This window comes from Sminthopsis crassicaudata, chromosome 2 (genome assembly GCF_048593235.1).
Source record: "Sminthopsis crassicaudata isolate SCR6 chromosome 2, ASM4859323v1, whole genome shotgun sequence".
Taxonomy (NCBI): Eukaryota; Metazoa; Chordata; class Mammalia; order Dasyuromorphia; family Dasyuridae; genus Sminthopsis; species Sminthopsis crassicaudata.
The window spans coordinates 36,512,977-36,657,155 of NC_133618.1; the positions used below are offsets into that span (position 1 = coordinate 36,512,977).

At 38.2% G+C, this 144,179-nt stretch overlaps 3 protein-coding genes and 1 pseudogene across 3 annotated transcripts; 1 reads left to right on the top strand and 3 right to left on the bottom strand.

Annotated features, from left to right (window-relative positions):
- Positions 1-15,140: 15,140 nt before the first annotated feature.
- LOC141553176 (general transcription factor IIE subunit 2 pseudogene) lies at positions 15,141-16,251 on the bottom strand (annotated as a pseudogene).
- Positions 16,252-32,319: 16,068 nt separating this feature from the next.
- Positions 32,320-50,256, bottom strand: LOC141552616 (vomeronasal type-2 receptor 26-like). The gene is made up of 7 exons (XM_074284696.1): positions 50,143-50,256; positions 47,315-47,481; positions 44,992-45,283; positions 42,281-43,084; positions 39,883-40,110; positions 35,597-35,708; positions 32,320-33,260 (listed from the first exon to the last, which is right to left on the bottom strand). The coding sequence occupies exons 1-7, from the start codon at positions 50,254-50,256 to the stop codon at positions 32,332-32,334; spliced, it is 2,646 nt and encodes an 881-aa protein (XP_074140797.1). The 3' UTR covers positions 32,320-32,331.
- Positions 50,257-51,838: 1,582 nt separating this feature from the next.
- On the top strand, positions 51,839-94,304 carry LOC141552617 (vomeronasal type-2 receptor 26-like). Its single transcript, XM_074284697.1, has 9 exons — positions 51,839-51,970; positions 53,218-53,379; positions 56,590-56,702; positions 71,675-71,738; positions 74,292-74,458; positions 76,967-77,258; positions 82,801-83,604; positions 90,203-90,326; positions 93,361-94,304. Exons 1-9 carry the CDS (start codon positions 51,839-51,841, stop codon positions 94,293-94,295), a joined length of 2,793 nt encoding a protein of 930 aa, XP_074140798.1. The 3' UTR covers positions 94,296-94,304.
- A 29,911-nt stretch (positions 94,305-124,215) lies between these two features.
- Positions 124,216-131,924, bottom strand: LOC141554154 (uncharacterized). The gene has a single exon (XM_074285752.1). The coding sequence runs from the start codon at positions 131,189-131,191 to the stop codon at positions 130,064-130,066; it is 1,128 nt and encodes a 375-aa protein (XP_074141853.1). The 5' UTR covers positions 131,192-131,924; the 3' UTR covers positions 124,216-130,063.
- Between the last annotated feature and the right edge of the window lie 12,255 nt (positions 131,925-144,179).

The window sequence follows — 144,179 nt, forward strand, 5'->3', positions numbered from 1 at the left end:
CAATATTCACAATGACTATAAGAATGTAATATATAAATACAACAAATTCAAAATTGAGTATTGCAAAATTACAAAGGACAATCTTGTCTTCAAAAAAGAATATGAAAAGATTATTTGATCCCTATGCTTGTATGGAAATGGGAAGTCTAAAAATGTATTGCACATTTTTTCATACTTTTTCAGTGTATTAGTTTATGCTTAGACTTTTTTTTTGTTTTTTAAAATATGTATTATAAGATGGTTCTCTGAAAAGGGAGAAATATTAAGGGAACTTTTGATAATATTAAAAAACAAAAGAAAACAATAAAATTACTTTTTAATTTCTTAAAAAGAATCAATAATTAAGTCTGGGCTACCTCCCTGGAGGCCTCAGGATCAGCCAGAATCAGGATAAGTAAAAATCCTTGGTCTTTAGGGGGAGAAGCAGGCAAACTTCCAGCAATTTGGCCAAAGATGTCTTCTCGATTCTAGAGTCCTGCCGCCAAGTGAGTATCTGGCCTTTGTCACCCCAACCTCTAATCCTTGCCTACAATTTTTATCTTAATCCCAAACATTTAGCCAGCACCAAACAGTGAGAAGGGCCATTTTCTCAAACATATGCTAATAGTCATTGTCAAATAAGTAAATAGCCTTAAGTGCTCAGTTGTCTGATTCAAGTGCACCTTTTCATAGTTTCAGCCCTTCACAAATAGTATATTGTGGCCACTAAAATAACATAAATACATTATGCACTACATAATTATATTTTATATAAATATAACATGAAAAAATAATTTTAGGTTATTATAAAAAAGTAAAATGTTGAGATCAAGAAAATGATAGTCTAATTGAACTCTGCTCTAGCCAGACCACAATTAAAATTTTCTATTTGGTTCTGGACATAACTAAATAGAGATATTGGGGTGGTTAAATATCACTCAAAGATAAATTAATTATCTGGAGTCATTTCTTGAAAATGGGCAGGAAGACTGTATAGCTACAGATTCCTTCAGGCAATCCTATCAAGAATTGGTAAAGAGAAAAACAGCCTAAGTAGTTAGAAATTGGCCACAAAATTATCAAAAATGAAAGAAAAGTAAGGGCTGATTCACTCCAGCCAGAGTGGAAAGTAACATTGTTATAGAGAGTCATCCTTGCCTTTCTGTCACAACCAATCAACAAACGTTTATTAGTCACTCATTATGTGTTGCACCATGCTAGGCTCTGATGTTTATGCTCAAAACAAAGGTTAACAGAAAAAGAAAGTAAAGGGACTCAAGAAACTTTATTTTTTTTTTTTTTTTTTTTTTTTTTGGTTACTCAGATTACTCAGGGAAAATGACGTGACCTTTTGAGGAAATCTTTAATATAAAAACAAAGAAAAATAAGCTAGAGAGAGAGCCAGCAAAACAGCGTCACAAGGTTGTAGGATTGAAGAATGTGAGGAAATAAGAAAAAGGACTACACTTGGGGAAACATCTAAGAAAAAGCCAATCACTATTACCCAATTCTGGTGAGCCATGTGGGGACAAATGATATTTACAACAGGAAACTAGAAAACATTATTAGAGATTACTAAGTGTAGAGCAAAGAACCAAAGATTGTATATGTACAGCTGGTGTTTTTATTAGTGACGCCAATAAAAGGCAAGGATCCCAGGGCAAACAATTTGGGAAACTGACTGTATTGTATATAGTTTGTATCTCTGTTTCTGGCCAAGATGTTATTATTACAATTTTTTATTCTGGTTCAATGTGCACTCAAGAAAGCCAGCTCAGCATATATTCTCCTAAAAACTTAGAAATCTAACTGAAATGGCTTCAAACTCAAAGGAAAAGGTGAGGGGGGGGGGGGGAATACTTATTTATATCTAAAAGTCGTGTATCACAGGTACCCTAAGTAGCAAAGGAGTTCAGGATAAAGATAAGCTTTTAGGAGGGATCAATCAACTGACAAGAGTTAATTAATCTCTAATAATGTGCCTGACATAAAACACAAAAAAATAATACTTAAGTACAAGGTGATTTGAGAAGAGTAAAAAGAGTAATAATCAGGAAGAATCTGGGAGAAAAAAATCAGAAGGAAGTTATCAGCTTAGTGAGTCTTTAAGGAAGATAATGATTCTCAGAAGCAGTGATGATGACTGTAAAGATAAAAAGCTATTTTTTAAAAAGATAGGAGCATAAAAGGACACTCATTTTCTTCCAGAGATAATCAGGAATCTTGGCTAACTTCAAGAGCTGAGCTCATCAGTCAGGGGGTAGCCCTTCCTATGCTCCAAGCTTCTCTTTTCACTTATTTTTCTTCAGGTCAAGCTCCTCTAAGTCCCTCGGAGGCTCTCCTCCAAGGTCAGGCTACAGAAACAGTAATATCCCTGGAGAACAGTAGTCTATATTTTATACCCTAAGCATCCACAACAAATGAATCTATCCAAGGCGTTCATTACTCTCCTCCCTTGCTCTCATGCATTGAGGCATAATACATGAATAAAGGGAACTTAGAGAAAAAAGTTTAACATGTCCCAAATTATCTTAGTGGCACAATAGTATTGTAAAAACAGTCCTATTTGCTAGACCCATTGCATGAAAATGCCAACAAGAGAAAATAGGATAGCTATATATGAATAAATACAAAGTATCCTAAAGGCTCCCACAGAGGATGTAAGTTGTTTGTTTGTACACGTGTAGGAAGCATTGAAGCCTCTTCTTATAAAAATAGATACTGTAAGGGTTTTTTTTGATAGAATTCATTCTTTAATTTGGTCAAACAGTGTAACAAGGTTACCCACTTCATAGGACAAACTGTACAAGAAACAGTTGAGATACTGTAAATCCAACATCTTTACAACTCATTATTCTAAGTCCAAGGGAGCAGAAAACAATAAAGTAGAAATACAAGAGATAATTTGTCCTGAGACCAAAGTTAAATGTTCAAATGTTTTACCGAAAGGCTTCATGAGTATAGCATCTGACATTAGAAAGAGAAGGGAACACATTCCACACAAAATATCAATGGCCCGCCAGTTCCCTAGCCTAATACTGAAGACAATGTACCCTTGGACTCTTAAGGCACTAATAAAATGTGCCAATATCTTCCATGCTCAGGGGCAAAGGGTCCTGCTCAGAGAATCACAAGCAACCAACCAGCTTGTATTCATTAAGTGGCCTTGGCACTTTGCTAGGCACCTAGGACACAAAGAGAAGCAAAAACTAACCCTGTTTTCAAGGCTCTCACATTCTAATGAAGGACACACCTGGGAAAATATATTCAAAGTATGAAATGGGTAACCTTAGAAGGAAAGGCTCTAGCCTAGCCCCTCAGGGCACCAAGGAAGGCCTCCTGCAGAAGACTTTCCTTGACCTAAACCTTAAAGGAAACCAGAGATTTGAAGAGACAGCACATTCCAAGCAAAGGGAAAAGTCAGTGCAAAGACACGGAAATGGAAGTTTTGTTGCATATCTTATACAAAGACGAGTATTGCTTGATGATAGTCTTATACTTACACACTCAGATATTCTAAGAAAGAAAGAAGGGACTATATTATGAAAAGCTTTAAATTATACACAAAGGGATTTTGCCTGTAATCCTGAGGTCCATAGAAACCTGTTGAGGTGGCTGGGGAAGGGCATGGAATAAAGCTACTTGGGCTGGATCAGGAGGAGAAAAATGCCTGATAATTGAAAAATGTTGCAATAGTACAGATGAGGTCCTGGAGTAGAAGGTGGCTATATTAGTACTGTGATGAGGGACATAGTAAAGAGAGAAATGAAAAGATCTGGGAATAGACTGGAATTTGAGGGAGCCAGGTCCTTTCTGTACCTCAGATGGGTCAGCCTTCTCATGTGGCAAATATTGTATCTGAGTCCTAGATCCCTACAACTCCAAACATCTGACTGCTAGAAATACTACACAACCCATAAGATAAGCCAGGAGCTTCTAAGAGAAAACAATAGGTATTCAGATTCCTGAATGGCATTTAATGGAGCAGAGAAGACAGAGGGGTAACAGAAGAAAAATATCTATGCTTTTAGGAATGAAATGGAATTTCAGGAAAGTGACAAAATAATAACTCACCTGGAACCCAGTTCTGATGAGTCCATAAGTCATTGTGTCTCCTCCACTTCAACTCTCTCTTCTTAGGAAAAGCCACAGTCTTAAAAAGTTATAACGGGAGGAAGACAAAGAAGTGAAATGGGAGACTACCATCACCCAGCAGCAACTTTACTCAGCAAGACAGAATTTCTGCACATAATTTGGCTATGAGTTCTTCAATTTGTAGAAGTTTATAGAGGAAAAAGTTAAATTGATCCAAGAACCAACCCACCTTTTTGTAGAATCAGGACAACGAATATTAGTACCAGAGACTGAAACGCTTTCCCTCTGCCCCTAATAAGTTCTAATGGTTACATTTCTTAAAAAGAGAAATTGGGAAATTGTGTGAATTCAATTTATTTTTCTTATTATGTGCTGCTTGCTGGGTATGCAACCTAAGCTCTCAAATAAAGTACCTATTTCCCTTTGATAAGGTAGAATCACAAGGTGCAAAGGGATTGTGCCTAGAGTACTGAAAGACTATGCAATTAAGATTACTGAGCTATTGCATATGATCTTTAGAAAACTGAAATATCAAAAAAATATTTAAAAAAAGAAAATTGAGGAAAATATGATTTCCAAAATATCCAGAAAGTTGTCATAACTATATAACTTTAATAGTATTGTACAGTGGATAGCTTGCCAAAAGATACCACATGTTTTCAAAAAAATTCTAAACTATAAATGACCCAAGAAACATGATTCAAATAACTAGTAATAAAAGAAATGAGAATTGAAAATTCTATTTCAATATCTCATGCCAAAAATAAAAAAAAAGCAAAGATGCCAAAAAATGGAGATAGTCAAAGTTAGAGCTATGAAAGACAGACCATTAACAGCCAGTTAGTGGTGCTGTGATGTGGCTTAACTCAAGTTTTCTTGTAGAACTTGAAGTTAACTATGATCCACCTATCTGATTATAGAACATTTACCCCAGTATATGACCCAGAAACCAAGGATGGAAATAAAAGTCTAATATATGCAAAAGTACTAATCTCAGCAATTTATATATAGCAAAGAAATAAAAATACAAGGGCAAAAAATCCACTATGTTCTACAAACATAATAAAATTTTATTGTGCAATAAAAAAGACAAAGAGGAGAACCTTAGAGAAGTATGGGAAGATTTGTATAAAGACATGCAGAGAAAAACATGGAAACAAAAGAATGGGTGTGAGAAACCATACATAACACAAATAACTCAAATATAAATGACTCAAAGAGAGAAAGTAGAACTCTAAATAATGGGGAAAACTAAGGTCCCTCATAAGAGATAATTAAGCCTCTCTGGTCTCTCACAGCAAAGATGAAGGAAACTACTACAATAGAGACTATTAGCTACATTGGTAGACATGATCTATATATAATATTCTTTTTCTTAAAATTTTTCCCATGAAGGAATTCCAATTTGAAAAACAAATCTGTAATATAAAGACAGCTATCACTAGAACATATGTTAAAATATATACAGAATAGAAAGGTCCCATGGAACTGGAAAAGCACAACTCTTTTTGCAACTTTCAAAAATGGGAAAAACAAGGGAGTCTGTAAGATATAAGCCAATATATTTCATAGGGATTCCTGTCACAATTCTAAAATCTATATATAAAAGAATGTTTAGTGAACATCTTTAAAAAAAAAAAAAAAAAAGAGCTACAATCACAAATAGCCAATATGACTTCATCACAAGTAGATCATACTATAAATAAGTTTTTATTGATATTTTCTGTTTCTTATATCACCCTTCGACTCCCTCTTACAGAGACCTATCCCATAAGACAAAAAGTATTTTTCAAAGAGAAATTATGAAAACTAAAAAGAGATTATGAGGGTCTACAAAAGAGATTATAGCAAGCATGGCCATTTCTGCACATGTCCGAGAAACAAAGGTAGAAAAAACTAAGTTATGGTAGAGAAGAGAGATACTAAGGAATGTCATCAGCTCTAGACTTTACAGGCAGAGATGCCCTGGGCCAGGGAAATCCCAAGAAAAGATCAGCTCTTTCCCTAATTTCCCTTCTCAAGCTATCTAGAGACATTTGCTATTTTGTTTTATTACTCAACTGTTTCCAATAAACTGAATTTTTCTTTGACCAGTGGGACCAAAGGATTAAAGATAGATGTAAATACAAAGTTAATCAGAGAGCAGAATCTTGCCTAGATGCTAGGAATTTTCCTAACTGGGATTTTAGAGTAATTGAGACTAAATTCATAATTTTTGTCTAAAATAAACTTCTTAAAGCTGAAAACTAGGGATGATTCCATGTGAACCTTAGAATTAATTACTTCTCTCCAGGCTTTAAATAAACTACCCCAAATGCCTCTTATATAGTAAATATATATATATGCATATATATATATATATGTATGTATATATATATATATATTTGTTAAAAGAATTAATGAAGGTTATAGGGGCTATGAGAAGGTAGGCACACCATAATACTACTGGTGACACTGTGAATTAGTCCAACCCTTCTAGAAAATAACTTGGAATTATGTGAGGAAGATCACCAAACTATTGATATCCTTTAGCCTATCAATACCAAACAGATACTCCAAGGTTGTTAAAGACTGAAATTTCAGATGTATAACAAAGTATTCAGAGCAGCACACATCTTGTGGCAGTAAAATACTGGAAACAAAGTTGATGTTCATTTTGGGGGGAATGGCTGAACAAACTATGGCACAGGAAAATGAGGAACTATTAATGAGCCATAAGGAGTATATAAAACTCAGAAGTGTAGCCAATGAGCAGAACAATAAAGTTCTATAAATACTATTGTTATACCACAGTCTCCTTGAGCTATTCTACCTCAGTTTCCCTGCACTAGTTTCCCTCATTGTCCTGACTGAGTTTCCCTGAATTGTTCTATCTCAGTTTCCTTAACTGTTCTGCCTCAGTCCCTTAAGTCGTAAAACCCCTCCCTGGTTCATTAAGACTGAAGACCATTTGCTCTAAGGTTATAAATTGTCAATGGGAGAGGAGGAGCAGATCAGACTTTCTGGCTCCTAGCTCCCACTGCCCCTCTAAAATATTCCAAAAGGTAAGACTATCTCGGATACTTCATTGACATCTTTACTTCTGTTATTCAAACATTCTGACTCTGGCTTTTAGTAAAAATTTACAGCTTTCTCCCCCCCACCCCCCATCCTGACAAAACCAAGGCTTCTAATTTTTCCCCGCTCTTTTTCCTTTCCTTTGCCTGAAAAGCTATAAAAGTGTTTATCATTCCCCCATTCATGGATACTTTGAGACGAGAGTCCTGTCCAGTCAATTAAACTCTCCAATTAATAAAATATTAAAAAAAACCTCTCTAATCTCTATCTTGCCTCAGTTTCTCTGGCATTATACTATATGGTATTGCAAAGCACTAGATATCAAATGAAGACATGAAATAGTATGATCCTCATGCTCATGAATTGTAGTAGGTAAATCAATACAGAAGGAGGAAAAGAACAGACTCATGAAAATACTATAATTTTGTTTTTTAATATATTTCTTCATAATTACAATTGCAGGTAACTTATAATAGCTTAAATTTGATTAAATTTAATTCAGCAAACATGATCTATGTGCAAAAGATAGAAAGACAAAATGTATCCGCCCTCAAGATGTTTGTATTCTAGGCTCATGAGACGATAGAAGAAAAAAAAAAAAAAAAAAACCGGACTGGGATCAAAGGAGGGGTTGTATGAAAACTTGATTGTCAGAGATTCTTTTGCCTTTCTTTGTATCCTCAGTGTTTAATACAAAATCTGGCACAGGCTAAATGCTTAATAAATATTTAATTGCTGTCAGCAAGTCACTTACCTTATATATTACCACACTAAATATGAAAGCCCTTCATTGCCATCTGCACCAAGCCTCTCATTTGAGAGAAGAGGAGACTAAAACCAGGGGACACACATGGTGAATTCCAAGACAGGGCATTCTGTACCAGGGTTTTCTGGATCTTCACATTGTCTTGCATTCCATTGCCCTTTCCAGTCTGTCAACAGCCCATACCAAAGCCCTTTCAAGTAGCACATTGCTTTTTCAATGGACCAAGCTGATGAGGGGGATCTAAAAAAGGAACGGGAAAGATATGAAAAAAAAAAATTTTTGAATCTTTGAATTTTACTACATCCCAGCAAAATTAAGTGGTGCTAGTATTTATTATTCTCATTTTCCAAATGCAGAAAAAAGGCTTAGAGATTAGCCTTGAATTACCCAGGAGGGGGCTGGATCCCACTCATATTAAATTTCCATGTCAACATTTACTCCTCAGAAATCCATTACAAACCAGGATTTTATTGTTTGATTGTCTAGACTTAAGAAAATGTTAGAAAGTTTATAATGCAGAGTAAACTAAAAATCGTAGGGACATGGGAGAGAGGCTGATTGTTAAACATTTACTAGCACACACAGCTTGACTTCTCCTCAAGGGAATGATCTACACATTGGAGACTCAGGGTGTCTGGACAAGCCTAGTCTACTTGTGGCTTCAACACAGCAGGAGGTTCCTGACTTTGGTCAGGGATCACCTGGAGGATGGTTGGAATGAGTCCAGAGGGGCTCAGGACAGTTGAGCTTTCTGGTCCTCTGGTGATGGGGGCTCAAGCCAAGCTTTGCCAAAAAGCTCCATTCTCCCAAGTCACTCAGGTCCTCAAACTTCAGCACTGCTCTCTGCAACCCACTCACCCAATCTGCTGTCAAATCCTTCTTCTACTACTGTCCCTCCATTCACAGCCCAAAAATTCCATTCAGGCCCCAAGACTCCCAAAGGGCCTCCCTACCTCCCTTCCTCCAATGCATTGCTAAGCCCCAGCCAAACTGATTGTTTTTTCTCTAAAGCAGGTCTTATCCTGTCACCTTGCTGCTCTGACTTCCTCTCACCTCCAGGAGCAAACTTAAATTCCTCATTTAAGGCTTTTTCTAACTTGGCCTGTGCCTACCTTTCTAGCTTTACCACACCTTACTCCACTCCACAGTATTCTACCATCAAACATGGCACCCCCCTCTCCCATCTCCACATCTTTGCCCTGCCTATTTGTGTGTGGAATGCACAGATTTTTTACCTCTTATTTTTTTGTTGTTGTTTTTCTTCTGAGGCAGTTGGAGTTAAGTGACTTGCCCAGGATCACACAGGGAAGTGTTAAGTGTCTGAGGTCAAATTTGAACTCGGGTCCTCCTGTCTTCAGGGATGGTGCTCTAGGCACTTCCCTACCTAGCGGCCCTACCTCTAACTTTTTTTTTTTTTTTTTTTTTTTTTAAGGAAATGATATATTTTTTTTAATTGAAAACAGTCACTTTTATTATAAAAAAAATTTTTTGACAGTATATATGCATGAGTAATTTTTTTTATAACATTATCCCTTGTAATCATTTTTCCAAATTATCCCCTCCCTCCCTTTACTCCCTCCCCTAGATGACAGGCAATCCCATACATTTTACATGTGTTACAGTATAACCTAGATATAATATATGTGTAAATCCAATTTTCTTGTTGCACGTTAAGTATTAGATTCCGAAGATATAAGTAACCTGGGTAGATAGACAGTAGTGCTAACAATTTACATTCACTTCTCAGTGTTCCTTCTCTGGGTGTAGTTATTTCTGCCCATCATTGATCAACTGGAAGTGAGTTGGATCTTCTCTATGTTGAAGATTTCCACTTCCATCAGAATACATCTTCATACAGCATTGAAGTGTACAATGATCTTCTGGTTCTGCTCATTTCACTCAGCATCAGTTGTTGTAAGTCTTTCCAAGCCTCTCTGTATTCCTCCTGCTGGTCATTTCTTACAATAATATTCCATAACCTTCATATACCATAATTTACCCAACCATTCTCCAATTGATAGACATCCATTCATCTTCCAGTTTCTAGCTACTACAAAAAGAGCTGCCACAAACATTTCAGCACATACAGGTCCCTTTCCCCTCTTTAGAATTTCTTTGGGATATAAGCCCAATAGCAGCAATGCTGGATCAAAGGGTATGCACAGTTTGACAACTTTTGGGGCATAGTTTCAAATTGCTCTCCAGAATGGTTGGATTCTTTCACAACTTCACCAACAATGTATTAGTGTCCCAGTTTTCCCACATCCCCTCCTACATTCATCATTATTTGTTTTTGTCATCTTAGCCAATCTGACAGGTGTGTAGTGGTATCTCAGAGTTGTTTCCTACCTCTAACTTTTAAAGCAAAAATTGAAAAGTAAATACAATCTTAAAGAATTGGTGGGTTAACACTTCCTAGCTGTGTGATCCTGGGCAAGTCACTTTAACCCACCAATTTTTTATTTTTTCTTTAGGCAGTTGGGGTTAAAAACAAATTATAGAAATAATTTTATTAAAGAAAACTACTAATATAAGACAACAAACCAAAACTGAGGGGATTCAACTAAAGAGGTTGTTGGGGGAGATGTGTAAGAGTAAATACATATATATGTATATTAGGATTCTTACAAGGTGCTAAGTCACTTGAGTGGATATAATTATCTAATTTAGCATGGTACTTAACAGTTCTCTAGATCAGTAATGTATTTACTAGAATTCCATGAGATTCACACCTTTAAGAGAGCATACTTTTAAGGAGCTGGCACAATCCCAGGGAGTACCCATAAGCCCATTCTCTGGGAGGATATAAAAAGCCAGGATTCCGTCAAGGAGAGGACTGCCAGGAGAACTTCAGGGGACTTCAGAGGAGAGGACTTAGGGAGATTCAGAACTAGGATTGACTTCTGGGAGATTCACAAGGCAGAAACCCACAATCCCATTCTCAGAGGTGGAGTCTGGTTCATTCCTGTGTGGTATGGAAATAGTGAGGGGTCACCATTTAAAAAAAAAAAAAAAAAAAAAAAGCTGGAGAGACCTCTAGAGTAAAGTAAAGTTTATTGTACATTCTCGTGAGAAGGGTGTCCCACCCTTGGAGCAGACAATTGAAGAGAGGAAGCGCCTCCTGTGGGCAGGACAGCAGGACAGCATCTTTAATTCCTAACGCAAAACACCCCCTCCCACTACTGACCCTCATCCTCATTGGCTGAGAATCTTACATTCTAAACTCGAGATCTACCCACGAAATTGAACTTGACCAATAAGTACATAGTTGCCCATATTTAACTGAAATAGGGAGGAAATTGTGTCATGGGAGGATAGCAGGAAGGGGACACTTAACACTTCCCAACTGTGAGACCCTGGGGTAGTCACTTAACTCCAACTGCCTAAGCAAAAAAAAAAAAAAAAAAAAAAAAAAAATGCATTGAATCAATGCTCAAAGTCCTTCAGGCCTACTCAAACTCTGAAGTAGATGAAGCCTTACTCGATTTTCACAACTGTCTTGAAAGATCTCACTTTCTCATTCATTCCCAAGTCTACCTTCATGCTGGCTGGAGACATTGGAGAGGACCAGAGACTGGAAGCTGAAGGACTAATCTTTGGATTTGGAGACATTGGGACAAGAGCTCTCAGGGAATCAAGGAGAGAAGAAGGCCTCCAGAAAACTAGCTGAGCCCCAAGTGAAGGAGATAAGAATTGGAAAGAGACAGTAGAGGACTTTAACTCCTGGCTGCATTTTGGTGATTATGCAATTGAACTGAAACTAAGGCTGCCTCCAGAAGCTCCCCAAGAGAATGATTATAATTTAGAGAAAAGAGATCGTTGCATATATACACTTATATTTATACATATACACATAATCCTATAGATATTTCCCCAAAATAACCTGTTTAGTTGAATATATATAAAATATCTGATATAACATGCATGAATGTGATATGGATTGTGGTCCCTTTAAGACTAGTCCTTTCAGAATCCAACCATTCTGGAGAGCAATTTGGAACTATGCCCAAAAAGTCATCAAACTATGCATACCCTTTGAGCCAGCAGTGCTGCTATTGGGCTTATATCCCAAAGAAATACTAAAGAGGGGAAAGGGACCTGTATGTGCCAAAATGTTTGTGGCAGCCCTTTTTGTAGTGGCTAGAAACTGGAAAATGATGGATAGAAACAACACCAAGAGAAGGAACACTGGGAAGTGAATGTAAATTGTTAGCACTACTGTCTATCTACCCAGGTTACTTATTCCTTCGGAATCTAATACTTAACGTGCAACAAGAAAATTGGATTTACACACATGTTATATCTAGGTTATACTGTAACACATGTAAAATGTATGGGATTGCCTGTCATCTAGGGGAAGGAGTGGAGGGAGGGGGGGATAATTTGGAAAAATGAATACAAGGGATAATGTTATAAAAATTATTCATGCATATATTCTGTCAAAAATTTTTATAATTATAAAATATAAATAAATAAATAGATTCTGTGAGTCTCACCAATTTAAAAAAAAAAAAAAAAAAAACTAGTCCTTTCAGATTGATTTATTCCTTTGATTCCCAGCCCCTCCTAGCTGAAGAAGCTAGGACCTTTGGTTCACAAATCCTGATCAAAAGCACCCTTTTGAATTCCAATAGGAGATATCTGGGTTCTCACAGCCCCCATCGGATCTGAGCCAACTTGGGTTGTCCCATCCCCCATTTTAATGATCTGCTCAGGTTTCCCAACCCCCACCTAGCAAATTCTAGCTCTCCCTGAAACCCAGCCAGGTGGCAACTTGGGACTCTACCCATAGGCCCCTTTAGCTAAATCTCTCCTTATAAAAGGGCCAAACTAGAATCCTCTTTGCAGAAGTTTCCTTGATTTGATCATCCTGCCTTAGAACAATGCCTCCCATCACAGCTGTAGAAGCCTCAAAATTATGCTCAAGAGGCTCTCTACAAAAGCAGGAGATTTCAAAATGCTCTCAGGTTTTTTCCTGGCCTCAAGGCACTTACTTAAACTTTCCTCACCTGTGGGTGAAGAGATAAATAGCTTAGCTATCTCCTGAAACCCAGCTCTTGAAACTCACTTTCCTAGCTAACCTTAGAGGTGGGAACTCCTAACTCCTAATTTTCTCAGTCCCAATATCTTTTGCTCTTAGTACGTTCTCTCCAATTTTTCTGGACTGGCATTCTATGCCCTGACAACAATTAAAGGTTTCTTTTCTAGGCTCTAACTGGTCAGGTTGCAGTTTCAACAAAGACCTTTAGAATGATGGCTGGGGAATAAAATTCTGAATCAAGGCAAATTAAATTTAATTGTCAAGAGAGTAAAGATGAGTTGGGAAAACTCCTTAATTTCAATTCATTGAACACCATTAGGAAAGAAGTCTGTCTTTGCTGTAGTTTTTCCTCAAGCTCTCTCTAGACTTCTTTTCTGTTCTCTACCTGGTCCCTGACAAATTCTCCCTTGCTCTGTTGTCACAGTTCTACCTCAGTTTCTCTGGCATTGCAGCTCCAGGAGCCCAGGGGCTAGAGAATATGAATACTATCTAGTGAGGCAAGGAGCTACTGAAAGGAGAATACACCCATTCCTACCACACCTCTTGCTACCCTGCTCTCATCAGTGGCCCTCTCTGGAGGGTTTCACTGAGGCAAACCCAACACAGCACCTTTCTATAGTGTGGGGCAGTTCAAAATTCCCAGGATTTATGGCCAGGACTGTTGGGGAGCTAAGCAGCTCTGAGGATTGTTTGGCTCAGGGACAACAGGGACAGATGAATTCCTGTATATTGACCGATAGCCCTCTTACTGAAGAGAGCATTTGTTGGATCTTCCTAAGAGACGATTATTGAAGATCAAGCTATAGAATTGGGAAGTTTCCAGGCTTGTGGCAAGAGGGGTCAGCTTTCCCTCCTCCATGACTGGAGATTCTCCTTCAGACTGTCTCTTAATGCAGATAACGAACACTGGGCTTGAGAAAAATACCTCAATCTCAACACCTGAACTCCAGATAGATTAGCTAAATTCCATTCCCTCTCCACCCAGGACTCTCTGACAAGTCCATTCTGTTTCTGTTCTTTTTCTAACCTGGGACTGATATTTTACCTCTGCCCTCAGGCAAAAAGCAGTGAGCTAATCACACCCAGCACACTTGCCTCTTTCAAAGCAAAAAACTGTTTCTTCCATTCTGCTGCTAACACCTGTTGGCTTCCCTTTAACTCTCTAACCTGAGACTCTCAGCTGTCTCCTTTTCAGGGTAACTTCTGCCTCCTGAAAGAAACTCAGAGCAGATGGGTTTTTTTTTTTCTTAATACAAATCTCTCTCAGACTTAAGCCTGTAGGAAACTGTCTGAGGAGACCCCAGTCTCTGTGCTGAGTTGGAGCAGGAGGAAAACTGGAGAAACTAAGTCAGGAACACCACAGGGGTTGAACTGGCCCCCTGGCCTCCTATTCCCTGGTAGGAAATTGGGGTGTGGCCCCGTTTCCCCTTTTATGCCAGGACAGTCCAAACACCTCAGGGCCAGTAAGCTAGGAAGGCACCCTGATACTTGGCACACCTCTGACCCCTTCCACTCCTCCCCCATAAGAGTGGGGAAAGTAGGAGGGAAGATTCAGGATCTTTACAGACTATGGAACCAACTCTCTTCTCTTAAAGAAAAGCAGCACAGTTAAAAGATGTCTGAGAGCTTATTCTGTATACTTTCCTTGACTAGATGTCAAGGCCTCCTGCCTCCCTGACTTCTGAGTCCACACCCATTCATTCCCAACCACGGGAGAAATCAGCTTTCCTGGAAAATAAGAGTGAAAGGGTCAAACTCTAGGCTACTTAACTGCAGTGTCCCCATAAATGGGAACCCTTCCTAGAGTTTAATGCTGGAGAGAAAAAAAAAAAACCAAGCAGAATTCACTACTCCCCCAAATATGTTTCTACAATGATTTTATTCTAAATAGGTTCTCTCAGAACAAACACACATGGAATTCAATTCTATCTGCAAACTTGCTCTAAAAACAAAAGGGAGAAAAGGAACCGAGAGAAGAAGCAGTTCACCATCAGGTGTTGACAATGCCAGCAGGCATGCCTTTCCAAAGTGAACAAACCCAAAGGAATGAGCTGGCAGTCAATCAATCAGAGCAAGGTGGGAGGAGGCTGGTCTCTCACACTTGTTCCGCAAACAGTAGTTTCCTCTCCAGAGTCAGGGAAGAGGGGCCACCTGCCAGCCAACGCCAGCCTGAGCATCCTCAGTCAAGATCCTCTGGGAATGCAGCTGAGCAGAAGGGAAGCCATTCACTGTTTGCCAAGAGAGATGTCGGAGTACTCCTGCAAGACCCCAGCCAAGTGCTGATTTTGAGTCTTGAACCTTCGCTTTTTCTGGGACACTGGTTTTTTCCTCTTCTGAATGGGAGCCACTTTCTTGGGTCCAGACTCCTGCATAGAAGAAATCCCCTGCTGCTTCAGATATTCTTCAATTTTCTCCTCATCCATAGAGTCCACAGGGATGCTCCTCCAAAGCTTCTGAAATTCTTCATCCACTGTAAATTGACAGCTCTTGTCCTGGAGAAAAAGGATCTTCTTCTTGTCAGGACGAGTGACAGAGAAGATCTGGTCCCCTAAGGCGTTGATGGCTTTGTGGGCATCGGGCAGCCCCTCCTCAATGTCTTCCAGGAGAATTCCTCCTAACCCTCTCTGGTCATGCTTACATAGGAGCCGAAGCAAGGCTTTTTTGCCTTTCAGCTTGTACTTGGGCTTGAAGGCATACTTGCCATGGACTACCTGAATTTTGAGATTGTTGACTAGCGCCTCAGACACCAGCCATTGTTTCTGCTTGGCTCCTGTGTCCAAATGCTGGGTTTCCCCCAAAATTTCCTCCAGAGTCAGTGGATGTGTGTCACCTCTCTGGTGTCGGCTCTTCAGGTAATTGACAATCTTTGCCAGAAGTCCAAATTTGTACTCTGAGCCTGCAGAAAAGCCTCTGAAGTCACATGATCCATCGGAGTTATGTTTTGAGCCTGATGACCCTCCCTGCTCAAGTTTGGCTTTCTTCTTCTTTGGTGATGAGGGTGACTGGGAAAGTTCTGGATGTTTTTCCCCTGCTGGATTGGAGAGGGCTCGTTTTTTGAACAGCTCCCGTTCTTTTACTAAGCTTGGTTCCATGATGTTGGGCAAGGGAATGGGGGAGGGGCAGGAGCCACGCTGTGTCCCAGCCGCAGCTTCTGCTCCACTCTGTCCTGGTCGGGAGCAGCCCTTCAGCGTCCCTTCAGCGTCTGGTTTTGCCCTCTCCTTCGGCCACCCTCTGTGCTCCTCTGCCTCGGGGTCTCGGGTTGGACAGTAGAAGCTACGACCCAACCCTGGGGCTCCTAAGCCGCTTCCTACTTCAGAGTCTGGGGGGGGGGGGGCGGGGAGTACAGGAGGGTTGCCAGTGCGCCTCTGCCTCCAAGAGTGTGGGATTGTGGGTTTCCAAGAACTGAATCCTAGTTGTGAATCTCCCACAAGTCCATGAACAAGCTTTTCCTTTAGAGTTGGGAATCTGCTGAGCTTGCCAATCCACTGAATCCTGGCTCTCTGAATCTCCTCGAGCTTCCCTGAAGTTCTCCTGGGAAGTCCTCTTCTTGACTCAAATCAGACTGACCTCCCCACTCAGTCTTGGCTCCTTATATCATCCCAGAGAATGGACTTGAGGATGCTCCATGGGCTTGTGGGAGTGCCTTACTTAACCAATGAGCAAACTCCTTTCAAAGCTGTAAACTCTTTAAAAAGTGTAAACTCTGTTAAAGGTGTGAACTCTGACCTAGGGAAATAAGGACCCACTTAGCACCTAATAATGATCCCAACACTGAACACCTTTTGCTCTAGACACATAATCTTGTGCTCTCAACATTTTCTGCTACTTCTCTTTGAAGTTAGTTAGATGGGCCATTAGCATTCTATAATTTAGCCCACAGAAGGGACCTGATACATTTCTTGCTAAAGGCCCCATTCCCCCAATGTCCATCTCTACCCTGGATGACACCCAATTTTAATCTGCTCCCAAGACCTGTTTTCTCCAGCCTTCAAACTCTCAATTGCCAAATGCCCTCCAACCTAGAGAACATGGGACAACTGACTAGGGACAACTGACATTAAAACACACACACACACACACACACACAAAGCCTTAGATGTCCTGCTGCCATACCCTTTAGTAATGATCCTAACACTTAACACATTTTGCTCTAGACAGATAATCTTTTGCTCTCAGCATTCCCTCCTTTGATGATAGTTAGATGGGCCATTAGTATTCTACAAGCAGCCCACAGAAGGGACCTGATACATTTCTTGCCAATGGCCCCATTCCCTGGAGGAGACTAACAGCAGACTGTCTCCAGATAATACCCTGAAAGGGAATGTTACCTGGCCCCCATCACATAACTCTCTTCTAGAGAGTTTCTAGAAAGTCTCCTTTGACCCAGCAGTGCTACTACTGGGCTTATATCCCAAAGAAATACTAAAGAGGGGAAAGGGACCTGCATGTGCCAAAATGTTTTTGGCAGCTGTTTTTGTAGTGGCTAGAAACTGGAAGATGAATGGATGTCCATCAATTGGAGAGTGGTTGGGTAAATTATGGTATATAAATGTTATGGAATATTATTGTTCTGTAAGAAATGACCAACAGGATGAATACCAAGAGGTTTGGGGAGACTTACATGAATTGATGCTGAGTGAAATGTGCAGAACCAGGAGATCATTATACACTTCAACAACGATACTGTATGAGGATGTCTTCTGTTGGAAGTGGAAATCTTCAACATAGAGAAGAGCTAATTCAGTTCCAATTGATAAATGATGGACAGAATCAACTACAGCCAGAGAAGCAACACTGGGCAATGAGTGTAAACTGGTTTCACTTTTGTCTTTCTGTGAATCCAATTCTTACAGTGCAACAAGAAACATATATTTTATCTAGGTTATACTGTAACACATTTAATGTGTATGGGATTGCCTTTCATCTAGAGAAGGAAGTAGAGGGAGGAAGGGGAAAGTTTGGAAAAATGAATACAAGGGTTAATGTAAAAAAAAATTACCCATGCATATGTACTGTCAAAAATTTATAATTATAAAATTAAAAAAGAAAGAAAGTTCTCTGAGGTCTTCAGGTGAAGAAAAGCCTGGGTCTGGGATCATGCTCAGGAATCCTGTAGTCAGACTAGGTGATCCTGGCTGAGCCTGACTTGAGGGCCTGGCTCCTTCCTCTTCTACATACTCACAAGTGTGACCTCAAGAGCATGGAATAGTTCATTACAAGTGTCTGAGAGAAGAACAAAAGCTGGTTAGGAATGAAAGAGGAGGCTTCTCTCGGGGACTAGATTCTCTGCCTCCATGGGAGTTTAAACTCTGCAAAGGAGAACAAGGGAGAGGGCAGGGACTCAGACCTGGCGGGTTCTGGAGGTGCCTGACCCGACTCAGCTCATGGAGTTGCCACACTAACTCTCCCTACTGGAGAAGGTGAGAATTCAAGGAGGCAGAGAGGAGGCTCTGCCAGAGACTGGGCAGCCCTTAAGTGGAGTCCCTAGAAAAAAATGGGAGTCACTAGAGGAGGTCACTGTGGTGATCCTGAGCCTTCGGGAGGCATAATGGAAACCTATTCAAATCTCCATTAAAGAACATGGTGTGTGTGTGTGTGTGTGTGTGTGTGTGTGTGTGTGTGTGTGTACATACATGTGTGCAGGGGTAGTGGAGCAGGGGTAAAGAGAGGGGAGAAAATATTGAGAATCAGTTGATTTCTCAGTGAAGTCTTTCTGCCCAAGATCTGATCAGGCTGGAGAGAGTGAGATGCAAGGGTTCTGGTGCCATCTTGTGGTGTGAGTGAGAATAGCAACGCTCCTATTTGGGCATCCACATCCCTTTAAGTGCTTGGAGAAGAAAGCAGAGTGCAGGAGGAAATTTACCAGACAAGGAGAAGCACATTGGGGCAGGTTGGGATCAGAAGCCTTCAAAACTAGCGGCAGCAGGGAAACATTGTAGCCTCTGCCTTACAGCTGCGTCCGAGTTTCCTCTTCTGATGTTTGCTTTGTCTTTCTGTATCAGTGTGTCTGTCACTTTGTATCTCATAGATTCTGGGGCTTTGCCAACAAATCTCTTTGTGGATCTTCAGAACTCTACGTATAACTGTCTAAGTCTTCAGAATCATCCCTTTTCTCTTTATATTCCCGATCTCTGGCCAAGTTTGGGGCTGCAGAAACAAAGAAAGATAAGAAAAGAGGGAATCTTTTCCCTCACATCATGATTTTATGACATCTAAACTAATTAGAAACTGAGATTGTGACCACAATGTAAGATATTTGGGAATCTCTAAATTGTAGTTTGAAAATTCTGATAAATGCTAAAATTATCTAGTGAATTTGAGTTAATTGTGGAATTTGTTTTATTTAAGGAAACTAGGAGCACTGCATAGACAAATTTTCTCTCTTCCAGTTGAGAGGACATCTCAAAGAAAAGAAAAAATATATACTGTTAAAATATTGTCAGTGAAGTTTCAGAGTGCTTTACATTAAAAAGCTGGGGCACTTGGATTAATTAACTTTTTCCTGATTCCCACAAAGGAGAAGAGTTTATATAAATCATGGAAAAACCAAAATCTAAATAAGTTAATTTAGAACATTGTTATAAAGCTCAGAACTAGGAAAACTGTCCTGATGTTCTAGAACCAGAAGATAACCAGAAGGTAAAATGGCATTTGAAATAATCCACTAATCACCTCCTCACGTAGATCTCAAAATGAAAATTACTAGGAATATTATAGTCAAATTCCAAAACTTTTAGGTTAAGAAAAAAATATATTGCAAGCATCCAGGAAGAAGCAATTATTGTGGAGCCAGAGTCAGGATAACACAAGATATAGCTGCTTTTATATTAAAGAACTATGCTATTCCAGAGAGCAAAGGAGCTAGGATTACAATCATATGAATCACCTACCCAGAAAAATTGAGTATACTCCTTCAGAGGAAAAGATGGTCATTCAGTGAAATAGAGAAGTTTCAAGCATTTGTGGTGAAAAGACTAAAGCTAAAAGGAAAACTTCATTTTCAAATACAGGATTCTGGAAAAGTGTAAGGAGGCACTCAGAAAAGTGATATCACAGGGAACTTAATAAGGTTTATCTGTTTATATTACCACATTAGAGGGGTGGTACTTATAACTCAATAGTAATTTCTCATTATCATGGTAGAAAAAGTAGATATAGACAGAGGGCACAGATGTTCATTGAATATGAAGGGATAATATCTCTTCTTAAAAATGATGAAATTAAGAGCTGGGAGAGGAATGTACTTAGAGAAAGGGAAAGGGAACGATGGGACCATACAAATGATCTGCCATTAAGAGGCAAGAGTCCTGCCAAATTCTTCCTTTGATACAAAAATGGTACTGATAATGCTGATAAAGAACTTTGTCTACCTTATAACAGTACAAGTCATTCCCCAATTCATAAATCGTCAAAGGATATGAACAAACAATCTTCAGATAATGAGATTAAAGCCCTCTATATTCATTTGAAAAGATGCTCTGAATCATCATTGATTAGAGAAATGCAAATTAAAACAACTCTGAGGTAACACCTCAAGTCTCAGATTGGCTAAGATGACAGGAAACATAATGTTATATGTTGGAGGGGATGTGGGAAAATTGGAATACTAATGTATTGTTGGTGAATTGTGAACTGATCCAACCATTCTGGAGAGCAATGTGGAACTATGCCCAAAGGGCTACAAAACTATTCATACCTTGTGACCCAGCAGTACCATTATTGGATCTAGTGTCTTTAAAAAAAAAAAAAAAAAGAAAGAAAGAAAGAAAAAGAAAAAACAAAGGAAGGGAAAATGAGAACCGACCTCTCCACTTCACTCCTAGTGGAATCATTAGACTTTTCCATGATCTTCCTATTCCTGGCCAACATTCTCCAGTATGTATTTTGCCCCTAAATACCCAACTGCGATCTAATTCCTACCAGCTGCTCTATATAACAGTCATAGATTGAAAGAATACTTTTATTACTTACAAGAGCCACATTACTTGAAGACTGTAGAGAGTTAAGGAAAGAATTATTTTTAAAAATAACACCCACTTCTCAGAGTTGTTGTTAAGATCAAATGTGAAATAGTGATTATGATGTGTTTAAGACAAAACCTGGTTTATGACAAGTAAAGTACTCTGTTAATTATTTGATAGAATGCAATTATTCCAAACTGGATGGCTCTAAGTTGCACTTTTAAATTCATTGCTACAAAAAGTCAAAGGTGGTAATATAATGTTTTTTATATTAGATAATTTAGAAATGATTCATCTGGTTTAATGTTATCTGAGTAGTATAATATTTCAAGTTTTAAATTCAAGATAGTATGAATGTTGTGTCCCTCCATTTTCTTGTACTGTAATTTCTGGGAAAATATTATATAAGAATTACAGTTAAGAGGAAGATAAAATTGAATCATTTGAAAAATTTTAATTGTTATGAAATTAGCAATTAAATTTTTAAAGGTTATTTTCATAATGTGAAACTTGACAGAACATCTAATGGGAGCATCTAAACTTTAAAGGGGAAGAGTAATAGTTACTTTGAAAAAAAAGAAAAATAAAGTAGGAAATAGACTTCTAAAAAATTCTTTACTTGCAAACCTACCAAGTTTCTTGAAATCATGTGGTGAGCAAGGTGATAACATGATCATTCCTCTGAAATTGTTTGTTGACTTTTGTGAAGTACCTAGGAAAATGGTTGGTTTATTATATACCTGGGGTGCTCTTTTTCACTCCTTGTAAAACAGAGAAGAATTGAAATTTTTGCTTATAATAAAAGACCAGTGAAGATTATAGAAAGAAATTTTTAGAAATTATGGAAAGCTTTAGGCTGCAAACATTTAATATCCATTGAATAGTTAATAAGATATGACCTAAGTGGCTAGAATTATACATCAGAATGTTGTAATCTTTGAAGGTCATATGAGAAATTTTCATAATATACATATAAACCCCAAAATATCCGGGCTAATTGTAAGCACTTTATTCCATTAATTCTTTGATTGAATGCAGTTATTCCATACTAGATAATACTAAGTTAACTTTTAAATGTCATTGCTTCAAAACGTTAAATATGTTTGGATGAATGATTTTCTTGCTGGGAAAACTGGAAAATAATATCACAGAAAGTAGCCTTTGACCAGCATCTAATACCCCATACCAAGTTAAGGTTGAAATGGGTTCCTAATTTAAACATAAAGGGTGATATCATATGCACATTCAGAGAACAAGGGATAGTCTACCTCTTTAACCTATGAAGAAGGGAGGAATTTATGGTCAAAGGAAAATTAGAGAATAATATAAAATGTAAAATGGATAATTTTATTATATTAAATTAAAAAAGCAATCAAGATTAGAAGGAAAGCAGAAAGCTGGGAGGAATTTTTTACATCCAGTGTTTCTGATAAAGGTCTACTATTTAAAATAGAGAGAATTGACTCAAATTTATAAGAATACAAGCCATTCCTCAGTTTAAAAATGGTCAAAGGATATGAACAGACAATTTTGAGATCAAAAGATTAAAGCCATTTCTATTCATATGAAAAAATGCTTTAGATTACTATGTATTACAGAAATGCAAATTAAGAGAATCCTGAGGTACCATTTCACATTTGTCAGATTGGCTAAAATGACAAGGAAAAATAATGATAAAAACTGGAGGGGATATGGAAAGGAACTAGAAATTGAGTGGATGCCCATCAGTTGAGGAATGACCGAATAAGTTTCAGTATATAAATATAATGAAATATTATTCTATAAAAAATGATGAGGAGGCTAATTTCAGAAAACCTTCAAAAGTCTTACATGAACTGATACTAAGTGGAGTGAGTAGAACCAAAAGAACAATGTACACATTATGTGATGATCAACTGTGACAGATTTGACTCTTCAACAATGAGGTGATCCAAGGCAATTCCACAAGTCTTGTGATAGAGACATTCACATCCAGAGAGAGAACTATGGAGATTGAATGTGGATTAAAGAATTGTATTTTCACTTTTTCTTGTTTGTTTGCTTTTTGTGTGTTTTCTTTTCTCTTTTGATTTGATTTTTATTTTGCAAGATGACAGATACGGAAATATATTTGGAAAAATTGCACATGTTTAACCTATATCACATTGCTTGTTGTCTAGGAAAGGGGAGAAGAAAGAAGGAGGGAGAAAAATTGGGAATATAAGGTTTCACAAATGTGAATATTAAAAACAATCTTTGCATGTATTTGGAAAAATAAAAAGCTATTATAAAAATAAAGCTATGTTGAGTTAAAAATAAGATGAATGATTTTCTATATAAGTTAATTTGGAAATAAATTTACTGAGATGATATCATCTGATTAATACGATAATGGCTTATTTCACCTCATAATATTGTGAATGTTATTATTGTGCTCCTACATTTTCTTCTATTGTAATTTCTGAGAAAGTAATATATAAGAAATCATGTTATGATGAGGATAAAATCCTTATCTAGAAAGATTTAAAGAAACTGATACTGAGTGAAATGAGCCAAACCAGAACATTATACGCAGTAACAGTAAATGCAATGATCAACTATGATGGTCTTGGCTCTTCTCAACATCATGGTGATACAAGACAATTCTGATAGATTTGGCCTATAGAATGCCATCTACATTCTGAGATGGAACTATAAAGATTCACTGTGGATCAAAGCATAAGATTTTCACCCTTTCCTTTGTTTGCTTTTTTTTTTCTTTTTTTGTGGTTTTTTTTCCCTTTTGTTCTTATTTTTTTCACTTAACATAACAAATATGGAAATATAAATTAAACATGTGCAATCCTCTTAAACATATCAGATTTTTTACTAGAACAAGGGAAGGAACTTCACTATGACTTTGATCTGCAAGTAGAAGTGTTTATCCTATTATGCATGTATTGAATCATAATGTGCCATTAGGATTAGGCTTGGAAAACTATTTTTATGCTATGTGTCACTGATTATTTCTTTTACAGAAAAACTCTATCCAATGGAGGTAACAGTAGTTTTTTGTTTGTTTTTTAATGAATCTTATCGTTGGAATACTTTAACAATTTTGTATTGCTATGGGTCCCAAATATATAAGATCTTTATGACAGTACAAAATTGTAGGCCTTGTTACTTCCTAAACTTGATTTTGGTATCAGCTTGTTAATAGCTATTTATTCATGCATAAGATAAAGTTGCTGAGATCTCAGAATGGTGTATGTGAATGACAACTATTCTTAGAAACACAATAAATCCAGATAATTGCAACATATTCATAATGATAAATACTACCCATATCCAGAGAGAGAACTGACTCTTTTTTGCTTTTTTCATTTTCTTTATTATTTTCATTCTGGGGGAGCTATAAATTCTTCTGAATATGATTAATATGAAAATGTCTTTTTCATGAGTATACATGTAAATCTGTATTTAACTGCTCACTGTAAGGAAGAGGGAAGTGAAGGAGAGAATTTGGAACTCAAAGTTTTAAAAAAAATTGTTTTAAAAGTGTCTTTACATGTAACTGGGGGAAGGGAAATATTTTTAATATAGTTTTTTTATTTACAAGATATATATGGGTAATTTTTCAGCATTGACAACTGCAAAACCTTTTGCTCCAATTTTCCCCCTCCTTGCCCCCATCCCCTCCCCCAGATGGCAGGTAGACCAATACATGTTAAATAGGTAAAAGTATATGTTAAATCCAATGTATGTATACATATCCATACAGTTATTTTGCTGCATAAGAGGAACCAGACTTTGAAATAATGTCCACTTAACCTGTGAAGGAAATCAAAAATGCAGGTGGACAAAAATAGAGGGATTGGAAATGCTATGTAGTGGTTCATACTCATTTCCCAGAATTCTTTCAATGGGTATAGCTGGTTCTGTTCATTATTGAACAAATGAAACTGATTTAGTTCGTCTCATTGTTGAAGAGGGCCACATCTATCAGAATTGATCATCATACAGTATTATTGTTGAAGTATATAATGATCTCCTGGTTCTGCTCATTTCACTCATCAGTTGATGTAAGTCTCTCCAGGCCTTTCTGAAATCATCCTGATGGTCATTTCTTAAAGAACAATAATATTCCATAACATTCATATACCACAATTGAGTCAGCCATTCTCCAGTTGATGAGCATCCACTCAGTTTCCAGTTTCTGGCCACTTCAAAGAGGACTGCCACAAACATTCTTCACATACAGGCCCCTTTCCCTTCTTTAAGATCTCTTTGGGATATAAGCCCAGTAGTAACGTTGCTGGATCAAAGGGTATGCACAGTTTGATAACTTTTTGAGCATAGTGCCAAATCACTCTCCAAAATTCCACCAACAATGTATCAGTGTCCCAGTTTTCCCACATCCCCTCCAACATTTAGCATTCTTTTCCTGTCATCCTAGCTAATATGACAGGTGTATAGTGGTATCTCAGAGTTGTCTTAATCTGCATTTCTCTGATTAATGATGACTTGGATCATCTTTTCATATGGCTAGAAATAGTTTCAATTTCTTCATCTGAAAATTGTCTGTTCATATCCTTTGAGCATTTATCAATTGGACAATGGCTTGATTTCTCGTAAATTCTCTATATATTTTGGAAATGAGGCCTTTATCAGAACCTTTGACTGTAAAAAATGTTTTCCTAGTTAATTATTTCCTTTCTAATCTTGTGTGCATTAGTTTTGTTTGTACAAAAACTTTTCAATTAGATATAATCAATTTTTTTTTATTTTGTGATCAATAATGATCTCTAGTTCTTCTTTGGTTACAAATTCCTTCCTCTTCCACAGGTCTGAGAGGTAAACTATTCTATGTTCTTCTAATTTATTTATAATCTTATTCTTTATGCCTAGATCATGAACCCATTCTTGGTGTATTGTGTTAAGTGTGGGTCAATGACTAGTTTCTGCCATACTAATTTTCAATTTTCCCAACAGTTTTTGTCAAACAGTGAGTTCTTATCCCAAGAGCTGGTGTCTTTTGGGTTTGTCAAACACTAGATTATTAAAATTATTGACTAGTTTGTTCTTTGAATCTAACCTTTTCCACTGATCAACTAGTCTATTTCTTAGCCAATACCAAATGGTTTTAGTAACCACTTCTTTATAATACAGCTTTAGGCCTAGTACAGCTAGACCACCTTAATTTGATTTTTTTTAAATTAGTTCCCTTGAAAGTCTTGACTTTTTGTTCTTCCAGATGAATTTTGATGTTATTTTTTTCTAGTTCATTAAAATAGTTTTTTGGGGAATCCAATTGTTATAGCTCTAAATAAACAGATTAGTTTAGATGGTGTTGTCATTTTTATTATATTTCCTTGCCCTATCCAAGAGCCTTTAATATTTTTCCAATTGGTTAGATCTGACTTTATTTGTGTGGAAAGTGTTTTGTAGTTTTGCTCATATAGTTCCTGAGTTTCCCTTGGCAGATAGATTCCTAAATATTTTATGCTATCGGTAGTTACTTTAAATGGAATTTCTCTTATTTTGTTAGTGATATATAAGAATGCTGATGACTTATGTGGGTTTATTTTGTATCCTGCTACTTTACTAAAGGTGTAGATTATTTTTAATAACTTTTTAGTAGAATCTCTGCTGATATGGCCGTATACTTGGAAAACCCCAAAGAGTGAAAATTTGGTTTTCTCATTACTTACTCTAACTCCTTTAATCTCTTTCTCAACTCTTCTTGCCAAAGCTAGCATTTCTAATACAATATTGAATGGTAATGATGATAGTGGGCAACCTTGTTTCATTCCTGATCTCATTGGGAATGCTTCCAGTTTATCCCCATGCCATATGATGCTTACTGATGGTTTTAATAGATGCTACTGATTATTTTAAGGAAAAGTCCTTTTATTCCTATACTCTCAAGTGTTTTTAATAGGAATGGATGTTGGATTTTTTCAAATGCTTTTTCTGCATCTATTGAGATGATAATATTGTTTTTTTAATTTGATTATTAATATGGTCAATTATACTAATAGTTGTCCTAATATTGACCCAACTCTGCATTCCTGGTATAAATACTACCTGATCATGGTGAATTATCCTGGGGATGATTTTCTGTAGTCTTTTTGCTAATACCTTATTTAAGATTTTGGCATCAATTTTCATTAGGGAGATTGGTCTATAATTTTCTTTCTCTGTTTTCAATCTACCTAGTTTAGGTATCAGTACCATGTCTGTGTCATAAAAGGAATCTGGTAGGACTCCTTCATTCCCTTTTTCTTTTTCAGAGGTTATAGAGCATTGAGTCTAATTGTTCTTTAAATGTTTAGTAGAATTCACATGTGAATCCATGTGGTCCTGGGGATTTTTTCTTAGGGAGTTGATTAATAGGTTGTTCTGAAATGGGACTATTTAAGCAATTTACTTCTTCCTCTGTTAATCTATGTGGTCCTGGGGATTTTTTCTTAGGGAGTTGATTAATAGGTTGTTCTGAAATGGGACTATTTAAGCAATTTACTTCTTCCTCTGTTAATCTAGGAAGCCTATGTTTTGGAGGTAGTCATCCATTTCACTTAGATTTTCAAATTTATTGGCATAAAGTTGGGCAAAGTCACTCCTGATTATTGCTCTAATTTCCTCTTCATTGGTGGAAAGTTCTCCCTTTTCATTTTTAAGATTAAAAATTTGATTTTCCTCCTTCCTTTTGCTAATCAGATTTACCAAAGATTTATCTATTTTATTTGTTTTTTCATATAACCAACTCTTAGTTTTATTTATCAATTCAATAGTTTTTTTTTTTTACTTTCTATATTAATTTCTCCTTTTAATTTTAGAATTTCAAGTTTTAGTATTTTATTGGGGGGTTTTAATTTGGTCTTTTTCTGGCTTTTTGAGTTGCAAGCCCAATTCATTGATCTTGTCTTTCTCTATTTTATTCAAGTAAGCCTCTAAAGAGATAAAATTTCCCCTTATTACCACTTTGGCGGCATCCCACAAATTTTGGTATGATGTCTCATCATTGTCATTATCTTGAGTGAAGTTATTAATTGTATCTATAATTTGCTGTTTCACCCAATCATTCTTTAACATGAGATTATTTAGTTTCCAATTACTTTTTGTGTATTTACTCCTCACTTTTTGTTGAATGTAGTTTTTATTGCATCATGATCTGAAAAGAAAGCATTTAGTATTTTTTGCCTTCCTGCATTTAATTTTGAGATCTTTATGTCCTAATAAATGGTCAGTTTTTGTATAAGTTCCATGAACTGCTAAGAAGAAAGTATACTCCTTTATGTCACCATTCAGTTTTCTCCAAAGATCTATCATACCCAATTTTTCTATTTACCCCTTTAATTTCTTTCTTATTTGTTTTGTGGTTTGATTTATCTAATTCTGAGAGTGTAAGTTTGAGATCTCCTACTATTATAGTTTTTCTGTCTATTTTTTCTTGCAACTCTTTACTTCTCCTTTAGGAAGTTAGATGGTATACCACTTGCTGCATATGTTTAGTATTGATATTGCTTCATTGTCTATACTACCCTTTAGCAAGATAAAGTTTCTTTCCATATCTCTTTTAATTAGATCAATTTTTGCTTTTGCTTGATCTGAGATAAGAATGGCTACCCCTGCTTTTTTTACTTCACCTGAAGCATAATGCATTTTGCTCCAGCCTTTTACCTTTACTCTGTATGTATCTCGCTGCCTTAAATGTGTTTCCTGTAAACAACATATTGTAGGGTTCTGAATTTTGATCCAGTCGGCCATCTGCCTCCGCTTTATGGGAGAGTTCATCCCATTCACATTTGTTGTTAAAATTACTAATTCTGTGTTTCCTGCCATCTTATTATCCCCAGATAATGGTTTTCTTTTTCTTGCCCATCCTTACCCCCTTTCCCAGTATTAAACTTATGGGCACCACTTGTGTCATGCAGTTCTCCCTCTTTAGGATCCTTCCCACCCCCTTTGAATCCCTTCTCCTTTCTTGTACCCTTTCCTTATTACTATTTACCTTTTACCTTTTCCTCTCCCACTTTTTAATGAGATGAGAGAAGTTTCTCTGCAAACCAAATATATCAATTATTTTCTCTTTGCGTCAACTCTGATGTGAGTAAAATTCACACAATGGTCCTCCCCCTCTCTAAATTCCCCCAGATATGATAGGTTTCCTTTGCCTGTTCATGGGATGTAGTTTCCCTCTTTATCTCCCTTTTCCCTTTTACTCACATTATCCCCTTTCCATTTCTACTTCCCTTTTTTATGTTATATCAGTAAAATCACATTATTACACATGTATTCTTTATGTATATCCACAACAGTTCTCCAGAGTTCTTTTTACCTTTTTATGCTTCTCTTCAGTCCTATGATTAGAAATCAAATTTTTTGTTTAGTTCTGGTTTTTTCCTTAGAAACAAATGGAATTCATCTGTTTCATTAAACGTCCATCTTCTTCCGTGGAAGAAAATGCTCAGTTTAGCTGGGTTGTTTATTCTTGGCTGCATTCCAGTTCTTTTGCCTTTTGAAATATCAGATTCCAAGCCCTTCAATCTTTCAATGTGGAAGCAGATAGATCTTGAGTGATCCTTATTGTGGCACCTTGGTATTTGAATTGTTTTGTTTTGTTTTGTTTTGTTTTGTTTTCTGGCTGCTTGTAATATTTTTTCCCTTAGTCTGATAGTTCTTAAATTTAGCCACAATATTCCTTGGAATTTTTATTTTAGGATCCTTTTCAGAAGGTGTTCGATGAATTCTTTCAAAGCCTATTTTACCTTCTGATTCTATTATATCTGGGCAGTTCTCTTTGATGATTTCTTGTAAAATAGTATGAAGGCACTTTTTTCCCTCATAATTTTCGGGAAGTCCAATAATCTCCAGATAATTTCTCCTAGATCTATTTTCCAGGTCTATTGTTTTTCCTAGTAGATATTTAACATTTTTCATTATTTTTTAGTTTTGCTTGACTGATTTTTTTATGTCTCAATGAATCATTCTATTTGTTCATTTCTAATTTTTAATGAGTTATTTTCTTCATTAGTGGTTTTTTTTAACTTCTTTTTGTATATATCCAATTGAGTTTTTAAATGAGTTGTTTTGCTTTATGCAATTTTTTTCCCATTTCACTAATTTTTTTTACTGAGTTATTTTCTTTTTCCAATTTATAAATCCTACTTTCCTGGGAGTTCTTTACTTTGCCAATTCACAAATTCTGTTTCCCTGCACTTCCTGGGAATTCTTTACTTTTTCCAATTCACATTTCAGGAAGTCATTACTCTCTTGCATAGCTTCTCTTTCCTTTCCCCATTTTTCTTCTAGCTCTTTGAAGATTTTTTTGTAGTTTCTTCTAGGAGAGCCTTGTGCAATGGGGAGCAAGTTACATGCCCCTCTGGGGTATTGTCTGGAGACTGCCTACTATTAGTGTCCTCAGGAGTTGAATTTTACTAGGCAAGTGCTATTTTTGAGGCTGATTTTAATAATTCGTAATGAGGGTATAAGAGAAGCTCAGAAAGTTTTATGTGCTTTCTCCACTATCTTGGCTCTGCCCTCCTTCATCATTTTTTAGAAAAGGTATTATCCCTTCATATTCAATGAACAGCTGGGCCCTCTGTCTATATCTACTTTTTCTATCATGATAATGAGAAATTACTACTGAGCTACCAGTACCATCCTCTAATGTAATATAAACAGAGAAACCTTATTAAGTCCATTGTGGTATCACTTTTCTGATTACCTTATTATGCTTTTCCAGAATCCTGTATCTGAAAATTAAATTTTCCCTTTACCTCTGGTCTTTTCATGACAAATGCTTAAAACTTCTCTATTTCACTGAATGACCACCTTTTCCTCTGAAGGATTTTAATCAGTTTTTCTGGGTAGATGATTCATGATCCTAATTCTATTGTTCTGTAGAATATCATATTGTAAGCACTCTAGTTCATTAATAAAGAAGCAGCTATAACTTCTCTTTCAATTTCCATTTTACCCTGTGGTTCTAGAATACCAGGGCAGTTTTCCTAATCCTGAGCTTTGTAAAAATAGTTTTTCCATGATTTATACAAACTCTTACCTTTTGTGGGAATCAGGAAAATGTTAATAATGCCAAGTGCCCCAGCTTTTTAATGTGAGCCACTCTGAAACTTCACTGATAATATTTTAAAAGTATCTTTTTTTTTTCTTTTCTTTGAGCTGACATTCTTCTCTTAACTGTAAGAGAGTAAATTTGTCTATACTATTCACCGTAATGCTCCTAATTTCCTTAAAACAAATTTCATAATTAACTCAAAATTCACTAAACCATTTTAGCATTTATCAAAACTTTCAAACTACAATTTAAATATTCCCACATATCTTACATGGTGGTCACAATATCAGTTTCTAAGTAGTTTAGATGTCATAAAATCATGATATGAGGGAAACGATTCCCTTTTTTCTTATGTTTCTTTGTTTCTGCAGTCCCAAACTTAAAGGGGAATGAAGGAGTGAATATTACATTCATTTGAATTGGCCCTAAGATGAAATAACATACACACTCAACATAGATATAGAAATTTATATTATTTTGCAAGATAGTAGAGGATAAAGTAATATGAGCAAGGACTAGGGTGAGAACAAAGAGAGAAGATTGTGAAATGTGTGCTGAAAAGTAAAAGCCTTTCATAAGGGATAAATTTTTAAAAAGAAAGAGAATAAATTGGGAAAATGCAGTTAGCAATAGTTACTGTGACAACAATTTTAAAGCAACTTTCTTTGCTGCAGCCAGCTCTTTCAAATGTATAGATAAAGGAATGAAATGTATTAAAATATAAGCTAGTTCCCAACTGATATTGACTGCCTAATTTTATGGTCTTTTCAGCATATATCATATATGCTGAAAAGTCATCCACCTAAAACTAACACTACATGGCTTGAAACCTAATAGGGATTGAGAAAAAAAAGGAAACAGACATACAAAAACATTGATGTCACCTCTATTTTTTGGGAAAGAATTGGAAATTGAGGGCATTCTCATCAAATGCAGAATGGCTGAAGAAATTGTGGTATGTAATTGTGATGGAATATTTTGATGATTCTGTAAGTATGATGACCAGAAAGATCAGGAAGGATACACATGAACATATGACAACTGAAATGTAAGGTGTACAAAATCAAGTAATAGAGTGGAGTGGTCATCTGCAAATAACTTTGCTTTTTCAACGACACAATGATCCAAAACTACTCTGAAGATATTTATGATGAAACGGTTGATGTTATAGTTTGTAAAAATATTATTTTAAAGGTTATTTTTATTAACCCAAGGAATGATGCATGTACATTTCTCAACAAGACAATTATATAAATATTTTGTATAACTTCATGTGTGGCATTTCAATGGTTCTGGAGTTGAAGAAGGGAGAGAATGTGGAAGTCAAAGTTTAAAAAAAAAAAGTTTAAATGCTGTTTTGCATGGAACAGGGGGGAAATAAAGATATCAAATTTTAAAAAAAAGAAAAATGCTTGCTCCTGGAACTCCTTTGATTCTTGTTCAGTTTTGCGTTATTTTCCCATGATGTCAGAAGAATCACAAAACATTTGGGAATAAAAATACAGCCCAGTAAGCCGGCACTGGAGGACAAGATGGAGAAGATCTCCACAATCATCACGGCTTTCCCTTTGGTGCTCTGATATGTGGGGAGAAAAGATATCCAGACGCTGCAAAACACCAGCATACTGAATGTGATGAACTTGGCTTCATTGAAGGCATTAGACAGGTTCCTGGCCAGGAAGGCTATGATGAAGCTTGCCAGGGCCAGAAAGCCCATGTAGCCCAGGACACAGTAAAATGCAAAGGTGGAGCCCTCATTACATGTGAGGATGATGTGGCTGGATTCAGAGCATGTATCTGCTTCTGGAAAGGGGGGATAGGTCCCCAACCAGATGAGACAGAAAAGCACTTGAATTCCAGAACAGATGAGAACAATACAGTAGGGCACTCTAGAATGAAGGAATATCTGCATCCTGCTCCCTGGCCCTGTAACCCTGAAAGCCAGAACCACTATGATGGTTTTGGCCAAAATGGAGGAAACAGCCACTGTGAACACAACTGCAAATACTGTATGTCGGAAAAGGCAGGAAACAGTGGTAGGACGGCCTATGAAGAGCAAGGAGCAGAGGAAGCAGGAGGAAAGAGAAATGAGGAGCATGTAGCTGAGGTTCCTGTTATTGGCTTGGACTATGGCAGTGTCTTGGAATTTCACAAAGACCCACAGAACCAGGGCTGTGAGCAATGAGAGTGAAACAGCTACAGCTGTGACTGCCTTCCCCCAAGATTCATCGACATCCAGAAAAGTCACAGTTTTTGGGAGGCAGTGATCTCTCTGCTCATTGGGAAATTCATCCTCTGGGCACTTCTTACACAGCTCAGAATCTGCAGGAGGCAAACAAGAACTTCAATGACACTCTAGATCCCTTATTTCTATCAGCAGTCTCTCTGTTAACTAAAAATTATTTTTTCTCCTCACTGATTTTCCCTCTTTATCTGATCTTCACAAATCTTTTATTGCCCCTGACACATCTGCAGTGAAAACCTGAAGAAACGTTCTAGCTATGTCACAAATTACCATCAACTGTTTCAATTTTGCTATGCTATCAGTAAGTAAATGACTATTTGAGTATGAATAGGACTCGAAGTCAAGAAAGTCAAAGTTTACATCCTGCCTCAGAAACACAGTTGTTATGTAACTCTGGGTAAATAATATCCTGTGCTTTGTCTTTGTTTTCCTTTCAATGAAATAAGGATAATAATTGCACCATCTTAATAAGGTTATTATGAATATCAAATGAGAGAGAACATATATAGCACAAAATTGAGCCTCTATTTAAAGTTTTTATAATTTTTATCACCACAATTCTCATCCTTCTCATCACTAAATCAAGAGTTTACCTTCATTGCAGGGGAGAGATCCATGTGTGCCCTACTAAGGCAGCACATGAGATCAAGGAATGTTCTAAATTTTGTACAAATTCTCATAGAAGCACCCTTTTCTCTGGTTTCCTTGTTTGCCTTTTCTCTTGGATTCAAAACCACGCAAGGCCAGACTCAAATGCAATGCTATTGAATAAGCCATGGCCACATCCATTCTGCTTTGAGGTGGTGATGCAGTGTTGACTCCACAAGCCCTGTGACCTATGGGGTGATTTACTTATCCTGTGTCTCATTTCTTAATCTCCTGAGTAGATTAATTATCTGATGTCACTCCATGTGCAATGTGATGAAAACAGATAATGGCCATGAAGGGGGCAGATGCACTTTTAATGCTGTAGAAGTAACTCTGCTCCACAGTGATTTTGGTATGTCCCAGAAAACAAGGCCCTGACCTTCCTAGGTAGTGATTGTTCTGCTGCAAGAGTTCCCTCTAACCACAAGTCACAGGTCCCAGTCCCAGGGTTGTCACTGCTTTCAACTGTGTTGATTAAAACGTCAGGGGAAAATGTCCAATTTGTTTAGCATTTCTCAATACGTCTGACTTTGTTGTTACTATATTGTTCAATGCTGTGAAGGATGAGAGCAATGAAATATGGAAAGACAATAATGGATTATCAGTAGAAAGGGGTAACAGCATTTGGATGGCTCCTATGGAGCTTACAGATTCAGCTAATTGCTCTGGGTTTCATATGGGACATGAAACACGATCTCTGAAGATTCTGCTAGTTTTCAGCTCTTGGTCAGTGTTGAGTAAATTTTCCTCTGAAATAACTCCCCTATCAGGTACCTTTTTTTGCTTTTGCCTTCTCCATCTCTGCTTCTATTTTTCTCTCTATTCATTTCTTTCTATCTCTATTTCTGCCTTTGTCTCTCAACATCTATCTGTTTCTCCCTTTCTATTTCTTGCAAAGATACCTCTCTTACTCCCTTATCTATAAATATATATATGCATTCATAAATATGAACACCTATATTTTTACATATATACATATAAATGTAGAGACACTTGTATATATTGTTTTTAATCTTTACCTTTTTGTGTATCCAGGAAACATTATCTTGGAATAAAATGGTAAGTGATTGCAGTTCATCAAAAAATAAAAAATAAGATGATGAATAATTTCTTCCTGTATATTATCTTTCTCATTTTGCAGCAGAGAAAATTTACCATGTCATTGTGTTTATACAGTTCCTGTCTGTGTCTTGGCAAGTTGACTTCTACATATTTTTTTCTTGTTTATACATACCTGGGATATCTCTTTCTACCTCTCGATCCTGACCTTTGTTGGTAACATACAAATGGCAGTGATATATGTGGGTTTGTTTTATATCCAACAATTGTGTTAAAAATGTTAACTGTTTCAAGTAGTTTTTGTTGATTTTCAAGGATTCTCTAAACATGCCATATCTCCTACAAAGAGTGATACTAGTTTTTTCATTGCATACACCAATTCCTCCAATTTCACTTTTATCTCTTATTGCTAAAGATAATATTTCTAGTACAAAGATTCATAATAATGGTGAGAATGGGCATCCTTGTTTTCACCTTTCATTTTATTGGAAAAGTTCCCAACTTCTGCTCTTTCTCTGGCTCATATAACCATTTAAAAAGACCGTGACATTTCTGGAAAATTGAGACAAAAGAATATGATATTGGTTTTGGTTTTTTTGTGTGTTTGGTTTTTTTTTTTGTTTTTTGTTTTTTTTTTGTTTTGTTTGTTTGTTTGTTTTTTTCACTAGCAGGCGCTGTGAGAAGCGAGCTTCCTGCAGTAACTCACTCATATGACTGGAGATTTCTCCTTCTGAGCATGGGGAGCAACTGAAGCAACAAGGAGGCTTCCCCTCCAAAGGCAACTTCTTGAATCCAGCAGGACATACCGCAGAGGGAACCTAAGATGGTGACAGAAGACTGGAATAAACATTTTTAATTGATAACTATTTTTGTTTGTGAAGAAATATGCAGCTGATTTTTGTCATTCTGGTTTTGATAACCAACTCCACAGATACATAATTAGGAGTGTATGTGAATGATCACATGGTCCAACTTACTCTTTTCATTTGTTACCCACATTTCTGCAACACTCAGTAACAAACCTTCTTTTACTGAACCATTCACAAAAATGTATTTCACATCCTGGTCATTTTTAAGATAGTCCATATATTGACTAATTACAGAGAAGATGACTTCCCCAGTCTCAGTCGTAGATGTGTGAGATATCTTAACAAGTCCCTGAAGCTTCTCCTTGGGCAGGGCTGTTGTACTGCAAGTGCTGTTCCCAAAGCAATGTGAATTTTGATTTCCTAGAAGTATTCCTAATAAGATCAAGTGTTAAACAAGGATGTCCATTAATACCACTATTATGCAATATTGTATTGGAAATGTTTTCTTTAGTAATAAGCAATGAAATAAAAATTGAAGGGATTAGTGTACTCAATGAAAAACCAAAAATAATCATTTTGGCAGATAAAGTGCCTGATGGGGCAGAATGACAGAACCCAAAAACATTTGCAATGTAATTCTTCAGCTTAAGATATAATGGAATGCCTTCAGGACAAATCTATTTGGACAGCACAGGATGGCTCATGGACCAGCAGAGGTGGGGTACATCTAGGTACAGCCTGGAGAAGTCCAGCATTGGGAATTTAGTGTGAGACTCTTAGCCAAAGTACAGCAACAGTGCCTACTGTGTCCTAGTGCAGAAAGCTGGGGCATCAGCAGTTCTGCTGTGAGACCTCCAGGCCAAACATAGAAGAGAACCTGGAAGTCAGTGAACCTCATCGAGCCAGCCCAAGGGTAAAGCCTGTAGCACCATTGGTCCCACAGTCAATAAGAGACCCCTGTTCTCCTGCAAAAGAAGCTTGACACAATCTCTTGTGTGTCCACAATGAACAGAGCTCAAATTTTAAAAGTGAGAAGAGGAATTAAAAAAGCTCTGACCATGGAGAGATATCAGTCAGGAAAGATCATAAAAGAAGCCTGGAAGAGGATAACAATGACAAAATGCCTATGAGTAAAATCTCAGAGGGGAATATGAACTCAGGTCAAGCTCAAAAGCCTCTCTTGAAAAAGCTCAATAAAATTTTCTAAAAAGAGATGTGAGAAAAAATTTTCAGAAATAAGTATTATGAAGGAAATTTGTGACAATTTCAGAATAAAAACCCAAGCTTGGAAAGGGAAATAGGAAAATGTCTAGAAGAAACAACTCCTCACAAAACAAAATTGGCAAAATGGGGAAAATGTAGAAGATAATTATTTCTTAAAAATCAATTTGAAGAAATTGAAAAAGAAAATAACGCCTAAAATTAAATTGGAGAAATGAAAAAAAAAAAAAAAAAGCCATAGAACAAAAAATCCTCTAAAGTAAAATTGGCCAAATCCAAAAGGAAGTGAAAGACTCAAAGAAAAAAAGTAATTCACTAAAACTTAGAATCTGACAAATGGAAATGAATGACTCAACTAGATATGAAATAATTATCAATGAAATAAAAGTAAAACATGAAAAATTTCAAGAAAATATAAAATATTTCATTGGAGAAACAAATGATGTGGAAAACAGGACCAGGATTTACAAAATAGAAATTACTGGATGTTCTGAAAATTACGATAAATAAAAGAGCCCAATACACATTTTTCAAGAAATCATCAAGGAAAACTGTCCTGATATTTGAGAAGCAAAAAGTAAAATTCATTGAAAGAATCCATGAATTACTTCCCTAAAGAGACCTAAAATGAAATTTCCAAAGAATATTGCAGCTGAGTTCCATAATCAAGGGGAAATTTCTGCAAGAATACAGAAAAAGAAGCAAATATGTAGGCACCACCATCTGTATTACACAGGACTTAAAAACTACTATATTAAAGCATTTTAGGGCCAAGAATCCAATATTGTGGGAGGTAAAAGCATTTGGAGAAAACCAAAAATCAGCTACTCAGAAAAAATAAGCATTATCTTGCTGAAGGGAAATTAGATATTTAATGAAATAGGAGATTTTCAATCTTTTCTAATGAAAAAACTAAAGCTATAAATAAAATGCAAACTTCAAATACAAGAGTAAAGAGTATCGGAAAAAGTTAAATCAGAATAAAAAGAGGGAAAGTGTATCTAGGCAGAAGGTGTAGGAATAAGGTAACATCAATGTGATGATATAAAAATAAATTAAAGGTGAAAAATAATTGTATTGGGAGAAGAAAAAGGGGAAATAAAATGAGCTAAATGACTTCATTCAAAGAGGCACACATGACCTAATAAAGTATAGGAAAAGAAGGGAGAGGTATGAACATTGGTGGACTCTTAATCTCCTGTGTTTGGACTCACAGAGGCAATATCCTACATATTTTATTAGGTACTGAATTTCTTTTCACTGTCCAAAGAAGTAGAAATGGAATGGGAAAGAAAAAAAAAGAAATGTAATAGAAGGGAAGCCAGAAATAGAAGGGAAAAGGATAAAGAAAATGGGAAGTGATCGAAAAGGGGGAGGGCAGATTGCGGGATGTGAAGATCAGAAGCAAAACATTGGTGAGAAAGGAAAAGATGAAAGGAGAGAGAAAAGTATAATGCAGAAAACATCAATTACTGGGAAATACAGAGTTAATAATCTTAAGTATGAATATGAATGTGATGAGCACTACCAGAAAAGGAAAGTAGAGAGCAGAATGGATTAAAGGCCAGAATCTTCAATATGTTATTTGCAACAAACAAATGTGAAGCAATAATATACATACAGATTAAAGGTAAAAAGTAGACAGAATATATTATTCTTCAGGTGAAGTAAAAAATAAAATAAAATAAAGCAGGAATAGTGATCCTGATTGTAGACCAACTAAAACTAAAAAAAAAAAAAAGATAAAATTTAAAGAGATAATGAAGAAAACAAAATCTTATTGAGGATAAAGAGGTAAAATTAATACTAAGAACAGAACCCAGAAAACATTTTACAAAGTAGTAAGATTATATGATGATCACCTCTGATGGACTTGGTTCATTTCAACAATGAGATGATACAAGATAATTCTAATAGACTTTGGTCTTACTTGGTTTTGTGTGTGTGTGTGTGTGTGTGGTTGTGCGCGCGCACATATGAACTGGGATTAAGTGACTTGTCATAGGTCTAGGCAGTGTTCAGTGTCTCAGATTGGAAGTAAACTCAGGTCCCCCTGGCTAGCCATTGTGACTAAACAAGATGTGTTGTATATAATAGTCATAGAATACTGATGTGCTATTAGACATAATGACCTGGTTGATTTTAGAAAAACAGGGAAAAAGTGGCATGAAATAACAAAAAATAAAATGAGTTGAACTAAGAAAATATTGTGTACAGGAACAGCAATGGTTTTCTAAGAACACTTTTGAAGTCTGTCATTTTGTGTGCTGTAACTTGTACAATCAATTACAAAGAACAGATGCAAGTATAACCAATTTACCTCCAAAAAGAGATAGAACATGGCTACTTTTGTTTTACACACACACGCACACACACATGCACATACACAGATACATACACAGATTTATCTTTTAGGAACAAAGTAAGCAATGTGAAATAGAAAGTCATGGTTATATATTGAATCCTCTATATTGTGCTTCATACAAGCTAAATGTTTTTTCATTCTTTCCTATATAAGTTGAAAACAAATACAAATTAAATATATATTTATGTCTGCTTTGGAAATGGCAAAAAAATGGAAATATGAAATGGTATCTATAAATTGAAGATTTGTTGAACTATATATTATATTTATAGATATCTGTGTGAATACATAGGTATAAATTTACATATATAAGTATATATATATGCAACAAAATTTCTCTGTGTGTTTAACAATATACCTATGTAGATGTGTATAAATAAAATAAAGTATTATAGTGATGTAAGAAATGATAAAGAGAATTGCTACAGAGAAAACAGGGGAGACATGTATGAACTGAAGACAAAGGAAACAGAACCAGGGCTTACAGTCTACCCATTTTTCCACCCATCTGCACCTATCAATAATGGAGAGTACACCACAGAAGTCAAGGATTCTTCCTGTTCAGGATCATAAATTAACATTGAAAATATGTCTGACCTTTGAACTCCATGCATCCCACACTATAACATTTGCACAAATTGTAAAATCTTGACTGAGCTGAGCTTCTGGGATAAAGTCCCCCACGTACAGAAGATGATCATTATAATAATCGAAGTATATGTAATTCATAATGGCATACTGAGCCTCAGTACGTCTATTCTCATCCACAAACACCTGCTCACCAACAATGTTCTTAAACTGGGTGTGCTTCAAGTAGGAGTGTAGCTGAAAAAGAGGAGAAATGCTCATTAGTGAGCAGTACCTGAGGGAAAGACAATTGTACATGAGAATTAATGGAATCTTGTGGTCTTATTTTCGGGTGGGATCAAATCTGAGTTTCTTCTGGGACACAGAAATGACCTTCTGAAACCTGCAGGGTTGCCTGCATATCCTAGGTTTGTAGTTTCAGTTTTATATTCAAGTTCTCATTGTTTCTCACTCCTTTTATATAATTTATTCCCAAGGTCTGCTTGCAACATCTCTCTAATATGTTCCCCTCCTGCTCTCTGCTACTGGAACATCCTCATGACTTTACACCTGGATTATCGCAATAGCCTCCTGGTGGGTGCCTCTGCCTTAAATCTCTCTTATTCTGCCCTTCATCTTGCCATGGAAAGGAATGTTCTGAAGTGCAGGCCAGACAGTGTCTCTCCCATCATCGAAAATCTCCAGTGGTTTTCTCCCTTCTCCAGGATGAACTATGAAATTATTTGTGCGAAATTCAAAGCATTCAGTGTTAACCAGGAGCTCAATACAGCAGCTACTGAATACACAGCACCTGGAGAAACAGCAGAAGTGGCAGCCATGGCAGGAGTTGTTAGACCACAGATGGTAATAGGGTTGAAAAGCTTATCAGAAGGGTATTACGGGGGAGTCTTTTAAAGCCCTGGGAGGATTCAGTTGCTTTGTCAGTATCCAGATTGAGCACACCTTCCTGGCTCACAGTTTGAGAGTGAGGAAGACAACTAGCACACAACATTTAGCAACGGTGGAATATGGATCTTCTCACAGTTGCAGGGCAGGAAAAAGTGCTTGTGGCAACTCACAGAACAGAAAAGAGGCCAAATCATTAATAAACACATTTCTTCTAAGATCAGACAACCTTGGAAGAAATGAAACTTCCAGGTCCCTAGAAGAATCCCTGAAAATAGCTGTACAAAACTTTTGAAGTTGGGACATTGGCCCCTTTACCCTGGAAACAGGGCACTACTCTAATAAACAGGTAAAGTCAAATGCCTAGGAAAATTGGCAAACAACAGAAAATGGTTCTGATCATAAAAATTACTGTGAGGAATAGGAAGATGGAAAATCCATACTAAGAAGAAAATAACAAAATCAAAACTCCTACATTCAAAATCCACAACATAAGTAAGAATTGGTCTAAAGCCCCAGAAGCATTCAAAATGAAATTTCAAAATTTTCAAAAGGGATGTAGAGAAAAAATTACGAAGAGAAATGAGAGAGATATAAAACAAGGCAGAAAAAGACAAAAGAGGAGAAAAATGCCTTAAAAGTCAGAATTGGATAAACTGAACAGGAAATAGAGAGGACCAATGAGGAGAATAATTCCTTAAAAATTAGAACTAACAAGGTAGAAGGTAATGATGCTTTGAGAAACAAGAGAAAAAGCCAAAAGGAAAAAAAGAATGGAAAACAATATGTAATATCACAATGGAAAATGCTGACCTGGAAAACAGAAAGGAGAGAGAGCATTTAACATTATGAGACTACACAAGTTCTACAATGATAAATAACATGGATTATATCTTTCAAGAAAGTATAAAGTAAATTTCTCCTGCATTCCAGGATATGAAGGTAAAATAGAAAATAGAAAGAAGTCACAGATCACGTACTGAAAAAAATACCCAGAGGAATTCACCAGGGATATTTTAGCCCAATTGTAGACCTCCAAGGTGAAGGAAAAAATATGTCAAGGATGCAAAAAGAAACAAATCCACGTGTTGGTGCTGCAGTCAGGATGACAAAAGACTCCTCATCTGCTTAATCGAAAGATCAGAGTGGTTGGAATACAATAATTTCAAGAAAAAAGGATCTCCTTACAATTAAGGATCACCTACCCAGAAAACCTGCATTAGTTTTTCAGGGAAAAAAATGGGTTCCTAATGAAATAAAGGGCCTTCAAATATTTATGATAAAGTCTAGAAATATGAAACCTAAGGTTATTTACAACTCTAAGACTCTAGGAAGGAAGTTTAATTTTAATTTTATATGCAATTTGACAAATATTGGGAACCAACAATAAAATCATAGAGGAATATACAATCAGAATAATTTTAGAAATTGAAAAATCTTCAATGTCTCCTATGTCCCACTTCTTGCTAAAATACATATTCCAAAAATCGTAACTAAAAAGGCACCACTCTTTCGATATTACCTGCCATGGATGGGACAACACAGATTCTTCATTTCCCAAGGATCTTTTCTCAGATCTTTTTATCAGTAGTTCATGGAGAGCCCAAGCAGCAGCATAAAAAGCATTGTAGATGTTGTAACTCAAGGCGGATGTGGTCATGTCCACAGGGTAAAGAGGTAAATGTTTCAGGGAGGCATTTGGTAAATATAAATCTTGCTCTGGGATATCTGGTTGATCTGAGCATTTCAAAGGTGATGGCCTATGTGCTTTAAGAAGACCATTCCTCATAGTTAAAGGAGATATAATCTTCCTGATAAAACTCTCAAACCCAGGTACTGGAGTAGTCAAGTGTGAAAAGAAGAGAGAAGCATGGAAAGTGAAACCATAATGGTACAAGGCTTTCGATGTAGTGTCTGAATGAGATGTGGCAATCCACACCTTCTTGGTTGGGAATAAAAATCGTGATGGGATTCCCATAATTGTTAATGAATCTGTGTCAGGATGAATGACAATGACTTTGACTTCTGAAGTTAGGATCCTGGACTTGAAGGCCTTAGCTGTCTCCCTATATTTTCTGTCACTGAGAGGGATCTTCTCTGTGAAGGACACACAAACTCTATTCTTTTTCATTTCTTCTCTTATTTTCCTGAGGAATTCCTCACCTCTCATATCATCAAAGACAATCAGACCTATCCAGTTCCATTGAAAATATACCAATAAGCGGACAATACCTCGGTGAAGAGAAGAGGATTTGTGGGCCATCTGATAGAGGAAGGGAAACTGGACTTTGTCAGCAAGACTGGGATCAAATGGACCATAAGTAATCTGGATGAGAAAAAAAAATATGAATGAGCAGGTGCATGCTGCTGCTGAGAGAACTAAAGTAAAATACACTTATTCAAATGGGCATATTTATTGTTAGAAGCAAGTTTTAGATTTAATTGTAAAGTTTATCATAGATGACAATTTCCCTCTGAAAGTTTCTCCATTTATCTTTGGCAAGAACATTTATCTCATTGACAAAAAAAAAAAAATAGCTATTCATGGACTTCATTAGAGGGCTGATAAAAATTCAAATCATCTATGACAAATAGTTTTTCAGATCTTAGGGTCAGATATATACCTACACATCACAGTAGGAAAAAATCTGCCCATTTGGTGAAGGAGAATTATTCAACTTATTCTACTATGTTCTCTCTGATCAGGATGAAGGAAAAATAATCCCAGATGGAACAGGTTGCCTCTTCTCTAGACCAGACTTCCTGCTATTACATTATCAGGCAAGAAAGATGCTAGATGAACCTTTCTCATTAATCAATCCCTCAATTAGACAGTTCAGTCATGTTTCCACAAGGACATCTAGAGTTAATTCCTATGCTCTTTGAGCAAGTAAGCTTTTGTTTTTATTATTCTCCAAGTATATGGTCAGGACTATTAATAATTTCAATGTTAGTGACACAACAAAGATCCCAATTGGTTTTTCTCCAAGGGCCTTAAATACTGAATTTGAAATATTGAACATTAAAGAAATTATGGTTAAATAATGTTAAATTATAGTTCAATAATGTTAGGTAAAATCAGGAGATATTTAAAATAATAAATGTGAATATAAATGGAGAGAAGCTTCCAGTCCTTCACCTTTTTATATGCATAGTTCCATATTCAAAAATGACCTCAATTTCCTTTAAATGAAGCAATCTATTTTCATTGCTTCTCTTCCATGAAATCATCCCTAATTTTCTTCTTGCTTCTGAGCACACAAAACAGTCACTCACCTGGCTGACCAGTGTGACAAAGTTCGCTAAGCAGCCTGCTTAAACTATAGTGCTCAGAGAAGTCTCTTTTCAGTTTTGAAAAGATGAGGTACTTTCTGAAATGCCGTTCCTTGCACTGTATTTTTCTGCTTTCCTTCTGTGACCATAGTTAGTTTCCTCTTTGAGAACAATGTCAAGAATGTTCTCAAACTCTTGTACATTCGTAAAAGTACTTATGAAGTTCTTAGGAGAGCTCTGTGGACAGGCTTCTCAGCGCTCCCCAAAACAAGCACATTATACAATAGTTTTCATCCTCAGTTTCCTTTTATAAATCTCATCTCAATAAATTCTGGCCTAATGGTATTATGATTATGAAAAATGAAGCTCATAGAATGAGATACAAAGACTGAAAGATCATTCAACTTAAAGTCAAGAATGGTAAGATCTTATCACTTCTCTTCCACCAGTGAATTGTGTAATGTTGAGTAAACACTTTAACTTCTTCAGTCATTATTGAACTTATCTGTATAATGGGCAAGTATATCTAGTTTTGCTTTCAGATCCTTTCTTGGGTTGAAGGCTAAATGGCTTCTTGTCTTACAATATGGTTGATATTCCAGGAGTTGTTCAGTTTCCCTGATCATGAAAACAGTGGCTTTAAGTCACTAGAGAGTTAAACTGTTCTAAAAAGACCTGGATTAATTAACATCACAGTCAATCATTAGCTGCATGATAACAATTTAACTTTTCCCAGTCAAAGTAGCCTCCACTGTACATGTGAGTTATTAAAATATCTCCATTATGAGTTTGTTGTGAAGATTAAGAAATACCTCAGTGAAATATTTTTAATTTTTAAAAGTAATACATAGATACATTTTATTTTACTGATGCTGCTCCTGCTACATTTACTACCAATACTAGTGCTATGACTACTAGATTTTACAGAGGAACAGAGAATCTAGGTTCTATCTCATTTACCTGGGGTAAATGGTAGAGATCAAGCAGGGTCCCCATCTGAACAGAGAGAGCTGAAGTGGCTCCTCCAATGACAGCCACAATCTTTTCTCGCTCTCTGCAGTTGTAATTAGGGATGAACTGATCTGTTCCAGACAGCCACAACAGGTAGTTCTGCAAGGTCCTTTCTTCAGTGGAATAGGAGTTGTACACACGGTATCCCACGGAAATGTTGGGCAACAGTTTGGGATTCCTGTTAATCTCATGTAGAGTGAAGGTAGGCATGAAGAGTTGCTGGTAATTTTTTTCTATAATTCTGGTGAATTAATGGTAAAGGTTACAGAACATTAAAACAACCTTCACACAGAATTCATTCCAGAAGAGAGACTTTTCCAATATTTAGTCAAACTAAGAACTGCAATAGCTGTTTAGCTCCTTCCATTTGAATTCAAACTAGGCTCTATCCATACACATTGTTCCAATATTCTTTTCTTTTTGTAATTTCTTAAAGGCTGAGGACTATCAGCTTTATGTCCTTATGTAACTCTGCTTGCTTGAGCCGTTCACTCATTCCAACAGAAGACATGGATAGTTGTTGACTCTAGAAGCCTTAGAGTATAATAGAAAGAAGAAATAAGGTTCTATGACATTATATTCACTTATATTCAATTTGCATCAAATTACCATCAGTGCTGACAATATAGAGTCCTGGCTTTCTCCATGGGGTGCAATTCTCAAGGTAAAAATCAAATAATTCATAAAACATAAAAGGACATTTGATTCAGAACAGGATTGTTATTTAATGTTTCAAAATAGTTGGTGAAACTTCTCCCTTTATGTCAAACTTCCCACTTTTCCTAGATGATGAACAACAAATTAAATAAAAAGAAGTATACTAAATCATTAAAAGAATAACCAATAATTCATATCACTTAATGGCCTTGTTTGTTAGAAAAAATACACACAATTGTTATAAAATATTTATAATTTATGACTATTGATTTCATAGAAAATTTTTATTTATAAGTACAAAGGAAAGTACAAATGAAAAAAGAATCCAGAGGGATTAAATAATGACATAAGGCTACAATAAGGTTCAGAAAAGAATTCTTATCTGCCAAAGAACCATTCAGTGAAATTCATGGTCTATCATCAACAAGGAGAAGACAGAGTAAATAGCGGATCAGCTTCTCCTTTGATGTGACAGAGGAAAATGATCCATAAATTGGTAGAGGAGTCTGAATTTTGTGGCTACAGAGAAGACTTACAAAAATATATGTATGAGTGTTGCATTGCTATATACTGAGATCCTGCCATGTAAAGGAGGGTTTTGCAAAGAGATTTGATAGTGGTAATGCATAAAACTAAGACATGCAGCAGCACAAATGCCAGGATGCCTTGACAAAATCCCAGAAAGTAAACACACATTCATCTGTCCAGGGTTCATCCAGTTAAACAACAGTTAGCTTGAGAAATTAAAAGAAGCCCCTCTCATATCACCTCGAGAAAACAGAATTCTCCAGACATCATTGAGTGGGAACAGATATTTCATAAAGCCATTTGCAAGTCTGAGTATTTCTCATCCTGCACAATTCTGTCTTTCCCAAATAAAGTCAAATTTCCCAATTTCCCAAACCCTCAGTTTCAGGCTCCATCAGTCCTAATGTACTCAGTATCTTTGAGATTCCCTAAGCTGGGATATGCTGACTTTCATGACAACATTACTTCGTCCAAAAGGAATAGAAAATAATGATAAATTCACCTACCCACAAGAAGGAGTAAACATAAAACCATATTTCCCACTCATAAATCAGGTGGGAGGAGTAGAATTATCCCTAACCCTAAATTTCCTGAAGAAGGGGTCCCATGACTTCTTAAAAAGGGGTGCTCTCTTGTTTTCAGATAGGATAGCTGTGTCTCCTCTCTAGCTTTGCCTTTCTGTGAAAGGGGCAGATTTCCCCTTGCTCAGGATCTGTACACTCAGCAATAACTCTGTCCTAGAATAGAAAGGCAGCAGGGGCTCAAGTACTTCTGCTACTTCAGCCCATTAACCCTTCAATATTTACAGGAAGTCAGGATGGCACGGAAGGAAGGGAGACAAAAGCCTGGTAGGGATGGAGAAAATTGGGCATGGCCTTTTGGATTGGGAATGGGAAGGGGCCAGTAGGGGAGAGAGGTTTTCTTTCTTCAACTCTGAAATTAATGAAATACAATGAAAACTGCCAAGAATATACAAATAATAAGACACAGGGAGAGGGGAGAGCATCTCAACTTTATACTGAACAATGAGGACTTTTCTTGTATCATCACAGTGGAAATGAGCACAGGCAGATAGAAAGACACTTACCTATAAGCCCTACAAGCCTTGTTAGGAGGACTCTGAAACCGTTCTGCTCCTGTTACATTGCTCACTTCAGCTGAGTTTATGGGTAAAAAGAAGCCAATCTCCACATCTCCACTGATGTAAAGAATGGGTTGTTCCTCTTCATAGCAATACTGCCCTGAACCTTGAAGCTGCAGCAATAGAGACACAGCAAGGAAAGAAACGAGTTGAGAAATATTTCTCACAAAATAGCGCCACATCTCCTGAACAGCAACCAGAGTTTTAACTCTGAGGAAATATAATGACTACTCGTGCTACAGCCAAGTCAGCTGCTTGAGTCAGGGACTGATGGGGAACTTTTCAGCACCAGACATGACCTGTCTCACTACAGAAGTCTGGGTTCTGATCTACAGATCACACTGGAGGAAACAGTGGGACATTAGCCAGGTTCATATGCAAGACAAGGACAATGGCATAAGATGAGTGACCATTATATACTTTCTCTCTTTCTCCTGGTACATTTATTTTTAGATAATGATGGGGTCCATTCCTCTTATTCCATTTTCCACAGAGAAGTCTCAATCTCAGAAGAACTCTGGGGACCAGACTGCCTGGGGCATCTCCAGCTGAGTCGCTGCATCCAGGGAAAAATTATATTTTGACCTCTCTTTCCCTTGTTCAAAGTCAGGTAGCATCCCAGAAGTGCCTTTTGTAGGAAAATCATTTTGTGACCTGACTTCAGCTAATAACCTGTCATCACAGAAATCTCATAAAATATTCTGTTGTAGGTCACAAGATTTATTAAATCCTTCAGAGATGAGAATTTCCTTAAAAGACTCTAAAATGGTTAGCTATGGTGCTCATCCAGGTCACTGCACCAGGGTCCACGTGAGTCAGGTCTCATGCTCAGGGCACAGTGTAATCCATTTTGAAGAGTCATGATAGAAGTCCAGTGCTCATAGTTTTCCTCTGCTGGTAGGTCTCACTCTTTATGGAGGATCATAACATCCATCTGTTAGAGATGAAAGGAACCTTAGAGGTTCCTTAGTCCAGGATTTTGGTGACAGATTTCTATTCTCCAACAACTAGAACAAAGACACTTGCAGACTCATCACATTACCCACATGAGAACGTTACAATCATAGGATCTACAGATATACTTTTGCATTTTGGGTAATTGGAGCAAAACTTCTGAAGTCCCAGAGACATTTGGAGGAAATCTATCATGAAATCTTTACTTTACAGATGGGAAATGACACCCAGGAAATTAGAATGACATGTCTGGCTTTATACAGTTCGGAGCAGACAATCCTGAGATTTTACCCAAAAGCTAATTCCCTTCCTACTACCAACACTGCCATTAGAGAAGTTCACAGGTCAAGTTCTTGGAGTCAGAAACCTTTTGGACCAGAGTTTGACTCTATCCTTCACTCCTCTAATCTGAGGGAGAAGCACCTGAGTGGATGAGATTGGGCCAGTTTGCTTGGTGATTCCAGTTCAGAGATCAGTTTCGTCCTGGGGGAAGGGGTGCTCCTCTTGGCAGTGAAAATCAATCAGAGCTGTGGATGAAAAATGAAGAGAATCAAATATAAAATACTTTGGTATATATGCCTTTGCCTATTTGATCCCAGGCCATCTTCCCAACTTGATTACCTACAACAAGTCTAAGGATCATATAGCCAGAAAGGGCAGGAACATCAGAGGCCTTGTGATGCTAGTTGGTCCCTTCCTTCCTAGATCTAGAAATGGGCCAGGCAAGGTTCAGTCATTTCAGTCATGTCTAATCTTCATTGACCCATTCTGAGGTTTTCCTAGAAAGCTTTACAGCTCCCCCTCCAACTCTTTTGATTGATGATGTAACTGAAGGAAATAAGTGAAGGACTTGCCTTGGGTCACAAAGTGATTCCAGCAAGTGCCTGAGGCCAGATTTGAACTTGCCTCCTGTCACCTAACTGTCCCTATTCAATCTGAGACCCTTCCAATGGAAGATCCACTTTTGGATCTTCAGGGAACTTGCCCCTCCAAATACGGAGTCAGGTTTCTCTCAGGGGCTCATTCTTCCCATTTTGGGGTAAATCTCAGGGAAAAAATAACGTTAAAACACAGCTTCATTATGACTCCTGTAGTGTCTCCTCAAAGTGCTCCTACCAGAGGATAATACATTTAACACAAACACACATACACATACACACACACCCCACATGCACTATAACATTACCTGGGACATTTGTGAATAAATAAGCTATGGTAGAGACCAGTGGTTTTTAAAGACTTCATGTCCAAGTGTTTTAATCTGGGATCAAGCTGTGAGCCCTTTGGGCAAGGAGGCTTCAGTCAGCCCTCCCACTCTGGCAGAGAACTAAAATTCCACAGAACTTTGTTGTTGTTTTTTTTTTTACTTTGACCCTCCTCAGGATCCACTTTTAGCTGGTGATATTTAAATGAATTTTTGGTAAAGATAAGGTGTAATTGAACATTCATGTTCTGAGTGGACCATTGCACCCCATCCAGAACACTGAGGAGACGACTGCTAATCTGGCTAGAAAAGGGAACTCAAGATGGACAGGGGGGTTGGCAGTAGGAGAGCTGTTTATTTTCTTCACCACAGAGAAGGCCCAAGAGGCAAGGCCTCGGAACCAGGCATTTGTGATGCATGTAATAAGGGCCCATCATCCTTCCTGGAAGGGAACAACTTTTAGGGCGCTGCCTCCTCAGTGATCACAGCTCCTAAAAACAGAAGGAAGTTGTGATTCCCAAGTGCACAGGACTACCGATATCTGAACCACAGATCATTGTATCAATGGAAATAATGTACAAGAATAGGCAATGTTGCCCCTGCTTTGCCAGGACACCTTTAGCACCTTTTCACAGGCCTTGAGGCTAAATTCCCTCTCTGGGCTGTCTTTGCCATTAGAACCCGTGACCAGGAACTCACAAACCTCTGCTTTGGCCTTTGGTTTACACATTGATCCTCACAGAGGAAGTTCTTAGCACATGTTCCTTTGATCACCCATCCTTTACCCCCAGGGTGATCCCAGCTGACCACTGTGATTGGCTGAGACTCCTGACCTCCCTGGGCCTCTTCTGGAGCAGGAGGGGGTGGGACTCATGACCTCTGAGGTCTCCCTGGCTCCAGGTCCATAATCTGGTACAGCCTCGGGCAGAACAGGGTGGGCCTGGGAGGGGCCCAGGGCTCTCCATGGTCCTGCCCAAGTCTATTGTTCTCTGACTCCTGAGCTGGAAAGGGAGAGCTCAAAGCCAAGGGGGGAGGAGAAGGGCTAAGTCAGGAGCTCAGGAAAACCTGTCCTGAATAAAGAGGCAGCTAAGTGGGTCAGTACATGGAGCTCAGGCTGGAGCCAGGGAGAACCAAGTCCCATGGTAGTCTTAGGCACCTGCTGGCTGTGGGACCCTGGGAAATCCCCTCCAATTGCCTCAGTTTGCCCTGATGTAAAATGGAGTAATAATAGCACCTGCCTCCTGAGGGTGTCGTGAGCATCAAATGAGGTAATTGTGAAGCCCTTAGCACAGGGCCTGGGTCATAAGATGTGCTCCATAAATATTAATTATTAGTATTAGTAGTAAATGAGTTAACATTTATAAATGGCTCAGCACAGTAGTGGGCACATTGTGGGCACTTCATGCCTGGCAGTTACTATTGCAGCACCGTGGAACAAGCCCAAGGCACCAGGACGTTCCCTGCACACTGGAGTTTTCAAGGATTTGGGGTCTCCCTGGGATGTGGCTGCTTTCTAGCAGCTCATCAGCCCTTGAGGCCTCTGCCTGGGGCATTCCTTCTGTGTATCCCCCCCAAAGCTGGAGAGGCCTTCGATTCACCCCTCACACATTTATTAGACACCTTGTAAAAGTGACAGCCCTCACTCTCTGGTTTCCATTCCTCTGCATGAGATGTAACATGTACAGAACTAAAGAAGGAAGGGGCAGCTGGGTGGTGCAGAGGTGAGAGCCCCAGCCCTGGAGTCAGGGAAACAGCTTTCTAAGATCAAATCCGGCCTCAGACATTGACTATCTGTGTGATCTTGGCCAAGTCACTGTTTTCCTCAGTTCCTCATGTCTAAAATGAGCTAGACAGGGAATGACAAAATATTCCAGTATTACTGCCAAGAAAATCAGAAATGGAGTCAGAAAGAGTGGGACATGATTGAAAAATGGCTGAACAAGAAAACCAAAACAAAGCAAAAGGAAAATTGAAGTAAAAAGGGAAGGGGGATGGAAGAAGCATTTGTTAAGCCCCTACTGTGTGCCAAGACCTTGTGTATTCAGGACAGGGAACACACCTGGGGAGCAGAGGAGGTCTCCTGGAACATGTGGCACCTGAGCAAAGCCTCTGGAGCTCAAAGGAAACAAAATGTGTGTAAGAATATATGTACACGTGCATTTATACAAGTACGTACATATACAAATATGGGTATATACATACAGGGGACTTTTCATATTTTAAAGGGCCAAAAAAAAAATGCCAGTTTCTATTGTTGTTTTTGGAAATTATTCCCATCATCCCCCTCACCAAAGAGAGAAGAGGCTTCTGGGATGGAGCAGCCAGGATGGGGAGAACATGAGGGCCCCATGGACCTGGGGCTCAGGCAATACCTGGGGCTTCCGTTGGCTGCAGCTGGGGAAAGGAAGGAAAGCCTAGAAAATGGAGCTGGGAAGGCCCCAAAAGTGGGAGCAAGAGAGCCATGGGGCCCTTCCTTTAGTTCCAGGATAAAGAGCTCCAGAGCATTTTTTGGGATGCCCCCACATTCCCTCTTGCTAGATGTTCCTGAGAGTCCCTCTTCCTTTGTCAATGACACGGCCTTCCCTGGCACTGGGCTCCACAGGGAGAGGGACTGGCCCGTCCTCTGCACAATGAGTTAGGAAACCTGAGATCCAAATCCTGACTCATCTTTGATTATTCAGGGGACCTCGGACCTCAGTTTCCCTGGCTATGACATGAGGCACTTGGATTCCCGTATCCCTCATCCCTTTTGGCTCTGAATGGAGGACCTCATCATCTCTCCTCCTCTTCTTGCCTCCCTCCCACACTTTTTTCTGGAATGCTTTCACAGTGGATAATCCTTGCCTCCTGTGTGACCTTGTACAAGAACCTTTCCTGCTCCTGAGGCTCAGCTCCCTTGGACCCCACCTGGCTCTCCATATCTCCCCCTTTTCTGTTCACTTGCTCTTTTTCCTTCTTCCCCTCTCCCCAAACTGGTCTAACTGAATCACTCAGGATTTTGGCTCATTCAGGCCATGAGAGAAGCCTTCCAGCCTGGACAGGGCACAGACAGATCCTCAGTTTACCCTTAAAGACTCTGGGGTGGGGGGAGGCAGCAGGTCTATCTTTGGCCTGGCATGGCTGGCTTGTGACCTGTGGATGCTCTGGAGGCACCATCCCAGGTCACAAGGGCCACATTTCTCTATTAGATAATGAGCTCATTTGGAGACAGACTGTTGGAGGCTAGAGTCAGCAGCTGACCTGGACCCCCCCCAGAAAGCCTGGACTTGATCCCTCTCACTGCCTCATCTCAGGCCCCATGGATTCCCCAAAGCTCACATGACAGACTGGACAAACGGCCCCTCCAAAGCCTGGGGAGAAGCACTTCCCAAAGCAGTTAAAAAGTTTATTTTCCAAACTGAAGGTAGAAAAGAGCCCCTGGCAGGAGGTGGAAAACAGGGAGCAGGGAGGCTCCCCAGGGTCTCTGGAGCTCCCACCCTGAGCTTAAACTGCACGTTCATATTTTTCTTAGTTAAAGGACTTGCAGCTGAGCCTCCCACCAGGGGACTGCCAAAGTTAAACCCAGTGAAGCTCCTTGCTCAGTGTCCCAGTTCATTATAGGGGGATGGGGGAGCTTCCACCCCCCTTCCTGGGTCCCAGCTGCTCCCAGGTCCACAATAGGGGATCCTGTCCCTCTGTCCTGTCACCTCAGGGTCCTGCTCCGGTTGTTTGTGCCAGAGCTGCTGGCTGGGATTGCCAGTTGTATAACTTTGCCCAGAAAGAACCTTCAGCCCCACCTCCAGCTGAGGCCTGGCCTCTGCAAAGCGAGGGGAAGCCTGGGCAGCTCTCAGGTCCGGCCCAGCTGGCCATTAAGGCTTGGCTTCTTCCCGCCACTTGTCCTGTCCCCTCATTCCAAACCCCCCTTACTTTACACATCTTTTGGCCTTTCCTTGGGGACCAAGTGCTTCCCCTTCATTTTCTTCCTGTGCTCTGGCAGTGGTCAGACTCCGTGGGCCCCCCAGGCCTCCAGACCTCCAGACCAGGGGTCCTGTGTCTAGTTTCTCTGTCTCACTTCTCATGAAAGAAGCAGCTCATGGGAGGAAGGGGGGCAGTCATCCCAGTAAAGGTCAGCCCTCTGGTACTTAAGGGTCCCTCAAACCCATCCAACTGAAGCAGCTAGAGCCACCGAGGGGGAGCAGGAGGGCAGTGTAGGCCAGGGAAAGCCCCAGCAGCACTGTGATCCCCTTCTGCTCCCAGGCTGGACTGGACATTGGCAAGGACCTGAGCACAGACATATTTAGAACAGCCTTGCTTCCAGGGGAAGTGACCTTGGAGTCAGAAAACCTGGGGAGAATGGGGCAAGGACTGGCCCCCAGCTGCTGAGCAGCCTTAGTCCTTCCAGTCCTTTAAGACTAGTCCTTTCAGACTGATTTATTCCTTTCTGATTCCCAGCCCCTCCTAGCTGAAGAAGCTAGGACTTTTGACTCACAAATCCTGGTCAAAAGCACCCTTTTGAATTCCAATAGGAGATATCCAGGCTCTCCCACCCCCATGGGATCTGAGCCAACTTGGGCTGTCCCAGCCCCCTTTCTAATGATCTGCTTAGGTTTCCCAACCCCCACATAGCAAATTCTAGCCCTCGATGAAACCCAGTCAGGAGCCAACCTGGGACTGCACCCACAGGCCCCTTTAGCTATAATAGAGCCAAGTCCTCTCTTTGCAGAGGTCCCAAACATGGCAGCCTGGTGTGTCAAAGGATCTCTGCCCACTGGAACCTTGGTTCTGGTGTTTTTTATCTCCACCTTCAACTTTACTAACTAGACTTTACTTCCAAACCCCATAATAAAAGTTTATCAATCTATGATTTCGGGTCTGTAAATTCTTTTACAGGGGACTCTGTGCACCACTACATCTCATTAAATCTGTATCATTGCACCAAATTCAAAGGGGTTGCAGGAGAGCTCTATTTGACTCCCTCTACCCTGAACCTGCCACTAGACCTCAATTAAACCTAATTTCATTTAGGTACCCACAGTTCTAAAGCTCATCAGTTCAGCCTCAAGAGCAGTAGTGTTTTTATTGGTAGAAATGGAAGGGAGAAGGAGCCCTTCCCGGGCACCTTGGACCCTCTGTGAGGTGCAGGGGCCTCTCCCTCTGCCTTGCAACTGGCACTTTCCCTTTAGTGAGACCCCAGCATAATATGAGCCCCTAAAGAGCAGGGCTGTCCTTTCTCTCTGCATCCCCAGCTCTGTGCCCACAGGAAGCACTGAAGAAATGCTCCTTTCATTCATTCTCAGAGGAAGGCTGGCTACAGGACTTCCCATTCCCCCAGCTGCCCTTAGAGGTCTGAAGGGAAAAGCAGCCAGGGGCTTCTGGGAAAGTGAGACTAGAGCAGGATGTGTGACCCCCAGTGAAGCAGGTTCTCCTCTGAGTGCCTCCAGTGGACTTGGGAAGCCATAATTGGGGCCTTTCCAACTAGTTCTAGTAACAAAGTTCATTGAAAACTTCCCTTTGAAGAAAAGGGGGATATGCTTAAACAGATTTTTTTTTCTGGCCTAAAGCCTCCCTGCAGACTTTTTTCTACTTTATTACAATGTATAGAACCCGAGCAGTCACCTTCCTTAAGGACATGGGTTAAGAGTTGCCCCCCCTGAACCTACAGCAAGGGGGTCCTTGCCTTCCTTCCTCCCACTGAGAGCTGCCCACTCCAGGAGGGCACTTGGTCCCATAGCTGCTCACCCTCCGCTGGGCTGGAATATGACTGGTCACCCTGGGGAGACCTGGAGCACCCCAACCCTGGAGAGGAGGGTCCCGGGCAGATAGGAGGGTCACAGCGAGGGGAGGTCACAGGAAGGCGGTTATTCTATCCTTTGGGAATGTTCCCCGAGAATGACATTGGGCACTTGGTGACTTTCTCCTGATGATTTGTGACATCATCTCCAGGCACAAAGTCATGTGGGGGGGAGGGGAGGGGAGGGCACTGCCAGTGTGAAATCTCTGCAGAAAACACCTGCCTGCAGATTCCTGTTCTCACTGAAGTGGAGGTGAGGAAGCCATGAGCCCAGCACAGTCTGAAGTGGGAGCCGGGCCTGGAGAAGGGGCAAAGGCTCCTGTGGCCTTTGACCCCCCCCCACACACACACACACTGATCCATTTGTCCCACTGGGGAGAGAGATCCTCTGACACCTCATTTTTCTAAATTTGAGAGGCTGATTATTAGAGACTTTAACCAGGACAGAAAGCTTTCCTCTGGTTCCCCTGAGGAGTGCTGGGAGCTCGGATCCAGCCTCGGACACTCACCAGCTCTGTGCCCCAGGGTGGGTTGATTTTCCTCATCTGTAAAATGGGGACAGTAAATGGTGAAGCGGTTTGGGGTCCCTTTAAGAAACTATATTTCCTATTGATCTGTGATTCCTTTCAGATTCCCAGCCCCTCCTGGCTGAGGCATTATCAGTCCAGGATGCCAGGGCGTTTGGTTCACAAATCCTATTCAAAAGCACCATTTTGAATTCCAATAGGAGCCTGGGCCTGTCCCTACTTGGGCTCTCCCAGCCCTCACCACTTCTGATATGTTCCTGATGTCCCAGCCCCCTTTCTGATGATCTGCTAGGGTTTCCCAACCCCCACCAAGACAAGCAATCTAATGAGCTTCCATCAACTAAGGTCTTTGCAGATGGACCTTGGCAGTTCCCTTTACTGCCAGGATCTTCTGCCTACTGCGAACTGCATTCTCAGTGCAAAACCCCATTTTCCATAGATCTGTCCACTGGAATACTCTTTCCAGTGTCCTCCTCTCTTTACCCTCATTTCCTTAACCAGATTTTAACCTTACTTCCCATCCCCATAATAAACCTCTTTTATCAGTCTATGTTTTCAGGTCTGTAAATTCCTTTACAGAGAGCCTCTGCACTGCCAGAAGGGAGTCCCCCAAACTCCTTGCTATCATGCCGAATCCTAAAGGGGTGCAGGAGAGCTCCATTTGATTCTCTGCCACTAGATCTCATTTACCTCCCTGACCATCAGAAACTCTAATTTCATTTGGGTTCCCCAAATCTAAACCTCATCATTGGCGGCTCCTTCACAGGATTATCCCGAAGGTCAGTGGGACCCCGACTGTAAAGTGCTCAGTGCAGTGTCTGGTGCCCACAGTGAATGTGAGCAGTCATTAGTGATCCTCAGGGCAACTCTGCCATGTTGGTGAGACTGTTATTCCCAATTTTCAGTTATTATTGATTCCAGCAACAATTCTATGATGTCAGTTGGATAAAATGGAAGGAAACTGTGGTGAAGGGATTTGCCCAGGATCCGCCAGCTAGTAAGTGCAGGAGTCAGGGCCTGAAATCAGTTCTTCCTAACTAAAACCATGGCACCATGTCCACATGCTTCTCCCCACCCCTCTCCCCTTCCCTGCTCCACTGAGGAGCCAGATTTCTCCCCATTTCCCCTCCAGGAGGAGGCAGAATGAGTCTGGAGAACAGCTGGCTGTCCCTTAGAGCTCTTTCTTGCACGCTGGTAGCCATGAGAGAGAACCCCAAAACTCTGAAAAATCCTTAAAGGAGAAAACTTCTTTGACTCTGCCTCACTGAGGGGACTCTATCCCAAGCACACACAGCTTCATCTTTGTTATCTGGGTGGGGATGGCTCAGTCCTGAAAATCCATTGAATTCAATTCATATTCTAACACTGGCTGAAACCCAGCCAGGAGCCAACCTGAGACTCCACCCACAAGCCCCCTTCAGCTTATAGCCAAAGTCCCCTATTATAAAAGAGCCAGACTGGAGCCCTCTCTTTGCAGAGGATCTAAACATGCCAGCACCACGTCTGGCACCCCAAGGGCTCTCTGCCTACTGGAATGTTTCCAGTGTCCTCCTCTCTTTACCCTCACCTATTTTCTGAACTAGATTTGAATCTTACGTCCAGTCCTCATAATAAACCTCTTTTATCAATCTAGGTTTTTGGGTTTGTAAATTCCTTTACAGAGAACTGCTCACCACCTCTAAACCTCGTTTTCATTTGGGTGCCCCAAATCTAAACCTCAACAACCACACCCCTATGGTGGGATGGGCAAGGAGAATGTGCTGTGGTTCCTTGGGGAGCACAGGAGTGATGGAATTAGTGGCACTCAGAGAGTTGTGGGAACCCCTTCTGGTGGGCGCAGGCCCAACGTGAAGAAAAGTCAGACTGGCAAAAAGAAGTTTCTTGTTGGCTTTTGCTGGAAGACTGACTTCTGAGTGACAAAGTCCTGGTAGAGAGATTAATAAGGGGTGTGGAGAAATCCTGACAGACAGATAAAGAGGGGGTGCAGAAAAATCCTGGCAGGGAGATAAAGAGGGGATGCAGAGAAATCCTGACAGAAAGATAAAGAGGGTTTGATCCTGAGAAGAGAACGTCTCCTCAGCAGGCAGGAGGTCCTCGCAGGCAGCCAGGCCAACGAGGGTCAAAGAGGTTCCCTGACAAGTAGGGATCCTGCTCTGTACTCTGCAGAGAAGTGAGCCCCCAGTTGCCTTTAAAAGGGATCTGAAGTTTCAACTGCATGAGATTCCCTCAATGCTATCCCTGCCCCCAGGCCTAGATTTCTTGTTGAATGAGAGCATTTACTGGGAGGCGGCCTGAGCCAATGTTCAGCTCAAAAGAGATGTCTGGTCCAGATCTCCAGCCTGGCTAAATAGGAGTGGTCCTGGGAAAGTCTTAATGAAACCCTCTAACTGCCCCGAGGGTGGGTCCCTGTCAGGAGAGTGTCAGGGCTCACCCCAAAGGTCAGGAAGGACAGTTTCAGGGTTCCCCCATTAGGAGGAATTCCCTGACCAGGCTGCAGCTGCAGAGTTTCCTCCCCCAAACACAGAGCAGTGCCTGGGCACTATGTAGGGAGCCCCTTCTATGGGCTAAGCTGACTGCTCTGAGGTGAATGAGCCAGGAAGCCATTAGGATCAATGGGAAAGGAACTCCCAAGGAGAAGGCAGCCCCTCCTTCAGACTTCCTTCTCCCTATCTAGGGCCAGGACTCTCTCACTGGCTTGGATTAGGCTCCTGGCTAACAGCACCCCCAGGCTCTCTGGTCATCCCAAGTATGCTCCAACTGTGTACAGTATTCTATGGATTCTGCTCATTTTGCTCTTCATTATTTTCCCAAGTTTTTCCATGTTTTTCTAAAAACATCAAGTTTATCATTTACTATAGAACAGTAGCATTTCATTGCATTCATGAACCACAATTTATTCATCAGTTTTCCAAATATTGGGCATCCCAGTCATTTTCAGTGTTTTCTTTTCTTTTCTTTTCTTTTCCATCACAATGAGACCTGTAATAAATGCATAAGAACATCTGGATTCTTTTAAATTTTCCACAATCATCTTTGGAAATAGAATTATCAATGGTTTTGCTGGATCAATGGGTGTGGTAGTTTAATAATTCTTTGGACATTATTCCAGATTGCATTGCCAAAACACTAGATCTGTTCACAATTCCATCAATAATGTATTAGTGTTCGGCAAAGGATGTGAATTTTCAGATAATCTTCAGATGAAGTAATTGAAACCATTTATAGTTATAAGAAAAAATATTCTAAATCACTATTGATCAGAGAAATGCCAATAAAGAGAACTCTGAGGTAGCAGTATACGCCTCTCAGATTGGCTAAAATGACAGGAAAAGATAATGACAAATGTTGAAAGGAATGTGTGAAAACTAGGCCACTAATGCATTATTGGAGTAGTTGTGAACTGATCCAAACATTCTCAAGAGCAATTTGGAACTCTGTCCCAAGGGCTATTAAAGTTTCCCTTTGACCCAGCAGTGCTTCTCATGGGCTTATATCCCAAAGAGATCTTAAAGGAGGGAAAGGGACCCTCATATGCAAAAATATTTGTGGCAGTCCTTTTTGTAGTGGCCAGAAACTGGAAAGTGAGTGGATGTCCATCAATTGGACAATGGCTGAATAAGTTAAGGTGCATGAATGTTATGGAAAAATTTTGTTCTATAAGAAACTATATCAGGGTGATTTTAGAGAGGCCTGAAGAACTGATGAGTGAAGTGAGTAGCACCAGGAGATCATTGTACATGGCAACAGCAAGATTATATGAAGATTAAATCTGATGGAATCCAGAATGAGTGAGGCCATCAGACGACAAGGAATGGGCCCAAAAGGGAGAGGAGGAGGGGTCTTATAAAAGAGGCCTTCATCAGAACTTTTAACTGTAAAAATGTTTTCCCAGTTTATTGCTTCCCTTATAATCTTGTTTGCATTAGTTTTGTTTGTATAAAAGCTTCTTAATTTGATATAATCAAAATGTTCTATTTTGTGATCTAAAATGATCTCTAGTTTTTCTTTGGTCACAAATTCCTTGTTCTTCCATAAGTCTGAGAATAAACTATCCTATGTTCCTCTAATTTATTTCTAATCTCGTTCTTTATGCCTAATTCATGAACCCATTTTGACCTTATCTTGATATCAGGTGTTAAGTGTGGATCCATGCCTAGTTTCTGCCAAGTAGTTACATCAGGCTGTTTCTAATAGTCCACATATCTATACTCTGTTGGATTCAGTCTCTTGAAGTGCCTTGCCTCCTTTAAACAGATGTTCAATTGGCAAAAACCACCTTCGAAGGAAGAGATTATTTAATACGGAAGGCAGCATTTTTTTTTTTTTTTTTTTTTTTTTTTAGGAATGTCAAAACCAAATTTAGATAAATGATATTGCTGAGGTTAGAATCACTTTAGAGATTCTCACTGGATTGTTAGTATTCAGTCAGTTAAGGAATCAATTAACTCATAAATTAATAGCTTATGAACAAGTAATGAAGACAGCTAGAGCAACATGAGTAAAGATACTTGGGAAACTTGGCAGAGAGACATCTTGTACAAAAATCTTTCAGGGACATAATGAGACCTTTACTGATTTTGTCAATCACTTAATGACAGCAGTTAGGTATTCTATCAATGATGGGGAGATAGCCCAAATTTTGTTAAGACAACTTGCCCTTGAAAATGCTAATGCAGATTGTAAAAATGCAATAGCTGGAGGGAAACCAAAAATATATTTAGCAAAAAGGTTCCAAGCTGCAGTAATGCCCTGATAAATCACAATCTCAGAATTTTTCAAAATCTTGTAGATGTTATAATTGTGGACAAGGTTTCACAACATTGCAGTTCAGCACATAAACCTTTGACTTTATGTCCAAAATGCTGGAAGGGCCAACAATTGGCTTCTGAATGTCCTTCCAAGAATAATAGGTAAGGTAATGAGATATTGGACACTATCCTCAGGGCCAGCTCCAGCCCCAGATGATGGGAGCTGTACTTTCCCTTATTCCCACTCAAACTGTGTCTGCAACCAATATCTTAAATCCTACTTATTAACAAGTCCTGGTTATATTCTTTGGTGTCACATAAATTACTGACAATATGAGAACTTGTTCTCTCCCCACTGGAGTCTCTGGTCTTCTTCCTTCAGGCATAGTAGGTCTCATGTCAGCACATGGTTCACGGTCATTGCTAGGGCTTATGGTTATTCCTCAGGTATTAGATTCTGATTTTTGAAGGAAAAATATGTATTCCTCCCTTGCTGCTCCTCAGCAGGATATTTTAATTAAAAAATACTGATAATATCTTACAAAAGATTAGGAAAAGAATATTAAAAGGTTTGGGGAGTACAGGAAAAGAGGTGTTCTGGATGCAATCTATAAAGGATTCCAGGCCACTTTTAGAGTTGGAAATAGAAGGAAAGAGTTTGACGGGTTGGTGGACACAGCAGCTGATAAGTCTAAGTCACTGATGTCGCAATGCTTGGCTAACATACAAGCACACAAACCCTTACAAGGTATATGTGCTAAATGGTTATTGTGGAGAAAGGAGAATAAAGAACACTGGTTCAAATCTGAAGTTCTTCAGACATTCCCCATTAATTTCTGGAGAGAGACTTGCTAAAAGGAATGAATGTGCATAAAATTTTTCATAGGGGATACTGACTAGAAAGAATACATATGAAAACACCAGTGTCTAAGGTCAAATGGAAAGAACCACCCAAAAGGGTTGATCTTTGGCTCCTAAAAAATGAAAAAAACAGAGGCCCTTTCGGAAAATTGTCAACAATTACAAACTGGGCACATAAAACAACCCACTAGCCCATAGAATTTCCCCATATTCACTACAAAAAAGAAATCAGGAAAATGGAGAAAGTTAAGATATATTCATCTTAATAATAGAATGGAATCTACGGGCAGCTTATAGCCAGGACTTCCCTCACCCAATATTATCACCTATGAATAATACACATGGATCATTGACATCAAGGATTGCTCTACTCATTTAAGATCAGAAGACTGTCCATATTTTGCATTTCAAAACCTTCCACAAATTTGAAGGAAACCTTCCTTAAGATTTAACAGCAAGTCCTTCCACAGGATATAAAAACACACCTACTATGTGTCAACAGAACATGGCAGAAATCAGAGGTCCTATCAGAACCAAATGAAAAGGAGCATGCATTGTACATGGCATGGATAACATCTTATGTGCCCATTATGATCGGGATACTGTACAACAGATACTGAGACACGGCTTCTGCTCTGGGAATTGTCCACAGATCCCAGGTCCAGAGTTGCCCAACATGTCCAGGGAAAGGTTGTCCTGCCCCTGGCACAGCGGGAGCCCTTAGGATCTCTCTCTCGCAGAGAGGGATGCCGGCTCCTGTCTATGCATATAAGTAATATAATAATAATAATAATAATAATAACTACTATTTATGGAGCACATCCTATGAACCAGACACTGTGCTAAGGGCTTCACAATTATCTCATTTGATCCTCATTACACCCTCAAGAGATAGGTGTGATTATTCCATTTTACATCAAAGGAAACTGGGGCAATAGCAGGAGATCTCTCAGGGTCCTACAGATAGCAGGTGTCTAAGGCTATAGGGGGACTCGGTTCTTCCTGGCTCCAGGTCTGAGCTTCATGTACTACCCCACTTAGCTGCCCCTTTGTTCAGGACACGTTACCCTGGAGCTTCTGACTTGGCTCTTGCCCTTCCCCCTTAGATTGGTTCTCTCCCTTCCCAGATCAGGTGTCAGAGAATAATAGTCTTGGGCAGGACCATGGAGTACCCTGGGCCCCTCCCACAGGCCTACACTGTAATGCCTGAGCTGTACCAGATCAAGGACCTAGAGCCAGGGAGACCTCAGAGGTCATGAGTCCCACCCCTTCCTGCTCCAGAAGAGGCACAGGGAGGCCAGGAGTCTCAGCCAAACACAGTGATCAGCTAGGATCATCCTTGGGTGTAAATGATGGGTGATCAAAGGAACATGTGCTAAGAACTTCCTCTGTGTGGATAATGTGTAAAGACCAAAGTAGAGATTTGTGAGCTCCTGAGAGCCCAGAGAGGGAATTTAGCCTCAAGGCCTGTGAAAAGGTGCATAGAGAGTCCTGACAAAGCAGGGGCAATATTGCCTATTCTTGGATATTTTTTCCCATTGATACAGTGATCTGTGGTTCAGATATTGGCAGTCCTGAGCACTTGGGAATCACAATTTTCTTGTTTTTAGGAGCTGTGATCACTGAGGAGGCACCTCCCTGGAAGCAGTGGTCAGGGATGGTAGCCATATAGGAAGCTCCAGGAGGCAGGACCAGGGTTCGGGGGCATTGCCATCCCCAAAGCTCTGGGGCTTCCTCATCAGGGATGGCAGATGCAGAGTGGTTGCTGTTATATTGATGAAGTTGGGCTCCTGATCCAAGGGATGTTTCCCTCCATAGTCACTGCAAAGGAAGCTGAGCCAGTGGCCAGGGGGAAGCAAACTTTTACCATCTCAGTTTGCAATATTAGAGCAATGGGTGTCTTTATTAAATGTGAAAGGAGATGGTACCAAGGTGATGGTGTCCAGAAGGTGACTTACACAGTCTCTCCTTGGGTACCTTGCAGCTGCGGCTTGCCCCTCCACATGTTCCCTTCTCTTCTGGTTTGTCATTTATTTTGTACAAAATATTCACAAGTGCAAACACAACTTCCACAGCCCCACTTTTACAAGAGGATTTTCCCAATTCTCCCTGTCTACTTCTTTCTCTGTCATTTATCTTCAATTTATCTTGTCTATTTTGCTTAAACAATTATTTGCAGGGAGTTTGTCCCATTGAATTGAGTTCCTTGAGAGTAGGGACTATATTTCGGTTTCTTGCATGCCCCCATGGCTTAGCCTAGTCCTAGTACAGAGTAGTGCTTCATAAATACTGGAGGGCTTGACAACTGCTCTGAGCTTCCAGCAGGACATTTCCTGCCATCTAGTCATAGGTTTGGCCGCTGGTCTGAATTTCCATTTCTGTCCAGCTCCAGTCAGCTCCTGACTTCTTGGTTAAGGCAATGCTCCAGTCTCTGAAGATGTACACTTCCACAGAGTCACTGAAGGACACGAGGAAGGGGCTCTGGGGAAGGAGCAGACATTTTCCCAAAACATTCCATGGTTCTTGAATACATGGCTGTAAGTGATGGCATTAACCTGAGCCTTCTGCTCTGAGAGGCCTTAGGACTGATGGCCCTCCTGGAGACCTCCCTTCCTGCCCACATCTCAGTCCCATTATCCTCTTTCTCCTTTCACTCCTTGTTCCTGGGCTGCCCATGTTCTTTTCTAGATGCTCTATATGGGATGGCCCCTCTCTCTGATATGGGAACAGATCTTTATTACAATGTCTCATCCTGGGCCTTTGATTGGTTCAAGGAGGTGTGAGGACCTTATTCATAGTTAATTCTGTTAGGAGGAGAAATGTTCTTCTATAACAAAAGTCATCACTTCTAAATGCTAGAGGGGTGGGGGATACCTTTGGCTTACACAATGTGGCAGAAAGCCTTGAACCTGTGCCCTGCCATTGTAGGAACAAGGATCTTTTCACTGTAGTTTACAGTCTCCTTAACCTAAAACCTGGCAAAATGATGCAATGGAAGAAGGATCAGGTACATTCACTTGAGACTCTGGGAAGGTTAATGTAGGACCCCTTGTTATCTGGCTCACCCACAAAAAGGAAAAACAAAACATTTTGGTTCTTTGCTAAATAATGTTCACTTTGCCGGGAGGATACAGAAACTCTTGCTTGACCTGGTATTTGGGCTAGGGTGGATCAAATATAAAAGCTACTGTGCTAGGGGGGAGGACTTTTGTCTAGGAATATCTCCTCTCCCTCACCTATGGCAAGGAGCTTCTCTCTTTGAGTCCTTTCTCTCAGCGTGAATTCTCTTCCACTATTCCTTCCCAGGAAGGGTGATTTGGATGGGTGTGGGGGGGATTGCTTACCTCTCTTCCCCTTCAATGGAATTTGTAGATACAAGAAAGAAGCATGGGAACATGTATCTGCCTAGGCAAGCCGACTTCCAGGCCATATTGTTCCACATCTTTCCTTTGAAGTGTCAGTGATTCTTCTGAAAAAAAAACAACAGAGGATGTTTGCAAAGCATTTTTTAACATGAAGAGTAAATAAACAAGACTGTGAGGCTCCTTTCTGAATTTTTCTGAAGTGTTTAAAAATACATGCATACTATTTCTCATTTCCACACTACTTATATCAGGACTCTCAAACTTAACAAAGCCCACAAGGTCATTTTCTTTAAGTTAATGAACACTTGACCCATTGTTGCCCACCCTCCTCCCATTCTACAGAAATTTTAGTTCAATAAAATAAAATGTTAACTTAGCAAAAAGAGAAAAGAAAAGAAAAGAAAGAAAGATAAAAGAAAGAAAGCATCAGTGATCAAAAATCCTGGGAGGGAAAGGAAGTTTCCACTCTTGTGGATCAAGAACAATTTAAAGCAAGTGAATAACTATCAGTATTGAAATGGACAAAAGACTGGCCCCCTCATCCCTGAGTCAAGGGGCATCAGGCTTATAGGAAAATGTTGCTTTAACTAAGCATTCCCTGGTTCATGAGACCCTAGACTTTCCTGAGAAGTGTATGTCTAACAAAGTCAGGACAACATTGCAAAACATGCCGACATGTTGTTTGCTCACTCTGGTCCAGATCCTTCCCCATTGCAAATGAGAAACTATGTCAGTGATTCCCAAAATTAGTTACTACAAGGCTGTACCAGGATGTGGCAAATGGGCTTGAAAATGTACGGCAGTAAAGGTTTGGGGCTGATCTCTACTAGCCTGTCTATTGAGGTCAGTTGCTGGCTGGCTAATAAATGATGCTTTAAATCTGGTCACAGCTGTCTATCTCATGTCAGTCCATTTCATTTGGAGGTTCCTACCGAGATAAGCCTTTGGCTCAGTCTGACAGCCAGTCCCTCTCCCTGGAGGGCAAAAGAGGTTATGGATCCTAGGGGGTGGCCACCAAGAGATGTTCCTCTGCCCCAGTTTCCAGAAATCTCTTTCCGTGGACCAGGCAAGTGATAACCAAATTTTTGAATTCAGTTCAAAATTGGCATAGAGCATCCTAAAAGCCAGTTCTGTTTAATAAGATCTTGAGGGGCCCCTGCAACTGCCTTCCTATCCTGCAGCCATCTGTCTGGTCTGGTGAGTACTCCTGAAACAAGTGGCTAAGTTGGACACAACATCAAAGCCATTGATGATGTCCACAGGACTCTGTGTGATGGTCCGGTCTAATCTGGCTCCTTGGTAATATGTGTTCCATGTTCTGACTGTGTGTGATTAATCTGTTCTGTTGGTTGCAGTGTGTCCTGGTTGTTCTGTGTGATTTCTGTCTGTTCTGTTGGTTGTGGTTCTTGCCCTATGTGTCCTGCATGATAGTTTGTCTGTTGGTTGAAGAGCCCTGTTAAAGATTTAAGATAAAATTGTCCATTTTTAATCTGTTGCACTAATTCGTAAGCAAAAACAACATAATTTTTTTTTAAATGTAAAAGGTGAAAATAGATCTCTTCATGTATCTGTGTGTATATGTTTGTTTGCTTTGCATTTTGTTCTGTGTTAAAAATTGGCAAGTTTGTAAGAGATAAGAATTCAGCCTCTGTGTTGCAGGCTTAGAAAAGTATCAAGCTAGGGGCAGCTAGGTGGCTCAGTGGATAGAGCATCAGCCTTGAATTCAGGAGAACCCGAGTTCAAATCTGGTCTTAGACACTTAACACTTCCTAGCTGTGTAACTCTGGGCAAGTCACTTAACCCCAGCCTCAAGAAAAAAGAAATCAAGCTGAATTGTTTGAAGTGGAATTCAATCAGAGTAGTAATTCTTTCAAGAGTGGCTCAGGAAAGGAAAGAATTTGGAAAAAAATTTCTCTCTCTGTCTAACTGCAGCAGTTTTGTGGGGGAAAGGGAGAGAAAGGTAAAATAAAAACATAGATTGAAAGGGATTTGAAAGTTTGAAAAGTTAAAAAAAACTATAGAAGAGAAGTGTGTTAACATTTAAAGAAAAGAAGTTTGAATGGAATATCTAAGCATTCTCTGTGAAGGCAGAGAAATGCATTAAAACAGGTTTGGAAGTTTAGAGAAGCTCCATTTAGATTCTGGGAGGGAAAAATGTTCAAGGTGAAACAAACCTCTCTGAGGGCGGGGTCCTGGAAAAATCCCCTAGTCTGTTTTGCTGATTTAAAAGCTTTGTTAGATTTTGAGAATAATGATTAAGAAATTTGGGAATTGGTTATTTGAAAATTTGCTTGTGATTTTAAATTTTTTAACCTGTTGTACTAATTTGTAAGTAAATGGAACTTGGCCATTTTTAACTGACAAGAAAGTTTTTCCCTTAAAACAGTTTTTAGAGCCTGCTAGAGTAGAGGGCAATAAAACCTTATCTGATTGAAACTCAGGAAGAAAAAAAAGCAAGCAAACATTTGATTAGGAATGTTGGGGATGATTCTGAAATTAAGGGAGATAGAATTTGTTTGAATATTGATACCTCTATTACTAAAGAGGAAAGGAAAGAGGTACACAATTCAAGTTCTGCCTGGACAGATAAGAGAGATGCTAATTGTGGTCAGACAAACACTCAGGCAGAAAAACAAAGGAAGTTTGGTTTGACTCAGTTTATTTGTTAACATTGTAAGTTATGCTTTGTGGAGTTATCTAGCTATTCACTATATTGTGAATTTTAAAAGTTTTGAAGAGAACTGGAAAGAGGAATGCAGATGATTTATGAAGGATTGATTTGTAGGAACAATTAAAGGTTTGCATGATTTTTGGAAGTAAGAGAAAGGTTTTGGTACCAGAAAGAAGTGGGGGAGAGAGCAACTCACCCACCCCCCACTGCTTCCTGCTACTTTAGCAGTGGAGCGTCTAGTTAAGAAAGTTGTGAGAGATTGTTAAGTATGTAGCATGAGAGAAGGAGAAAGGTGGGAAACTACTTGGGAGGAAACTTGATATTGGGAGAAAGTATAGAAATTGATGGACTAAATCTTGAGAAGGATCCCCATGTAAGAAATTGAGTGGGAAACCTGAAGACATTTTTGTCCAGGAGTGCAGGAGTGGGGGAAGGTGACCACATGAAATCCTCTCCTCCCCTCACCCTGCTAAGCGAGTTCCTGCTTTTTTTGGGTTTTTTTTTTTAATCGAGTTACTGCCAGGGCAGCAAACTGATTTAAAGGGACAGGCTTACTTTTAAGTTAGTTGACTAAATATTTGTTTCTTGATACATAATAGTTTTCTTGTTTGAAGAGTATGGTCATAAATGTGATGCATATTTTGGTAGGATTCTTTCTAAAAGTTTACTTGCTATTTTTAATAATCTTTCAGATTTTCTTCTGTGGTGTTTAGACATTCTGTATAAGTTTTAAATTGATTGTATTGGGTCATCTTGAGGTTATTTAAAGAGCCTCTAAAAATAATAATTTTTTCTTTGTTATTTTGAAAATATTTCTGTTGTGGAAAATATACAATTTGGGATATTTTTCTATGTATTAGGTACTTTAAAAGAAAACTGATTTGTATGTATAATGTTCACTTATGAAACATCTACCTGGAAGCTGTGAATTTATTGGGACAGATTTTTTACTGTTATCACTATAAGGTTAATAGAATCTGTCATTGGAGGTAAAATTTCTCGGGCTTACTTAGTTAATGCTATTTGGGAGTTTTAAATCTCCACCCTCTGACAGTGGGACAATTGATTGGAATAAAACTGGGTTAAAGCTATTTTGTCCTATATGTGTGCTGAAGGTTGAGTTTTGACTACATGTTATAATTAAGTTATCTTTATGGTTAGAGCAATGGTCAATAGAATTGTTAATGCAACTCAATTATGTCATACCTTGTTTTCAGTCTGATTACATGTAATCATTGTATCCTAAATGCTTAGGCAAATGAGTATTTAGCCTTGTCATCTCTCTGTTATGGGATATTTGTGTTTTGTTTTGTTTAAAAGTTTCTACATGATAAGAAGACAATTAACAGTGGTCTGTGAGACCTAACTGCTGTTAAGACTTGTGACTACAGTTGGTTGCATGTCCTGTAAAGCAATAACCTCTTCACATAGGAAGCTACTGGCTCTTCATATTTTGCAGCAGTCTGATGGAGCAGTCTTTCTATCTCAGACTGTTCTAAACTTTATTTGTGAGATTTATGTCAAATCACAGATATTGACTTGCTTCTTTGATGCAGATCAGCTTTGATCAGCTTTAATTGTCAGCATGGCACACCCACCCTCTGCATGGATTGAGAGCCACCGACCATCTTTGCCAGGACACAGTTTTGACTGAGAAGCTTTGTCCCCTCACACCTGTTGGACTGAAATGGGGAACTTTGGGAATGGTTGGCTGTTAGACCTCGACTGGGTCATCTGTTGCTGTGTGGGATTTATTAAACCTGTGTAACTATTGCTGTTATGTTTGAGGGATTTTTAGGAAACACTACTGTGCTAGTCTGTTAGGTATAGGAATCTTGATTCACTCTTAGGATTTATAAGGAATGGTCATTTGATAATTCCTTTCCATGAGAAAAAAAGGAAGGATGAAATAGAGCATTGGGGAAACTGGTATATTTTTGCCTTAGGCACTTCTACCCCACCCTCTCTCTCACTAGTTCAGATGCTTTAGCTTTGGAACCCCTTATTCTGTCAGAATTGCCCTGGCAGACTCAGTTCTTTGGATTAGTTTTTTTTTTTTTTTTAAAGAAACAGCCAGAAATCAGATGTCTGTCTTAGTCTGTCTTATGACTGGCAGTCTCTCTGATCTGTTTTTCCAGTCCTGTAACCCCAGTTCATTAATTAGTATTTCAGCAATCTCAAAGGACCTTGTAGTTTGACATCAGGCATCTAAAAGTTTGGGGTTTGCCTGCCTTGATGGTCTAACTGCATAATCTGCTCAGAAATCTGATCCTTTCTGCACTCCTGTCTATCCCTCTGGGTGGGGACAGGTGAAGCTACTCCAAGCTTCATCCTTCTCCCCTGGAGAGGGTTGCCCCTCTGAATGCTGTAAGCAGAGACTGAGTTAAGTGCACAAATGACTGCAGACCACCTAAATCACAGTGGACTGTCCATCTGAAACTGGATTATTTGGCTGATATGGTGCCCCAACTGCAGAGGACCTGACATACTTGCAACAAGGGAGCCTTTGTACAGCTGTTAACTCTGGGGTTATCAGGGAGAGAACTGTCCTTGCATTTTTTCTTTTCTAGTTTTATTTTGGTGTATTCAGGAGAGAGAGTGTGTGGAATGTTGTGGCATGGTCCTCGTTAATTATCCTGACTCGGTTGCCCTAATTGGTTCTGCCTCAGTTTCCCTAAATTGTTCTGCCTCCGTTTCCTTAACTGTTCTGCCTCAATCCCCTTAGTTGCAAACCTCCCATCTGGTTCATTGAAGACTGAGAGCCACTTGCTCTAAGATTATAAATTGGTAATATAAGACTCAAGATAAAGGGGAATTCAGACCTACTGGCTCCTATCAGAATGTCCAGTGTCTCCCAACATGCTGTCAAAACCAGATTGATAGTCTGTTTCCATGCTCAATGTTCTGACCCCACCCCTGCCTTGGTCTACCTCTGTAGCAGAGCCATGTGTGTATACATGTCATTGAGAACTCACATTCGCCACTGGATGCTTCTAGAATAGATTCCTGTCCAGTCAATCAAACTCTCCAATTAATAGAATGTTGAGAGCTCTCTGACTCTATCTTGCCTCAGTTTCTCTGGCCTTACATTTGCCTTCTTAGCTCCCAAGTGGATGTAGACATTAGGACTCTAGAGTCTCATCACCCATTTAGAAAAATCATTGGACTCCCTAGTGGAGGTTGTGCTGAACTGCTATGGGTTAGATTTGCTGTTCATGAAGCAAAGGGGACTGTGTATGGCACTGGGAGAGTCTTGTTGCTTCTATGCTAATAAGTCAGGTGTCATCAAGGAATTTCTCGACTCCTTGTGTAAGTGGTTGGATGACTGGGAGGCTATTTATAAGACTTCAATGTCCTGGCATCAGTCACTATAGACCCTGAAACTTTTCACCCTCAAGATGACTTATTCCCTATTGGCCTCAGATGAGTCACAACTATGAACATAAAAAGGGGGGAGTGAAATGGACAAAAGACTGGCCCCCTCAGCCCTGGGTAAAGGGGCATCAGGCTTATAGGAAAATGTTGCTTAAACTAAGCATCCCCTGGTTCATGAAACCCTAGACTTTCTGAGAAGTGTGTGTCTAACAAAGTCCAGACAACATTGCAAAACATGCCGACAGGTTATGTTGTGTGCTTACTTTTGTCCAGACACTTCCCCATTGTAAATAAGAAACCGTGTTAATGATTCCCCAAATTTGTAACCACAAGGATTACCAGGATGTGGCAAATGGGCTTAAAAGTGTAACTCCCTAAGGGATCAGGGCTGATCTCTACTAGCTTCTCTAGTGGGGTCAGGTGCTGGCTGGCTAATAAATGGTGTTTAAATTGAATAATCTGGTCAGAGCTGTGTATCTCATGAGAGTCCATTTCAGTATGAGGTGATTTCTTTGAGGCACAAGGGTTCTAGGATGACAACTCTAGACCATCATTCTAGACCATCTGGGAGCTGAAGGCTAAATTTGAGTCAAAACCTTTCTTTGGCTGACCTGGAAAGCTAGACCTCCCATCATTGGGCCGGTTTCTGGGCTAATGGAAACTTCTGCTTTCCAGTTCTGCAATCTTGTTCTGCTCCAGGAAGATTGAAAGGAACTTATTAGATGCGTCACAAATGCCTGGTTCTGAAGGCCTGTTAGGCCTTCTCTGTGGAGAAAATAAATAGCTCTCCTACTGCCAATCCCCCTGTGTATCTTCAGTTCCCTTTTCTAGCCAGAATAGTAGTTGTCTCTTCAGTGTTCTGGATGGGGTGCAATGGTCCACTCAGAACATGAAGGTACAATTATACTTTGTCTTTACCAAAAATTCATTCCAATATAGCCAGCTAAAAGTGGATCCTGAGGAGGATCAAAGTAAAAAGAAACAAAGTTCTATGGCACTCGAAGAGTTCTCTGCTAGAGTGGGAGAACTGACTGAAGTCTCCTTACCCAAAGGCCTCACAGCTTGATCCCAGATTAATCTACCTGGAAACAAAGTCTTTAAAAACCACTGGTCTCTACCATAGCTTATTTATTCACAAAATGTCCCAGGAAATGTTCTGGTGCTTGTGGCTTATGGTGTGAGTGTGTGTTTCTTAAATGAAGCCTCCCTAATACCAACCATATCCTCTGTTAGGAGCACTTTGAGGAGACACTACACAGCATTCATAATGAAACTTTGCTTTAATGTTATTTTTCCCCTGAAATTTATTCCAAAGTGGAAACAATAGGCCCATGAGAGAAGCCTGACCTCCCCATGTGGAGGGACAAGTTCCCTGAATATAAATCTGGGTCTCTCCTATTCTAGATATAGAGCTATATCTAGAATAGATATAGAATAAGATATATAGATATAGATATACTATAATATACATATATATGGGAGGAACTTGTCTATGGGACACTGGAACTCATCCTGTTGGACCATATTGGGTAGTAAGGCTCCAGAGATTTCAATCTAGGAAGATAGAGTAGAAGGTTGGAGGCTATCGTGCTATGAAGTGAAGGCCAGGAACTTATAGAGATCTGGAGTGGATCTTCCATTGGAAGGGTCTCAGATTGAATAGGGACAGTTAGGTGACAGGAGGCAAGTTCAAATCTGGCCTCAGGCACTTGCTGGAATCACTTTGTGACCCAAGGCAAGTTCCTTCACTTATTTCCTTCAGTTACATCATCAATCAAAGGAGTGGGAGGGAGAGCTTCAAAGCCTTCTAGGAAAACCTCAAAATGAGTCAATAAAGATTAGACATGACTGAAATGACTGAACCTTGCCTGGCCCATTTCTAGATCTAGAGAAAGAAGGGAACAACTAGCATCACAAGGCCTCTGATATCCCTGCCAGTTCTGGCTATATGATCCTTTGACTTTTTGTAGGTAATCAGGTTGGAAAGATGGCCTGGGATCAAGTAGGGAAACGCATATATACCAAAATATTTTATATTTGATTTTCTTCATTTCTCATCCACAGCTCTGATTGATTTCCACTGCCAGGAGGAGCATCCCTTCCCCCAGGACGAAACTGATCTCTGAACTGAAATCACCAAGCAAACTGGCCCAATCTCATCCACTGGGGTGCCTCTCCCTCATATTGGAGGGCTGAAGGGTGGAGTCATAACCTCTGGTCCAAAAGGTTTCTGACTGTAAAACTCGACCTGTGAACTTCTCTAATGGCAGTGTTGGTAGTAGAAAGGGAATTAGCTTTTGGGTAAAATCTCAGGATTGTTCTGCTTCAAATTGTATTAAGCCAGACATGTCATTCTACTTTCCTGGGAGTCATTTCTCATCTGTAAAGTAAAGATTTCATGATAGATTTCCTCCAAATGTCTCTGGGACTTCAGAAGTTTTGCTCCCATCACCCAAAGTGCATAGGTATATCTGTAGATCCTATGATTTTAACCTTCCCATGTGGGTAATATGATAAGTCTGCAAGTGACTTTGTTCTAGTTGTTGGAGAGTGGAAATTTGTCATCAAAATCCTGGACTAAGGAACCTCTGAGGTTTCTTTCATCGCTAACAGATGGATGTTATGATCCTACATAAAGAGTGAGAGCCACTAGGAGAGGAAAACTATGAGCCCTGGACTTTCTATCATGATTCTTCAAAATGGATTACACTGCAACCTGAGCATGAGACCTGGCTCACATGGACCCTGGTGCAGTGACCTGGATGAGAACCATAGCTAACAATTTTAGAGTCTTTTAGGGAAATTTTCATCTCTGAAGGATTTAATAAATCTTGTGACGCATAATAGAATATTTCATGAGGTTTCTTCATCACAGGTTATTGATTGATTTCAGGTCACACGATTGTTTTCCTACAAAAGGCACTTCTGGGATGCTACCTGACTTTGAACAAGGGAAAGAGAGGTCAAAATATAATTTTGCACTTATAGTTGTCCCCTGATGCAGGGACACAGCTGGAGATGCCCCAGGCAGTCTGGTCCCTAGAATTCTTCTGAGATTGAGACTTCTCTATGGGAATTGGAATAAGAGGAATGGACCCCATCATTATCTAAAAATAAATATACCAGGAGGCAGAGAGAAAGTATATAATGGTCATTCATCTCGTGCCATTGTCCTTATCTTGCATATGGACCTGGCTAACGTCACACTGCTTTCTCCAGTGTGACCTGCAGATTACAGCCTGAGGTTCTGTAGATAGACAGGTCGTGTCTAGTGCTGAAAAATTCCCCATCAGTCCCTGACTCAAGCAGCTGACTTGGCTGTAGCATGAGCAGTCGTTTCATTTCCTCAGAGTTAAAACTTTGGTTACTGTTCAGAGAGATGGGGCGCTATATTGTGAGAAGCATTTCTCATCTCATTTCGTTCCTTGCTGTGTCTCTGTTGCTGCAGCTTCCAGGTTCTGGGCAGCGTTGCTACGAAGAGGATCAACCCATGCGTTACATGCAAGGAGATGTGGAGATTGGCTTCTTTTTACCCATATTCTCACCTGAAGTGAGCAATGTAACAGGAGCAGAAAGGTTTCAGAGTCCTCCTAACAAGGCTTGTAGGGATTATAGGTAAGTGTCTCTCTATCTGCCTGTGCTCATTTCCACTCTGATAATGCAAGAAAAGTCCTCATTGTTCAGTATGAAGTCGGGGTGCTCTCCCCTCTCACTGTCTCTGAATGTTTATATGTCCTTGTCAGCTTTCATTGTGTCTCATCAACTTCAGAGTTGAAGAAAGAAAACTTCTCTTTCTCTCCTTTCCCCATCCAACAGGTCATGACCTGGTTTCTCAGTCCCTTCCAAGTGCAATGTTTTGTCTCCCTCCCTCCAGGCCATCCTGTCTTTATGTAAATATTGAAGGGTTAATGGACTAAAGCAGCAGAAGTAGTTAGGCCCCTGCTGCCTTTCTATCCTAGAACAAAGTTATTGCTAAGTGTACAGATCCTGAGTAAGGGGAAATCTGCGCCATTCACAGGAAGGAAAGCTGTGTCTCCTCTTTAACTTTGCTATCTGAAAACAAAAAAGCACCCCTTTTTAAGAAATCATGGGATCCGTCCTTCAGGAAATTAAGGTTAGGGATAATTCTACTGCTCCCACCTCATTTATGAGGTGGGAAATATTATCTTATGTTTACTCCTTCTTGTGGGAAAGTGAATTTCTCATTATTTTCTATTCTTTTTGGATGAAGTAATGTCATGAAAGTCAGCATGCCCCAGCTTAGGGTATCTCAAAAGTACTGAGTACGTTAGGACAGATGGAGCCTGAAACTGAGGGCTTGGGAAATTTGACTTTATTTGGGAAAGACAGAATTGTGCAGGATGGGGTGGTAGCAAGTACTCAGACTGGCAAATGGCTTTATGAAATGCCTGTTCCCACTCAGTGATTTCTGGAGATTTCTGTTTTCTTGAGAGTATGAGAGGGGCTTTTTAAAAATTTGTCAAGCTAACTCTTGCTTAACTGGATGACCCCAGGATAGATAGGTGTGTATTTACTTTCTGGGATTTTTCAAGGTACCCTTTCATTTGTGCTGCTGCATAGGTCTTAGTTTTTTACATTGTCACTATCATCAAATCTCTTTGTAAAATCCTCCTTCACATAGCAGGATCTCAGTATATAACAATGAAACACTCAAATATAACCTTTTCTAAGTCTGTGCTGTAGCACAAAAATTTAGACTCCTCCACTGATTTATGGATTGCTTTCCTCTGTCACATCAGAGGAGAAGCTGATCTGCTATTCACTCTGTCTTCTGCTTGTTGAAGACAGACCATGAGTTTCACTGAATGGTTCTTTGGCAGATAAGAGTTCTTTTCTGAACCTTGTTGTAACCTTATGTCATTATTTAATCCCTCTGAATTCTTTTTTTATTTGTACTTTTCTTTGTACTTGTAAATAAAAATTTGCTATTAATCAGTATTCATAAATTATAAATATTTCATTACAAGTGTGTATATTTTTGTGCAAGAAACAAGGCCATTAAATGATATTAATTATTAGTTAACCTTTAACGCTTTAGTATGCTTCTTTTTATTCTATTGGTTCAGCATCTAGGAAAAATGTTTGACCTTGAGGAAGAAGTGTCAAACCCAAGTGTCCAACATTGAATAAAAATCCTATTCTAAATCAAATACCCTTTTAAAATTTATGAATTTTTTGATTTTTACCTTGAGAACTGCATCCCAAAGAAAAGGCAAGAACTCTATATTTTCTGGACTAATGATAATTTGATGGAAATTGAATATAAGTGTTTGTAACATCATGCTAACCTTTTCCATCCATTAAATCTAGCCCAGAGTACAACATTTGGCCAATTTTTAAACATTGCCTAGAAAAATATAGGTATAGGTTCTTTGCTATTATGCTCCTGGTTGAAGATCTGGTACTAAATAAAAATCTTGGAACTGACTTCTCTTCTCAGGCCCTGAGAAAAAAGGAAAAAGTGAGGAGAGAGAAAAGCTGAACCATGAACATATTTTATAGGAGCTATCAGATGGGACCTGAATAAAATATTGTTGGCCTGGATATATGGCACATTCTCTTCTCACACTTATTTGAATTTAGATTTGTATTTTCCTCCTCATGAAAGGGCCTCTTTGCCAGACACCTAGATATCAAAATCTCCTCAGTTTTCATAGACAATGTTGACCTCCATGAAGTCTTCCTTTATTTCTTCAGGGAAATGAGGTCTCACTCTACGGTTTCCATATATATCTGTGACTCTAACCAATCTAATTATTCTTTTGCCAGTTTACATCACAGTACCTTATTTCTCCCACCCATTATCCTCTGATACTTCTAGAGTCAACAACTATCCATATCTTCTTGTGGGATGAGTGAATGACTGAAACAAGCGAGTTATATGAGGACATAAAGCTGATAGTCCTCCCAGTTAAGAAATTACAAAAGAAAAGCATATTGGAACAATGTGTATGGATAGAGGCTAGTTTGAACTCAACTGGAAGGAGCTAAACAGATATTGCAATTCTTAGTTTGGAATAAATGTTGGGAAAGTCTCTCTTCTGAAATGAATTCTGTGTGGTTTGTTTTAATGTTCTGTAACATTTACCATTAATTCACCAGAATTATTGAAAAAAATTACCAGCAATACATTATGCCTGCCTTCACTCTGCATGAGATTAATAGGAATCCCAATCTGTTGCCCAACATTTCCCTGGGATATCGTATGTACAACTCCTATTCTACTGAAGAAAGGACCTTGCAGAACTACCTGTTGTGGCTATCTGGAACAGCCCAGCTCATCCCTAATTACAACTGCAGAGAGCTAGAAAAGATTGTGGCTGTGATTGGAGGAGCCACTTCATCTCTCTCTGTTCAGATGGGGACCCTGCTTGACCTCTACCATTTACCTCAGGTAAATGAGATAAAACCAAACAGATTCTCTCTTCCTCTGTACAACCTAGTAGTCATATTACTAGTATTGGTGGTTGATGTAGTAGGAGCAGCAGCAGTGAATTAAAATGCATTTATATATGATTTTTCAAAATTAAGAAAAGTTTTTTACAAATGTATTTCTTTTGATCTTCACAACAAACTCATAATGAAGATGTTCTTATAAATCCCATTTACAATGGAGGATACTGTGACTGAGAAAAGTTAAATTGTTATAATGCAGCTAATGATTAACTGGGATATATTGTGGTAGACACCTTTTCAGGATTCACATTTGCAATGACAGCAGCAAAAGAGACAGCCCGAGTGGTAACTGAATTCCTTATACAAGCATTTGCAATTATGGGTGTGCCACAAGCAATAAAAACAGACAATGGACCTGCATATACATCTAAACATTTTACACACTTTTGTGCACGGTATAAGATTTTATATACCACCGGCATACTCTTTAATCCTCAAGGGCAGGCAATAATAGAGAGAAGAAACAGAGATATTAAGACACTCCTCCAAAAACAATAGAAAGGGGGAGGTACTAGAAATAGAAAAAGAATAGAAATAGAAAGGGTAACCCTAGAGAACTTCTAAATTTAGTTCTCTATACCATTAATTTTCTAATTTTTGACAAAGATGCACTGGCTCCAGCAGACAGGTTTTATAACCCCTCCAGAAGGGAAGTGTCCAGTAGCTCCACTGTCCTTAAATAATTGCCAGGTGATGTGGAGAGACCCAGAAAGTGGTGAATGGAAGGGACCAGATAGGTTAACTGCTTGGGGGAGAAGGTTTGCTTGTATTTCTTCAGATGGAGAAGGAATCAAATGGGTGCCAACAAGTCATATTTGCCTTGTCCATCAGAGAGAGACAGAAAAAGAGAGACCTCAAAACAAAGGAGAAAATCTAAGAAACATCTGTCACTGAAAGAGCATGGCTAATAAGAAGAATGTTAAAGAACTTTAAAAACCAGCAGGAATCATTGGATTTCCTAACACAAGATGAGACTAATGGACAATGGACTTATAGACATTTATAAATTCTCAATTTATGATTATTTGATCATGTTATTTGTTACATACTTCTAGCATGTGTTATGTTACTATGTTACTATGTGTTTATGTAATCTATGTAATTATGTGTAATGCCTCCCATTTTGATGGATTTATGTTTCAAGGTTATGACCACCCTATGTCCAAAATCAAAAGAAAGGGGGAGATGTTAGGTTCTTACTAAGTGCTAATGAGATAATGAGATATTAGGTTCTTACTAAGTGCTAAGTCGGCACTTGACAATTCTCTAGTTCTGGCCTTTACTGGGGAGGAGCTTGCATGCATAGGAGGAGCAAGTTCATTGGTTGAAGTAATGTTTCCCAGAAGCCCTTGCATTATCCCACACCCATTCTCTGGGAGGATAAAAGAGTGGCTCTCTGGAGGAGGAGTTGTTTCTGGACAAGACTTGAGGCTGCTCTCTGCAGGAAAGGAAGTCGGTTCTCTACAGGAAGAAGAATCTGTCTGAGAGATTTGAGTTGACACAGCAGATCTCCTCCCAGAGAGCGATCGGCAGCTTCTAGAGACAACAGCATGTTACACTAATTAATGTAGATTTTCTTAGATCAGATCTTAGATCAATCATGAATCAGATCTCTAGTGACTGAACAAAGCCACTGTCTTCATCATCAGGGAAACTGAACAACTCCTAGAACATCAACCATATTGTAAGACAAGAAGGCATTTAACTTTCAATCCAAGAAAGGATATGAAAGAAAAACTAGTTATACTTGCCCATTATACAGATAAGTTCAATGATGATTGGAGAACACTCAACACTACACAATTCACTGGTGGAAGAGAACTGATTAGATCTTACCCAGTCTTGACTTTAACTTGAATGATCTTTCAGTCTTTTCTGTCTCATTCTATGAGTTTCATTTTTCATAGTCAATTAGTCCCTTATTATTAGTCAAAAATTTATTGAGATGAGAACTATTTATAAAAGGAAATTGAGCATGAGCACTGATATATAAGGTACTTGTTTTGGGAGCACTGAGAAGCCTATCCACAGAGCTATCCTAAGAACTTCATAAGTACATTTATGAATGTACAAAAGTTTGAGAACATTCCTGACATTATCCTCAAAGAGGATACTACCTTTATTAATAGGCACAGAAGGAAAGCAGAAGCATACAGTGCAAGGAATGACATTTGAGAAAGTGCCTCATCTTTTCAAAACTGAAAAGAGACTTCTCTGAGCACTGTAATTTAAGCTGGATCCTTAGTGAACTTTGTCACTAGTCAGTCAGATGAGTGACTGTTTTGTGTGTTCAGAAGCAACAAGAAAATTAGGGATGATTTCATGAAGAGAAACAATGAAAATTTAGATTGTTTAATTTAAAGGAAATGGAGGTTGTTTTGAATATGGAACTACTCATAAGGAAAGATATAGGACTGGAAGCCTCTTTCCAGTTTCCACATTCCTTATTTTAAAGCACTTCTGATTTAACCTAACATAATTTAACTATTATTTCTTTACAGATACAGATTCAATATTTTAGACCCTTGAAGAAAAACCAGTTGGATCTTTGCTGTGTCACTAACATTAAAATTATAAATAGTCTTGACCATATACTTGGAGAATAGTAAAAACAAAAACTTACAAACTCAGAGAGCATAGGAGTTAACTCTAGATGCCCTTGTGGAAACATGACTGAACTGTCTAATTTTGAGATTCATGAGAAAGCCATCATCTAGGACCTTGGTTGCCAGATAACATAATAGCAGGAAGTCTGGTCTAGGAAAGAGGCAATCTATTCCATTCTGGGATTATTTTTCTTTGATCCTGATCAGAGAGAACATGATAGGGTAAGTTGAATAAGTCTCCTTCACCAAAAAAGGCAGATTTTTTCCTACTGTAATGTCTGGGTATATATCTGACCCTCAGATCTGAAACAATATTAGTCATAGATGATCTGAATTTTTATCAGCCCTCTTATGCAGTCCATGAATATGTGTATTTGTCAATGAGACAAATATTTTTGCCAAAGATTGTGGTAATGATTACCATATTTTGGAACAGGATTTCTTTTTTTTTTTTTTTTTTTAATTTTATTTTATTTTTTAATTTTTTATTTTATTTTATAATTATAACATTTTTTGACAGTACATATGCATGGGTACAAACATTATCCCTTGCACTTACTTCTATTCAGATTTTTTCCCTTCCTCCCCCAACCCCCTCCCCCAGATGGCAAGCAGTCTTATATATGTTAAATATATTACAGTATAATTTAGATACAATATATGTGTGTAGAACCGAATTTTTTGTTGTACAGGAAGAATTGGATTCAGAAGGTAAAAATAACAGTTTACATTCATTTCCCAGTGTGGAACAGGATTTCTGATGTGACTTGGAGAATAAACAATACATTTCAAGTTGTGTCTGATGATCGTTAATGTGGGCTCATCTGTAGAGCAGAGTAATGTTAGGTATAAAGAGTCATGAATGTCTGATGTGGTGTTAAACTGTCCTCTCTTTTTCCGTAGTTTTCATGTGTATAAGAACTTTAGAGAAACATTAAACCACTTATGTGCACTTTAGGACATGTTTCAGCTATTTTCATTTATTTTATACTTATACTTATTTATTTTCTTAAATGTTTACAAGGACATTGTTACCATATTATATTTTATTTCTTCCAGTAGTAACATGTCAAAACTAATTTTTTAGTGTTTTCAGTTGCCCATTCTCTTTCTCTCTTATTTTATGGTGCCCCCTGCATAAACTGGCAAACATTCAGACATCAGTTATACATGTACAATCATGAAAAACATTTCCATTTTATTCATTTTGTAAAAGAGAACTCAAAAGAAATTAAAAAAATGAAAAATAGCATGCTTCATTCAGTATTCTAATAATATCAATTCTTTTTCTATTGATGAAGCTTATGTTTCTTCAATAGTTCTCTCAGAATTTCTTGATTCATAGTATTGATGAGAATTTCTAACTCATTCACAGTTCCTTAGTGTACAACAGTGCTATTAGAGTGTAGCATACACTCCAGGTTATATTCACTACACTTTACATGTTTGTACCTAGGACTTAACAGGGATTTTGCTGAAATTGTCTTCCTTCTCATTTATATCAACATATTTACATCTCCTTATAATCATATACTGTAGCTAGTTTAGCCATTTTACAATTGAAATATGTGCATTTGACTACCAATATTTAGCTGTAGCAAAACCAACTGCTGTAAAAAATTTAGTTTAAATTGGTCCTTTCTAAGTTTGTAATAATATTTGTATATAGATTTATCAAAAGTATTGCTGGATGGAAATATGTGAACACTTTTAAAGCCTTTTTATTATCTTTTCAAAATTTTTCCCATAATAATTGTATCAGATTACAATTCCAGCAACATTGTGTTATGTCCCCAGTTTACAATATCCCGTACTGGATTTTTTTATTATTATTTTTTTGTTGTTGTTGTTATGTTAGTCAATCTAATAAGTGGGATGTGGTATTTCAGAGTTGTTTAAATTTACACATCTTTAAAAATAGTGATTTAGAATTTTTTCATATGCCCAGAGAAACTTTGTATTTGAGAAATGAAGTCAATCTACAATACACATTACAATTCCCTTCCCCAGTTTACTGCTGAATTTTACCAGAGATATTTGTTACAAAAAAAATTTCCCCAGTTTTCTGCTTTCCTTTTATAGTTTTGGGATATTTATAAATCTGATAGATGGCTTTTGGTACCTCCAACTTGTTTTGAATTGCATTTCTCTAATGTTGAAAAAACATCTTTTGTTTCCTGCTAGTTCTATTTATAGCAATTATACATGAAGAAGAATGAGCTGTCTTTATACTTAAAAAGTCATATTCTTGGAAATTGTTAGTGACTGGAAGGATGTCAGCTACTCAGCTACATTGTACAAGGGGTGTCTTTTCTGTATCTCTGGCTTAGATCTCACTAATCTCCTTTAGCAACTTAAGTTTTCTGATTTCATAAAGCCAGAAATACATATTCAGGGTCTATTGGAAACGAGTTAGATTTTCTCCTTGAAAATACCACAATAAAAACCAGTAATGACATCTATAGGTGAATATTATTTTCTCCCAAATCAAAAAAGTACACAGTTCTGATCATGTGGTTTTCTTTCATTCACCAAAGAAAGCCTTGTCTTCAGCCTCAATAATATAAAATTGGTTTACTCCAGAAATTTGTTCTGGGCCAATGCTCAAATGAAGAAGTAATTTATATATTCTGGTTCCTTTGGGAAGCTCAAGAAAGACTCATTGCTTGAATGCCTTCAATAAGTCATTGTCTTTTTGAGAGCTCAGAGAGAGATAGAGAGACTTTCAGAGAGAAATTGTCATTTATGATAAATTTTACAATGAAATCTAAAATTTTCTTCTAACAGTATGTCCATCTTTAGTATGTAGTTTACTTTAGTTTTCTCAGCAGCAGCATGCACCTGCTCATCCATATATTTTTTTTTGTCATCCAGATTATTTATGGTCCATTTGATCGCAGTCTTACTGACAAAGTCCAGTTTCCCTCCCTCTATCAGATGGCCCACAAATCCTCTTCTCTTCACCGAGGTATTGTCCGCTTATTGGTATATTTTCAATGGAACTGGATAGGTCTCATTGTTTTTGATGATGTGAGAGGTGAGGAATTCCTCAGGGAAATGAGAGAAGAAATGAAAAGGAATAGAGTTTGTGTGTCTTTCACAGAGAAGATCCCTCTCAATGACAGAAAAAATAAGGAGTCAGCTGAGGCCTTCAAGTTTAAGATCCTAATTTCAGAAGTCAAAGTCATTGTCATTCATACTGACACAGATTTATTAACAATTATGGGAAACCCACCAGGATTTTTATTCCCAACCAAGAAGGTGTGGATTGCCACATCTCATTCAGATACTACAACGAGAGCCTTGTACCATTATGGTTTCACTTTCCATGCTTCTCTCTTCTTTTCACACTTGACTACTCCAGTACCTGGGTTTGAGAGTTTTATCAGGAATGTTATACCTCCTTTAACCATGAGGAATGTTTTTCTTGAAGCATATAGACCATCACCTTTGAAATGCTCAGATCAACCAGATTTCTCAGAGCAAGATTTATATTTACCAAATGCCTCCCTGAAACATTTACCTTTTTACCCTGTGGACATGACCACATCCGCCTTGAGTTACAACATCTACAATGCTTTTTATGCTGCTGCTTGGGCTCTCCATGAAATACTGATGAAAAGATCCGAGAAAAGGTCCTTGGGAAATGAAGAGTCTATATTGCCTCATCCATGGCAGGTAATATGGAAAAACTGGTGCTCTTTGAGTATGTATTTTAGCATGAAGTGGGACAAGGAGTGTATTCCTCAATTATTTTTATTGTTGGCTTCCAATATTTGTCAAATTGCATATAAAGTCAAAATTAAATGTCCTTGAGAGAGTCTTAAGAGTTGTAAATAACCTTAGGTTTCATATTTCCTATTCAGCTCTGGACTTTTTTTATTATAAATATTTGAACGCCCTTTATTTCATTAGGAACCCTTTTTTTTCCTGAAGGACTGAACTCAGGTTTTCTGGGTAGGTAACCTTAGTTGTAATTAGTTCTTCTCTAAAATGTCATATTCCAAGCACTCTGATCTATAAATTAAGAAGGTGAGGAGCTTTTGTCATCCTGACTGTGGCTCTAACATATACATCTATTTTTTCTGCATCCTTGCAATATATTCTCCTTTACCTTGGAGGTTTAGCATTGGGTTATAATATCCCTGGTGACTTCCTCTGGGGATCTTTTTCAATAGATGATCTATGGCTTCTTTCATACTCTATTTTACCTACATATTCTGGAATGAAGTAGAAATTTACTTGATACTTTCTTGGAAGATAGAAACCATGTTCTTTTGGATTGTAGAACTCGTGTAGTCTCATAATGTTAAATGTTCTCCCTTCTATCTGTTTTCCAGGTATTTCCATTGTATTACTGTGTTTTGTTTTCCAATTTTTTTCTTTTAGTTTTTCTTTTATTTGTCAAAGCGCCATTATCTTCTACCTTCATAGTTATAATTTTTAAGGAAATATTCTCCTCAATGGGCCTCTATAATTCCTGTTCAATTTGTCCAATTCTGATTTTTAAGGCATTTTCCTCCTCTATGTCTTTTTCTGCTTCCTTTACATCTCTCTTTTCTCTTCATATTTTTTTTCTCTACTTCTCTGACTTTATTTTGAAAATTCATTTTTAACTCTTCTGTGGCTTTAGACCAGTTCTTACTTATGTTGCAGATTTTGGATACAGGAATTTTGAGTTTGTTATTTTCTTCTTCATATAGATTTTTCATCTTCCTATTCATCAAAGTAATTTTCTATGATCAAAACTATTTTCTGTTGTTTGCCAATTATACCAGGCTGTTATTTGACTTTACTTCTTTATTAGAGTAGTGCTCTGTTTCCAGGGTAAAGGGGTCAATGTCCCAATTTTAAAAGTTTTGTACAGCTATTTTCAGGGATTCTTCTAGGGATCTGGAAGTTTCATTTCTTCCAAGGCTGTCTGATCTTAGAAGAAATGTGTTTAATAATGATCTGGCCTCTATTCTGTTCTGTGAGTTACCACAAGCACTTTTTCCTGCCCTGCAACTGAGAGAAGATCCATATTCCACTGTTGCTAAATGTTCTCATGTTCTAGTTCTCTTCCTTGATCTCAAACTGTGAGCCAGGAAGGTGTGCTAGATCTCGTTACTGGCAAAACAACTAAGTCCTGTCCCAGGGCTTTAAAAGAGACTCCTGTAATACACTTATGATAAGCTTTTCAACCCTCTTAACATCTGTGGTACAAGAACTCCTGCAATGCCTGCCACATCTGCAGTTTTTTCAAGTGCTGTGTCTTCAGTAGCTGCTGTATTGCGCTGCTGGTTTACACTGAGTGCTTTGAATGTCACACAAATTGTTTTATAGTTTATCCTGGAGATGGGAGAAAACCACTGGAGATTTTTGAGGATGGGAGTGCCATGGTCTGGCCTGCACCTCAGAACAATCCCTTCCAAAGCACAATGAAGAATAGGAGAGATTTAAGGCAGAGGCACCCACCAAGAGGCTATTGCAATAATCCGGGTGTGAAGTCACAAGGATGTTCCAATAGCAGAGAACAGGAGGGGAACATATTAGAGAGATGTTGTTGCAAGCAGACCTTAACAATAAATTATATAAAAGGGGTGAGAAACAATGAGGACTTCAGTGTGAAACTGAAACTATAAATCTAGGAGATGTAGGCAACCCTGTGGGTTTAAGAGGGTCATTTCTGTGTCCCAGAAGAATCTCAGATTTGATCCCACCTGAAAATAAGACCACAAGACTCCATTAATTCTCATATACATTTGCCTTTCCCTCAGGTACTGCTCACTGATGAGCATTTCTCCTCTTTTTCAGCTACACTCCTATCTAAAGACCACCCAGTTTAAAAATGTTCTTGATGAGCAAGTGTTTGTGGATGAGAATAGACATACTGAAGCTCAGTATGGCATTATGAATTATATATACTTCGATTATTATAATGATCATCTTATGTACGTGGGGAACTTTATCCCAGAAGCTTGGCTCAGTCAAGATTTTACAATTTGTGCAAATGTCATAGTGTGGGACACATGGAGTTCAAAGGTCAGACACATTTTAATGTTAATTTATGCTACTAAACAAGAAGAATCCTTGACTTATGTGGTGTACTCTACATAATTGATAGGTGCAGATGGGTGGAAAAATGGCTAGACTGTAAACCCTGGTTCTGTTTTTCTTGTCATAAGTTCATACATGTCTCCCCTGTTTTCTTTGTAGCAATCCTCTTTATCATTTATTACATCACTATATTACTTTATTATAATTACACACATCTACATAAGTATATTGTTAAACACACAGAGAAATTTTATTGCATATACATGTAAATTTATATCTATATATTCACAAAGATATCTATAAATATAATATGTAGTTCAACAAATCTTCAGTTTATAGATATCATTTCATATTCCCATTCTTTGTCATTTCTAAAGCAGACATAAATATATGTTAATTTGTATTTGTTTTCAACTTCAATAGGAAAGAATGAAAAAACCTTTAGCTTGTATGCAGCATTTAGCATAGAGTATTTAATATTTAACCATGACTTTCCATTTCACATTGCTTACTTTCTCCCTAAAAACCTGTATTTCTGTATCTTTCTATCTTTGTGTGTATGTGTGTGTGTGTATGTGTGTGTGTGTGTGTGTTAAGCAAAAGTATTCATATTCTAGGTCTCTTTGGAGGTAAATTGTTTATATTTGCATCTGTTCTTTGTAATTGATTGTACAACTTACAGGACACAAAATGACTTAGATTTCAAAAGTGTTCTTAGAAAACCATTGCTGTTACTGTGAACAATATTTTCTTCAACTCATTTTACTTTTTGTTATTTCACGCACCTTTTACCCTGTTTTTCTAAAATCAACCAAGTCATCATGTCTAATAGCACGCTACTATTCTGTCACTATTATATACACCACATCTTGTTTAGTCACAGTGGCTAGAGCACCAACCCTGGAGCCAGGGGGACATGAGTTTACATACAATCTGAGATACTGAACACTGCCAAGACATGTGACCCTGAGCAAGTCACACATACACACACACACACACACTTTCTCTCTCTCTCTCTCTCTCTCACACACACACACACACACACACACACACACACACACACACAAACAAACACAAAACCAAGTAAGACCAAAGTCTATTAGAATTGTCTTGTAGCATCTCATTGTTGAAATGAACCAAGTCCATCAGAGGTGATCATCATATAATTTTACTACTTTGCAAAATGTCCTCCAGGTTTTGTTCATTAGTATTAATTTTACCTCTTTATCTCTGGTACTCCTCAGTAAGATTTTGTTTTCTTTCTTATCTTGTTAAATTGTATCTATTTTTGGTTTTATTTGGTGTAGGATCAGGATCACTACTCCTGCTTTTTTTTTTTAACTTCATCTGAAGAATAATATATTTTGTTCTACTTTTTACCTTTAATCTGTATGTATATTATTGCTTTACATTTGTTTGTTGCAAATAACATATTGAAGATTCTGGCCTTTAATCCATTTTGGTCTCTATTTCTCTTTTCTGGTAGTGCTCATCACATTTATATGCATACTTAAAATTTCTAACTCTGTATTTCCCAGTAATTGATGTTTTCTACATTATGCTTTTCTCTCTCCTTTCACCCTTTCCCTCCTCACCAGTGTTTTGCTTCTGATCTTCACATCCCTCAATCTGCCCTCCCCCTTTTCAGTCACTTCCCATTTTCTTTATCCTTTTCCCTTCTGCTTTTGACTTCCCTTGTATAAGTTTTCTTTTTTTATTTTTTCATTTCCATTTCTAGTTCTTTAGACAGTGAAAAAAATATCAATAACTAACAAAATATTAGGATATTCTCTGTGTGAGCCCAAACAAGGAGATTGAGTCCATCAATGTAAATACCTCTCCCTTCTTTCCCTATAATGTAATAGGTCATGTGTGGCTCTTTGAATGATGTCATTTAGCTCATTTTACTTTCCTTTTTCTTCTCCCAATGCAATTATTTTCCACCTTTAATTTCTCTTTTATATCATCGCATTAATGTTAATTTATTCCTACCCCTTCTGCCAATGTACACTTTTCCTCTTTTTATCCTGATTTAACTTTTTCTGATACTCTTTACTCTTGTATTTGAAGTTCACATTTTATTTATAGCTTTGGTCTTTTCATTAGAAAAATTGAAAATCTCCTCTTTCGTTAAATATCTAATTTCCCCTCAGAAAGACAATGCTTAACTTTTCTGAGTAGCTGATTTTTGATTGTATCCAAACTCTTTTACCTCCTGGAATATCCTATTCTTGGACCTCAAATCCTTTAATGTAGTAGCTTTTAAGTCCTGGGAAATACTGATGGTGGTGCCTCAATTTTTGCTTCTTTTTCTGTATTCTTGCAGAATTTTTCCATTTTTTATGTAACTTAGCTGCACTATTCCTTGGAGAATTCATTTTAGGTCTCTTTAAAGTAGTAATTCACGAATTCTTTCAATGAATTTTACCTTCTGCTTCTCAAATATCAGGATAGTTTTCCTTGATGATTTCTTGAAAAATGTTTACTGGGCTCTTTTATTTATCACAGTTTTCAGAACATCCAGTAATTACTATTTTGTTGCTCCTGGTTCTTTTTTTCATATCATTTCTTTCTTTAGTAAAATATTTTATATTTTCTTCAAATTTTTCACTCATTTTTACTTTTATTTCATTGAGTCTAGATATCTAATTGAGTCATCCATTTCCATTTGTCAAATTTTAAATTTTCATGAATTACTTTTTTTCTGACAGTCTTCCACCTCCTTTTGGATTTGGCCAATTGTAATTCAGAGGAATTTTTGTATTATGGCTTTTTTTTTTCATTTCTCCAATTTTATTTTTAGGAATTATTTTATTTTTCAATTTACTCAAATTGATTTTTAAGAAATAATTATCCTCTATATTTTTGTATTTTGCCAAATTTGTTTTGTGAGGAGTTGTTTCTTTTAGGCATTTCCCTATTTCCTTTTTCAAGCTTGAGTTTTTATTTCCACGTCATCATAATTTCCCTTCATACTTCTTATTTTTTCACATTTTTTCTCACATCTCTTGTTAAAGATCTTTTCTGAGCTTTTTCAAGAGAGGCTTTTGAGGTTGACAAGAGTTCATATTCCCCTCTGAGATTTTGCCATTGTTATCCTCTTCCAGGCTTCTATTATGATGTTCCCTGACTCATATCTCTCTATGGTCAGAGTTTTTTTTTTTATTTTATTTTTTTGTTTTTTGGGTTTTTTTTTTTTTTGCTCCTCTTCTCACTTTTAAAATTTGAGCTCTGTTTATTGGATGCACAAGAGATTGTGTCACGCTTCTTTTGCAGAACAACAGGGGTCTCTCTAACTGTTTGTGTGGAGCAATGTTTCTTCAAGCTTTACCCCTGGGCTGGCTTACTGAGCTTCACTGACTCCCATGTTCTCTTCTATGTTTGCCCTGGAGGTCTCACAGCAGAACTGCTGATGCCCTGGCTTTCTGGATGAGGACACAGTAGGCACTCTTTCTGTACTTTGGCTAAGAGCCTCACACTAAATTCCCAATGCTGGACTTCCCCAGGTTGTACCTAAATGCACCCCATCTCTGCTGGGCCACGAGCCACCCTGTGCTGTCCAAATAGAACTGTCCTGAAGGCATTCCACTATAACTTAAGCTGAAAAATTAGATTCCAAAAGTTTCTGAGTTCTGTCACTCCAAAATCCAATCAGCACTTGATTTGCCAAAAGTGTTATTTTTGGTTTTTCATTGAATACACTAATCCCTTCAATTTCTCTTTTATCACTTATTACTGAAGATAACATTTCCAGCACAATATTGCAAAATAGTGGTGTTAATGGACTTCCTTGTTTAACCTTTGATCTTATTAGGAATCCTTCTAGGCAATGAAAACTCACTTTTCTTTGGGAACAGCATTTGCAGTACAATGGCCCTCCCCAAGAAGAAGCTTAAGGATGTTGTTCAGATACCTCCCACACCTATAACTGAGACTGGGGAAGCCATCTTCTCTGAAATTAGCCAATATATGGACTATCTTATAAATGACCATGGTGTGAAATACATTTTTGTGAATGGTTCAGGAAAATAAGGTTTGTCCCTGAGTGTTACAGAAGAGTGGGTGACAAATGGAATAAATAAGTTGGACCATGTGATCATTCATATACACTCCTAATTATGTATCTGTGGAGGTGGTTATCAAAACCAGAATGACAAAAAACAGCTGCATTTTTCTTAAAAAACATAAATACTCATCAGTTAAAATTGTTTATTCCAGTCTCCTGTCATTATCTTAGGTTCCCTCTGCAGTATGTAGTGCCAGTTGTCCTGCTGGATTCACGAAGTTGCCTTTGGAGGGGAAGCCTCCTTGTTGCTTCAGTTGCTCCCCATGCTCAGAAGGAGAAATCTCGAGTCATATAAGTGAGTTACTGCAGGGAGCTTGCTTCTCACAGCCCCTACTAGTGAAAAAAACTAGGAGCATATTCTTTTGTCTCAATTTTCCAGAAATGTCACGGTCTCTGTAAATGATGATATGAGCCAGAGAAAGAGCAAAAGTTGGAAACTTTTCCAGTAAGATAAAGGGTGAAAACAAGGATGCCTATTTTGCCATTATTATGAATCTTTGTACTAGAAATGTTACCTTTAGCAATGAGACAAAAGTGAAATTGGAGGAATTAACGTATGCAATGAGAAAACTAGTATCACTCTTTGTAGGAGATATGGCATATGTAGAGAATCCTTGAAAATCAACAAAAACTACTTGAAACACTTAACAATTTTAGCACAATTGGTGGATATAAAACAAACCAAGACACAGCCAGGAACTGTATAAACACAGTGACATGGTAAATTTTTCCTACTGAAAAATGAGAAAGACAATATATAGGAAGACTATTCATCATCGTATTTCTTTGATGAACTGCAATCACCCTTTACTCCTAAATAGTATGTCATAGATATACTCAAAGGTAAAAATTAAAAACCATATATACAAGTGTCTCTATATTTATATGTATATGTATATAAATATAGTTGTATAAATTTATGTGTGTATATATATACATATATATATATCTGTTTAGAGATAAGGGAGTGAGAGAGATGTCTTTGCAAGAAATAAAAAAGGGAGAAACATAAACAGTTGCTGAGAGACAAAGGCAAACATAGAGACAGAAAGAAATGAATAGAGAGACAGAAATAGAAACCTCGATATTGAGATGGAGAGGGCAAAAGCAAAGAACATCACCTAATGGGGGAATTGTATCCCACAGATTATAAATTGCAGACTTTTCTCTAACCTATGGGTCTGGTTTCAGGAAAAAAATTTACTCAACACTGACCAAGAGCTGAAAACTAGCAGGGACTTCAGAGATCATGCTTCATTTCCTATAAGAAACCCAGAGCAATTAGCTGACTCTGTAAACTCCATAGGAGCCAATCAAATGTTATTACCCTTTCTACTGATAATCTAGTATTGCCTTTCCATATTTCATTGTCCTAATGCTTTATGGTATTGAACAATATAGTAATGAAAAAGTCAGCCATAATGAGGAATACTAAACAAATTGGCCTTTTCCCCCTGACATTTTAATCAACACAGTTGAAAGCAGTGATAGCCCTGGGGCTGGACCTGTGACTTGTGGTTAGATGGAATTCCTGCAGCAGGAACAGTCTCTGCCTAAAAAAGTCAGGTATTTAGCTGGGCCTTGTTTTCTGGGAGATACCAAAAATACTGTGGAGCATAGTGACTTCCACAGTATTAAAATGTATCTGCCCCCTTCATGGCCATCACCTGTTTTCATCACACTGCACATGGAGTGACATCAGATAATTTAATTGACTCAGGAGATTAAGAAATGAGACATAGGATAAGTAACTCATCCCATGAGTCACAGGGCTTGTGGAGTCAAAGCTGCATCACCACCTCAAAGCACAATGGATGTGGCCATGGCTTATTCAATAGCATTGTATTTGAGCCTGGCCTTACATGGTTTTGAATCCAAGAGAGAAGGCAAAAGAGGAAAACAGAGAAGAACATACAATTTGTACAAAATTTAGACCATCCCTGAATCTCATCTGCTGCCTTAGTAGGAGCACACATGGGTCTCTCCTCTGCAGTGAGGGTAAACTCTTGATTTAGTGATGAGAAGGATGAGGATGATGGCGATTAAAAATCATAAAAATCATTTAAATAGAGGCTCAATTTTGTGCTACATATGTTCTATCTCATTTGATGCTCATAATAACCTTATAAAGATGGTATGATTATTATCCTTATTTCACTGAAAAAAAAAACAGACCAAAGGATATTGTTTGCCCAGAGTGGCATAGCAACTGTGTTTCTGAGGCAGAATGTAAACTCTGACTTTCTTGACTTCAACTCCTATTCATACGGTAGTCATTTACTTACTTATAGTGCAGAGTTAAATTGAAACAGTTGATGGTAATTTGTGACATAGTTAGCATGTCTCTTCGGATTTTCACTGCAGATGTGACAGAGGCAATAAAAGATTTGTGAAGATCTCAGAAAAAAGGGAAGAGTCAATGAGAAAAATAATTTGGAGGCAGCAGAGAGACTGCTGAGAGCAAGTATGGGTCTAGTGTGTCATTGAAGCATTCTAGATGCTAATTTCAGGTCTCATGGATCTGAAATACAGAGTTAAAATTAGGTCAATCCAATATTCCAAATACTAGTGAAAAATCCAATTGAGGATCTAAAGAGAATTTTTCTTTAAATTAATTGATGAAATGAAGTTATTAAAAGGTTATTGTTTTCACTGTTGAATACATTCTGGAAAAGATTCATTTCTCTTGGGATGAATAAAAGGAACACTTCCAAAACAGAAGAAACAGGTTTTCTATAATAAACTTGCCAGCTATCTAATAAGTTATTAATCAGTCAATCAATAGTCATTAAGTATAAGTAGAACTTAGTCGTGAATAATGGGTTAGAGTGATAAAAAGGTGAATCCTTCATTCAGGGAGATTCTATTCCAACAGAGAAGACAAGAATACACACACTCTCTGTGTATCAAGAAAATGTTTAAAATTCATATAAATTGTTTGTTGAAAGGTGTAAACTGGGAGCTGCAAGAATGAGGAAGTAGTGATACAGGCACCTCTTCAACTTGAGTAGTTGCCCAACACAACAGAGAAGTAATCTTGATATTTGATACTAAAGGCCTCCACTGTCTAAGCTTACTGTCCTTAGTGATTAGGTTAAAAAGAAAGGAATAAGGAATTTATATAGAGAACTTGAACCAAAGCCAACCAGTGATCAAGGACAAGATTAGCAAGGAATTTACCAGTGATTTTACCAGTAAAGAGAGAATGGGATTTTGCATCCATCCTGTGGAAGCAGAAGAAATTGCTGCACCTCTCATGACTATTTCCTATTGTGGGACTGAAGAGAAATATTTTAGTCTAAACTTAAGTTTTTGCTTGTTTCCTCCAGATGCCGAACAGTGTAAGAAGTGCCCAGAGGATAAATACCCCAGTAAGCAGAGAGATCGCTGCCTCCCCAAGACTGTGACCTTCCTGGATGTCAATGAACCTTGGGGGAAGGCAGTCACAGCTGTAGCTGTTTCACTCTCATTGCTTACGGCCCTGGTTCTGTGGGTCTTTGTGAAATTCCAAGACACTCCCATAGTGCAAGCCAATAACAGGAACCTCAGCTACATGCTCCTCACCTCCCTTTCCTTTTGCTTCCTCTGCTCTTTGCTTTTCCTAGGCAGTCCCACCACTGCTTCCTGCCTTTTCCGACAAACAGTATTTGCAGTGGTGTTCACAGTGGCTGTTTCCTCCATTTTGGCCAAAACCATCATAGTGGTTCTGGCTTTCAGGGTTACTGGGCCAGGGAGCAGGATGAGGATATTCCTTCATTCTAGAATGCCCTACTGTGTTGTTCTCATCTGCTTCGGAATTCAAGTGCTTTTCTGTGCCATCTGGTTGGGGACCCATCCCCCCTTTCCAGAAGCAGACACACACTCTGAATCCAGCCACATCATCCTCACATGTAATGAGGGCTCCACCTTTGCATTTTATTGTGTCCTGGGCTACATGGGCTTTCTGGCCCTAGCAAGCTTCACCATAGCCTTCCTGGCCAGGAACCTGCCTGATGCCTTCAATGAAGCCAAGTTCATCACCTTCAGCATGCTGATATTTTGCAGCGTCTGGATTTCTTTTCTCCCCACATATCAGAGTTCCAAAGGGAAAGCTGTGATAATTGTGGAGATCTTCTCCATCTTGGCCTCCAGTGCCGGCTTACTGGGCTGCATTTTTATTCCCAAATGTTTTGTAATTCTCCTGTCATCATGGGAAAATAACACAAAACAGAACAAGAATCAAAGGAATTCCAGGAGCAAGAATTTTTCTTCTTTTACAATTTGATATCTTTATTTTGCCCCATTCCGTGTAAAACACTATTTTTATCTTTATTTTTAAAGCTTTGACTTCCACATTCTCTCCCTTCTTTCCTAACCCCAGAACAATTGGAGTTCCACATGTGCAATTACACAAAATATTTTTATAAATGTCATGTTGAGAAATATGCATGCATCATTCCTTTGGTTAATAAAAAGAATCCTTAAAAATATTTTTTTTACAAAACTGTGTTTCCATTTGCATTTAAAAATCATCAGTTTCTTTACAAAGACTTTCACAGTAGTTTTGGATCATTGTGTTGTTGAAAAAGCAAAGTCATTTGCAGGTGACCAGTCCACTATATTGCTAGACTTTGTACACATTACATTTCAGTTTTCATATATTCATGTATATCCTTCCAGATTTTTCTGGTCCTCATACTTACAGAATCATCAAAGTATTTTGTCACAATTACATACCACAATTTCTTCAGCCTTTCTGCATTTCATGGGAATTCCCTCAATTTCCAATTCTTTCCCCAAGAAAGGATATGACATAAATATTTTTATACATATATTTCCTTTTCCTTTTTTTTCTTAATCCCATTTGGTTTTCAACCCATGTAGTGTTAGTTTTAGGTGGATGAATTTGCCTAATTTTGTGGCCTTTTCAACATATATCATATATTTTAATCAATATCAGTTGGGAACTAGCTCATAGTTTAATATTTGAGGAAAGCTGGCTGCATCAAAGAAAGTTGCTTCAAAATTGTTTTCACAATGACAATTTTAACTGCATTTTCTCATTCATTTTATTTTGTTTATTCAATTTATCTCTTATCAAAGGGTTTCACTTTTCACCACACATTTCACAGTATTCCCTCTCTTTTCTCACCCTAGCCGCAGATCTTATTCCTTTTCCCTTCTACTATCTAGCAAAATAATATAGATTTCTATATGTTGAGTGTATATGTTATTTTGGCTTAGAGCCAAGTCAAATGAGTGTAATATTCACTCGCTCTTCCTCCCCTCCTTCTTTCCCTTCTACTAAATGCTTTATGTTGCCTCTTTAATAGAAGATAATTTATGCCATTCTACTTCTCCCTTTCCCTTTCTCCTAATACATTCTGCCAACCTTTCAATTTAATTTAATTTCTTTCATAAACTATCTTTCATATTCATATTCAATTCACACCTATGTACTGTGTTTATATACACTCCTAATTTCCCTAATAATGGGAAATTTCTCATGATTTACAAGGATAATCCTCCATGGAAGAATGTAAACAGACAAATCAGGTTAAGTCCCTTCTGATTAATGACTTGTGCTTCTCCTGAATTTTGTACATGAAAGTCAAATTTTCTGTTCAGCTCTGGTCTTTTCATCACAAATATTTTGAATTCCTCTATTTCACTGAATTCCTACCTTTTTCCTAAAGGTTTACCATCAGTTTTATTAGATAAGCAGTTCCTGGTTACAATTCTAGTTCCTTTGCTCTACAGAAATTCATATTCCAAATACTCTGATCCTTTAAAGAAGTGACAAAATCTTGTGTGTCCTGACTGTGTTTTCACTATACTTGAATTATTTCTTTCTAGGTATTTGCAATATTTTCCAGTTTACCTAAAAGTTCTTGAATTTGACTACCCTATTTCTGGACATTTCTTTCTTGAATTCTTCAGATGGTGATCAGTACATTCATTCAATTTCTCTTTTATCCTCTAGAATACCAAGAGTTTTCCTCGATAATAAATACCAGAAGATATCTAGAAAGTCCCATAATTTTAAAATTATCTCTGCTGGATCATTATTTTTCCAGTGAGATATATCGCATTGCTTTCTCCTTTTTCATCATTTACATTTTGATTGATTGTATCTGGATTTCTTATAAAGGCATTAGCTTCCATTTGGCCAATTATACCTTATATTTCTGCAATCACAGCAGCAGATTCAGAGTTAGTATTTCTTGTTTGCTAATATCGAGCCAGGGCTGGGACTTTGCTGTCTTGATCTATACCACTACTGTGCTCCGATCTCACAATTGACATTTCCTGATGGGAAGTTGTCATAGGTTAGAAAAATGTTCCAGTCTATCTTTTTTTTCTGAATAATAACACTTTAAAATATATTTAGCTTCATTTCAAAGGAATTTGGAGAATTTGCAGTGAAACCTGAAGTGAGTTCCTTCTTTATTCAGCCTTCTGAGCTCTGTGTGCAAGATATTTTGGGGAGCATAGAATAGCATTTCTTTTTCATTCCTTTTTTCTTCCTTTTGTTTTTTTCTTTATTAAAGCTTGTTATTTTTAAAAACTTATGCATAGAGAATTCTTCAACATTAACCCTTGAAAAACCTTGTATTCCAATTTGCCCCATTTCCTCACACCCACCCTGAAATGGCAAGTAGTCCAATACATGTTAAACATGGTAGAAATATAGGTTATATTCAATATATGCATACATATTTATAAAATTATCTTGCTGGGCAAGCAAAATCAAATCAAACTAGAAAAAAAAGTGAATAACAAAATAAAATTCAAGCAAACAACAAGAAAAAAAAAGATTATGTTTTGTTGTGAAGCACACCTAATTCCCACAGTCCTCTCTCTAGTGCTATATGGCTTTCTTTATCACTAAACCATTGGAACTGGTTTGAAGCATCTCATTGTTGAAGAAAGCCACATGCACCAGAACTGATCATCATGTAACTTTGTTGTTGCTGTGTATAATGATCCTGGTTCTGCTCTTTTCACTCAGCATCAGTTCACATAAGTCTCTCCAGGCCTCTCTCAAATCGTCTGCTCGTCATTTGTTACAAAACGATAATTAGACTAGAATTTCCTTGGACATTTCTGGGAATAACAGGCTTGAAGAATGTAATAGCAACAAGGCCTTCATGAAGTACACAATTTCTGACTCTGTTACAATAAGTAGAGTATTACCGCCAAGTGCTACAATTTATCACTGTTAAAATAAGCAGACATTGCTAATCACTGTTTAATGTTCATATCAAGCTGCAAGGAAGGCAGGGTGTATATCTGTAATCTTGAAATATTCAAATAAGTAACCTGAAGACTCTAGTGCTATTGCAATATTAGCTTAGAGAAAATATAGACTCCACCTCTCAGATCAATTAATGGAATGCTTAGATGGTACCTGGCTGGCTCCTGTACTTTCCTTTCCACACTCGTCCTATTTGGGGGAACAGGCATCCACACTAAGCACTCAACTCAGTGCCATTGCAAAGGAGAGTGACTTTTGGTGAGGTCTAGGATTAAGGTAAGACATGAAATGAGTTTATCTCCAAGCTAATGCAAGAATTAAGTAGAACTAAAATTGAGCTTTGTACCATTGATATCAATATAGTGAACATATTGAATCAGAATGGGGCAAAAACAATCAGATGCCAGGAGCTGATAATGGTATCTGAAAGAATTAAAGAAGCTAGTAAAGGAAAAAGAATTGGTAATTACTACAGGACAGTTAGAGGAATTTTTAGAGTTTATAGAAAAATGCTGTCCTTGGTTTTCAAAAGAAGGAACAATCCACGTGGAGAAATGGAAGACAGAGGGAAAATCAATGAGTGAATTTTTTTTATAGAAACAGGGCTAGGAGCTTTTCCAGTTACTATATTTTCTATTTCAAAATGTCTCTTCTGCATCCAGCGGGAGTTCTATTAAGTACTAGAGTGCTTAAAGTAGATCTGTCTGCTAGTACTCTGGAAGAAGAAGACAGGACCCAAGCTATAGAATGTTTAAATGTGAACAAGAAAGAACATTTCACAGAACTACAGATCCCTGTTTAGAGACTTCACTTAAATACAGATCTGAAGGGAATCTAAATTCTTACAGAAAAGAATCAAGCAGACTAGTTCAGAAGCCAGTTAAGAGAGCCAAAGAAAGAGAAGACATCTCTTTAGAAATGCAGTTAGCTTTCCCAGTTATTGAAACCCCCTATCCTAGTAATCCAGGACAAAATAGGAAAAAAATATCAAGCTACTGACTTTTAGTTACTGAAAGTATTACATCAGGATGCTTCCAGTTATGGTTCCAATAGTCCACATGTCTATATCTTGTTGGATTCAGTCTCGTGAAGTGCCTTGCCTCCTTTACTCAGATGTTCAATGGCAAAAATCACCTTAGAAAGAAGAGATTATTTAACGTGGAAGGCAGCATTTTTTTAAGAATGTCAAGATGAAGTCCACATAAATAGTCATCCCGGCGTCAATCACCTTTGAGATTCTCACTGGAATGGGAAAATTTAGTCAGTTAAGAAATCAATTAAATTATGAATTAATAGCTTATGAACAAGTGATAAAGACAGCTAGATCAGCATGGGTAAAGATAGGTGGGAAAACTGGCAGAGAGACATCTTTTATAAAAATCATTCAGGGATGTAATGAGACCTTTGCTGATTATGTCAGTCACTTAATGACAGCAATTCAGTATTCTCTCAGTGATGAGGAGACAAACCAAATTTTATAAGACAACTTGCCCTTGAAAATGCTTATGCAGATTGTAAAAAATATATTATCTGGGGGGAAACAAAAAATGTCTTTAGTAGAAATGTTCCAAAGGTGTCAGAAGGTTGGAGCTTCTTTCAAGCTGCAGTAATGACTGCTGCACTAAATCAGGGCAAATCACAATCTCAGAATTTTTCAAAATCTCACAGATACTCTAATTGTGGGTAATGGGGCCATATGAAGATAAATTGTACTACCCAAAGGTTTTATCATATTACAATTCAGCAGATAAACCTTTGACTTTATGTCCAAAATGCTGGAAGGGCTGACAATTGGCTTCTAAATGTCCCTCTCAGAATAACAGGCAAGGTAATCAGATATCGGAAACTCTCCTCAAGGGCAGCTCCAGCCCCAGATGATGGGAGCTGTGCTTTCCCTTATTCCTCCTCAAACTGGATCTGCAACCAATATATTAAATCCTACTTGTTGACAATACGGGATGGGATATATGACCCCGGGAAATTCTGGTTATGCTCTTCAGTGTTACACTGATTTACTGACAATGTGGGAACATATTCTCTCCCCACTGGAGTCTCAGGTCTCCTTTTGGGTATAGTAAGTCTCATTTCAGAATGTAGTTCATGGTCATTGCTAGGGCTTATGGCTATTCCTCAAGTAGTAGATTCTGATTTTTTTTTAAGGAAAAATGTGTATTCCTTGCTTGCTGCTCCTCACCAGGACATTTTAATAAAAAGTAGGAAAATGTAGTACAGTTACTAATAATATATTACAAAAGAGTAGAAAGAGAATATTAAAATTTTCTGGAAGTACAGGAAAAGAGGAGTTCTGCATGCACTTTATAACTCATTCTAGGACACTTTTATAGTTGAAAATAGAAGGAAAACTCTTTGAAAGGTCAGTGGACATGGGAGCTGATAAGTCAGTGATGTCACAGTGCTTTTGCTCACAAGCTTGGCCAAACACACAAGCCCACAAACCTTTACAAGGTATACAGACAGGCTAAATGGTTATTGTAGAGAAAGAAGAATAAAGAAAGGAGGTTCAAATCTGAAGTTCTTCAGACACTCCCTATAAATTTATGGGGGAGAGATTTGCTAAAAGGGATGAATATGCATTTTTTTCATAGGATTCACTGACCAGACAGAATATGTACAAAAACACTGATGCCTAAGTTCAAATGGAAAGGGGAACCACCCAAATGGGTTGATCTTTGGCCCCTAATAAATGAAAAAACAGAGGCCCTTTGGAGAAATTGTCAACAATTACAAACTGGTCACAAAAAACAATCCACTAGCCCATGGAATTCCCCCATATTCACTACAAAAAAAGAAATCAGGAAAATGGAGAAAAGATTTATTCATCTTAATAATAGAATGGAATCTATGGGCAGCTTCCCTCAACCAATGTTATGAATGACACAGATGTCTGTATTTTGCATTTTCAATACCCTCCACAAATCTGAAGGAACCTTACTTAAGATTTCAGTAGCAAGTCGTTCCACTGGATATGAAAAACACACCTACTATGTGTCAACAGAATGTGGCAGAAATTAGAGCTCCTATCAGAACCAAGTGAAAAGAAGCATGCATTGTGCATGATATGGATAACATCCTATGTGCCCATTATTATGGGGATATTGTACAACAAATATTGAGAGACACGGCTTCCGCTCTGGGATTTGTCCACAGATCCCAGGTCTGGAGCTGCCCAACATGTTCAGGGAAAAGTTGTCCTGACCCTGACACAGAGGGGGCCGTTGGGATCTCTCTTGAAGGGAAGGATGCTTGCTCCTGTCTCTACATGGGTTGGTCAGGGGTCCAGCCCTGCTGAAACTGGGTTAGTCCCTTGGCAGAAGGTGAAGGAAAGCTGCAACAGAAAGGACTCGTGCTGTGAAAGGTTTCCTGCCCTCTGCAGACAGGTCCCGGGCCCCTACGTGGTGGGACAGCTGGCCATTCTCTTCATGGTCAGAACCTCCACTAATCCTGTAGGGGGGCAGCTCTGCTCTGCACAACCTCTGCTCTGTCTATAATCTCCCCTGGCAGAACTGGGAAGAGTAGCAAGTCCAGGACCAGTGCTGGGGTCTATTAGGTGTGAGGGTCCAAGGAAAAGACGCCATTATATTGTCTAAGGAAAAAGCCTCCCATGGACGCCCTTCTCTGCCTTTTTAGCCCCAAGTCAGCCAGAAACATTTTACTGACTACAAATCTCCAGCCAGGTCATTTCTGCAGAAATTTCCACACTGGCAGTGCCCCCTCCCCCATCCTACCCATGAAGTGACTTTGTGCCTGGAGACAATGTCACAAACATCAGGAGAAAGTCACCCAGTGTCCCAATGCCATTCTCAGGAACATTCCCAAAGGGCAGAATAACCTGGAGATGTGGACAAGAAACCTGGAGACTGGGTGAGCACAATTGCATCTTGGGAATCTAGGAAACAAACAAAATTAAAGGAAGACAGAAATAGCTGAATGTTCAACTTAAAAAACCAGGAACGAGACAATTTTATGGAAACTCAATCTCAAATTGTGGATAAGTAATTTTATTTTCTATCAACCAGAGGAAAAAAACATCTTTCCCATAAGCCTCACAAAGTTTTTCATTAGGACCCTAGTCATCTTTATCAGCACTTACCCTGATCGTTATCACTTGTCCTGTGTTGTGTCTAAGCTTGCTTATCCACTGGATGGAGAGGTCATCAGGTTTTCATCCTGGAAAATTTATGATCTTCTACATCCCTTCATTGCTCTCCTATGTCTTACCCTGAGCCCAGAGCATCAGGAGCCAGAACAGGTGCCATGGGGAGGTCATGCTGGCCTTCAGAGACCTGTGCAGAGAACACTCAGAGCCCTGAAGGGGCAGGAAGGAGAGAGGAAGCTTTTATGTCCTGAGCAATGTTCACTGAAGTTCCATTGGGCCTTCAGAGGCAAAAAGAGTCCCAGGTTTGGGAGGAGTTTCCTCTCAGGCTCTTTGTGAACCACATTAAGTCACACTGGCTGAGACTGGCTCTGGGGGAGAAGTCCTCACATTTGTGACCAAAAGGGCAAATATAATATTGTATTTATTGACCCATAGTAATGGTTGCAGCTGACTGTGGATAAATGAAGGACAGGTTTTCCCTTGGCCCAGGACTAGATTCCCCATGGCCAAGCTCTGGAGAGGTGGCAAATATGGCAGGAGATCATAGCTTCTAGGCTCTGGATCACCTACCCCAATTGTGCTCATGGAGCTGCCCCACTATCTCCCTCTGCTGGAAAATTTTTGAACTCCAGGAGGCAGAGAGGAGGGTTTGGCTCTGACTAGACTGTTCTTCCCTTGGAATTCTGGGAAAACCCTAGTAGAACCTCATCCCAAGATAAATGGGTTTTGTCAGTCACAAGGGAAGATTCCTGTAGTTGCTCTGAGCATCGTAAAGAAAAATGTTTTATGTGTCCTGTCCCCATCTTCCCATTCTAGACTGAAGGTGAGGACCCATTTTCTGATCCACCAATCAGATGTCTCTCACTGTTTCTAGACATGTGGATGTGGGTGAATTTGGGGTCAATGGAAGGCTTTAAAGATGACTGTGACTAGCTCAGTGCCAGGAGACTGGGGAGAGTCATTCACTTCTGTCCTGGGGGATTGCCAGAGGCTCCTGTTTGGTCCAGCTATCTCCAAACTCCAGTCAATCAAAAGTGAATGAATTTGTAGGGGAAAAAATCTTATTAACATCTGTACAAAACAGAATGCTAACTCCTAGAGATATAAATGGAAAAGGCAGAGATTATTCTCCTAAGTGATCTTATTCTAAAGGAGATTGTAATCAAAATATTATTTACTACATTCTTTACATTAAAATGTTACCTCATGTTATCATTTTAATTACACTAGGAGTTAGGGGCTATTAAAACCAGCATTGATAGGTTATATTATCCCCCTTTAACAGACGATGACACTGAAAGTGACAAAGATTAAGTGACTGGATCAGGGTGTCACAGTCCTAGTGAAGCTAGTGAAGCTCTGAGGCAGGGTTTGAAATCAGGTCTTCCTGAATCCAGCTCCAGGTATTTACTGCAGCACCTAGGAATGTATCCATATAGGTCTTAATATAGTTATCAACTTATTCTGATGTCATTTGCTCTGAAAGCAAAGATCATCTCATCAGGTGTTTTGGCATCTCCTTTAGAACTCAGAATCTCTGGAACTTGCCTCTATCATTGAGAAGTTAAGTGTTTATTCAGCCTCAGGCATCTAGGAGGGTCAAAAACAGACCTTGAGTGGGAGTATCTTAATTCTCAGGTTACCTCTCTGTTCATCATTCCACATTGCTTCATCTTTATCCGATATATTTATATCACTGATATCTGTATCATTTTTATCACCTATATAAACCATGTCTCTCTCTCTCCCTGTCTATACTGAAGAGAAAGTGAGTACAGAGATAGAAAAGAGAGGGCTGTGGGCCTCTTACTCTATTTTGGGGGGAACAGAACCCTATCCAGGATATCTGGGGAAAGACAGTCAGTCCTGGAATTTATCCTGGCTAAGTCTCAGTTCTACTGCTTAATAACTGTGTGATTTTTTTTTTTTTTTTTAATTGAGAATAGCAACACTCCGGTATTTGGGCATCTTCATCCTTTTAAGTAGTTGGAGAAGAGAAAGAACAGAGCACGAGGAAATTTACCAAACAAGTAGAAGCACATTGGGGCAGGTTGAGATCAGAAGCCTTCAAAACTAGCGGCAGCTGGAAACACTGTAGCCTCTGCCTTACAGCTGCGTCTGTGTTTCTTCTTCTGATGTTTGCTTTGTCTTTTTGTATCAGCGTGTCTGTCACCTTGTATCTCATAGATTCCCGGGCTTTGCCAACAAATCTCTTTGTGGATCTTCTGAACTCTACGTTAAACTGTCTAAGTCTTCAGAATCATCCCTTTTCTCTTTATATTCCCAATCTCTGGCCAAGTTTGGGGCTGCAGAAACCAAGAAAGATAAAAGGGAATCTTTTCCCTCATATCATGATTTTATGACATCTAAACTAATTAGAAACTAAGATTGTGACCACAATGTAAGATATCTGGGAATCTCTAAATTGTAGTTTGAAAATTTTTATAAATACTAAAATGGTCTAGCGAATTTTGAGTTAATTGTGGAATTTGGTTTTTTTAAGGAAATTAGGAGCATTACATAGAAAAAAATTATTCTCTTACAGTTAAGAGAAGGACATCACAAAGAAAAGAAAAAAAGATACTTTTAAAATATAATCAATGAAGTTTCAGAGTGGCTTACATTACAAAGCTGGAGCACTTGGGATAATTAACATTTTCCTGATTCCCACAAAAGAGAAGAGTTTTATAAATCATAGAAAAAGCAGAACCCAAATAAGTTAATTTAGAACATTGTTACAAAGCTCAGGACTAGGAAAACTCTCCTAGTGTTCTAGAATCAGAAAGCAAATAGAATTTGAAAGAATCCACCAATCACCTCCTGAAATAGATTCCAAAATGAAAATTCCTTATCTTTTAGGATAAGAAAAAATTATATTGCAAGCATCTAGAAAGAAACAATTATCATGGAGCCACAGTCAGGATAATACAAGATATAGCTGCTTCTATATTAAAGAACTGGCATGCTTGCAATATGATATTCCAGAGAGCAATGGAGCTAGGATTACAATCATGAATCACCCACCCAGAAAAACTGACTATAATCCTTCAGAGGAAAAGGTGGTCATTCAGTGAAATAGAGAAGTTTCAAGCATTTGTGATGAAAAGATTAAAGCTAAAGGGAAATTTCGATTTTCAGATACAGGACTCTGGAAAAGCATAAAGAGGAAATCAGAAAAGTGAAATCACAAGGGACTTAATAAGGTTTCTCTGTTTATATTACTGCATTAGAGGATGGTACTTGTAACTCAATAGTAATTTCTCATTATCATGGTAGAAAAAGTAGATATAGACAGAGGGCATAGCTGTTCATTGAATATGAAGGGATAATATATTTTCTTAAAAAATGATGAAATTAAGAGATGGGAGAGGAATATACTTAAAAAAGGGAAAGGGAATGATGGAACCATGCAAATTATCTGCTATTAAGAAAGAGTCAAGAGTACTGCCAAATTATTTCTTTGATACAAAAATGGTTCTGTTAATGCTGATAAAGAACTTTGTCAACCTTATAAGAATACAAGTCATTCCCCAATTGATAAATGGTCAAAGGATACAAACAAACAATTTTCAGATGATGAGATTAAAGACCTTTATAGTCATATGAAAAAAAATTCTCTGAATTATTATTGATTAGTGAAATGCAAATTAAAATACCTCATGTCTCAGACTGGCTAAGATGACAGGAAACATAATCTTGGAGGGGATGTGAGAAAACTGGGACACTAATGTATTATTGGTGAATTGTGAACTGATCCAACCATTCTGGAGAGCAATGTAGAACTATGCACAAAGTACTACAAAACTGTGCATACCCTGTGACCCAACAGTCCCATTACTGGATTTGTATCTCAAGAAATCATAGAGGAGGAAAGGGACTCACATGTGCAAAAGTATTTGTGGCAGCTCTTTTTGTGGTAACAAAGAATCAGAAAATGAGTAGATGCCCACTGATGGAATGGCTAAATAAGCTGTGGTATATGAAGGTTATGGAACATTATTGTTCAATTAAAAATGATGAACAAGCTGATTTTAAAAATGCCTGGGAAGATTTACATGAATCAATGATGAATAAAATAAGCACAGCAAGAAATACATTGTACACAATAATAGCAAGAATATGCAATGGTCAGGTATGAAAGATTTGGTTCTTCTCAGTGGCTCAGTGATCCAATGCAATCCCAATAGACTTTGGACAGAAAATACTATCTGGATCAAAAACAAGAGCTATGGGTTGCTGTTAACTCTTGTCCAGAGAAGTGACTTCCCTTCCTTCAGAGAGCCGACTTCCCTTCCTGCAGAGAGCTGCGTCAAGCCAGATGTAGTGCAGAGTCTTCTCCTTGAATCCTGGCTCTGAATCTCCTCCAGCTCTTATCCTTCTCCAGGCAGACTGACTTTCCAGGCCCACTGTTGTCTCTTTTATCCTCCCAGAGAATGGGTGTGGGATAATGCAAGGGCTTCTGGGAAGAACCACTTCAGCCAATGAGCTTGCTCCTTCTATCAAGTCAACCTGAGTTCTCACCTTGTAATTGTCCAGACAACCTGAATTCTCACCTTGTCACTGTCCAGACAACCTGAGTTCTCACCTAGTAATCCTAACATCTCCCCCTTTCTTTTGATTTAGAACATAGGACAGTCATGATCTTGAAACATAAATCCATCAATATGGGAAGTATTACACATAATTACATAGATTACATAAGCACATAGTAACATAATACATGCTAGAAATATATAACAAATAACATGATAAAATAATCATAAATTGAAAATTTATAAATGTCCATAAGTCCATTGTCCATTAGTCTCATCTTGTGTGAGGAAGTCCAATGATTCCTGCTGGTTTTAAAGTTCTTTAACAGTCTTCTTATTATCCATGCTCTTTCAGTGTCAGATGTTTCTTAGATTTTCTCCTTTATTTTGAGATCTTTCTCTTTTTCTGTCTCTCTCTGAAGGACAAGGTGAATACGACTCGTTGGCACCCATCTGATTCCTTCTCCTGCTGAAGAAATACAAGCAAACCCTCTCCCCCAGGCAGTTAACCTATCTGGTCCCTTCCATTCACCACTTTCTGGATCTCTCCACATCACCTGGCGATTATCTAAGGACAGTGGAGATGCTCGCACTGGACACTGCCCTTCTGGTGGGTTATAAAACCTGTCTGCCGGAGCCAGTGCATCTTGGTCAAAAATTAGAAAATTAATGGTATAGAGAACTAAATATATCTATATCTATATCTATATCTATATATATATCTATATATCTATATATATATCTATATATATATATATATATTTATATATATAAATAATATATATATACAAATATATCTATATTTATATATATAATTATATATATATATATATATATATACACATATATATATATATTTATATTTATAAATAATATCTGAGGAGATTCAGAGCTCTCAAGAAACCTGCGCACAGAGGAAAAGATTTTACAGATCTCCCAGAGAAGGATTATAATTGAGCAGACAGACCCTCACAATTCAAGAACATTACATATTGGCGTCCACAACGTGGGGCAAGGACTCTTGCTTATCCTGACAAAGACTTATTCTGAGCCCTTCAGAGGAGCTAGACCGGACCATTGCAATAAAGTACCATTTCACACCTGTCAGATTGGCTAAAGTGACAAGGAAAAGTAATGATAAAGGTTGGAGGGGACGTGGAAAGGAACTGGAAATTGACTGGATGCCCATCAGTTGAGGAATGACCAAATAAGTTTCTATATATGAATATAATGAAATATTATTGTTCTATAAGAAATGAGGAGGAGGCTAATTTCAGAAAACCCTCAAAAGTCTTATATGAACTGATATTAAGTGAAGTGAGTAGAACCAAGAGAACATTGTACACATTATGTGATGATCAACTGTGATGGATTTGACTCTTCAACAATGAGGTGATACAAGGCAATTCCAAAAATCCTGTGATAGAGACATCCACATCCAATGGGTTAAAGCATTGTATTTTCACTTTTTCTTGTTGCTTGTTTGTTTGCTTTTTTGTGTTTTCTTTTCTCTTTTGATTTGATTTTTTTTGCAAGATGACAGTTATGGAAATATGTTTGGAAAAATTGCACATGTTTTACCTATATCACATTGCTTGTTGTCTAGGGAAAAGGAGAAGAGAGAAGAAGGGAGAAAAATTGGGAATATAAGGTTTCACAAATGTGAATATTTAAAACTATCTTTGCAGGTATTTGGAAAAATAAAAAGCTATTATAAAAATAAAGCTGTGTTCAGTTAAAAATAAGATGAATGATTTTCTATACAAGTTAATTTGGAAATGAATTTATCTGAGATGATAGCATTTGATTAATACTATAATGGCTTATTTCATGTCTTAAACTGAATATAAGGGACAATCATAAACACACACAATCTCTCATGAATACATTTCTAGGTAAGAAAGCTTCTTGGTTCTGCTAAGGAGTATTAGCCTTTGGACTATCTAGATCTAGGTGATGGGATTCTGGGACCAGGGAGTGAAAGGTCAACTGAATAAAACCAGTTTGATTGTGAGAGCCTCAGTCCCAAATGTCCATTTTACCCTCTTCTTAGGATGGCACCATTAGAGTTCTGATTCCTAATTTTTTCTTTTTTCCTTTGCTCTTCCTCCTTCCTTCTTCCTTAGAAGGCAATTTGTAAAAGTTCGACTGGAACTGATATGGGTTAAGATTGCTTTCTAATTCCCAGCCCCCATGAATCCCAATGGGAGATATCCAGGCTTTTCCAACCCTCATTAGATCTGAGCTACCTTGGGCTGTCCCAGTCCCCACTCTAATGATCTGCTCAGGTTTCCCCACCCCCCACCCCCAGCACAAACAGTTCCTTATCTAAAAACCCATTGAATTCTATTCAAATTCTAACCCTGGCTGAAACCAGCCAGGAGCCAACATGGGACTCCACCCACGGGCCCCTTCACCAAAAGCCCTCCATTATAAAAAAGGGAAACTAGAGTCTACTCCTTGCGGGAGCCCCAAACATAGCTTATGCCGGCTATGCCAAGGATTCTTGTCCATCCGGCACCAGCCCTGGCCCTGGTGTCTTTCTACCTTTACCCTTACTTCCAAACCCCAAATAAACCTCTTTTATTAATCTAGGCTTTTGGGTCTGTAAATTCCTTTACAGGGGACTCTTGTGCCACTGTTAGACCTTATTTCACTCTGTATCCTTGGACTGAATCCAAAGGGGTTGCAAGAAAGCTCTATTTGACTCCCTGTACCCCAAACCTGCCACTAGACCTCAATTAACCCTAATTTCATTTTGTTATCCCTTACCTAATTCTCATCATGTGGTTCTATGACCAGGAAACCCCAAATACTGGAACCCCAAAAACTGGAACCCCAAAAACTAGACATAATTTGGCTATAAAACTGAACCTTAACCTTTTCAGGTCTCTCAGAACCAATCTGAGTTCTCAGCTGTTTGAGCAGTATTCTTCCAGGAAATCTGTTCCTACCAGGGAATCTGGAACTCTGGATAAGGTAAAAGACTTTGTTCTTTCCCTGTCTTGTAGTGGACATACAAGCCACTTCAGGCTTAGGTTGTTAGAGCTCTACACTCGGGCGTAATTCTTTATGAATTGCTGCGAATTGACAAAAGGCCTCCTTTTGTCTCATTCTCTGTCTCTAGAGATATGAGAGAAGCTGCAAGAATTTGGAAAACTAAAAGCTTTTACCTGTCCACAATCTAGACACACCTCTGCATCTTAAAAATAAATAAATAAATAAAAATTAAAAAAAAAAAAAAACCTTTCTTAACAGATGCTTGCTTTGAAGAAACTCCCTCCAGAAGAAAAAAGACCTTCTTTTACAAGGCATTTTTGATCCCTTTTCTCTCACCAGAAAGCCAGCTTGGAACTCCTAGACACACGGGAGGAAGTGTCTCTTCTTCACCCCTCCCCCCACTATATGGCCTTTCTGAGGACCCCACCCCTCTCAGGGGTCCCAGGCCAGCAGTTTCTTTGATCTGTTCTGGGGAAAAATCTGTTTTTGAGCCCTTCTCCACTGTAATGGTCAGGCTGTAGCCACGAGGAGAAAGGTCACTGGCTTGGGGTGAGCTTGGAGATATGTCTTTACCTGGCTGCAGCTCCCTGGGCAAAGGTATGAGCTACCCCGACCTCAAATTCTGGCGTAAGCCTTCGCCATCATCTGAGAAGCACTGGGTAAGATAACATCTCTTTCTCCCCCACTCTCTCTCTTCTCTCAAACCTCTCCCATGTGGCTTGGTAACCTGACATTTAAATGCTCCCATCCTGTCCTCTTGTTGGGGTACTATACAGTGAGAAATTGGGGATTCAAAACTCTTAAAATGATTCTTTGCTGGCAAGCTGGAGAAGCAGGCCACACCCCTCCCAGACCTTGTAAAGGAGCAGAGGCTTTCAGCTCTCTCAGAGAGCAAGCCCATCTCATATATTATAGCACTTGCCCATACATTTTGAAACGGGACTCGGTTTCCCTGATATGGTCATCCTGCATTAGAACAATGCCTCCCATCACAGCTTTTCACTGTAGTAGCCTTAAAATTACACTTTTCCATGCTCTCCAGGCTGTCTACAGAGACAGAGAATTTTAAAACGCTCACTTTTTTCCTTAGCCTCAGGGCACTTACCTGCCCATGGACAGATAAAGCCTAAATATCTGCCATGCCTCTCTCCATCTCACTTTCCTACCTAACCTTACAAGTGAGAACTGTTTAACTCCTGAATTTTCTCGGTACTATCCTATTTTTTCTGGATTGGCATTCTATGCCCCCTGCCAACAATTAAGGGTTTCTTTCCTAGGCTCCGATCTCGGCCAGGTTGCAGCTTCAAGAATGACCTTTGGAATGATGGCTGGGGAATAAAATTCCAAATCAAGGCAAATTAAATTAATTGTTAAGAGAGTAAATATCTTCCCTCTTATTCCATGAACTGCAGCAGTAAATGAGTTGGGAAGATAAAGTCTATTTTGAAAATGCCTTAACTACTTTCAATTTGGTGCCTCTCTAGAATCTTTCTCTGTTCTGTTGTGCCACAGTTCTCTTTTACTGCCTCAGTTTCCCTAAACTGTTCTCTATTTTGCCTCAGCTTCTCTGGAGTTTCAATCCAAGAAGCCCAGGGACTATAGAATAATAGATTCTCTTAATGCAGAGACAAACACTGAACTTGAGAAAATAGCTGATACCTGAACTCCGGGTAGAATTCCAATCTCTCTCTCTCTCTCTCTCTCTCTCTCTCTACTCACCCAACCCCCAACTTTCTTTTCAGGAGTCACGAATCTCCAGTTAGGGTCTGAAACACTCCAACACCCCCACCCCAAACCCACTGAAGGTTGGATGAGCAGAATCTTTTGTCTTTCAACTGACCACTGTTCTCTACTAAGCACCTAGTTAGCCTAGGGCAAAAACTAGCTGCTTCCCCTTCCCTCTTACCTCTTGGGAAATGGAGTGGGAAGGACCACGTGGAATTCATCCACCCACCTTCACAGAGACTTGGCTTAGGTGAAAGATTCCAAGGTAGACCCACCTTTAAGTTAATTGATCTATTTTTAAGACTTGTTAAAACTGAGATTTGTTAAAACTGTTCAACTATTGCTGTATGAGAGAAATTTTAGGAAACTTTAATTATTGCTGTATGTTGAGGGATTTTAGGAAATTTACTAGTCTGTTATGTATAATCTGATAATTTCTGTAAAAAGGGGGAGGAAGGAAACTGATTAAAGCTGGTCAGGAAATTGGGAAAAACTGATATATTTTTCTTAGGCATTTCTGCCCTACTTCCTATTTCATTAAGTTCAGACTAAATTAGATATTATTTTTACTCTTTGCTTAAATCCCTTATTCAGTCTTTGGGATTATTCTTTAGAAACAGCCAGAAATCAGACACCTGCCCAAGGACTGGCAGCCTCTCTGATCTGTTTCTCCACTCCTGTTAACCCAGTTCCTTAATTACTATTTCAGCATTTCGATACTTAAATGGTTTGGGGTGGCCTGTCTTGGTTTAACTGCATAATTTACTCAGAAATCTGTCTCCTACTAGCAGCTCCTGTTCCAGAGAGAAGGGGAAAGGTGGAGCTACTCCAGGCCCCACTTTTTCCCTCTTTTGGAGCCCCTGACAGATGTGGGGTGCCCCTCTTAGGGCAGCAAGACTGCCTTGAGCACTGCTACTCAACAGAGGCTGAGTTTAATGCACAAATGACCACTGATCTCAAGACTGTCCATCTCTGGCTGAGATGCCCCCAACTGCAGAGTATTTGAACAGAGAGGCTTGTGTATCTCCCTGAATGAGGAATGCTTTTTGATGCTAATAATTCTGGGGTTATCAGGGAGAAACTGGTCCTTGCCATAAATCCTTGTATTTTTATAGTTTTAGTTTGGTTTATTTATAATTGTCCTAATTCAGTTTCCCTAATTGTCCTGACTCAGCCCTGCCTCAGTTTCCCTGCTTCTCTGTTCTGCAAAACCTCCCCGGCTTCCTTATCAGAGTACCTGATAAGTATAAAAGAACTTAGGTTTAGAATATCAGAATACCTCTCCCATTCCAAGCTATCAGAATGTCTTATCAAGTTGCTGTCTTCCCCTGGTTATGCCATCTCTCTGAAGACCAGTAACATGAACCCTCACAGCGAAGTGAGACAGACAGCTTCTCAGGACTTGGATGACCTGTCTGGAGCTCAAAACACTCAGCTGAGCATTTGTCCATTTGTCCCCATCTTGGGGATGCCCAAAAGAGAATGAAAAGCTATAGAATTGAGAGGAGCCCAGTTACACTCACTTGCCTTGAAGAACTCCATCACCTCCTAATTAGAACGCTGAACAGATTAGCTAATCTCCCTCCACCCACCTTGAAAAAACTTCCTTTACATAATTATGCCCCGTCACTAGTGAGACACACCCACCAAAGCTAGCTTCTTTCAAAGCAAAAGAGGTGGGAAAGAGCAATAAATTCAAACTTAGCCTGGGCTGGGCCATAAAATCTGCTTTCTGCTACTTTAAATGTGATCCATACTTTGGTAGGACTATTACTAAAAGTTTAATTGCTTTTTTTAAGAACTTCTTGAATCCTTTTATGTGGAATTGGATATTCTGTACTTATACTTAAATATACTTAAATTGATTGTATTGTATTGGGTCAGAGCCTCTAAAATAATAAGTTTTTTTTCCTTTGTCCTTTTGAAAATGTTTCTGTTAAGGACAATATGCAATTTGAGATATTTTTCTATGTATTGGGTATTTTAAAAGCAAACTGATTTATATGAATAATGTTCATTTAAGAAACATCTTTGAATATGATAATTGTTTAAGTTATGAACTTATTGGGACAAATTCCTTACTGCTATCAATATAAGGTTATGATAAGTATTTGTTTAGAATTTATCAGAAATCTGATTAATGGAATCTGTTATTGGAGATAACATTTCCTAGGCTTATAGTTAATGCTTTTTAGGAGTTTTATGTGCTGAATGTTGAGTTTTAACTGCTCATGTTATAGTTATGTTCTTGCATTTTTTCTCCTGTAACTGATTTCTATGATCAGAGCAATAGTCAATAGAATTGTTAATGCAATTCAATTATGTCATGCCTTGCTGTTTTCAGCCTGATTATATGTATGTCCTAAATGCTTGGGCAAATAAGTTTTTTTCCTGGTCACCTATTTGTTACTTGACAATTAACAGAGGTCTGTGACACCGAAACTGTGCTACCAAAACCTGAGACTCTCAGCTCTTTTCTTCTCAGGGCAACTTCTGCCTCCTAAAAAGTCACCCAGAGCCTTTTTAATACAAATCATTCCCAGACCTAGGCCTTAGGTACCCAAAAACTGTCCAAGGAGACCCTAGTCTCTATCATGAATTCAAGCAGGAGGAACTGCCTTCTCACCACCACGGCGAAACACCACAGGGGTTGACCTCCCCCCCCCCCCCAGCATCCTGCTCCTTGGTAGGAATTTGGGATCTGGCTCTGTTTCCCCTTTTATCCCAGGACAATCCAAACACCTCAGGGGCTTGTAAGCTGGGTAGGCACTCTGATACTTGGCACTCCCTCTGATCACTTCCACCCCTCCCCATAAAGAGTGGGGACAGTGGGAGGGAGGGTTTAGGATCTTTGCTTACCTTTATGATAAGATTGAGAAACCAAACCCCTATTATTTTAAAGTAAAGCAGCCATAGTTAAAAGATTTCCAAGATAGTTAGATGGGCCATCAGCATTCTTACAGGCAGCCCACAGAAGGGATCTGATGCATTTCTTGTAAAGGCCCCATTCCCCTGGATGTCACCATCTCCACCCTGGATGACACCCCACTTTTAATATGTTCCCAAGATCTATTTTCTCTAGGCTTCAAACTTTGGATTCTCAGCTGCCCTTCAGCCTGGAGAACATTGACAGGACAACTGACTGGGGATGACTGACTGGGACACCCCCTAGATACCCTGCTGCCATCCCCCACACCTCATGCCTCACCTCCTGGCATGAAACCCCAAATCTCTACGACCCTTGTCGGCTCGAAGCAGTTAAGAGGAGTTCATTGCCCCTTTTCCCACATGCAGAGATGACTGTTTGAGGGGAGAAAAGAAAAGGGAACTGTGGAGATCCTTGGAGAAAATTTTCAAGCCTGCCTCAAATGAGGGACACTGCCCCAAATCTTTTTTTTTTTTTTTAATGAAATTAAGCTTTAACTATTTAAGGGGAGAATGATATGGGTTAAGATTCCTTTCTAATTCCCAGCCCCCATGAATCCCAATGGGAGATATCCAGGCTTTTCCAGCCCTCACCAGATCTGAGCTACCTTGGGCTGTCCCAGTCCCCACTCTAATGATCTGCTCAGGTTTCCCCAACTCCCACCCTCAACACAAACAGTTCCTTATCTAAAAACCCATTGAATTCTATTCAAATTCTAACCCTGGCTGAAACCAGCCAGGAGCCAACATGGGACTCCACCCACGGGTCCCTTCACCAAAAGCCCCCCATTATAAAAAAGGGAAACTAGAGTCCACTCTTTGCAGGAGCCCCAAACATAGCATATGCTGGCTATGCCAAGGGTTCTTGTCCATCCGGCGCCAGCCCTGGCCCTGCTGTCTTTCTACCTTGATCCTTACTTCCAAATCCAAATAAACCTCTTTTATTAATCTAGGTTTTCAGGTCTGTAAATTCCTTTACAGGGGACTCTTGTGCCACTGTTAGACCTCATTTAACTCTGTATGCTTGCACTGAATCCAAAAGGGTTGCAGGAAAGCTCTATTTGACTCCCTGTACCCCAAACCTGCCACTAGATCTCAATTAACCCCAATTTCATTTTGTTACCCTTTATCTAATTCTCATCAGAACAATACATAACAGGGCAGTATCCCCACCCTAGTCTCAGAAAGTATCTATATTTTAGATGAGATTGAGGGATAAGTCTAAGGGTCTCTGGACTGGAGCAGAGATCTGAACTTAGAACTCCCCTGAACAGTGCCTGCCACATGGAAAGTGATTAATGAATGTTTCCTGACAGACTGATTGAGGAAACGCCGATGGTTTCATTCTGTCTTTAACATAAAATACAAAGTACTCTGTCATTTAAAGTCTTTACCATCTAGCTCATCAGTGTTTCCAGAATGATTACACAATGTACTCCTTTATTCTATAATCCAAACTAAATAGTCTTATTCTCCATAACAAATGATGTTTCATGTCCTGACTCCAGGCCTTTATCCAGGTTGGGCCCCATTCCTGAAATAGAATACTCAACAAATGCCTGATTCTGAGAATCCCCAGGATTTTACAAATCTGAGTTCAAGCACCTACTTTAAAAAAAAAAAAAAAGGAAAGCTAATTTTCCTGACTGCCCATGTCTCATCTTTCCTAAAACTGGATTTTTATAGACTTTACTGTGAGGACTCTAACACCTTTATTTCCTCTAAGAATATTCTGACATAAAAGAAATTTCACTGAAAGAGATTCACTGTTAGCAGTTGCTTATATTTCTTACAAGTTCACTCCTGGGATTGGGGTATGAGGTTAAAGAAAAGAGTCTGGGAACATTGTGAGGACTCAAGGTATCACTGATTTGAATCTCAAAGATGAGTCAATCCCTTTTTCTTTTCAGTGACAAAAGCTGACTAGAAAACCCTGTAATAGCAGTGAAACCATTAGGGGGCCCTTGGTCCTGAAGGCAATGGACAGGGCCTTGGGCCTTCATACCACTTGGAGATCCCTTGGGGCAGAGAATCGAGGCAGAGACCCCAGCAGAGATGGCAGTGAATCGGGGTGGTCCTGCCACTTACTCTCCTGGGAATTCTTCCAATGCCTGTTGGAAGGTACACACCAACCCTCACACATGACCTTGAATCAGTCAATGAGGGCCTGGTCTTCCAAATGCAGGAGATGATGAGGCTCTAACTGAGGGTCACTAGTTGTTGTTGGGCCATCCATCTTTTCTCTTAGCCAGGCCCAGGTTAGAAGGAACCCAGCCCGTGAGACCAGTATGACCTGGGCTAGAAAAAAAGCATTCTGTTCTATATCATGGCAGCCCCATGGTGCAGTGAGAGGATGGAGCGCTGGGCTTGGAATCCCCAAGACTCATGTTCCCAAGTTCAAATCTAACATTGGATACTTACCAGCCATGTGACTCTGAATAAGTCATTTAATCCTGTTTACCTCCATTTGTTTGTCTGAAATGAGCTGAATTCAGGAGGAAATGGCAAAGCTCCAGTGTCTCGCCAGGAAAACCCCCAGTGGGGTCACAGAGACTCAGACATGGCTGAAGAACAGCAAGCAAGATATATCTGTCGTTGCTACAGAGAACTAGAGCAAAGCTCTTCAGCAGGAACTTAGGTTCCCAACACTCTCTCTTGAGGCAAATGGCTCCTTGGGAATCTAAAGAGAATCAAGAGTTAGATATAGAAAGAACTGTGTGAATGTCTAATTTTTTTTTGTTTGTTTGTTTTATTTTTTATTATTATTATTTTTATTTATTTATTTTTTGAACATTTTTTTATTAATTTTTATAATTGTAACATTTTCTTTGACAGTACATATGTATAGGTAGGTTTTTTTTTTTTTTTAACATTATCCCTTGTACTCCCTTCTATTCCGAGTTTTTCCCCTCCTTCCCTCCACCCCCTCCCCTAGATGGCAGGCATTCCCATACATATTAAATATCTTATAGTATATCTTAGGTATAATATATATGTGCAGAACCTAATTTTGTTGTTGTTGTTGCAAAGGAAGGATTGTATTCACAAGGTAAAAATAATCTGGGAAGAGAAACAAAACAAAACAAAAACAAAACAAAAAAATGCTCTCAGTTTACACTCATTTCCCAGTGTCCCTTTTCTGGGTGTTGCTGATTCTGTCCATCATTAGTCAATTGGAATTGGATTAGCTCTTCTCTATGTTGAAGATATCCACTTCCATCAGAATACATCCTCATACAGTATCATTGTTGAAGTGTATAATTATCCCCTAGTTCTACTCGTTTCACTCAGCATCAGTTGATATAAGTCTCTCCAAGCGTCTCTATATTCCTCCAGTTGGTCATTTCTTACTGAACAATAATATTCCATAACATTCATATACCATAATTTACCCAACCATTCTCAAATTGATGGGCATCCATTAATTTTCCAGTTTCTAGCCACTACAAAAAGGGCTGCCACAAACATTTTGGCACATACAGATCCCTTTCCCTTCTTTAGTATTTCCTTGGGGTATAAGCCCAGTAGTAGCACTGTTGGGTCAAAGGGTTTTGATAATTTTGATAATTTTTTGGGCATAAGTGAATGTCCAATTTTAAGAATGTGAAAGTCTTAGAAGTTCTTTCTACAATGTAGTATAAAATAGATTTCAAAACAATTTAATATAATCTCTTTAATTTTACTTTAAAACCAGTTAAACTCAGCTCAAACATGATTCTGATAATTTTAGTAATTGATCTATAAAATAATAAATTAGAAAATCATATTTTACCAAAAACTTAAGAAAACTTAAGTTTTTCAATATCATTTGTATCCTCATCTAAACCTGTGAATTTGGTGAAAACTGCTAATAACAAGTTAGAGGAAGTTTTTTTTTTTTTAAAGTATGAGAATCTGAAATCGTAAAATAAATCATTTTTCTTTAAGACTGAATATTTACTGACTTCATTGCAATTAAGTTTCTGTAATACAAATTAGTGAATTTTAAAGTGATATTGAAGTAATTCAAGTATCAACTGGCAAATCAAAGCCAAATATTTTAAAATACTAGAAAAGGTAGAACTCTGAAATCTTTTAGTTTTTATATAATTATTAATCTTTTTTAAATTTACTTACTCAATTTTTCCTCCAATTATTTAGAAATCTAAAATTTTAAATTAATTCTATTTTTAGAATTCCAATTAATTCTAATTTTATTTTATTTTAATAGCTTTTTATTTTGAAAACATATGCATAGCTTTCAACATTCACCCTTGCAAAACCTTCTGTTCTAAACTTTTTTCTCCCTCCCTTTCTCCACCCGCCTTCCCTAGATGGCAAGTATTCCAATATATATTAATCATGTGTAGTTATTTCTATATGTTACCACAATTATCATGCTACACAAGTAAAATCACATCAAAAAGAAAAAAATGAAAAAGAAAACAAAATGCAAATAAACAACAATTCAAAAAAGTAAAAATACTATTTTATAATCCACATCTAGTCCCCTGTGGGTACAGATGTTTCTATTACAAGACCACTGGAACTAGCCTGAATCACCTCACTGTTGAAAAGTCACATATATTGGCTCTGATCATCATATAATCTTGTTACTGTGTACAATGTTCTCTTGGTTCTATTAACTTCCCTTAGCATCAGTTCCTGTAAGTCTCTCCAGGCCTCTCTGAAATCATCCTGCTGGTCATTTCTCACAGAGCACTAATATTTCATAACATTTGTATACCATAACTTATTTAGTCATTCCCCCACCTGATGAGCATCCACTCCATTTCCAGTTCCTTGCCACTACAAAAAGGGTTGTTACAAACATTTTTGTACATGTGGGCTCCTTTCCCTTTTTTATGATCTCTTTGCAATACAGACCCAGTAGAGACACTGCTGGATCAAAGGTTTTGCATAGTTTGATAGCCCTTTGGGCATAGTTCCAGATTGCTCTCCAGAATGGTTGGATCAGTTTACAACTCCACCAACAATGTCTTAGTGTCCTAGTTTTCCCACATCTCCTCTAATATTCACCAATATCTTTGCCTATCATCTTAGCCAATTTGAGTGATTTTTAATGGTACCTCAGTAACTTCAATTAAATCTAGTTCTATTGTTCCTTTTAAAGGAGTTGAGACTAAGATGTATCTAATTCTTACAGAAAGCATAGATAACACATAATATATGTATATATTCATGCATTGACAGATGTATGCATATATGTACAAAATACATATATACACATACATATATATGTGATTAAATGAATTTCCATTAAAATTATTAATTGAATGCCAGTAGTAGCAAAAAACAAACAAACCTGGGATGGAATGAGCAAGCAATCTACCTAATTTGAAATTGTATAACAGTTTACATTAGAAGAATTGTTGTATAGTAAAGACATATTCTACAAATATGTTTTGGTCCCATATTAAATAATAAACCTAAGTAAAATTGACTTTTCCTTTGAGGTATCACAAAATATTCCATAACTTACTCTCTACTAAGAAACTCCCTTCTTTAAAACAGAAATGAAGAAGGTCCTCTTTTTAACTTAAACTAATTAATAGATTTATATTTTCTTATCACAAACTTTTGCATAATTTCCTTATTCTTATACTATTTTCAATATTTCCAAGGATGACATCTTCTTTATAAATATATAATTATGAACAGGCAGATAGCAAGGACAGGTACTTACCTTCTTAGTTTTTAGGGTATAGAAAAGATAAATAATGCCAGATTGAAAATGGTGAAAACTCCCCAACTTCTAAATCTACATACTAAACCAATACAGAGGTGCTCAAATTTGGAAGCAACAAGATATAGCATAAGACAACTCAATTTGTCTCGGGTAGAGATATTTGTTATGAAAACAAGAATCAAGCCCAGATATTAGATTATGGTTCAAAGTTACCTGAACTCTACTAAATACATCTCCAGAAAATTTTAAAATAATGCCTCAAAATTAATTCTGTAGTTGCATAACTAATCAAAAAAAAAGGTGAAAAACTTATCCAACCCAAAACAATGTAGAAGATTGTTGGGAAAGGTTTATATCACTTGGGTCAAAGGGGAACATGATTTAATGCAGACAATTCAGAAACAATCGGCGTCCTAGCATACTAGCAGAAGACCCCAACCCCTAATACAGATCTGAAACCAAGGCCTCCTTTTCCTGGCAAAGATGACAATTGAGTATGTCCCACTGCCTGATGGAATAGTAAGCGAGCAATGGGATAGATTAGTTACAGAAGACATAACTATAGTAAATTCCTGTTTAATAAACCCAAAGACTTCACATTCTGGGATAAGAACTCCTTATTTGACAAAAGCAGCTCCTCCAAAGCTCATTAAAATTGTTTGGTAAAAAGAGAAAAAAGACATATATATGCATATGTACACATACATTTACTGAAAAAAAATTAACTTCTTAAAATAAATTAGGGTACATTGAAAAACAAAATCCAAAAGAAAAAACAGATTTAGTAAAATGGGAAAAAAAATCTGCAGAACAAAATAACTCCTTTAGAAAACAAGTAGCCAATGGGGGGGGGGGGGAAATGGTAAAAAAGCAAATTGAAGAAAATAATTAATTTTTTTAATGAATTGGATAAATGGAATTGAACTCAATGATACATCAAGAATCAGGTAAAATTTAAAAAAAAAATAGAAGAACATTTAAAATGCTACATTGGAAATACAACCAATAAGCTAAGAATTATTGCACTATATGAAAGCAATGAGCAATAAAAAAGCCTGGAGAAATCATTTCAGGCAATCATCAAGTACAGCCAAGATGCCAGAGTAAAGTCAGTAACTCGCCTAACCTCTCCCTTAAACTGCTTCAAATTCCTTTGAATTAAAACTTAAAAAAAATTTACAACATCAAAACATTCAACAAAACAGAGTAAAACATTTTTCCAGCTGAAGGCAACTAGAAGGTGAGCAGAAAGGATCTGTGACACTAGAGTGGGAGTCCAGTATGCAGTTCCAGTGCAGGCTGTGCTCGTGCAGTCCCAGGTCTGGCCTGGGCTAAAATCCATAAGTCTCTCCAGGCCTCTCTGAAATCATCCTGCTGGTCTGAATCAGAGGCAGTGCTGATAGCTTCCAGACCTCTTAGGTCAGAGACACCAAAGAGGATTTGGAAGGTCAACAGAAAAGGTCTGTGGAACCAGGGAAGACTTGGAAGTTCACTGAGAGGGTCTGTGGGAATGAGCATAGGCGTACAGGCTATGATAGGACAGCCCTAGCCCCAACCTGGCTCAAACATCAATTAAAATAGAACACAGATTGATTACATCAGATCTTATAGCTACAATGGGACAGAAACACTCCAATTAGCTCCTGGGCAGAAAAGAGTGCTTATGGTCATATTCCTAGACAGGTTTCTGAAAATAAAGGCACAAAACCCCTGAAGCTTGGGACAATGGATCTACCACCCTGGAAACAGAGCCCTACTTTAGCAAAGAGTTCACAGCTGTGTAATAGACTAGAAAACTGTGCAGACAACAAAAAACAAGTTTCTCACCATTGAAAGGAAAACTGCCCTGATATCCTAGAACCAGAGGGTTAAAAAAATTTATTGAAATAATTCACCTATCACTTCCTGAAAAAGAACATAAAATGAAAACTCCAAGGAATATTGTAGCTAAATTTCAAAACTATCAGATTAAGGAGAAAATAGTGTAAGGAGCCAGAAAGATACAATTTAAATGTTAGATAGCCACAATCAGAAATACCCTGGATCTAGCAGCTTTCATATTAAAGAACTGAAGAGCAGGGAATGTCATATTCCTGAAGATAAAGGACATTGGACTACAACCAAGATTCAAATATCAGCAAAACTGGGCATCACCCTTCAGGGAAAAAGAAGTATATTGAATGAAATAGGGGATTTTCAATAATTTCTGATGAAAAGACCAAATCTTGAACAGAAAATTTGATCTTCAAATATGACTCAAAAGACACATTAAAAGGTAAACCAGAAAGAAAAAAAATGGTATGTTTTTGTAAAGGTTAAGATCCTTAAATCCCTATGTGGGAAAATGATACTTGTATCTTTTGAGAACATTTAGCAGAATTGTACATAGACAAAGGGTGTATGAGTTGACTTAAATGTGATGATATAAAAAAGAAATTAAGGAATGGAAAAAAGAACTGTACTAGGAGAAGAAAAAGAGAGCTAAAGTGGGGTAAACCATATAACATGAAGATGCACAAAAGACCTATTAAAGAGGATGCCTCCTCTCCCAGGCCCCACCCCTGATGTCCCCCCAGCCTTCAGCCCCTCCCCTCATCCTCCTCAGAATCGATGCACTGCCCCACACACCCTTCCCCACTCAGGACCGTCTGTAGCCCATGGGGCTGGGCTGGTCATGTCTCCTTGGAGCCTCTGGATTGGCTGGTCCTCAGGCCAGGTGTTCAACACCCTTAAGCACCCCTGGCCTTACTTACGGGCTGCTCCTTTCCAGTGGGCAGGGTCCCACTCGTGTCCCCAAAGATCTAGCCATGGGGCCCCTTCTCCCTCCTCCACCCAAGGTTTCTCAGCCTTGTTACCGCCGATCCCCTGGTCAGGCTGGGAACCTGCAAACAGTCGGATATACCCAAACAAGCTATCCATTAAAAATAAAAATTGATAGTTCCAGATTTCATAATGGGGAGGAGGGGCAACTAGAAGGCTCCATGGACAGAAAGTCCTAAATTCAAATATGCTTCAGATACTTCCTGGCTGTGTGACTCTGGGCAAGTCATTTCACCCTGTTTGCCTCAGTTTCCTCATCTGTAAAATGGACTGAAGAAGAAATTGGCCGAGCCCTTGTCAACCTTTTCCCAGAACTGGGTCTAAGAAAGACAAACAAGCATCAGGGTTTCTTTGAGGTCTATTTCTCTCAAGCTAGGTATGCACAAGGAGCTGCACATTCGAAGTAAGCTCCCAAAGGGTTAGGGGAGGGGGACCATAGAACCATAAAGCAAGGAGGTGCCCCCGACTCAGGATGTCTGGACAAGCCTAGTCCACCTGTGGCTGCGACACAGCAGGAGGCTCCTGACTTCAGTCAGGGAGCACCTGGAGGATGGTTGGAATGAGTCCAAGAGGAGCTCAGGTCAGTCAAGCTTTCTGGTCCTCTGGTGATGGGATCTCAAGCCAAGCTTTGCCAAAAAGCCCCAAATGGGATTCTCCATTCTCCTAGTCACTCAGGTCCTCAAACATCAGCACTGCTCTCTGCAACCCACTCACCCAATTTGCTGTCAAGTCCTTCTTCTACTACTGTCCCTCCATTCACAGCCCAAAGCCAGATTCAAGGCCCCAAGATTCCCAAGGGGCCTCCCTGCCTCCCTTCCTCCAATGCATTGCTAAGCTCCAGCCAAACTGATTGTTTTTTCTCTAAAGCACATCTAATCCTGTCACCTTGCTGCTCTGACTCCCTCTCACCTCCAGGAGCAAACTTAAATTCCTCATTTAAGGCCTTTTCTAACTTGGCCTGTGCCTACCTTTCCAGCTTTACCACACCTTACTCCATTCCGCAGTATCCATCATCAAACATGGCACCCCCCTCTCCCATCTCCACATCTGTGCCCTGCCTATTCCTGTCTGAAATGCACAGATTTTTTACCTCTTACTTTTCTTTTTTCTTTTTTTTTCTTCTTCTTCTTCTTCTTCTTTTTTTTTTTTTTTTTTTTTTTTGCTGAGGCAGTTGGGGTTAAGTGACTTGCCCAGGATCACACAGCTGGGAAGTGTTAAGTGTCTGAGGTCAAATTTGAACTCAGGGTCCTCCTGTTCTCAGGGATGGTGCTCTATCCACTGCGCCATCTAGCAGCCCTACCTAACTTTTAAAGCAAAACTTGAAAAGTAAATACAGACAATGACAATCCTCTTAAAGAATTGGTGGGTTAACACTTCCTAGCTGTGTGATCCTGGGCAAGTCACTTAACCCCAATTGCTTCAGCAAAAAAGAAAAAAAAAAATTGTGGGTTAAAGAACAAATTATAGAAACAATTTTATTAAAGAAAGTTACTATTATAAGACAACGAACTAAAACTGAGGGGATTCAACTAACGAGGTTCTTGGGGGAAATGTGTATGAGTAAATACATATATACACTTATATTTATACATATACATATATAAAGCAATAGATATTTCCCCAAAATAACCTGATTAGTTGAACATATATAAAATATCCTATATAACATACATGAATGTATACACATATACATATATGTATATATGTATGTATATGTGTGTGTGCATTTGCGTTATATATTAATCATTGTACTAATAAAAGGTAAAAGCAAAACCCAATACACAATTTTTATATATTCCAGCGGAATTTATTGAAGGATTTAACTTACAAATCTTGAATGTAAAACGATTTCAAAGAGTACAAAAACTGCCAAGGCACCCTGAGGAAGATTCCTCCACATTCAAAGTTTTTTTTTTTTTTTTTTTTTAAATATGCTTAACTTTTTTCTACCAATTTAATAAACTACAAACAAATATTTTAATGAACAAAAATATAGTAAAATGTATTTTAAATTTAACAAGGTAGTAAAATTTGTGTCTGCTTTCCTCTGAATTTTTTCCTTCTCTATCTATATATATTTTTTTGTTTTAGTGGTTTCATTCTCACTAAAATAATCCCTCCCTATATAGAAACCCTCCCTTCTAACAAATAAATATAGTTTAAAAAATCAATACATTACTCATATCTGAAAACGCATCTCATTTAGCATTTTTAGTCCATCATCTCTCTATTCAGAGGTAAGAGGCCTTCTTCATCATTGGCCTTCCAAAGCTATTAATGGTCACTGTGTGAATTATATTAGTAACAAAAACAAAAATCACATGATTACATCAAAAGATGCAAAAATAGCTTTTTGACAAAATACAAACACCCACATTAAAGAAAAATGAAGACAATGGGCCTTTCCTTCACAAAATAAACTTTATCTAAAGCCAAAAGGTAGCATTGTTTGAAATATAAAAACACTAGAGGCCTTTTCAGTAAGATTAAAGGAAAAGCAAGACTGCCCATTGTCATCACTAATTTTATATAGATCAAAAAAAGTAAGCTATATTTAAAAAGACAGAAAAAGAAGCTGAGTGAATAAATATAAGCAAAGAGGGAAAAATATCATTATTTGCAGATGATATGATAGAGTTTCAACTAAAAAAACTAATTGAAACAACTTCTGTCCAATATCAAGATACAGAAAATCTTCTCAAAATCTTCAGCATTTCAGTATGTTATTAACAAAACTCTGTAGGACTTATAAAAAGAAGTTTCATTCAAAGTATCTATAAATGTTTAATATCTATGGGAATCCATCTACCAAGTCACATTCAAGGCTTGCATTAATACAAACTAAAAAACGATCTTTACAGAAATAAGGGGAGACTTGATATTATTTGTTTATGGTTGGGCTGCATTTTGTGTTAAGTAAATATCCTAATCTATCACCCTTTCTTTGCCTCTTCAACCTTTTGAGTTGTCTTCTAACAATATCCTACTATTTGGCTACAATTTCCAACTTTCTTCTGGTTTTGTTTATTACAAAAATATCAAGATTGATCTGATTCTCCCTCTTCAACAAGAACTCCACTTAAGCACTGGCAAGGATCTTGCAATTAGACTATCAATAGTCAAATTAATATTTATTGATGGATCATCATATTTTCCCACCACTCACAGCAAATGACCAAGGGTCACTTTTCATTTTACTTTCTTTCCTATGTTGCTGTGGCCAAAACAATTCATTACTAGATAATGATATGAGTTATCCCTGAATCCAGTACCTGTAATATTAGATCATAATGATTATAATTAACATTAAAAAAACAAGAATAAGAAAAATATAAGGCATACAAGTGAAATAATTTTATCTTGAACTATTTAAACAAGTAACTAACAATCAAAAATGGATAATGGACAACAGACAAATCAATATTAACTATAAGAATTTTACATAGAAGTTAACTCAATGTAAGTTAATTTGTTATAAAGCTAAAAAAGCACACTCAGTCCATTGGTCAGCAAACCTCTGACCAAATTAAGAGTGAGGGCAGCCAAAACTACACCAGGCCAAAATATGACTTGATTTTAGAAGTATTACAAAGAAAAATGATGGACATTTCTCAGGGATATGGTCTCATAAAGCAGAGAGAGGCAGAGGAAGATAAAAGTTTGGCATGATATATAACTAAGCAAAGTCACCCAAAGTACATTTAAAGTAAAAATGTAAGGAAAACAAATAAAAAACAAATTGAAAAGATCTATTACATTTGTCATAAAAATGTTTTTGTCCTTCAAAAACAGTGGAATCATCTCACCCAAATGCTACCATCACAAACTTGGGTGTGCTCATAGGAGAGAGAAAGAAATGAGAATAAAGAGAACAAAGATGGGAAAATTGGGGAGCCCAGACCAAGTACACACTGAGGAGATCTGTGGTAGAAATGATGCAGTTGTGTCATTGGAGGATCTTAGAGTAAGATACCAAAGCAATGGAAAAATCTAAAATCTTATTAAAACTGAAAAAGGGACTGTGAGAAAGAACATCAGGAACTACTAACCTACATACCTTCCCTTCCAGTTATAGAGAATCTTTATAAGACTCCTCTAGGTGACTCAGTTATTCAAAAAACATTTCTTAATGTGTTTTTTTTTGGTACCACACACTCTGTTAAAGGGCTGAGGGTAGGGACTACCCTCAAGGAATTTGTAATCTAATGAAGTCAGAAAGTATGACAAAATATGAATTAAGAATGCAATGAATGAGGATATTACTAAAGATTAAGGAGACTCTGGCAAGCAGTCCTCAACACTGAACCACATCACTACCATTTCACAATTAACTGAAAGATAGATAGAATTTGGAATCCCACTGTTCAAAAGTATTTGATCAGACAGAACAAAATGCTACCTTACAGCCACAAGAGGTTTTCCACCCATAAATCAAAATCATCCTAAAGATAAAATAACAGAAGTAATACTGTTCTACAACTCTATCCTCATAAATATCAAGCAAGAGAGATGTATTTTTGCCAAAACTGCCACCATGATGCAGGAGATTAAATATAAAGTTGAAAAAGGGATGTCTTCCAGTTGTTCCTGTTTATAGATAACACTGGGCTAACTGAATCAAACCTTGGGATACTACATGCAGTCCTCTGGAAGAAATCAGTTATCTTTCCATCCAAATAGGAAAGACCAAGTAGCTGAAGAATGTTTGCTATCCAAATGTTTGCTATGCAAATTAAAATATGCATGTTGATAGTAACCTATAGAACTCATCCAACAGTAAGTATATTTGGAGAAAGATTATACAGATGGATAGAACCAAAGTTGTCCAAAAAGAGAAGGTGCTGGATTGCCAATGAGAAATTACAAAGCTTATATTATCAAGCTTCCCATGAAAACAAAGGCCCATTTTTATTAAAAAAAAAATTACTGTCAGGCAATAAAATATGGAATAATAAAAGGCTCCAAGGAATTAGATATGAATATCATACAGAGGGCAATAGAAAGGTCCAAGGTAAGTGTGAACAAGGTATAACTAATAACCAATGAGAAGCTCCAAAGAACAGGAATAAAAGATGTCAGCAATGAATCATGATGGGAAAAGATGGATTTGTCACCATCAAGGGGAAGGGATGATAGATGAATAAAAAGTGCTTCGTTGGTGCACTCACTGTGTCCAAATTCAAGAAATGACTTCAGATAAATAGGTGGATTCACCCAGGCCAACTTCAAGGAGAATAGATTATGATCCACACTAACATGTCAAACTGCAGACGCTCCAAGTGCAGCCTGAACCAGACTAAAATGTAATTGGGAAATGTTTAAAAAACTAAATACAATATGGATAATGTTAATTTGTGGTTTTCTAAATCACTATGGAGGAACTTTCAAAAGTCATTTTTCTCTCAAGGCTGTTGGGGAAAAAATCTGACATAATACCTCCTCAGCATTGAATAAAGTATGATTTCTTTTGATGAAAATTGTTTGATGTTAATGGAAGTAAAGAGTTCTCAAGCATAGTATTCCTGAGATTTGTGCTAGCTGCCATTTTTATTAATAGTTGGATCAAGGTGTGCTTATCTAATTTGCAAATGCAACAAACCTGAAAAGAAAAGCTAAACACTAGGATCATGGAGTCAGTATTCAAAAAAGCTTGACCTGCTAAAACAGGGCTGCTTAAACTTGCTTGAAAAATTTTTACAAGACTGGGTATATAGGTATGCAAAATAGCTATGCAAATCAAACATTTACTGGTATTAAATCATAATTTTGCAACCTCCATTCAGTTACAAGACCCTATATGGGATCATGACTCACAGTTTGGGAAGTTGGGTGCTAGACACTGGACCAAATTGAATCATATGAAATATAGTGGGAGTAAATGAAATGTTTATCACATCAACTTCATAAGGCAGGGCTAGAGTGCAGTTTCATCTGATAAAAGTCAAGAGTTTTCATGGGTGAAAGATCCAAAAGGAGTCAAATAAAGTAAAACTACAAGCAAAGAAGACTAATTCAATCTCAGGATTGAGTATTGGGCATGTCATATTATTCAGAATGAGGACAGTGCCATTGTTCCACTGTTCAGACCCCATCTATCCAAAATATTCTCATTAGTTTTGTCACATCTTTCATCTCTAAAATTCTCACCATGAGACCAATGCTATCCTGACTGTTGAGTCCATTAAATGTCCCTGTATGTCAGTCTTGTTGGCACATTCTATATTCTTTCCCCTTTTCTATTTTCAGTTTTCAGCTCTGTAAAATCAAATTAATTGTGATCAAATCAATATTACCAATGCTAGTAGGAAAAGGATGTCAATTCACAATTCAACTCTATGATCCTACTGTGTTAGCTTTCCTTTCCAGGTTTGTTCTGTCTGCAAAATTAGATAAGTATGCCTTGATCCAATTATTAACAAAAATGTCAGCTAGCATAGATCTCAGGTTCTCTTCCTTCATTAACATCAAACAGCTCTCATCATCACTATTCAGTGCTGAGGAGATAATATGTCAGATTTTCCACAACATCAATACTCAGGCCAAACAACTATTCCAAAATGCTACTCCCTTGTATATATTTTCTTCCCCGGTAAAAATATAAGTTCCCTGGGGGTAGAAATATCTCTTCTTTGTATTTATATCTCTAGTGCTTAGCACAACACTTAGCATTTAGGAAGCCAGTAACTAATTAATTATAACCAATGATTTTTCATTCATTCATGTTATATTTTAAGAAGATAAATGACAAGTTTGAGTATTAAAAAGAAAGCAAAGAGGACAGTGACATGATAATTTAAGTTATATGTAGTTGGGGGGGGGGAGGAAATGAGGATGTTTCTGCAGAAAACTAAGAGAAGGCCTTATGGCTGATGTCAAATACATGATAAGTTGTCAAAAGAAAGAAGGATTAAACATGTATTTGGCCACAGAAAGCAAAGATAGGAAACATGAGAGAAAGTGCAAAGAAGCCCATTTTGACTTAATATAAGGAAAAATTGAATTATTAGATTAATCCAAAAGTGGAGTTCACTCCCTTAAGGAAGCAATGAACTCCCATTAATTAAAAGTCTTAAGACAAGAATTAAATAAAAATTTCATCTTGAATAGAAGATTCATTTTCTGAAATAAAATGTGATCAAATTACCTCTGAGGCCCCTTTTAATGAAATTTTCAGACTATGAACTCTTCTGAAGTATTCTTTCCATCAAACTTACAGGTCTGATTCATTAATATAAATCAATGATGGACTTTCAACTATTCTTACTACATTCATGGAGATTCTCACCCAGATAAATTATCTGAAGTCAAGTAATGTGATCCCCCTAATTGAAGTTTTTCCCAAGTATATTTTTTTAAAAATAACCTCCACAACAATTTTATGATGTATAATAAAGGTTATGGCTGAACCTGGAGGCTTTCCCAATTCATTATAACCAGAGAATTTTTTTCTCTAGTATAAAGTCTCTTATAGGCCTCCAGGTTTCTATTCTGTTTTAGTTATGCCATACTCATTACATTAAATGTGATGCCTTCAGTGTGAAAGCTCTGATTCATGATAAGTTTTGTTTTCTCATTCAGCCTTCTTTACATTTCATACACTAACAAGGTTCTCTCCATCACTGTCTCAAAGTTCCTCACTATTCCATGCCATTTGAAGAGTTTTCCACACTCATTATAGTAAAAATAAGATTTCCTAAAAATATTAAGATTTTTTGGGCATACATTTTTCACATTCATTAGTCAGAGGATTCCTACCCCACAGAATTCCATGTTTCTTAACTAATAAACAGTACATATTAAATGACAAAGTTCTCACCAATGCTTTACATCCAAAGCATCTCTGTCAACTGTTTTTTTTAATGTGCAGCACAGTTTAACTTCTGACTATAAGCTACTATCATTCAATACATTTCCTTCTAGTACAGATTTTCTCATGTGTATTAAGGCTGTCCTTAAGTCTGAAGGCTTTCCCACATTGATTACATGACTATGGCTTTCCCCTAATATGAACCCTCTTATGTGAATCAAGGTTTCCCTTCCACCTAAAAACTTTCCCACATTCATAACATTCATAGGGTTTTGCTCCAGTATGAATTCTCTCATGTTGCATGAGATATGAGCTCTGCCTGAAGCCTTTCCCACATTCATTACATTTATAAAGTTTCTCTTCAGAATGACTTATTTGATGTTTCAAAAGACCTGAACGGAACCTGAAGCCTTTCCCACAGTCAATGCATTCAAAAGGTTTCTCTCCCGAATGAATTATTGTATGTTCTTTAAGGCCAGAATTGGTGTAAAAGGCTTTTCCACATTCATTACATTCAAAGGGCTTCTTTTCAGTATGAACTATCTTATGCATTTTAAGTTGTCTTTGCTGTGTAAAGTCTTTGCCACATTCATTACATATGTAGGGTTTCTCTCCACTGTGGATTCTCTTATGTACATAAAAATTTGCCTTAGCACTGAAGGCTTTCCCACATTCATTACATTTATAAGGTTTCTCTCCAGTATGAACTCTTTGATGCTCAGTTAGATATTGTTTCCTGCAGTAAGCTTTTCCACACTCATTACATTTAAAGGGCTTTTCCCCAGTATGAACTATCATGTGTTTTTTAAGGTGTCTCTTCTGACCATAAGCTTTCCCACATTCATTACATTTGTGTGGTTTCTCTCCAGTATGCATTTTTTCATGTTGGCCTAGAGAATGTTTCCGGTTGAAAGCTTTCCCACATTCATTACATTTGTAGGGTTTCTCTCCAGTATGAATTCTTCGATGTTCAATTAGGTATTGTTTACTACAATAAGCTTTCCCACATTCATTACATTCAAAGGGATTCTTTCCAGTATGAGTTATCTTATGAGTTTTAAGGCGTCTCGTCTGACTGAAGGCTTTCCCACATTCATTACATTTGTAGGGCTTCTCTCCAGTATGAATTTTTTCATGTTGGCCTAGAGAATGTTTCCAGTTAAAGGCTTCCCCACATTCATTACATTTATAGGGTTTCTCTCCAGTATGAATTCTTTGATGTTGAGTTAAATATTTTTTGCTGCAATAAGCTTTCCCACATTGATTACATTCAACAGGTTTCTTTCCAGTATGTATTATATTATGCATTTTAAGGTGTCTCTTCTGAGGAAAGGCTGTCCCACATTCTTTACATTTATAAGGTTTCTCACCAGTATGAATTCTTTGATGTTCAGTTAGATATTGTTTGCTGCAGTAAGCTTTTCCACACTGATTACATTCAAATGGATTCTCTCCAGGATGAAGTCTTCCAAGTATATTACATTCATAAAGAAAATCTAGTGGGAGGAAAGGTATAAATATTCAATGTGGTCTGTGACATAAACAAAAAAGGAAGCAAGACTTCAAAGTAAAATCAAAGAAAATAAAACTAAATAAGAGGGGAAAGCTATCCCATATTTTAAAGTTGCAAGATGGAAGAATGTGAAGAGAGAGGGAAAAGGGAAGGACCTGAATAACTAGGAATAATTATCAGGCATATGGCTAATCCAACAAAGTGTGGAATATAACTATGAAGGAGAAACTGATACTTCAAGGAACCATTGTGCAATTTCATAGGTGCTGACAGGAAAGAGATCATTTGTTAAATGTCAGAGGAAGAAGAGATAAATAGAGTTGGTTAGAGCATCCTGACCATCTGTTGATGACATTAGTCATAGAGATATAATTACAGACTTTTATGTACATATAATCTGAGAAGTGCCAGAGAAACTCCCAAGACTGGTCAATAAGATGATTATTCCCCAATTCTAATGGTTTTCATAAGGAAAAATAATATTTCCAATAGGAACTGAGAAAAGACAGCAGATTATGAAGTCCTAGGCAAAAACTATGCAAGAAGGAATGATGAGAATACATGCACCTAGAAACTTGAAATTCTAACTGAAAAGATTTTAAACTAAAGGGGAAAATAAGGAGGAAAATAACTTCTATAACTCTAAAAAAAACTAGATATCATAAAGAGCACACACAATATAGGAGGAAAAAAAGTAATAAATGTGGCCACTAATGCATAGAGACAAAATCCAACAATAAAGTTCATGGCTTCAGATGTCTCCATAAAAATAAATTAATATGGAGATGGAGCCAAGATGGTAGAGAAAAGGTAGTAAATCATTTGAGGTCTCCCCCAACTCCTCTGAACACTCAAATAATGCAATAAAGAAATGCAATAATTCCTGGAATAGTAGAATCCACAAAAGGACAAGTGAAGTAATTTTCCAGCCTAAGACAAGTTAGAAAGTTGGCAGAAAAGGTCTGTCATACCTGGGTGAGGGTAAAGTACAACCAAGACAAACCAGGCCCCATAAACCAGGTATAGGCCATGGGAATCACTGCTTCCAGAGTTTTCAGCCTACAGATGGTAGAGGGGTCCTTAAATAGAAAATTTGGCCAAATGGGAAAAGAGGCACAAAAATTCACTGAAGGAAAAAAAAAAACTCCTAAAAACTAGAATTGGCCAAATGAAAAAGGAGGTACTAAAACTCATTGAAGAAAATTATTTGTAAAAATCAGAACTGAGCAAATGGAAGTTAATAACTTTATGAGAAATTGAGGAACAATAAAACAAAACCAAAAGAATAAAAAAATTTAGTACCTCATTGGAAAAAAATGACATGGAAAATAGATCCAGTAGAGATCATTTAAAAATTATTGGACTACCTGAAACTCATGCTCAAAAATGAGCCTAGACATTATCTTTCAAGAAATTAGCAAGGAAAACTATCCTGAAATTCTATATCACCTCCTGAAAGAGGTCCCAAGATGAAAATTCCCGGGAATATTATGGCCAAATTCTGGAACTCCCAGGTCAAGGAGGAAAATATTATAAGCATCCAGAAAGAAACAACTCAAGTAGGGTGAAGTTACAGTCAGGAGAGCAAAAGATTTAGCAGCTTCTATATTAAAGAGTCAGAAGCTTTGAAATACAATATTTTAGAAGGCAAAAGAGCTGGAATAACAACCAATTATCACCCAGCAAAACTGAGTATAATCCTTCAGAGGGGAAATGGATATTCAATGAAATAGAGAACTTTCAACATTGTTAAATGGAAAGACCAGAGGTGAACAGAAATTTTGATTTTCAAATACAAGATCCAAGAGAAGCATAAAAAGGTAAATAGAAAGGGAAATCATAAGGGAATTAATAGGGTTACATTCCTACATGGAAAGATGATACTTGAAATTCATAAGAGCTTTCTCATTTTAGGGCAGTTAGAAGGACTACATATAGACAAAGGGCACAGAGGTGAGTTGAACATGAAGAGATGATCTCCCTTTGCATTCAAAAAATTAAGGGGTGAGAGAGGAAAGTTTAGGAGAACTGGAAAGGGAGAGGTAGAATGTAGTAAATTATCTCACATAAAAGAGGCAAGAAAAAGCTTTTTCTGTGGAGGGGAAAAGGAAGAAATTAAGGGGAAATGAACGAACTTATTTCTATCAGAATTGTCTCAAAGAGGACATACACATTAATATGGTATAGAAATCTATCTTACCCTTTAGGAAAGTAGGAAGGGAAAGGAATATGAGAAGGGGGATGGTGATAGACAGGAGAGGAAATTGGGAGAGGCAATAGTCAATAGCAAAACATTTTTGAGGAAGTACAGATTAAAAGGAGAAAGAGAATAAAATAAACATGGGAGGATGGAAATAGGAGGAAGGACAATACAGTTAGCAATTATTGTGAAAAATTGTGAAAAAATTTGAATCAATTTTCTCTAATAAAGGCCGATTCTAGGATATATAAGGAGCTAAATCAAATTTATAAAAATAAGAGCAGTTCCCCAACTGACAAATGACCAAAAGATAGGAACAGTTTTCAAATAAAGTAATCAAAGCTATCTGTAACCATATGAAAAAAAATGTTTAAATCACTACTGATTGGAGAAATGCAAATTAAAACAATTCTACCTCATACTTATTAGACTGGCTTTCCAGAAAAGGAAAATGGCAGGAATATGGAGAAAATAAGACATTAATACACTGTTGGTGAAGTGGGGAACTGTATAATCACTCTGTAGCGCCATTTGAAACTATGCCGAAAAGGCTATAAAATCATCTATATCCTTTAACTTAACAATACTACTAGGTCTGTATCCAAAAAGATTTTTTTAAAAAGGAAAAGGACCCATATGCACAAAAATATTTATAACAACTCTTTTCTTTAGGCAAAGAATTGCAAATTGAGGAGACATCTTTTATTTGGTGAATGGCTGAACAAACTGCTATTCTACTATTCTCCTGCTATTCTAATGGACAAGATATGTGGACTAGACAGGCACTGGACCTGGAAGAAAGATGTAAGTTATAATTCAACCTCAGACATTTCCCAGCTATGGGCAAATCACTTACTCTCTCTCTTAGTTTCCTCATCTGTAAAATGGAGATAATGATGGTCCCTACCTCTCAGAATTGTTGAAAGGATGAAATGAAGTAGTTAACTGTCAAGCACTTTGTACACCTAAAAGTGTGACAGAAATGCTAACGATGAGGATGATTTCAGTGACTAGACAAGTTCTCCTTGGCTCAATAAAGGTCAACATGCTTTTGTAAAATATCTTTTTTCACTCATTGTGACATCCATTTAATCCAGAATACAAATCAACTAGACTTTAGAAGCGGGTGTTTATTTGAATTGTTGCATCACAAAGCATAATCATACTGTTCAGATTCTTAAACTTATTAATAATAAGTATAATTAAAATATTCTTTATTTTACCTCTTATTTTAATTTTAATTTTTGTGTATGTTTTATCATGGAAATTGATACACCATATTATAATTTATATAGTATATATCATTATAATGTATCATAATATTATATATATTATAAAATTTAAAAATATACACATCTGAGGGTGGAATACTCATCATTTTTTTAAAGGATACATGATTGAAAAAGTTCAGAGGAAATCTGGCTTCAAACACTTAACACTTCCTACATATATGACTCTGGGCAAGTCACTTTGAAATGGACATGACTGGACCCCTCATCCCTAGGTCAAGAGACCTCAGGCTTATAGGAAAATGTTGCTCAACTATGTTCAGAATACTTGCCTAACAATGTCAGACATCCTGTAAACTCCCCAGCATCCCCCTTCTTGAGTAAGAAGTCGAGTCACTGTTGTAACCACAAGGCAAAACAAGAATTGCTTATAAGCCTGTCTCTATTGGGTTCGGGATGGAACTCAATCCAGAGATCCGTCCCAGCCGGTGAATAAACTGCTCTCTAAATTGCAATTACCTTGGCTATCCTGAATTTTATTGCCTGGGTTATTTCAACTTAACCTCAATTGCCTCAGCAAAAAAAATAAGTAAATAAAAAAATAAATAAAGTTCAGAGAACACTGTTCAAAAGTAGTTCCCACTACATAATACTAACTCGTATGAAGGGATATGAAACATGATTATCACAATGGTAAATGACACAAATTTAGGAGAGATGCCTAACAGATTGAAGGATTGAATTAGAATCCAAAAAACTTTGCTGGGTAAGAATGCTGGATTTAACCTAATGACACTAATTTTATTTATTTTAGAAAAATATAAAATTCAGCACTTGGGTTACACATACAAGATAGGGAGGCAGAGCCCCACAAAAAAAGTTCAATGAAATAAAAATCTAGGGATTTTCATACCCTCCAAGAGCAAGTTACATTAAGAGTCCAAAATGGAAACACAAACAATTAATGTATTTCAGCTACATAAAAAGACTGGGGAAATTTATGACCCATTGTATTCCCTGTTGACAAAAGCAAACCTGGAATATTATGTTCAATTCTGAGGACAACATTTGAGGACATCCCCCACTAAGCTGGAGAGCATGCAAACTTGAGAAGCATACCACAATCGCACACAAGGATATATTTAGCTTGGAAGAGAAGCCTCCAGAGGGACCCGTCAACTGGAAGGGCAAGGTACAGATGAAGAATTTGCACTAGCCCAGTCTCATCTTTCCTTGAGAATGCTCCAGTATAGAACACCTGTCCTCACACCTTCGCAGGCTGGAAAGAGAGCCAGCTCCCAGGTTGCCAATGGGAGGGAAAAATGCTATTTTGCTACCTGAAGAGCCAACCTAGAAGAATTTTGAGAGTCATCCAATATGAAAATAAAATCTAAGGACAGTAGAGATCATTGAGCATGAACTAAACTCATTGCTGAAGGAGTCAGCATACAGGCAAGATCACCAAGGTAAGAGGATGGGGAATCAGGAGAAAGATCACAAAGTAGAGAAGGATCCAAAAAAGCAGGCAAGATCCTGAATGCAGGCTTTTATCATCTTACACTGAATTAATGGATGAGCCAGCTTACTTCCCCTTGCAATCAACTTTCTACAAAAGTAATCCTTATCTTCTTCAAATCATTAATGTCAAAGTATTTCCTTGCTCAAAACCTGATATTTTCCCAACCCCTATTGAGTGGACAATATCCAAAGGCTTAGGAAAGCATGCAAATACCACCCCAGCTCACCTTTAAGTCCATAGAGGTTTTCCCTGCCAGGAGCATTCCTTCCTTTCAACACCCCCCATAGTCCACCTATTCAAATCCAAAGTGGGCTTGTTTCTGGATAAATCCTTCCCTGATCACTTACTTTGATTCAGTGACTGTGTATTACAAGTCTACTATCTGGAAAGCTAGGGTACACAAGAAACAATAGGAAAAACAGAAATAGTCCCTAAGCTCAAAACTCTCATCCTACTGTGAGGCTAGACATGTAAATTTTAAAATGCTTTTAAGGGAGATTACCTTAAAGAGCAACTAGGAGGCTCGATAGAGCACTGGTCCTAGAGTCAAGAAGATCTCAGATAGTTTACTAGCTGAACAAGTCACTTACTCCTATTTACCTCAGGTTCCAGATTTATAAAACGACAGAGAGAAGGAAACAGTCAACCATTTCATATCTTTGCTAAGAAAAGCTCAAATGGGATCACAAAGAGTCAGACACAATTGAAAAACAATTAAACAACCATAAGAAGTGCCTTAACAAGTGAGCAAGGGAATTTTGCTACTTTGGAAGCAAAGACATTTTGGGTAAATAACACCTGAGCTAAAAATTAAAGATAAGGATTCTAAGAGACAGAGATGGGGAGAAAATATTTTCCAAACAGGCAGTAAATGCCCACAAGTGAGAGATGCTGAGTTCTAGCAATGGACAATAGGGCCATTGGCTGGTACAGAGAATTTAAGATGCAGAGTGATGTGAAATCAGAATAAAAAAGGAGCAATCAGATTAAGGAGGTCTTTAAAAGCTGGATGAAGAAACTGTGTTTTATCCTTAAAGGAACTGGGGACCAACTAAAGGCCTTTGAATAGGGGAGGGATATGGTCAGCTCTGTGCAATCAGAAAATCATGGTGGAACATTGATGGAAAGGAGGAAGAATATTCTTCTAATGTCAACAAGTGATCAGATATTCAAACAGGGTAGGTAGGGTCCTCCTAAGGGAAAGCAAGAAAATAGATGTGAGAGAAATTATGGAGATAGAACTGACAAGGCTTGGCAACTGCAAGGGCTAATAGAAAGCAAGTGTCAATTGTGGTGCTGAGAATCAATGAGAGCTGATGAAATCACCAAGGAAAAAGTGTAGAGAGAGAAAAGAGAAAGGCCATCAAAGTCTCAGCACTAGATGGGGTCTCAAAAGAACAGAAAGGAATGAAGTCCTTGAAGGGACACACAAAATGGATGAAAAAGGATTCAGGACTCAAAGGAGATTAAAAAGACAGAGATGATTTAGTTCTATACAAAGGAGAGGAATAGAGATAGTAAAGTTTCAAGAAAGGAAATCAATCCAATTCCAATAGACGTGGGATGGAGAGAACTATCTACATTAAGACAGAACTATGAAGATTGAATGTGGACCATAATATAGTATTTTCACATTTTTGTTGTTGCTTGCTTATTTTTTCTCTCATATTTTCCTTTTTGATCTGTTTTTCTTGTATAGCATGATAAATGTGAAAATAAGAAGAAAAAGAAAAGAAAGAAAATCACAGTATCTCAGATGCAGAAATGATCCAAGAGAATCTTTGAGCCCTGCCCATGCCTGAGTAAGTCTCCCCTAAAACAAGCCTGAAAAGCAGTCATCCATCCATCACCTTTAGCAGTAGGGTAGTGCCCCTCTATTTTTTACCTGGTAATTGGAAAGCTTTTCCTTACATCAGGCCTAACTCTTGTACCTAACTGAATTGGGCTCCACAACACCACTGATGAGTGGCCAACCAGAACCTGTTTGAAGGCCTCCATGGAGGGAGAAACCATCTTTTCACAACTCAGCCCAATGCACCACTTACAGGCAGATCTAAATAATGGAGGTTGTCCTTCCAACAAACAAAAACTGCCATGTCCATTCTCTATTCCTTGCTCTTTTCTCTCTGGAGCCAAGGAGAATGAGTTGGATCCTTCTTCCAAAAGATGGCCCTTCAAATACTTGGTAGTAGTGACCACAAGCCCTACAAACTCTTCTCTCCTTCAAGACAAACCCAGTTTATTCTGTCAGTCCTCTCACCAATCCTCTGATTTATTCTAATCTATGGGAACCACAACCATATAGACAGCAACTATGGCAACCCCAGCTGGTCAGCTCCCCAGAAGCTTCACCCTGGAGCCGACCAAAAGTCCCCCATACCAATAAATGTCACTGAGTGTTAGTTCAAGTTATTAAAGAGGATAGGAGCTTCAATCAGTCTCTTTATTTATAATATGAGATAATAATTTTTTATTACCCACCTCAAAGGCTAAAAAAGCTAAAAGAAAAAAAAAAAAAAAAAAAAAGCAAGGATCTGGCAAAGAAGAGAGATGAAACCAAAGTATGATAAAAGCAGACATTAGGAACACTCCAATGGGCTTGAGCTTTTCAATACAGGTAAGATTCATCTATACCTGAGAGAGGAGGGCAGATATGTTTAAAGAGGGAAACATTAAGGAGGAGAAAATATCACAAGAAGAGGCAGGAAAGATGGGATCTAGATGGACAGGCATTGGAAAAATTCAAGTTACACTCATGGATCTCATTTCTTATCCCCCACTTACCTCCAAAAATGCCTCCTGAGACTTTTCCCTCCAGTAACCCCAAGAATTCTCTTCTGGACAACTGGGAGATTAGATCTGCTTTGGATTCTGTAAGCCCTGCTCATGGGGAAAATATTGGAAAAGGACAAAGGCAAAGTGACACCTCAGAAGTCAATCTTATCCTTTCTCTCATTTTAAAGAACAGATGCATCAAAGAAGGAGCTGGATGCTCTGGGTTGTGTTGCCATCAAGCATGAGGGGGAATGAGTGATGGGGTTTGATTTGGGTTCCAAGAAAAGACATTCATTTTAATACACTCCCCTCCAGGAGGCTAGGAACTTTTCATGTCTTCAAGGGGATACATCAGAACTTGAGTGCAGAATCTAGGAGCAGGATAAACTTGATAGAGTCGGGAGGCATTTAGGGACTCTAACCCTAAATGCAGAAAAGCTACAGATTTCCACACGGACAAAGCAAATACCCTTCATCTGGAGTAGAAATGATGGGGTGATATACCCCCACAAAAGGCCATGCTCCTGGTAGCAACCCAGGGTCTAGGTGGGTTCCTGAAAGGGATACTCACTCACAAGATGACCTGGTCCCTAAGTGATTCTTTATTGAATTTATTCCATTGACAGGACCGTCTTATATAGACAGGACTACTAAAGTGATATAGTTACTATACAATCAGAAGGCCAAGATATAGATGTCAACCTAGAGGCTATTTTGTATAAACATTCCTTAATCACCATTTGAAGCAAGCAAATAGCAGAGTTAGCAATCCTTGCTTTGATATTTTGCTATAAATTTTCCCTGTAAATTGCAACTTCTGCTAGGGAGCTTAGCCTGCCTTATAAAGTTATAATAAGGCTTTTGCCTCTTGACTCAATAGTTCAAGTCTGTGAATTCTTTCTGGACAACTTCCCACCTTTGTGACTTCTTATACACTATCAGAAATACATCTACTCACACCAAAGGATTGAGGAATCTTTCTATATTAGACATGCTCAGCTGAGTATACCTGCATACCACATCAAAGCAAAGCAATTGCAAAACCCTGAAACTTTTAGGATAATTGATAATACAGACACCTCCCATAGGCCAACGATTTGGGAGAAGCTATTCTTACCCAGAGACACAAAGTTCTCATAGTTCTCCAGCATCACATCCCAGTACATGTCCTTCTGAGCCGGCTCCAGCAACCCCCATTCCTCCCAGGTGAAGTGCACGGCCACATCTTGGAAGGTCAGCGATTTCTAAAAGATCAAAACACCTGCTAACCCAGGGACCAATCCTCCCATGGCCCCGGAGGGAAGCATGAAGCTAGCAGAGCCTTACCACAGCAGAGAGGGCCTGTTGTGCCCCCATCAAGGACTGCTGCCTGGAAATCCTACTGATTGTGTTCCCTGCTCTAGACTGGTCTAGCTTACACATCATTTCTCACACTGACCCCTAGCAAAGCATGCTCTTTAAAATCACAGAGCTTTCTATATTATACACATTACACCCCTCTCTCTCACTATTAATTACTACAGTATGACTCTGAAGGTTGGCCACAAATGGAATATGTCAGGGAACAAATCAATCAATCTCTCCCTCTCTCTCCATCTCTCTCTCTCCCCTTCTTTCTTTTCCTCCCCTCTTTCTCTTTCTTTCTTCCTCCCTCCCTTTCTTTCCAGAAAGTGAACCAATGATTACAAAGAACAGGCACAGACTTTGAAAGTCTTGAAAACTCTGTGCAATTCAATGACCAACCATGATTTCAAAAGCCTAATGGTGAAGTACCTCATGTCAAAGAAGGGCAGCCCAAGACATAAAATAAGATATAGTTTTTCTGACATAGGCAATGTGCAAATCTGTTTTATTCAACTATGCACAATCATTACAAGAACTTTGGATTTCTTTGGTTTTTTTTCCCCAATGGAGGTTCAAAAAGAAAGGGATAGAGAATATATATATGGATCAGGTAGCAAAAGAAAAACACACACAAAAAAAAGAAAGAAAAGCGAGACATTAAAACATCTTTAAAAAAAAAAAAAAAAAGCACAATGGAAAACAGAATGCCAGAAAAAATAACTCTCAGAAAGCTATAGGTTGAGAAAATTTTATTTAAATTTAAATTTGAACTGAAAACAATTGAAAAGAAAATTAATATATTTATGAGTGTGTATATAAATATATATTTCATATATATATAATATAAAAATCCACAGTTTTAGGATAATCCTTTCTCTATTCCACTAGGTAGATGAAAATGCCTATTTTATTCAGCATTTATTAACTTCAGAATAAACATTTTTTAAGAAAAGGAAATTTGCCCTACAAAAGAAAAAAAAATAAAGAGCCAGAATGATTTTATCAGACTTCATTGGTATCAAATCCAAAATGAATCCACTGACCCTTGTAGCCACATATTGACTTAGACAATAACATACACATCTTGACTCTCATTGCTTTAAAACTCATAAAATTATATCTGATGCATTTCAATAGGAATTGCCCATATATGTAATGATATAGAATGTATATATATATATATATATACATATATAAATATATATATATATGTATATATATATATATATATATATTTCAGGAAGCTAGATAACACAGTATATAGAATGTTGGGCCTGGGATCAGGAAGACCCATCTTCCTGAGTTCAGACATTTACTAGTTATATGACCGTGGGCAAGTCCCATAACCCTGTTTGCCTTAGTTTGCTCATCTGTAAAATAAGCTGGAGAAGGAAATAGCAAGCTACTCCAGTATCTCTGCCAAGAAAACCCTAAATTAGATCACAAACAGTTGAACATGACTGAAATACCTCAGGAAAAATATGATGAAATATAGATGTAAATATAGCATCTGTATTTTATACATCTATATTTATATTGTATATTTATGTAAAAACTAAAGGATAGGAATTTTGGCTTACATTTGCTTGCTCCACAGTATTTTGTTCAGTAAGGAACAAACAATACACTCAAAGAATCACTGGGAGGAAAAAGAGAAAAGGAAAGCTGTTGGCAGATTGACCCATTCTCAGATGTGCAGATGGTGGGGCATTCAGGTTGGAGCCCAAGGTCTGCTGGGAGCTTGAGAAAGAAGCACCAGCTCTGTGCACCTTAGATAACTCCAGTACTTCATCAGGTGGCTGGATGACATGATTCAAAGATAACTTTCAACTGCAACAATACAGGAACTCCAGGAGTCATGCAATGGACATAAGGACAAACAGCATCTTCTAGAAAGTGATAACTGATGTTCAGGTCCCTGGATGTGACTTGGTTTAGAAGGAAAAGAGAAAGAAAGCTACACACTTTTAGGAATGAGATGGTATTTTGGAGGAAAAAGGGAAGAAATAACTCACCTGGGACTTGGTGGTGAGGATCCCAGAAGTCATTCTCACCTCTACCTTCAGTGTCACTTTTTGAACAGATTTCTGAAAAGACAGACTTAGGAGAGGAAAAATAAATCACCTGGGAGACAAATTCTGCCCAGAGCTCCCAAACTTCTCAGGACAGAGTTGTGAGAATAAGTACCTTGGTTCTTTAAAAAGAACTCAAACCCAGTCAGGAATCAGAGGGAAGGACATGGACATTAATGTCTTGAACCTTAATGCTTTCTTTCTGCTCCTGGCAAATTTTAAGGGATAGGATATTAGAGTATTAGAAGATCTGGCTGAATTCTCAGAATTTCTCCTAATGTGTTGCTGCATGAACTGAATATGTAACCCAAGCTCCCTATGTAACCTAATCATCCAATCATTAAATTATTGACAGGATATATATGGAAGAGACATTTACTAAAAGTCTTTGTTGACAGCAATCTGTCTGAACAGGAAAAGAAATAATGAAAATGACTAATAGCGAGTCCTAATCAAGGAGCATGAAAATGGATAGAAAGCACCTAGCTAACTTGCTAAGTTTAAATCAGAGAAATTCCCTTCCGAAGTACTGAAAGAATGTGCAGTTGTAACTAGGGAGCTTTCCACAAGTTTTGAAAGCCTTGATTGTCAGAGACCAAAGTTTGATTTCTAAAATACAGAGAGAATTAACACCAGTATTTGAACAGCCGCCACTTGCCAATACATAAGTAGTTGAAAGATACCAAGTTTTCAAAAGAATTACAAAGCATACTTGACCACGTTAAAAACGTGAACTACACACCATAAGAGAAATACATATTATATGAAACAACTCTGTAGTTCCATTCCACACCATTACAAGCAACAAAAACATCAAAATGTGGGGGCAATCAATAATAGGGCAGTTTGGAGAAGATACATACAATAAACAGAAATGTCTAACCATTCTGGATTTCAATGTGCAATTACGCAGAGTACTCAACTAAATCTGTCCTATGACCAAGAAACTCTCTACCAGATATATATACTCTAGCACACAATCCAGGAAGTCCAAGATGAAAATAAAGGCTTAATATCTCTAAATTTATTCACAGAAACACTCTTTGTAGTTCCAAAATGCTAAAAAAAAACAAGGAGGTACTCATCCATAGGGAAATTGCTGAAAAAAAATTATCTGAATGAATTAATAGAATTGAACTGAATGAATTAATGGAATTGAATATTATAATACAATAAGATATTAAGGTAATGACAAAAAAGGCTAGCATTTATATAATGCTTTGAGATTTGCAAAGCACTTTTCATATTTTTAATTTGGTGATAAGAACAATCTCAGGAGGTAATTATTATTATTATTCCCATTTTACAGACTAGGAAACTGAGACTAAGACAGCCAATGAAGTGGCAAGGGATAGCGTCAGACATGGAAACACTAAGTTTGAAACACTTACCAGCCCAGTAACCTGGGCTTACCATCTTTGTGTCTCAGTTTGCTAATCTGTCAAGAAAATAAACTTCAAAAGACAGGAACTTTGATCACTGCAATAACCAACTCTTGTGTCTGAGAAATAATGATTAAATGCCTGAAGGGTGATGGAATTAAGGTGGAGAAAGAGATTGATGATGTATATTTGTTGGAATGATTCTGTTTTCTTGCTTTTTAATCCTGGAGGAGGCTTAAGAGAAGGGGACTAACAAAGAAAT

Excerpts from the sequence above, each read along its gene's own strand:
- LOC141554154 (XM_074285752.1), bottom strand. The coding sequence starts at position 131,191 with ATGCATAATATAATACATACTGGAAAGAAACCTGTTGAATGTAATCAA.
- LOC141552616 (XM_074284696.1), bottom strand. The coding sequence starts at position 50,256 with ATGTGTAAACCAAAGGCCAAAGCAGAGGTTTGTGAGTTCCTGGTCACG. Across the intron at positions 43,085-44,991 it reads ATCTCTACCATTTACCCCAG|ATTACTTATGGTCCATTTGA; the intron begins GTAAATGAGATA and ends TTTCTCATCCAG. Across the intron at positions 35,709-39,882 it reads GGGATGCATGGAGTTCAAAG|GTTCCCTCTGCGGTATGTCC; the intron begins GTCAGACATATT and ends TCACCATCTTAG.
- LOC141552617 (XM_074284697.1), top strand. The coding sequence starts at position 51,839 with ATGGAGCAGCCAGGATGGGGAGAACATGAGGGCCCCATGGACCTGGGG. Across the intron at positions 71,739-74,291 it reads GGTCCACTCAGAACATGAAG|CTTCCAGGTTCTGGGCAGCG; the intron begins GTACAATTATAC and ends CTGTTGCTGCAG. Across the intron at positions 90,327-93,360 it reads AGAAATCTCGAGTCATATAA|ATGCCGAACAGTGTAAGAAG; the intron begins GTGAGTTACTGC and ends TGTTTCCTCCAG.